At 40.1% G+C, this 115,277-nt stretch overlaps 6 protein-coding genes across 11 annotated transcripts in view; all 6 read left to right on the forward strand.

Moving 5' to 3' along the window:
- The first annotated feature begins 14,968 nt into the window (after window positions 1–14,968).
- On the forward strand, window positions 14,969–32,530 carry figla (folliculogenesis specific bHLH transcription factor). Its single transcript, XM_042420078.1, has 6 exons — window positions 14,969–15,255; window positions 18,172–18,318; window positions 18,420–18,509; window positions 29,448–29,600; window positions 30,745–30,810; window positions 32,357–32,530. Exons 1-5 carry the CDS (start codon window positions 15,070–15,072, stop codon window positions 30,760–30,762), a joined length of 594 nt encoding a protein of 197 aa, XP_042276012.1. The 5' UTR covers window positions 14,969–15,069; the 3' UTR covers window positions 30,763–30,810; window positions 32,357–32,530.
- Window positions 32,531–32,737: 207 nt separating this feature from the next.
- Window positions 32,738–53,125, forward strand: add2 (adducin 2 (beta)). Of its 5 annotated transcripts, none has more exons than XM_042421259.1 (16): window positions 32,738–34,148; window positions 37,943–37,996; window positions 39,378–39,575; window positions 41,332–41,473; window positions 43,352–43,503; window positions 43,614–43,694; window positions 44,667–44,816; window positions 45,118–45,261; window positions 45,579–45,677; window positions 46,460–46,636; window positions 47,705–47,956; window positions 48,947–49,063; window positions 49,173–49,259; window positions 49,350–49,476; window positions 50,435–50,518; window positions 51,962–53,125. In XM_042421259.1, the coding sequence occupies exons 3-16, from the start codon at window positions 39,429–39,431 to the stop codon at window positions 52,216–52,218; spliced, it is 2,016 nt and encodes a 671-aa protein (XP_042277193.1). In that variant the 5' UTR covers window positions 32,738–34,148; window positions 37,943–37,996; window positions 39,378–39,428; the 3' UTR covers window positions 52,219–53,125. The 5 variants fall into 5 exon arrangements, with proteins under 5 accessions (XP_042277193.1, XP_042277192.1, XP_042277189.1 ...); XM_042421258.1 differs by lacking the exon at window positions 50,435–50,518 and adding an exon at window positions 51,765–51,798 and having other exon boundaries at window positions 51,965–52,052; XM_042421255.1 differs by lacking the exon at window positions 50,435–50,518 and having other exon boundaries at window positions 32,743–34,148; window positions 51,965–53,125.
- A 625-nt stretch (window positions 53,126–53,750) lies between these two features.
- snrnp27 (small nuclear ribonucleoprotein 27 (U4/U6.U5)) lies at window positions 53,751–59,849 on the forward strand. The gene is made up of 6 exons (XM_042421260.1): window positions 53,751–53,936; window positions 57,085–57,217; window positions 57,750–57,865; window positions 58,001–58,080; window positions 59,055–59,119; window positions 59,516–59,849. The coding sequence occupies exons 1-6, from the start codon at window positions 53,900–53,902 to the stop codon at window positions 59,568–59,570; spliced, it is 486 nt and encodes a 161-aa protein (XP_042277194.1). The 5' UTR covers window positions 53,751–53,899; the 3' UTR covers window positions 59,571–59,849.
- A 788-nt stretch (window positions 59,850–60,637) lies between these two features.
- On the forward strand, window positions 60,638–79,860 carry mxd1 (MAX dimerization protein 1). Of its 2 annotated transcripts, none has more exons than XM_042421958.1 (7): window positions 60,638–60,918; window positions 61,316–61,502; window positions 62,173–62,272; window positions 70,564–70,593; window positions 76,105–76,219; window positions 76,451–76,610; window positions 77,432–79,860. In XM_042421958.1, the coding sequence occupies exons 2-7, from the start codon at window positions 61,436–61,438 to the stop codon at window positions 77,626–77,628; spliced, it is 669 nt and encodes a 222-aa protein (XP_042277892.1). In that variant the 5' UTR covers window positions 60,638–60,918; window positions 61,316–61,435; the 3' UTR covers window positions 77,629–79,860. The 2 variants fall into 2 exon arrangements, with proteins under 2 accessions (XP_042277892.1, XP_042277893.1); XM_042421959.1 differs by having other exon boundaries at window positions 60,638–60,822.
- Window positions 79,861–90,589: 10,729 nt separating this feature from the next.
- Window positions 90,590–97,395, forward strand: zgc:65851 (uncharacterized protein LOC321113 homolog). The gene is made up of 4 exons (XM_042421497.1): window positions 90,590–91,844; window positions 93,940–94,257; window positions 94,348–94,472; window positions 95,315–97,395. The coding sequence occupies exons 1-4, from the start codon at window positions 91,095–91,097 to the stop codon at window positions 95,709–95,711; spliced, it is 1,590 nt and encodes a 529-aa protein (XP_042277431.1). The 5' UTR covers window positions 90,590–91,094; the 3' UTR covers window positions 95,712–97,395.
- Window positions 97,396–110,701: 13,306 nt separating this feature from the next.
- Window positions 110,702–115,277, forward strand: part of cds2 (CDP-diacylglycerol synthase (phosphatidate cytidylyltransferase) 2) — a 15,872-nt gene continuing 11,296 nt past the window's right edge. The window contains exon 1 of the mRNA XM_042422089.1: window positions 110,702–110,916. Within this exon, the coding sequence (XP_042278023.1) occupies window positions 110,845–110,916 (72 nt within the window). The 5' untranslated portion in view covers window positions 110,702–110,844. The remainder of the gene's footprint in view (window positions 110,917–115,277) is intronic.

The following is a 115,277-nucleotide window of genomic DNA, read 5'->3' on the forward strand; positions in this document are numbered from 1 at the left end:
CGGGTTAAAACTACCAAACAGTAGCCTAAGTAGTTAAAATTAGAAGAGCTGAAACCATTAATGGATTAATCGATTAGTTGATCAACTGAAAATAAACAAGCAACTATTTTAAATATTTATCTTTAAGTCACTTTTCGAGCTAAAACTCCAAACACTGATTGTTTTCATCTTCCCAACTGCGACAATTTGCTGCTTTTCTCTGTTTCACGTGTATATCATTGTAGATTGAATATCTATGGGTTTGAGAACCTTGTGAAAATGTAATGGGTGTTTTTCACTATTTTCTGGCATTTTCTTGACTAAATGATTGATGAATTTGATGACCAATCAGAAATGGAGAACATAATTGGTAGATTAATGAATCATAGAAATAATCATAATTTGCAGCCCTAAAAATTTACTTCACATTGACAAGCTACAGCATAAAATGCTGCTTACATGTAAATTAATCAATAACAATAATTTTTTTCATATTTTTTTTTAATTCCATGACGGAATATGATAACATAACACTGTAAAGGTACTGTTCTGCATAATCACTATTTTTACTTTTGCACTTAGTTTTTAGTTTTTCACTTTTATAATTACATTTTTGAATGCAGGTCTTTCACTTTTAATTGCATATTTTTACACAATGGTGTTCCTGTATTTCCCTCATGGATACTGTGGAAGAAATTCAATCTATGGATATATGTTTATAAAAGAATGTTCTCATAAATGCCCTGCCTTAATGATTTAATCTACAGGGCCTCTGACATTCATGGTCTCTCACAAAAGATGGTTTATGTTCTGGGCGCCAGCATATGAGATAAGGTGGTAGCCTTGGATGGGTAACAAAGCTATCTTTGTTATTTACAATTAGAGTTCACTCTGACCCTGTTTGCCCAAGTGTTCCCTCCTCCCAGGTTGCACAATCTGTGTAGATTTGTTGGAGAAATCTTGTACTTGATCAGTATCTGTCCAATAACACTTTGATGAAGAATAAAGATGAAGAAACTCCACAGGCTCCAGTTGATTCTTACTTTAGTATATGAAGTTTATTGAAAACAACTCTGACGTCAGAGAAGCCTTCGGCACAACATATACATGGATACAGTCCCGCCACCTTATCTCATATGCTGGCACCCAGAACATAAAACATCTTTTGTGAGAGACCATGAATGTCACAGAGAGAGAGGCCTTGGAGATTAAATCCTTATGGCAGGGCATTTATTAGAACATTCTTTATGAACATACAGTGCTGCTTGAAAGTTTGTGAACCCTTTAGAATTTTCTGTATTTCTGCATAAATATGACCTAAAATGTGATCAGATATTTACACTAAATATCCTAAAACTAGACAAAGTGAACCCAATTAAACAAATGAGACAAAAAAAAAAAAAATTATCTTTTTCATTTATTTATTGAGGAAAATTATCCAATCTTACACATTTGTGGGAAGCAAAAGTATGTGAACCCTTGCTTTCAGTAACTGGTGTGACCCCCTTTTGCAGCAATAACTTCAACCAAACATTTCCGGTAACTGTTTATCAGCTCTGCACATCAGCTTGGAGGAATTTTAACCCATTCCTCATTACAGAACAGTCTCAACTCAGGGATGTTGTGGGCTTCTTTGCATGAACTACATGCTTCAGGTCCTTCCACAGCATTTCTTTAGGTTTAAGGTCAGGACATTGACTCAGCCATTCCAAAACATTATCTTTCTTCTGCTTTAACCATTCTTTGGTAGAACAACTTGTTGTTTAGTGTCGTTGTCTTTATGAATGACCCACTTTCTGTTGAGCTTCAGTTCACAGACAGATACCATGACATTGTCCTGTAGAACTTGCTGGTACAACTCAGAACTTACAGCTCCATCAATGATTGCAAGCTGTCCTGGTTCAGAGGCAGCAAAGCAGCCCAAACCATGATACTCCCACCACCTTGTTTCATAGATAGGATAAGATTCTTATGCTGGAATGCAGTGTTTGCTCATCGCTAAACAGAACGCTTCTCATTCAAGCCAAAAAGTTTGATTTTGGTCTCATCCATCCACAGAACATTGTTCCAGTCACCTTCTGGCTTATCTATGTGGTCTTGAGCAAACCGTAGATGGTAGCAATGTTCTGTTTGGAGAGAAGTGGCTTTTTTCCTTGCAACTCTGCCATGCACACCATTGATGTTCAATGTTCTCCTGATGGTGGACTCATTAACATCGACTGTAGCCACTGCAAGAGAGAGCTTTAGTTTCCTAGACATTACCCTGGGGTCCGTTGTGGCCTCCTGGACTATTACACGCCTGCTCTTGGTGTGATTTTTGTTGTTCGACCACTCCTGGGGAGGGCAACAATGGTGTTGGATGTCTTCAATTTGTACACGATCTGCCTGACAGTTGACTGGTGGAGTCCAAACTCTTCAGAAATGGTCTTGTAACCTTTTCCAGCCTGGTGAGCATCAACAACTCTTCTTCTAAGGTCCTCAGAAATCTCCTTTGTTTGAGCCATGACACACTTCCACAAACCTGTGTTGTGAAGCTCAGAGTTTGACAGTTAAGACCCAGATTTCTCTTCTTTAAATAAGGCAGGGCCTTCCAGACTCACACTTGATTGTCATCCCATTGATTGAAACACCCAACTCTAATGATAATCTTAGGGGTTCACATACTTTTGCCACGCACAAATATGTAACATTGGATCATTTTCCTCAATAAATAAATGAACAAGTGTAAAGTTTTTGTCTCATTTGTTTAACTGATGTCTCTTTATCTAGTTTTAGGACTTGAGTGGAAATCTGATCATATTTTATGTCATATTTATGCAGAAACAGAGCAAATTCTAGAGGGTTCACAAACTTTCAAGCAGCACTGTATATCCATATATTGAAGATCATTTCTTCCACAGATACTGTATGTTTTAATTGGTGCAATTTAATGCAAGTGAATGAGAATTTAGAAGGAATTCAGATGAGGAGTGCATATATACATTTCTCTGTATATGTTCTTTCTGTGGTGTGTACCTTAAAGTTAGTCTCAGTGCCACACATTTCCATTGGTACAGGAGATTATATTCCACAAACATGCTCATGGCACCAGGGGCAGTTTGTGGCCAAAGCTCCTATCATTCCTTTCTAAAGAAACTGGTCAAGCAGAAACTCCTCGTTAACACTCTACCTGTACTTAGAGCTGTCCACTTGTGATGGAATCACTCAAGACAACATTTTAATGCAATGTGTGGACAGGTCACAGGTCTGTGTCGGTCACCCTCATGTACACACACTTGAAAGCATGACACCCCTCATGGTGAAATAAGTAGCGATCCACGGATCAGATGAATAATTATTTATAGCCCAAGCTTTAAAGTTATGTTTGGTCACAGGGGGTGGCTGTAGTCTAAAAGAAAAAATGGCTGGTATGTGACCTGAGGGTTCCTTATTGAAATGCATAAATCAAATGGAAAGATGGTGTAGGATCCTCACATGTAAGTCTGTCTTTTGAGCAAAGGAAAATAGTGTGTGAGCTATTTTAAAAATTTTATTGCATTTTCCAAAACCATTTGGCATTAGCAATCTCAGTTTTACAATCTGTTATGTATCTATATGTATATTGTGTATATTATAGCTTGTATCTTTAAACACATTTACCAAGAACAACAGCAATAAATTTCAGTGGGCTGTGACAAGAAGAGATGCCTCTTGTGTCTTCAAGTAGCAGTCATTATGTAAAGATTTTCCAAGGATGCATTTGTTGTGGAGAATTGCCTGCAAGCCTTTTGGAAAGTGTTGGAGGAAATCTCACGTATAACAATCTATCATCATGTAAGTATGTGTATAATTTAAATGCTACACCTCAGAAAGTGTTGTTAAGATCAAGTTGAATTTGGATTGGATTTAGTAATCACTTTGAAGCTTTAAGGTGTTTTGAAAACCTTACTTTCACATAGAAATGTTTATATCTGCATATTTGGACCAGACATCAGTGTGATAATGCAGGTTTGCATGCTCGCATCATCAAGCCAAAAACAAATTGGACTGTCTGCTCCCTTCACAAACAACATCCAAAGCCAATGTATTTTAAATGAAAACCAAGATGGAATATGCTGTAAATGTGTGCCAAATCAGAAAACACAAAGTCAGCCAAAGCTGCTCCTGCTTTGACTTTTCAGAGATGGCAGCAAAGTTTTTGCTCATGATGATAAATGGCTTCCAGGTTGCCTCTGTCTTCCATTCATGTATAGGAAAAGTTTATTTCTATTACAAACGATTTATTTTGTCATTTAACTCGGAGGACTTGTTGCCTACATTAGAGCTGCAATGATTAGTCGGCAGAAAACTAACTGGCAACTATTTTGATAATCGAATATGCTAATTTTAACTTGTTAAATGTGATGGTTTTACGGTTTTCTTTGTCTTCTGTGATGGTAAACGGAATTTTGGCAGGTTTGGACTGACAAAACAAGACATTTGAAGATGTCATCTTGGTCTGTGGGTATTTATAACTGGCATTTTTCACTATTATTACAATTCTTTATCATTACATTTTATAGGCCAAACAACTAATTGATTACACACAAATAAAATATGCAGGCAACCTGACCATTTTTTGAACAGGTGAGACTTTCCTACTGGATTGATAGGCAGTATCATCTGAATGCCATGGCCCGCTCAGTGGTCCAGCCATCATCCATACATATCTAGCCCCACTAGTCTTACAAATAGTTATATCAGGAAAGTTTTATCACAACACTTTCTCTGAAGTGCGGATTCAAGGACATACCTTTAAAGTGTCCTTGGAAAGAAACCGTGGAAGTATTGAAGGAGTCACTCTGATCCTAGGGGTGGCAATATCATAAATCAGCTATTGAAAAGGGAAGCATATCTGATATATACTCTGAACTCCTTGGAGCCACATGGGTTGAATGAGGCATTCGACTTGAGTCCATTTGTGTAACTTGTGCTCGTTTGTCTAACCTACATTTTTTTCTCAGTGCCTACAGGTGACCTTGTATTTAGGTAAAGTTGAGCCACTAAAACCCCTCCTGGCACAACTCCCTTCCTTCCCCTCCCCCAAATAAGACAGGTATATCTAGTCTGTAATAGTATTTACCTCCTCCTATTTTTGAGATGCATGATGAAATGTTTATTTATTTATTTATTTTTATTAACAATGGGATAGCCTTATTGTGCATTTTCTACTCTGACATTAATTGCATCTCATTATCTTGTGGATATGAGTCTTATGGAAATGTATATTTATATCTCATTTTGTAAGGTGTAATCATAGTCTCTGTTGCCTGTTTACTGTTTTGTGCATTTGTATTAGAAAATGAGATGCTGTGTGTGAACATGTTGGATCCTCTGTTGATCAGCACCTGACTATTTAAAGACACACCTGATAGCAATCAAGTGCAGAGCAAATCTGATGAAGCGACATGCGAAACACGCAGTTTGCTCCTTTGGTTTTTTAATGTAATCCGTGTCAATCCTTGTATCCTGGTGTGCGCTGAAATACTTTTTGATTTTCTTTATTTAGAGGTTAGGCCATTAAGAGCAAGCTCTCTTTTATAAGGATGCCCTGATTACAATAAACATAAAAAAAATATAAGAAACAATAAAACATAATCTGCAAATATAAAAAGCAAATATGAACAGATAAGCAATAAGCAATATAAAATATAAGAAACAATAAAAGCAATATATAAAAGCAATAAAACACATAATATGAAAACATATTAAGGCAATAAAAAGCAATATATGCACACAAAAGCTCAACTAGAACAAATGCATTCACACTGCTCTATGTCAGCTGAAAGAGATTTAAAATGATTAAAAGGGATTAGCTCATCTAATTTTACTATCTTCTATGAGTTGTTCCACTTGTGTATAGTGTAATATTTAAAAGACAGTTTCCTAATCTCAATGCTGGCGTGTTGATTTTCAAGGACCAATTAGTCTTGGGACCTTGTGCAGAGTGAAATTGAACTATAGTTAATAAGACATGTAAGGTACCCAGCAGGTTTGCCAAAGAGAGCTTTGTATATAAATAGAATGCAGTGCTGTTCTCTTCTCACTGCCAATGACTGCCACCGAGTCCTCTGATATTGAATGCAATGAGGTGTTCTAAAACTGTCCCCAGTAATGAACCTTAGGTTTAAGAGTAGAGGCATTACATCACCATAGTCCATAACAGATAAAAAGGCTGACTGAACAATTTGCTTTCTATAGTTCTGGATAATACATGCCTAATTTACATGCCTATTTACATGTCCATAAAAAATGCCAGTTTTGCTTTTAAAGACTTAGTAATTTCATCAATATGTTTTTTGAAGTACAACGTGTCATCTATCCAGAAACCAAGGTATTTATAAGAGGATACTCTTTTAATTGGTGTCCCATTAAGAGTAGTAATATTGACTTCCATAGTACTGTTAGTCAGTTTTGTAGAAAACAGCATAAATTTGGTTTTATCTGAGTTTAACAGTAGTTTAAGATCAAGTAATGTTTGCTGTATCACACAGAAACCAATATGTAAGTTTTGGACCTCCTGGGCAACAGAGGGCGCTATTGTATAGATAATAGCGTTGTCTGTGTACAGATGAATTATGCTGTTTGCCACTTTGTCACCTAATTCATTTATGAAAACTGTGAATAAAAGTGGGCCTAAAATGGAACCTTGTGGCACACCTTTGTTAACACTCCTAAAGCTTGACGTATAGCCACAACAGCTTGAGTTCTACCACTGAGATAATTTGCAAACCAATTACAAGACTTTTCATCAAAAGATTCTAGGCATTTCAAAAGAATTTGATAGTCGACAGTATCGACAGCCTTAGATAAATTAATAAAAGGGCGACACAATCCTGTTTGTTATCTAATGCACCCGCAACATTCATTCAAGAATTTCAATGCTGCCATCACAGTACTATACCCAGGTCTAAATCCTGATTTATATTGTTGAGATGAAAACGTTCTCACCTGATCATTTACCATAGTGACTTTATTAATTCTCGATTATTAATTTAACATAGTGAATCCAACCAAAAGCTGCACCTAGTGGACTTTATTAATGTAATAAGTTGGGGTAGGATTCTGTTTGTACATTTTGGAAATGGTTGATGCAGACACATTCATAAAAATGATTAATTTTATTGCTTCATAGTCATGTGCATTATGTTTATGTCAAGTCAATTTTATTTATATAGCCCAATATCACAAATCACAAATCAAGGGGGTTTACAATCAGTACAACATAAAGCAAACTCTATCCTTAGACCCTAAATTCAGATAAGGGACAACTCCCCAAAAAGCTTTATATATAAAAATAGAAGAAACATCAGGAACAGCAACAGAGGTGGGATCCCTCTTCCAGCAGATGTTGTGCAAAATGACAACATGGAAAATTAGGATGACAAAATTAAGGATAGATTGATAACATATATGAAGAATATGATGTGAGATACGAGGATGTCGAGCAACTTCCAGGTGTCACCAAACTGATAGGACCTGAGCCACATGATCTCCGTCAGCATGAATACCTGGAAAGAGGACAGATTACACATACACACAAGAGGCAGAACTCACTCTATACTACTACTAATACTCAAAAAAGGGAGAGGAGACAATTAAACTATACACAAGGGAGAGAGAGAGAGGTGAGGTGATGTTGAATCTCCTGGAGGATGAAGATCTAGATCCATTACATCTGGAACTAGGTACAGACAGCTGAGGGAGGAGGTCTCAGGACAGACAGTGGTCCAGCACAGAGAAGAGAGGACATGGACGAGAAGAGAGAGACAGACAGAGAGAGAGAGACAGAGAGAGAGACAAAGAGAGGCTCATGACACTTGTGCTTGTGGGACAACAAACAAACAGAGGGTTAGAGAGATGCAGTGGTTTTCAGAAAGTTTACAGTAATCTCATTGACAGGACAGACATGGACTTTAATTACAAAGGCTTAATAAATTCACTGAGACTGAGACCGACCTGACAAGAAGATAACAGGTAAGCAAATAGTTGTCTCCTGCAGTAAAGTCCACAACGTCCCCTTTTTGCAAGTTATGATATATCCATCCACACAACCTGCCACCTCCAAATATGGAAATTTGTCACCTTATATAGACATCATCTGAGCTGCATCACTTCTCCGGACGAGTAAAAGAATGTGGACTTGGTGATTTCATTGATGTACTGATCAGAAAAGAGGGTAGGATCAAACATATGTGTTGATCCTACCCTCACAGGCTCCATTCACAGGCTGGTCACTAGTTTGCACCTGAGTGGTTTTAATCTGTGTGTAGGAGCCAATTCCATAGTTTGTATTCATTTATATTCCTTAATTTTGTATACTGGTCATTTTGTATTGTGTGTGCAATGTGTGTTTATTAATGTGATTTTCCTTTAAAGGACAGGTTCTGCAGCCTAGTGGTGTGGCTGACTAGAAAGCATACAGTCTTTAGACCTTGCACAGCTTGCACCTCCCTGCTTGCTTATTTTGCATCTTTTGTAATAGTTTTTCCATATGCAACTGTTGTAAAGGCAAGGAGCGAATAAACAAATATCTTTATTTTGAAGCACATCTGGACATTCAATTTTTTTTTTTTTTTGCACTGGTGTCTATTAATCTCAGTCAGCTCAATAGTGACACACAATACACAAATGGATTTCAACGATTGGATACCGTGGTCACTACACTGTGAATGGAAACAAAGGACATCAGAGGATGAAGCATGACAGCATAAAATCAAACAAAAACTTTAGAATATAATACAGTAAGGAAGAAAACAACATTTTCACAGTAATAATAATATTATGTTAAATGGAAATTATAAAATACACAATTTACAAATTTTAGAATTAAAGTGTATTATCAACTAGGGAAGCATTTCCTCCAGAAAATAAGTGGGATTGTGTTAATGTTGATTCTACCAGTGTTTGAAAATGATATCAAATTACAATAAGCTCAATGTACAGTACAGTATTGGCTCTTTTGGCTGCATTAGCTTCAGAGCATTCAACATGCATTAAGTTTTAGTGCATTATGCAACTAATTATAATAATATAATAAACTGTACAGTAATGAGAAAACAGAAAATAAGAAAAATAAGAAAATGTAAAATATGTGCATTATACTACAATATGTAACACTACATAAAGAAAAATAGAAAAATAAGAAAAATAAGGAATATGTGAAAATACATACATCATACTACAATATAGAACAGTAGTGTAAATAATCAGGCTGAGAAAAGTTATCTGTAAATGTGCTAAAAGCAAGAAAAAGCAAAACTAAATAAGAAAAATTAGTTGAATGCAGTACTAATGCACTATAAATATAAATATATACCAGAGTATTGCACAGTTGAATTATTGCACAATATTATTGCACTGTTGAAAAATAAATAAAATCTGGTTAACTCAAGTCAAAAAGGGAATTTGTCTGTGTTGGTTGGTATACACAGTATGTTTATACAACTAAAACTACTTGGTTAAGGTTAGAGAAAGATCATGACCAACACTGATGTATGGCAGAGGATGGGACACAAACTCTAGCCTCTGTTGTCAAAGTTAAATGCTGATCAAACAACCACTGCAATGTTAACAGATTTTTTAACAGTACTAACTGAAAGAAAAGTATTGGCCATGAAAAATAAAGCACAGTCATTAAAATGAATTCAGCTGTGAGTGTGAAAAAAACTGTCAGTGTAAAAAGACATCAAAAAAAATGGACCACATCAGAATTTAAAACATGAAATGAGATAAGATTGCAAATGCAAGGTCAAAAAATGAATGTTCATATTTTATTAAAAGGTTGAAAGCTTTAAAGATTTTCAATGGCTGTTTATTTTTCAGTGCAACTTCTTTCAGTGCCAATACTTTTCATCTAATGTCAATGGGCCTCATACATGAATGTTCTCTTATTGTTACCTTATATTTGTTCTCACACAAAGCAATAAGAGGAAAATAAGAAAATCCTACGTAGGATTCAAGAAACTCTCTGAACTGCCTGAACTTGTTGTAAATCGTTTGTTTCAGCCTGATGAATGTCACCTGTTCATGAGGAGGTGTGTCTGTGAGATGTGATCATTAGCATAATCCACGCCCCTAAAATTGCCATAGAAAGGCTCCGCGTTCCATTCACAAAAAAGTTCCCAAAGAGTAAAAACACTGCACAGCTTCAAGTCCTGCTTTCAGAAATCAGAAGACAAAAACAAATGTAGGAGTGACAGTAAGAGACCAGAAACAATTAGAAAATATGAATCCAGCCAACATGTCATCAGAGCAGCTCTGCACTGTGACAGAAATAGAGGGAATGATTTGATGTGAAGTAAGATGCTAAAAAACATTTTTCTAAAGCAAAGCACTCCGTGATGGGAGGCAGTGACAGTTACAGAGATATTAGAGGAGAATATTATAGTCTACAGGTGATGTTTTACATTGTCAGCTGCAACCTAAGATGATACTGGACATAGAGCTGCAGAGTGGCACAGAGGTAGCTGTCGCAGTTTCCTAGCAACTACTGAAATGTAGAAGTTGCTGTGTTAAAATATGGCCATAAAATCTAAAAAACCTTTTAAATAAATTGGCAGCCATGATGATGATGATTTTTTTTTTTTGAATTTCTGTATATTTAAACTCCAAATTAATCTATATTAGGACATCGTAATTGTAAGTCAAACAAGATTTTCTCCCCAGTGAAGAAAGGCAGAGATGATGTATTCATGACACATATGACAGGTCTGGACCACTCATAAATTTCGTTCATACTTAAGAGGAAAAATTTTTTTCAGTTCCGGTTTTGTTTTCAATGCCAAAAGTCACTGCCCTGACTCCGTAAAGAATGCGTTCACAGTTTTTCAAGTCTGTCTTAAAACAATAGTCAGATACCCCATTGAACATTGAAATAGGCAGTGTTGGTAAGTAACAAAGTATACTTAATGTTTTGCTCAGTATTATGAAGAATCACATCAATCAAAATTAAAATCATCCAAGGTCGATAATGTTGAGTTATTTCTTTAAAAATGTCAGCTACCCACACTGGATGAATCCAGTGCTAGGGCCTTTGATTCAGATATTACTCTAGAGGAGATAAAAGCTGCTTTCCAAACAATAAAGCCCCTGGGCCCAATGGTTTTGTTATTGAATTCTACAAAACAGTCAGTCTCGTCTGGCCCCATTACTCTTACGTATGTTCAGCTATGCCAAGGAAAAGTCAGAGCATCCCCTTTTGCTTAATACAGCAAACATTGCTTTGATACTGAAAAAGGAAAGGATTCCTTCAGAAATGTCCTCCTATAAACCAATTTTGCCTCTTCAAATGGAAATTAAATGGCCGCCATATTTACTTTAATCTCTGTCATCTTTTTAATGTTGTGTTCCACAAACATAAAGAGGAGACGGCCATAATTGTTCTTGATGCTGAAAAGGCTTTTGATCATATTAAATGGAGATCTGAGCTTTCTTCTTTAAAACACTTTGACTGAATTGGATCTCTATTATGTATGCTCACCCCAGGCTACAATTCTTACAAATAGTGAGCTTTCACAACCATTTAATCTTGGATTGGATTATATGAAAATGTACTGCCACTTCAAATTCTTAATACAGACTATAAGCGATCTCTATTTGTGGATGACGTCACATTGCTTATAGCCCACCCCACTTCATCCATTCTACCCCTACTTCAGCTTATTGAGCAGTGAGGAAACCTCTCTGGTTATAAGATGAAATGGCAGAAGAGTGCACTTATGCCTATCTCCATTAATGCACTCATGGGATTTTTATATACTAGTCCTTTCAAGATTGTGCATAATGAATTTATTACACTCAGAGTGAGTCATCTTTTATTACGTAATTGGTAATGTAAGGTTCAGCAACTGAAGAATAATTCTGGAGCACACCGCCCACTTGGCTCCCATGATTATAAATGCAACATTTGGGTCAGATAGACCTCATCAGTTATTAACTACTTTTCCACTTTTTGCTTTGGTAGCAGAAACAGTCTGACATTACTTTTAAGTTTCTTTTTTATGTGACATATTCAGAATGCTTTCTTCATCATCCAAGTAAACAGCAAAAATACTCACTCTATACTTAAGTGATATATATAAATTCCTATATGTATTTTAAGCCTTAGCCTACATTTAATATGTGGAAATTATTTCTAGTGTTTCTACATCTTCTTATTCTGTTGTATGATTACAGGCTCATTTACATTTTTCTTTGTTGAATATGACTTTTTGCTGTCCCTAAAACAGAAGTTTTCAGCAGGTACTTTGTAACACCATTTCATCTCACACGTGCTTATAGCTGGAAAACCCAGAGTTGACTGAGCTAGTTGATGACCAGCTTCGTAGTGCTGGTTATCTGGATGGCCAATGTTAGGCTCAGTGAAGCCAGATAACAAAAAGATTTCCTGGGTATGTTGAACTTGCTTTGTAGTACAGACCTCAGCTTTGGTCCTGCCCAAAACTGAAACCTTTCTGGTTGCTCATATTTGATTATTTGCCAAAAGCCTTCAAAAAAGGCATCATTCTTGACTCATTGATGGGTATATTTTGCCTAATCTCTGTACCCTGCTCTACAAATACTTCAAAGAAATTAAACATTTCTCTCTGTATTCTTTTGGCCGAACAACTCATTTTGCAGAATTGGAAATTAGAAAAAGTTCCATACATGACTCAAAGATCTGGCAAATGTGCTTCACCTGGAAAGACCACGATATACACTCATCAACAAGGAAAATATTTTTCATAAGATTTGGTAACCCCTTCTTGACAGATGGTAGGCAACCTGCAAGACCTCTACCCCATGCACCTGAGACAGTGTTAGCTGCTACTTTATGGCCTTGGTGTATTCTTACAAAAATGCTGTCAGTGGAAACCAACTGATGATACTAGTGTGTCTGTCTGTGTGTTTATTTTTGTGTTGTTGTTGTTTTAACAAATTTGAATGTTTCACTGCCTGGACCTGTGGGTTCATTTTGATTTAGTCTGCCAGGGATGAAATGTTCATTTACACACAGTACATGTGTACAGTATACACAGACTTAAATGTACTTCCCTCCTCTTTTTATGTTGAAACATTCTAAAACAATGGAAGCTGTTATTGTTTCTTCTGTTTTGTTTGTTTGTTTTTGCATGCATAATAGGAATAAAAAGATTGAAAAAAAAATAACAAAAACAAACAAAAAACAATCAGACTACAGTGACCTGAATATTTGTTTCATTGACAGTGTTATTTTTAGGCTTTGGTAATAATATTAGCTCCGTACTGTTAAATGTAATTTATAATATTTTTTCATGTGGATGTTAACATGATATATGCCTTTATGAAACAAGAATAAAGATAAAGCACATTGAGATTACTTGGATCAAAATTACACGTGTCATTACTTTAGCTTGCTATAGTCCATACATCACTGTTGCCAGGATGCAAAATAGTTATTCAGGATAGAGACAACAGGAAACTTTGAGTTCAGTTGTCACAGTAACATAAACAATAAGAAGCAAGGTAATTTCTTCCCTACCTGAGGAAGAAAACACAGTAAACAAGCAGCTCAGCCAACGGGCTACCTTGTAAGTTGCCATGATTTCCTGAAGAAACCTTGTTATTAAATACCATTCAAACTGATATCCAGTGAACCTTCTGATTCACTCAGAAGGGTCAGAAAAGGTCTAAACCCCTCAATATCACGCTCTATATCTCTACTGTCTGTATTGTTTCATCTGTTTCTGCTCTGTTGAAATTCTCAGTTTGATGCTCTGCTTTACAGACACAAAACCATCATTATCTCGGATAATAACGGGTAATTTCATCAGGTTTTCGAAATATTGACCAGAAGAAGAGTGTAATTTCACTTCTTCCGCATTGTTTTTTACCCCATCCTTTCTTTCTCCTTCCTTCTTTCTATGTTCCCTTTATCTTTCCATATTTGCTTCTATTCCTCTCTTCATCAGTTTAAAATATTATTATTCCCAAAATTGTATCTGCTGAGCCAATTTTGATCATAGGTGTCCTAAACAGGTGGTATGAAGTATCAATATTGTGTTGATAAGGAGTGGTGGAAAGTAACTAAGTACATTTACTCTGTAAAGTGCTGGACTTAAATACAGATTTGAGGTACTTGTACTTGTACTATTTACATTTTATGCTACTTTCTACTTCTACTCAACTACATTTCAGAGGGAAATACTATAACTTTTACTGCACCACATTTATTTGCCACTTATAGTTACTACATACCTTTCAGATTTTGTTTGTTGTTTAAATTGTCTTCTCTTTTCTTTTAAAACAAATATTATTCACTTGGAGCTGCATTAGTGTGTGAAATGTGCTATATAAATGAAGTGTATTATTATTATTATTATTATTGTTATTATTATAAAAGCATATGATACACTTATATAATATGATGCAGTACTATCTACCAAAAGTATCTAAAATTGGCTCCACATTGATGAACTACAGCAATAAAATGCTCTTACATGTATTTGTTAGTGAAAAAAACAAACAATATAATATACTATAATAATATAACACTCTAAAAGAATCCAGTCAGCATAATGCACTTTACTTTTAATACTTTAAATATATTTAGCTAATAATACTTCCATACTTTTACTTAAGTAATATTTTACTTTTACTTGTAACGGAGTACTTTTAGAATACAGTATTTCTACTTTTACTTACATAAGAGTCTGAATACTTCATCCACCACTGTTGATAAGCCAGTTAAGTCCCTCATAGGAGGTTTCTTAATGCATATTGAAGGACTGGTGGCCCAAGAAACACAGCCCTGAGTTAATTTATTCTTTAACACGTTCCCTGGAATAAACTATTTACTCCGGTGAAATGTGTGGATACCAACATTGCAGTGCCCTCTGTAGTGTGAACACGTATCTAACCATGACATTTTGTTCACCTTTTGACAGAGAGCCTCACCTCGGTCCATTGCCGCAGAGGTCTAATTAAACAGGTAGCAGCACAGGTGTGATCCCCGCCCTGCCTGGGGCTCCTCTACCATCTATTTACATGACATAGTACAGAAAAAATCGATAAGAAGGCAATATATTGTCGGGATTAGCATTACTTGTTAAAATGAAGGTTCCAGAGGAGGAATTAATGAGTGATATTTTGAAGCGCTTGACGGGAGAGTCAGCACTGCCTGTTTACAACAACATCGAAAAGTTTAAACGAGGGAAGGACGGATTATATTTCGTCAATGAAGACTTCAGTGAAACTGTGAAAAAAAGAGAGCTGGTCAACGCCAAGGAACGACTGAGAGTGAGTTGTGGAAACTGTATTTAATAAACCATGAACTAATGCTTGATAGTTGGATAAAATGTGAGGAGAGCCAGCCAGGTTTTGTTCTCTTGAAAAGAAAAGGTCACGTCAAACCAATATAGCCAGTTTAGCTATATTTAGCACCAGCTATCTATTAACGCCATTAAACTTTACGAGTTGTTATTAGCGATATTTTACAGACTGTAGTGCCCATTACACCGCAACTAGCGACCGCACAGATACATTTCACCAGTGACAATTACCTTTCCTGTTCATACTGTCCAGCTACAGTCTTTTGGGTTTAATATTGAGTGGATTACTGGGCCACCCTGGTCAGCTGTTCGGTTTTTTCCCCTCACGTTTTTCATCACCGTGGTTGTTGGATTAATCAATACATACACCGAAATGACCTGTGGCCAATATGAAGGAGAGATACAGGCCAAAGTCTTGCTTTAAGACTTCTGTCTCTTCCAGTAAGAATAGCCCTGTTAAATCCCAGGATTTGTCAGTGCAGTTTGGCATAAAGGAGAAATCTCTCTATTTTCATGAGCACAGTTAAACTCGAGAAAGTAATTTAATGGAAAAAAATGGTTCATGATGTAAGATTTTTTTTCTTTCTCACTCTAACATAGAGCTTGTTTCTCTTTTCAAAGCAGAAAACACATTATACAATCAACCATACTGTTGAACATTGAATTATGGAGATTGTATGCTTATGCTGCCACCACCCTTAAACCTCTGGATGCCACAGCAGACAGCTGTTGCTGTCACCACTATGAGTTATATAATAAGGTCGTCATTGGCATCTAGAAGGCACCAGCATACCTGTGTCTTCATTTATAAGGCTTACTATCTAAGTTGCCAAGTTATTTAACATCTTTAGTTGGGGTCAGAGCTAATAACCATGACACCAGATCACAGAGCAGGTTGGCTTTCAAAGTTCCTCATACAAACTCTGAACTGGGGAAGACTAGTTTCCAGTATTATGCATTTCACTACAGGAATGAACTGCAACACAGTTTAAAGTTAGAGACACTTGTTCCTCTGAGGGACTTTTAAGTTTTAGTAGCTGATATACTTCATAATGTATATGATTGTTTTAAGTAGTGTGTCTGAGTGAGTATGATGATTGTTTCGTGACTGTGATGAGAATGAATCATCTTATCATCTTATCCTGTGTATATGTAAGCTTTTCTCAGGTCTCTCTTGCAAAAGAGATCTTGATCTCAAACAGATTTACTGAATGAATTAATAAAGCTTAATAAAATAAATAATATATTAAACACATCTTAACTGAGGGCTCTAACTGTAACAGACCTGTATTTCAACAATTCAACAATTCTCAACGGGTTGCTGTAACATTCAGTTGGACATGTCTTTTTAAAATGCAAATCTCAAATGTTGACTGAGTCTGGGACACTATGTGAAGACCTGTGCTGGAATGAGATGCTGCAACATTTTCTGTACAGAGCCCTATTGAGTTGCTGTAGGCTATAGAAAACCGCACACGTAGATGATGATCAAATTAGGGCAAAAAAGGACATAGCAATACTCTCTTTATTACTTTTGCATGATGTGCCAGGTTTTGCAAAACAGGCACAGCTCATACATTACTGATGGAAGATGAAGTCATGACAAATGTCACAGCTTCAAACACTTTAAAATCTTTAGATATGTGTTCTTATTCAACGTCATCTATTTCATGGTGGCCTAATTTGGCACTTAAAGTGTAACTTCTGAGCCTAACTCCACCCACTGCATAACTTTGCAAAATGCTAAAAAGTGAGCAAGGGTCTGAGAAGGGAGGTGGAGGGGAGCTGAGCTGAGGAGGGGAGTGGCGTGGGTGGGGTTGTCATGGATGTATGAGACAGGACGGCAGGAGTCGCTCAGTGACATCCTCTGTGTCGCTCTCCATTTTTGGAGAGCGACACAGAGGCACCTATGCCACTGAGGGCTCTATTGAGGTGGAGGACTTTTCCCCTTCAGAATCCCTTGAAGTGGACATTAGTGTGGTGGAGGACCATGGTGGTCCCAAGCTGTGTCACATGCACAAACACACACACACACAATAATTAGCTGTGGCCATCTGAAGCCATAATACACCTGGCTAACTGACTAGCCATGGTGGCTTCAGCCAATACAGTGCTGAGAGGAAGACAAACAGTGCAGCGACATTTAAGCCAGAAGTTGTTTTCAGATAAACTTGTCTGAGTTGAATTCGGTTTATTTTAACATAAAGACAGTTTTAGCTTCAGGAGCTAAGAGTAGCAGAGGCCAGAGCTCCGGTTACACCGGCTGCTGCGGACAGGTTCAGTAACATGGTTGGTGGAACAATTTAATGTTTTAAAACAAGGTTGATAACTGCAGGAACAGACAGCTGGAGAGCTACAGGACGAACCATGAAGAGGATTGCTATTGTTTTTGTGGCGTCCAGCAGCTTTTCCTCCTGCAACACAGACAGTGAAATTTCCCCCAGCAGGTCAGTCAGTTTTAAAAATGACTTCTGGCTCATTTAAATGTTGTCATGCTGTTCATTTTCCTTTCAGCTTTGTGCTGCCTGAAGCTGTGAGTGATGTGTCTCAATCAGCAGCAGCGGGTGGGGGCTGGGGGAGGTGGGGGTTAATATTCTACCATTTATATAAATTTAATGAGGTAGGGACCTCCCAAATGGTTGACTTTATGTTAGCATCGGCCCTGCCTTTTCAAGGCTGATTTTAAACAGCAGATAACAGGTTGAGCAATTTTCAACCAGTGAAATGCAGATTTTTATAAATTTGGTGATAGTGTCAATATTAACACCAGCATTGACGTTTTCCATAAAAGTACAGTCATATAATTTAGTTTACAGCTCAAAGGACATGTTTAAGTGTGCGCTGTACCTCTTTAATGTAAACCTTCAGCCTCTTTTCTGTGCAGATCAGGAACTTGAACACCATGTTCTCTCGCTTGAAGCGCATGGTGCCACTTATGCGACCAGACCGGAAACCCAGTAAAGTGGACACCCTTAAAGCTGCAACAGAATACATTCGATTGCTTGTTGCAGTTTTGCAAGACACTGACAATGTAAGTACTGCATTCATCAAGACTCAAAGCACAAGTGTGCTTTGAGTCTTGAGAACTGCCACTTGCTTTGACATGTTGATTAATGTTATTTTCTATTGCAGGATGATGGCAGTGGGACTGATTTCCTAAAGAATGCAATCACTTTTGGTCAGAGTGACGGCTTTGGCAGTGATCTATGGAGAGTGGATGATGTGAGTCTTTTCTGCTTTTTCCACTGTACATATTTATTTCAACCTCACTCAGACTGTCACCATGGTCTTCACCTTGAATGATGCCATCCTTCTACCTGTCTTTGAGACCTTGGGCCCTATTTTAACGATCTAAAGCGCACAGTCTGAAGCGCATGGCGCAATTGCATTGAGGGTGTGACCAAATCCACTTTTGCTATTTTAACGGCGGGAAAATGGTCGATGCGCCAGGTGCATGGTTCAAAGGGGTTGTCCATAGTCTCCTAATTAATCATGGGTGTGTTTTCGGCGTAACATGCAATAAACCAATCACAGTGTCATCTCCCATTCCCTTTAAGAGCCAGGTGCGCTTGCTATTATGACGGCGCATTTGCCAAGTAGTAAGAAGGAACGCTTCTCTGCAGAGTAAACGGATCTGCTCGTGCGCAATGGGAAAGCGCACAATCCATAACGAGCACACTGGCCTCTGCTGCTCCTGGACCCTCCTGTGGTCAGCCACAGACCACCAGTTTAAGAACCTATTCATTAATTTGTTGCACATTTATCTTCATTTGGTTTTTGAAAAGGTTTATTTTTTTAATTACAGCTTTGGTTTCTTTAAAATCGTTTTGTTCAGCCATGGAGTAACAGGTCAAATCAGCGTGATTTTAATTGCTGAAAGTATGGATACCTGATCACTGTACTCTCAAAAATGTTAAAGAATATTTGTTAAATATAAATATTCAAAAATTAAATCATTAATTTTTATCATGTAAAGAATCATTAACACAGTTATTAGGACTTGATCAGCTCTCCAAGGTTCTGATCTTGGTGCTGGCAGCAGCTAGAAGCTGTGTAGATTTATTTCTTTCGTTAGTTTAATCATTGTTTTCACCTCATTTATTTCCTTGTGTTCCTCATGTCATCATGTATTGATGCAGCAGGAAAGTCGATCTGTGTCTGATCCGTTGTTGTCCACCTGTTTAAATACCTACATGTATTGCCATGATTTGGTCAAATAAGTAAACAAATGAATCCATCATCACTGCGATTAGTTAATTCTGATAAATATTATGACTAAGCATTATGATATGTATTTTTTTAAATATATTAATATACACAAGAATAATCTTTCACATTGTAATCCTTTTGCTACCTTTTGCATGTTTGTGCCTGCTGCGCGTCCTGTGTAGGTAACAAGCAGAGTGTATGTTGTGCACCCGCTTATGTAGGCGCATATTACTATAACGATAATGTACCCTCAAAATAACAGAAAAACATTACACCATTGACTTTAGACCAGGTTTTTGTTGGTCAATAGCGCAATCGCTCTCTGCTTCCTCAAGATAGCAATGCGCCAACAATGTGCCTGACCACACCTCATTTTAAGACTAACACGTGCATTGGCGCTCTGATGGACGCAAGTGTATTTGCTATTTAAACAACGTGGGCGCTGGACGGGAAAATGACAACTGCGTCAGTCTTAAAATAGCAAAGAGACTCGCACTGCGCTTAGTGTCATGTGAGGCTTGGCTTGCCATCTATAAGAGCATGTGGGGGGACATGCCTCTTCCTCTTTGCCTTACTCGCTTCATCCAAGACCATAAGTACCATAACTATTTTTAGGACTGTTTTTGTCCCCCTTTTATCTCCCTTTCTAGGTGACCTAATTGATTGCATCTGGTTAAGCAGGTAGAGAGTTATTCTACAGCTTTGGTAAATGAAATACTATTTGTTCTAACCATTTTTATCCCAGGTAAGTTGGAAGGAAATCTGAAATTGATTTGCTGTGTTTTTTCCCAGGAGCTCACTGTTCGCAGTGAGTGGGTATTTTGTTTTCAACCTTCCCTCGTGCTATTGCACACATTGAATGGAGTCTTTACATTTTATGTATATATATGATTAAAGTGCTAAACCTCACTTCTGAGAAAAATGTAGAGTTATTTTTGTATATTTGATTTGTCTTAACGGTTAATTGGATTTTTCTTGCATAAATAAATTGAATTAATTATAAAATTAAGTTTATTATTATACTGGAAACACCATTGTAGTACTATTTTTGTTGTCCTTATCCCCTGTTTGCAGTGGGCATGCTTTAAATTAATTAATTATTGGTCATATAATTTACTGATTGGGAGACTCTGGCCAGCTGGGCGCAGTCTAGTGTGTTTCTTCAGTTCAGCTATTCGTAGCTGGTTGGAAAATGGCCTCCCAAATGTTCCCAAAGACTCCTGTGATGGCCATCATGAATGCCGCCCCTGCCTGGGGGTGGCATTTGATGGATGATATTGAAAACTCACGCAGTGCTGTTACTGAACTCTCTCTAGAGGAGGGCATTCATAGAGCCAGACGGGTGGAGCAGTCTGCATGTCGTGAGCATAGACTGTATAAAAACTCATTGGTTTCTGAAGAGCGGTTTTGAAGCTCAAAGTGAGCCGCTCCGGCCGTCGCCATCTTGGCAGTGCGTGATGCTGTGTAACTCCCAGCCAATCAAAAATGGGCAAAGAGGCGGGCTGAATGGCTGAAACAAGCCACCTAGCGGCTGGCAGACCTGTCACTCAAAGCAGCCATGTCCTTCATTATGCATAACTTTACGGCTTAATAAAATTTAAACCGATGAGTTATGAAAAAATTCACCTTCCGTACAGTTGTCATGAAAGGGAAAAGCTATAGAGACCTAAACCGTTTTTTGTACCAGGCTATAAACATGTTTATTTCTGCTGTAAAGTTGGGCATTTTAACATGGGGGTCTATGACTCGCTTTTGGAGCCAGCCTCAAGTGGCCATTTGAGGAACTGCAGTTTTTGGCACTTCCGCATTGGCTTCATTTTACAGCCCTGGGGGTTGCCACTTGGTCGTGAGGCAGCAGCTCATCCTCCACATGCCCAGTTGAGGGAAGGCAGACACATCTTCAAAGAACAGTTGTGTGCACACTCCTGATCGCCTTCAGGGAGGGAGCTTGGGGAAGAGTGCTCCTAAGAAGCTGCTTAGTCCAATTGCCACTGCAGGAGACCAAACACAGCTAAATGACACCCAGCTGAAGATACTAGCAGCTATTCAGAGTCTTTTGGACAGACTGGGTAGAATGAAGGCCCAGTGTCCTGTCTCTGGCACAGTCCCAGAGCTACATCAGCCAAGTCTGTCCTGCCATGATGAGCTGCCTTCATATCAGAGAGAGAAGCTGGATCAACTTGATGTCCTTTCATTATATGCACATGATTCCCTTTTTGGAAGTGATAGGCTGTCGGTGGATGCTGTGGAGGAAGAAAGACTCAAGTCCTCACTGTGTTAGGTAGAGTCAGATCATGGTAGCATTGGAGAAAATGAGATCTTAACTAATGATATCTTGTCAAAACTTTTGAGTGCAGCTACGATTTTGGGCCTGAGCTGCCTGAGCATGTCGGCTGAGGCTCCGGCTACAGTAAAGGGTCTTCCATGTCCTCCATATCTTGCCCTGCCTCCTCTTTTTTTTTCCATTTCCAGAGAGCATTTCTGATGATAGCAGCAGATATAATTTTAACAAAGGCAATTTTCAATCTGTCGCCCAACTCTACAGCACCCAGACCTCCATATTTTTTACTTTTATACATTAAATCTCTTTTAGTTACCTCTTTGGTTGTTCCCCAGATTAAGATGGCACACTGTTTTTTTATTACTTTGTTGGGTTGAGGAATGATATTTGCAAGGAGTTTGGATAGGATGTAGGTTTTAACAATGTTTACTCTTGATTTGTAATTAGTGTTTTTGTTTCCCCATTTCTTTACCTCTTCTTTAATTTCACACAGTTTTTTTCTCCCAGTTTCTTTTACTACATCCACTGTTACAGATGTTTAGACTGAGTATTATTTCACCGATAGGCTGAGTAAAAGTCAGCAGGCGGTAGTCTTTAAAAACATGTTCACAAGGTCTGTTTCTGTTTCTATTTTCTTGTATGTGGTGGCGCATAAATCTTTAATGACCTCTTTTTTTCACATTTTCACAAAAACAGTATCAATCTCTTTGTTTTTAATGGATTTCATGAACTTGCTTTCAAGGTTTTTTTTTGTCCAGAATTAATAGCGTGAACAAGATTTCTTTTATCTTTTTCTGACTGTTTATCTATGTATGTATGTATGTATGTATGTATGTATGTATCAGTGGAGGCTGGTCCATAGAGGCAGAGGAGGTTGATCCTCCTCTATTTTTTGAGAGGCAAAAGGGAGATCAAAATATAAAAAAGAATATTTGGTTGCAATAAACCATTACCAAATCTCAGTATTTATAAAGTATTTTTTCTCTCTTCTTTGGAAAAAATCCATTGCTGAAATTCTGTTTAAAATGCTTCAACAGTGACACCTGCAGGACAGGAGGAGAAAAAGCAGTGTGTGAAGTGGTTTGGGGAGTGGGGGACAGAGGAAGACGGGTGCCTGCTGTCCTCTGCAGAGCGGGATCTCTTACATTGGACTCAATGTATTTCATTTTTGTTCATGCTAATCTGTGATTGGCCATAACACGTAAAATGACGCTCCAACGGAGGACGTCCTCCCTTACCAATCAACGACCATTATGCAATATTGATATTGAGTTGGTCCAATGATAGTTTCCAGAATTCATCTTCAATTCTCTCCACTGTAAAGCAGAGTAGCAGCAGTAGATAGCTGCTTGCGTTAAAATTAAAATTGCCCCCCAGCCCTCCGATTTCATCAGGTGGGACAATGATATAGTTTGATGCGGTTTGTTGTAAGATTCCATGTTGGTTTTAGTCCTGTCCTCCCCAATTTTTTGAGTCACCAGCCGCCACTGGTACTGGTATGTATGTATGTGTATATATATATATGTATATGTATATATGTGTGTGTGTATATATATATATATATATATATATATATATATATATATATATATATATATATATATATATATATATATATATATATATATATATACACACATATATATATATATGATGTCTATTTGTGTTTTAAGATTTAATATTGTTTGTTCATCTATAGTTGATCTTTGTTTCTTCTGCTTCAAACTAATATACTGATTTATTTTTAGTATTTCCCATAGTTTAATATAAGATATAAAGAATATATAGAATATTTAATTGAGTTACTTTATTGTAACTGTGTTTTAAGTCAGTTATCAAATCCTTATCTTGTAAGCTCTGTACATTAAGTTTCCAGAAACCTCTGTTCACTGAGGTTCCAGTTGACAGAGAGGTTTTTACCAATAGGAGGTCAGAAAAATCGTTAAAAATTGCTCTATAGTGAGTTACTTTGAAGTTAGAGGACACATATATGTGATCAATACAATGTGATCAATACGATCAATATGAATGAGTAAAGATGTTGTAGTGTTTTGGCAACATGAATCGAACAGAAGCACTTCACCAACATATTAATGGGTAGGGGGTTCACCTTCACCATTGTATTTCAGACAGACCCAAACACTGCCAAAGGGAACCTGACGGCTGGCAGCCCAAGAAGGGTGCTGGGGGGAGCGAGACGAAGGCAGTGACTGAGTGCTAGTTGCCCTGTTTGCCTCTTGCACTCCCAGTCCCAGTCCCAGCCATCAGGCTGTTCCAGCAGCTGCAGACTATTTGCAAATGCGTAGAAAGGCACTGAACAACCCTACCCATTACACCACAATTTAATTCTGGATGTTGCACACTGACAAACCAAAATGGGTCTGATACTGAGCTAGCTGATATGCCATCAGTCGAAAGGGAAGTGGCAGCCCTGACATTACTGGGCCCAGAGCGGGTGACTGCCAACCTCTGTTGCCCAGTCGAGGAATGTCACAAGACAGACAGCTTGGTGTGTTGAACAATGCTGCCACATGAGCGGTCTGCTCAGGCAATACACTAGCTATTTCCTGGCAGCTATTAGAGATACTGCCAGCCCTGAGGATCATGACACCATGAACTTAATTGACTCAGCCCTTATAGCTCATGCTCAGCTTACAAGGGGCATTGGTGCTACCATGTCATCAGCCATGCTGGCAAGCAGGCGGATTTGGTTGGCACAGACCTCTCTACTGGAGAATAGAAAAGACATCGCTAACATGTCTGTAGTCCCTGGCAGAGTGTTTCATCCAGACTGTCAGAGCATATGGGACAAGGCTGAGAAGTCTTGCCGCACAATGGAATGCATTCAGCGCACATTCAGCAACCAGGTGGTGCCAGGTATAGGCCCAGGGGCTCTCAGCCTCCACACCAGACTTCATGGTCTTGGGGTTTGACCTTTGACGAAATTTTCAGCCTCTGGTATTGGTGTAAAACACCCACCACAGCATCAACAAAGTTACCAGCCACGCTCTTAGCCTAAAGAGAAACCCAAAGAAAGCAGTTCAGGACCTCATGGGAACATCACCTGTTCCCCTGAGCTGAGGGGCTGGCCACCAAAGCTGTTTCCCAGCTACGCCTGGACCCTTGGGTACTGGCTACTGTGGCAAATGGGTACAGAAGCCATTTTCCCCCTCCCTTTTCCAGGGTTCATATGACAGTGGTGAAGGACTCAGTCCAGGCACAGATTTTGGCTGAAGAGATTTTAACCCTCCTGCAAAAAGAGGCATTATAAACTCCAGTGAACAGCTTGCTAGGTTTTATTCCAAATGCTTTCTTGTTCCAAAAAAGATGGTGGCCTGCGTCCCATCTTAGGATTAACACGTTCATAAAGGCGCTACCTTTCAAGATGTTGAACACCACACAAATTTTGGATTTGGATTTTACTTGCCTAGATTTAAAGGACATATACTTTAATGTGCCCATCTGCTCAGACCACAGACTGTCTCTGTGGTTTGCTTTTCAAGTTCAAGGTCCTCCCATTTGGCTTTTCTCTCTCACCGAGAGTGTTCAACAGGGTGGTGGAAGCTGCTCTATCCCCCCTTCAAATATCCAGCTTGAAGATCCTGCCTTATTTAGATGACTGGCTGATCTGCACCCCAAATCACAGTCAGGTTGTCTGGGACACAAGGATGGTCATCAATCACATACAAGCCTTAGGAGTCAAGGTAAATATGAAAAAGAGAAATCTCGAACCGACACAGTACACTATGTAGGTCTATGCCTGAATTCCCTCACAATGTCAGCTTCCCTCACCCCTCAAAGGGTTAGAATAGTTTCATCTAGGCGGGCAGCTGGAAATGGCTTATGGTTATGATTTCAGCAGTAGTGGCTGTGGTCCCCACAGGTCTTCTCAGGGCTCGGCCACTGCAGAGGTGGTCAATCTCCATCCAAAACGAGACAGGTGTGTGAAACTCCAAGTGACGCAGCCATTCATTTGGGCACTGCGCCCTTGGAAAAACAAGTCCCTTTTTACTCTTGGAGTTCCACTTGGGGAACATTCCATCACACAGGACAGTGGTGTCTATTATGCTTCCCTACGCGTATTCATCCTGAACTGTTTGGTACAGGATGTTCAGTTCAGTTTGTGACTTTCCACGGTTCAGTGTGCTCCGTGACCCAAACAGTTACTGCCAAAATTGTTTAATATTACACTTGAGACTGATTTATGGTAGGTGGCTCTACACTTTTGATAAGTGTTGCTTGACAGAAATGATGTATTTTCGACAGAAAAAAACTGTCGCTTGACACTTTTTGACACATTTGATTTCTTATGTTGTTGGACAACACATCATAAAAACCAGTTCTTAGAGATAAAAAAGTAGTTAAAAAGTATGAAAGTAAAAGTAGTGGTTTGCTCACTCTGTCTGTGAGTGTATCTGGCCACAGCTAATCTTGCATACTACTGGATCCATCATCCTAATATTTTTTGTGCACATTTATGACTGTATGCTCAAGGACCTCTTGTGGTTGTGTTGATTCACAATTTTTGGAAAACCCATTTTATAACTTCATTGAATGCTCTGTTTTATACTGTGATTGACTGCGGACTGTCACTCCTCTTAACCGGCCAGTGGGGGCTGCAAGTGATCAACAACTGCTTCAGTTTGGAATCTTGTTTCCACTAGGAACAACTAATCATGCCTTGTTGCCATGTTAGATCAGTTGGTGCCAAATTTCAGTGAGAGTAAAAAGCATTTCTGGCAATCAGCTAGGCTACAAACAGGGCTTACCTAGTCCTTTGCAGGCCACATTTTGGCCTTTGTCGTGGCTCGAAAACAGGTACAGGTATCTCAGCTAGGGGCAAGGTTCATAACATATCCTTGTATGCCCACGATGTCCTGTTGCTTCTGACTAATCCAGAGGGCTCAATACTAGCAGTTCTAGATTTGATTAATTGCCTCAGTCAATTTTTGGGCTACAAAATACATTTCTCTAAGTCAGAAGCTCATCCTTTGTGATACTACTTCGTGATACTTGCACCCCCTTATCTTGCTCATTTAGGTGGGCGTTGCAGGGCTTTACATATTTGGGAAATCATGATAAATCCATTGCTTCATCAATTATATAGAGCCAATTTTACACCCTTGTTGAAGTGTATCATCAGGATCTTGAAAGATGGATTTCCTCACCGCTATCTATGTTAGGAAGGATCTCATTACTTAAAAAGAATATTCTGTCTAAACTTCTCTTTAAATTTCAGATGCTTCCAATCTTGTTTCCAAGAAAAGTAATTAGGAAATAAATAGTTGGTTTAGTACTTCTATCTGGAAAGGAGAAAAACAGGAAAAAGGTGGTCTATCAGTTCCTGATGTTAGGCTTCACAGCTACGCTACATTGCTGACTGGATTAAAAATGACAGCGAATCCATATGGCTTGACTTAGAATCTTCTCAGGTTAATCAGTCCTTAAGGGGTTTCTTGTTCACTTCAGAACATAAGAAGATTAAAACTTTTACCAGTGACATATGATTTTAAACACAACTATTAAAGCCTGGCGGGATATAGGAAGACTGGAGGGATTAGAGGGACAACTGTCCTCCCTTTCACCAGTTTGGAGCAACATAGACTTCTTTCCTGGTTCGACAGATAGGGGCTTTGAGTTGTGGGACAGTAATGGGATTGTTACTATTGGGCATCTATGTAATAAGAAAATACTTTCATTTGATTAACTATGTACAAAATATAACATACCAGGAGAACATAGTTTATGTTGGAAAAAAGAATTGCATTCTGGGGCTTGGGTATAGAGTACTTCTAAATGTAAAAAAGGCAAGCCTGCATTCATATCCAAAGACTGGAATAACAACCTGAATATAGATATTAATGAAGCAACCTGGTTACAAGTATGAAAATTTGACAAATAACATTTCAGTTTGTAATAGGGCAAAGGCAACTCAATTTAGACTACTACACTGTCTGCAGATTACTCCCCAATTTATACATAAAATGGACCACAATAAATCTGAACTGTGTGTGAAGTGTAATTCTGAGGCTGGGAGTAACTATATTGGTACTAGACTGGCAACCATTGTGTTGAAGGGTCTGGTGGACCATAGTTAGGAAACCACACAATGTATTAATGCATAACTGATTTGCTGTGGGATTGTATGGATTACAATATGCAAGTTCTTAGGTGTTAATGACGCAGTACTGTACTGGAATGCAAGACTTGGGTGCTGTCTCTGATAGGGGTGATATATAATATAATATAATTAATTATAATAATACTAATATAATTTTTTTGTTTTTTCTGGATGTGTGACAGGTACATACCGAACCGAGGTACATACTGAACTGTGAATTTTGTGCACCATTACACCCCCATGCAGGGTGTGTGGAATCCCCCTTGGAGTAGTCCTTCCACACCAGTTACATCCAGAAATGGAGGGTATTCTCTGACTGGTGTCACAATCAGCAGCTAGACCCAGCCACATGCTCTATTCACATAGTTTAACAGCTTCCTTCAGTCACTCTTGGACTCAGGAAGAGCATCTAGCACTATTAAGGTATATGCAGTTGCCATTTCCTGCTTTCCTGAGGCAGTAGGAGGAATGTCAATTGGGAGACACTCCTTGGTGTCTTAGTTCATTAAGGGCGCATACTGCCTGCAGCCAGACAGGATGCCCAGAGCTCCATCATGGGCTCTCCCCTTGGTGTTACGATCGCTGACTCAAGCCCCTTATGAGCCTATTGAGCATGTGGACCATAGGTTCCTCTCATAAAATGAGGCTATAACTATGGATCTATGAGACGGAATGATGACCATCACTCAGAACGGGCTGAGGCATTCCAGGCAAGAAGAAAAGGCATGTTCGCCAGGATACTCTTATAGATGGCCCAGCCTCCTAAGGTCAGTCAAATGACTTTGTTGACATAAGGTCTTGAGAATAGGTAGAAGGTTGGCATCATTCAAGGTGAAGACCACAGTGACGGTCATGACTGTCAGGACCATGAGCTCTTCATTTTACTCTCCTGATTATACTGGTCCTGGTCCATTATAGTCTAACCTGTCACCTGTCCTCTGTTCTGGAACTTAGCGAATAAATAATTCCTCATTGAACCCCAATATTAATGACACAGAGAAGATCCTTTAATAGAATTATTAAATTAAATTTTCAGAAGCATGAATGTTTTAATTTAGAACTCTATCATAAGGATTATAGACAAATTACTTAATCTATAGCCTTAAAATTAAATTCATTTATTTCTTTAAAATGTATGTGTCCATTCAGACTTTGAACTTGAATGTGATTTGTCTTCTGAGTAATTTTTTCATCATTTCATTTGAACAGATAATTCATTTTCCTCATTTTCTTGTGTTTGTGTAGAGTGAAAACTATACAACTTTGAATTTATTGGTGCTGTCCCACAGAATATGAAGACAGAAGCAGTGTTTTAGTCATATTTTGACTAAACTATGAGTGTTTGGAACAGTCTGAGCATGAGTCTGAGGATGAATAAGGAGGGTTTTTTTTCCTGTTGTGAAAAGTTGTTAGCATTGTACAGTGATCCCTCTGCAATGGAAGCTTTACTTTATTTTATTGGAGCTGTCATGGATTCACTGTTGGAGCTCAAAGCATGTGAGTATTTGATGATAGAAGGATATATTACTCGAATGCATTTTCATGACAGTTGCTGAACATGTCAGAGGAGCGCATGGAAGATGGATTCACCATGCCCCCAGATTCAGGAACAGAGGACGGAGATATGACCAGGCTGGTGTTGCAACATTGCATGATGCCTGCATACCAGTTCATCATCCAAGTAGCACCTGATCAGCCTTCAGTAAGTCAGTCATTTAACTTACCTAATGCCTAACATGCCTAGTTTTGTGCTTGTTTGGCAGCTACACCCTAGATGCATTTGGTGCAGTGGTCAGATGCTCTGATCTCACACCTATGAAGGATGTGTTTATTTTCACTGCTGTGGATGGTCTGCAGTGTCTTCTGGCAGTAAAAATTGATAAAATCAGTTCTAATCTAATTAACATGTCATGAAATTAATATATCCTACAGGGGCGTCTGTATTTAAAGAGTTCTGACCTTTTCACCTCCATAAAACATTACATACAACATTTAGAAGGTTTGCGCATAACTAATTAACTGTTGAAGCAAATTAAGTAAATATCAAAGGAATTCCTGAAGCTATGGAAGTAAAATGAAAATATTCTTTTATCACCATTTTAATCTTTCTCTGTGGTATGTTAGCTTTAAATATTTGTCCCCAGGCTTCTTATGATCAATTGAGTTGTGAATTAGAATCAATTATTTATTGTATATGTTTTGTTAATCTAGCATTCACCTAATTACATAATTCAGTTAATAGATGAAATGCATGCAAAATCCTCTATCACTTGTAGGCAAATAGTGTATCCTTTCGAACACTACATGGGCAGCATTCATGTACAATTCTAGAGAGACAGACCCTTCAAACAATAGGCAATCAGACACATGTTTAATTCCTGAAATGATCTGGCAGAAACATGCAACAATTACCACTGGCAATCAACACGAAGCATTTGATTGTCTTCAGTGAATCGAATGTGTAACCCTAACATATGAGACATTCAATCTGACTCCACAAGTACCTTGTCATCTGATTGGATAATTTTAGGTGAAGAGGTTTAGATCAAGACAATTACACACTTATGCCATTTTCAGAGAATTGGCATGACATGCTGTTCATGTTTTAACTTGATTGTGGCTGTCACAAAAGCTGTTAGACTAGGTAAACAACTGCGTGTGTGTGTGTGTGTGTGTGTGTATACACACTATAAACAATGAGAATTTGTACCATTTATCCTGCACCAATGTTGAACGTGTAGTACAAATGATGTGCCATGATGAGTGTCATGGTGACGTCTTCAGCCTGAAAAAGTCTTTAACACTGTTGGAAGACAGGCGTTATCACCTTCTTCTTCCTCCAACAGATGTCTCAACCCTGCTGAGTGGTGTTTAAAGCAGATTGCTTGGACCAATATTTGGAAACCTGCCAGGTTGGATTTTTTTTAATACATGTATATCAAATCAGAAATACATCTTCAGATAAAAAACCAGATGACTAAAATCATACCAGAAATTATGAAGATTTTTAACAGGCTAACTGTAAATATCAGGGTGTATAATAATGATAACATAAATGTAATAATTTTTGTCGTTGATATTTATTATTATTATTATTATTATTATTATTATTATTATTAGTTGTTGTTGTTGTTGTATTAGTAGAAGTAGTAGTACTAGACCCAAATATGAATAATGGTAGATTGAGGTAGTCCAAGAGAATACAAATGCTGCTCCCATGTGGTCTTAGAGATCATTGACATTTTTAAGAAATTTCTAAATGACAATTTGTACAAAACAAGCACAGGCCTTTTTCACAGAAGACATTTTAACATGTCACAGTAGGAAAATCACATGTAAATAATAAAATGAATGATGGCTGTATTCCATTTAGCTGCTTCAGTTTCAGGGTCCCGGTCACACTGTCACACTGCTTACTTTCATAGAAATGAGTGGTTAACGATGTTAGCAACACCTGTGCGAATCAAAATGTGTGCTGTGAAAAAGGCATGATGCTTTGTACTTTGTTCTTTCAGTGAGCTTTTGAACTGTGCTTTTCAATCAGGGTAAATGGCTGTATGTTAATTGAACCATTCATATTTGAACTGTATTTGATTGAAATTGGATTTAGGGTTAACTAAGTCCTGGTATCTTCCTGCCACCACCATTACACTGACACTATACTTACAGGCTCAGCACTGTTTTCTGTTACTCTGGCTGATTGGAGCTCTGCTCAGGATGAAATTAGGTGCGACTGCATAGTTTGCTGTCGTCACCAAACTCTTGCTTATAAAAGTATTTACCTCCCTTTGACTTTTTCATGATTTTTTGTTTCACAACATTTGAGCTCAGTTGTTGGCCTATTTGACACAGATCAACAATTAAAATTGAGATGAAAAGAAAAATGCCTTTTTAAACCGTTTTAGATCACATCCCTGGTCATATTGTGCACCTATTTAATTAATTAAAAAATACGTAAAAAAAATCAGTTTCTTTGTATTTTCATATCAAAATCCAATCATGTTCTCTTTCTTGTAAAACAAAATATGACATGTGTTTACATAGGCTTGAACCAACCAGTTTCAACCAATAATATCATCACATCCACCCATCAATCAATCTTGAACTTTTAGCAACACAATGCTAAGGTTTATTATGACATGCCCACTTGACGTTCAAATCTAATTCCTCCTGTCAATCCTGTTTTGCTTGGAAATACGTCACAATACGGAGGTTAGATAGGAATGCTGTTTCATCTGGACTTAAGACCACCTATTTCAAATGCATTGTTTCACTGCCCTCTCCTGGTCAAATGTTTTAGGTCTGTCGCATCAAACACCACTGTTAGGTGTGATCAGTAATGTGAGAATACAGGATACTAAACACACCTACATCAGTGCAGCATGGAGGGCAGGGGTCATTTCTATCAACAAGTGTACTGATGGAAGACATTGTAATCTTAGATTATTTTATTTTTAGGTGTCGTTGCTTTGAAGAAAGGATTCTTCTTGAAGAAAATGCAATTTTATTTGTCTTATTTAATTTTACTTTTGAAATGTAGCCGACATTTTGTTTGAGTACATATAAATGTGTTTTTATTTTTAATTTACAAACTGTATCCTTGGCAGCCCATAAATAAAATTGACAAGAGAGCTTCCAGTCTTGTATTTTCTGTGTCCGATATGTGCCCTCTTCATGTAACTTCAATACTTTCATGACACCAAGATTTATGTTTAGTAAATTATAAATTAACATTATCAGCTTTCACAAAATGGCCATGAAAACAGAAATTTGTTCCAAAAGGCCAAATTTTAATTTTTAGCTCTGATAATTTATTTGTCCTTAGAATTGAATGCTGTGTTTGCCAAGTTGTCTCTTTTTTAAAAAGCTTTAAAGGCCCAGCACTTCTACAGTACACCCACAGGTGATGTCACTTATGTCAGCTAATCAGACCTCCTCTCTGGTCTGCGCTGGTCTTTTAAAGGCTATTTGCTTGACCCTAACTGTAATGTACGGCTTTGTTGCACCTGTTAGGGTGGCTAACATTACACCTCTATCATTCCAATCAGTTGAAGGAATCCAGTCACCTCATGGACATCTCAGTGTAATTTTACCCCCCTTCAACCTGAGCAGAGGTCAGATTGGCCAGAATAACTGAAAACACCTGTGGTTGTGTGCAGGGCAGTTAATTTCAGGTTTAATTTTCATACACACTATTACTGACCTTATTTCAAACATGCAAGTGGAAATATCAAAATGCAATAGAAATATTGAAATGACACTTGTGATTGGTGTGTTTATGTTAGCCATTATGTCATTTAGGACAAATTGCCGGATAGTGTTTTTTTGTTTATACTAAAGTAGCGATTCAGTACTCCTTAACAAGCTCAAATTTGTTACCTGAGTTTATGTTCATAAGTTTGCATAACGGCATCTTTCAGAATGTTGTACTGTATAATAGGTTTATTATTACTGACACATTTACATATAAGCAGCATTTTAATGTTGTAGCTGTTAGAGGGGGACATTATTTTAACTTTTTTGTTGTAGTGTTGAATTGTGCCTACAGCCACACATCATATCTTCTAAGTTATTACTGTACGTTTTATGTGTGTTAAGTCTTTGTCTGAAAAGTAACAAAGAACTATTAATAGTTAAATACATGCAGTCAAGTAAAAAAAATGCAATATTTCACTGATAGTAGAGTAGAAGTATAAAGTGGCATAAAATGTAAACAGTAAAGTACAGTATTGTGTAAATGTACTCTTCGCTGTTAATTAGTGGATGCCTGTAACATGTTTTAAACATACTCCAGGTTACAGGCTCTTCTCCTTTATAACAGAAGGTGGCGCCTGGTCGACTGTGATATATTTGTCCGACTTGAACTGGGCCTTGATAACTAAACAACGTTTAAGGAGACAGCATTAGAAATCCACCACCAGGGCTGTACGTAGGCTTTACAAACACAATAAGCAAGTGCATTGCTTAAATTCATTTCCACTGTAGTTGTTTGAGAGGGAGCCCTTGGGTGTCAGACTGGACAGGCGTGGCAGTGGGCTGGTCGAAGGCGCACTCGGCGATGAAAAGCATCAGGGTCTATTGACTTGGCATCAGCTGAGGCCCTGAAATACTCTGACAAAGGAACCCTGCTGTCGCAACCCAACACTGACAGATTTGTTGTAGTTAACCACATCTGCTTGTTCTGAGGACGGCTTTGGGCGGTGGGTGTGCCGCACCCACACAGAGGAGACGGTCCTAAGGATGCACTGAGGTGAGTACACTGCCTGCTAATATTTGTGTTTAGTTGTGTCGAACAAGGCAATCATGGTTATGTGACTGGGCGTAGTACAGGGTCCTCCCTGACGCGTGCATGAGTGGTGTGTGCGCATTTCAATGCTGATGTATCAGTCTGCTGTCCTCACTGGCTGATGTTTACCATGTAGTCGGTCAAACGGTGCACAGCCTTATCTTTCTACGAACAGATTGAATGGGCGACGTGCTTGTGAAAAATAATAATATTGCACCCTTCTTTCGCGCACAGCCCCCTCTCCATATTACCCCTGTTTTCATGTGTTCACTGTGTCCTGCAGATAAAGACCCGTGTTGAGTGCAAGGTCCCATATGTGCAGCGTCTGTCGTGTATTCAGAATGAGACTGCATGTCTGATGGCAGTCTCCTACCAGTGCTTCAGCCACGCAGTGTCTGATCTCGCTCATTAGCGTGCCAGTGGTGATTTTTTGTTGTTTTACAGCAGCTCAATCTATCTGTGTTCCGGACAGTGTCATCATTTATTATTCATGGGGGGGCATCAAAAGCTATTTTGACGTTTTTTATCGGGCGTTTGCCCGGTTCTTAGAGGGAAGTCGTGCAGTGTTGTCGCTGCATTTTGCAGGTGGCTATGCTGGTGCTGATGCTGCAGCGCCTAGTGTTGCTAGGCAGCCATGCAGTGCGCGGGCCTTTAGCGGGTGGAGAAGCGGAGGATGCTATTAAAGCATAAAACTAATCCTACAGATATTGTGCATTCATGATGAAATATACGGCTGTGGATACACAGTGTTGCATGCTGCACTCACGTGACTATCTGATCAGTAGGCTCGCCCTCCCCTTCCTCCCCTATGTGTGCAGGTTTTTATCTCCCTCAGCACAATGGCAGACGCCGAACCTGGAGGGATACATCTCAGCCACAGAAGTGTAGAAGTTCATGTCGAAGTCAGCGTTTGTGGATATTAGTTTCAACATATTATCCCTGTTACCCCTCAAATAACTGCTCATTTCTTTTACTGTGTCAAGTGTTGAATTAGTAAAAAGTCTTGCATAAATTAAGCCTTTATTATCCCTACTAAATCAATCCAGTTATAGAAACTGTAATTATACATTGTGATAGGGCTTGTCCAGATTAAAGGTAAATAGGATTTTGCAGTTTCATTTAATCAAAGGCAGCTCAATAACCAGTTTTGATATTTTAAGTTGACATTAGGAATAACAATCTATTAATATAGTCAATAAAAGTGAAACACCTTTAAAAGTCCTTTGGCTATTAGAACTCCATCACTTCCCTTTTTTTTAAAACTGCCTTTTCATTTGTTCTTTTCTAAAGTGTGCATATTTTGATATTGTTTCTTTATACTGTGCGCTGTCTAGTGCTATTTGCCAAGGTGGCAGCCACATTTCCCATTTGAGACTGTAGAGACATGTCAGTTTTTATAGCCTCTATAAAATGTATTATACCACTATACCAGTCACCCATTAATGCATTTTCATGGTGTGTATGATGCATTTCTGCAAGACACTCCATCTGATAGATTTTAAGAGTTAATGAGTCCATTTATTTGGGGGTTGAATACAACAAAGTTACCCTGTTGTAAGTTACATGGACGTGCTGTAAAATATATTTAGAGAAGGTTTAGCTAGGTTTTGTTTCATGATTTGTTAGGCATGAATATTAGACTAAAAGTTATGTATGAAAATAAAAATGCAGTTGGGTTTCAATTACAGTGTAGGCATCAATCCAGAACTAACTATGACTGGATAGCAAATTAGTGAGTGCTTTCTCATTCATACTCATACAAACTCATGAGTTACATCAAAACATTTAAAGTTTTATGATATTATGAAGGAGTTGTTTACCATAAATTTAACAGGCACATATGATGAGTTTCAATGAGTTTAGACAGTTGCGAATGAAAACAAGGTTTGTAAATGATGTTACAACAGGTTTTTACCTTGATATCACAATTATTCAACATTATATTAATTTGGAATATTAGTAGTAAAGAGTCTAATTTGTTAGAAACTAGTCACGTAACTGGTAGGGATCCACTGGCCAGCCATTTTGGCATAAACCTAATGAAAGCGGAGCCAAAGAAAATCAATTCAGAGCTCCTTAGGTAATTATACTCCTATCTGCTACTCTGCTGCTGGATGTCCGTGCACAGAGACAGAGACCTCTTAAAACCACCGCAAGTGGGTAGATTTACAGCAGTCAATACATGCTTGTACTGTATGTGTGAAGATAATGTGCACCATGATCTATTTCTTAGAAAATTGGAGGTTTAGTTCACTTCTTAAGGTAGGTATTAGGCCAAACAGAGCAACAGAGCACAGCAGCATCAAGTTAGTTGATCTTTGTGTTCTGGTGAAGGATTCCACAGTAACACAGAGATGCTATGGACAAGAGCATTGGCTGAATGTCTAAAAAAAAGTTAAAGCTATGGATAGACTTATATACTCTTTGGAAGTATTAACCTGTTTAAGTGGTTTGGTTTTTGATTAAATTTTGTAGTTTGGTTCCAAAGTTAGAACCCAGCTGTAAGAGAAGAAGGGGATGGCAGGAAGTCAGCTTCCCTTCTTCCCCAAGCTCATTTGAAACAGAAGTGAGGTGATGAAGCAGCACAGCCAGCCACCAAAGTGTGACTAAGGATAAGAAGGCAGCCGTAGTGGGCCAGCAGCCAGATCTCCATGTCTCCCCTCAGTCATTAGGACCCTCCCTGGAGACAGAGGCTTTCTGTCTGCTGCCTGTCAGCAGCTGGGCCCCCTCAACTCTCTCTAGAGTCGTACACACTGTGAACCATCCTCTATTGTGAGAGAGAAAAGAACAGACTGATTGCTGCTTCCACATGATGAAGTCTGACTTGGCTGCTGCTGATCATTTAAAATAAGTGATTTGTTAAAAAGCATCCAACTACATCCGTTTAAATGTTTATTGCAAAGGTGTTAATGAAAAATAAGTATGAATATCTGTGTTCGTGATTGCTTAAAACCAAGAACTGACCATCATATTAAAACAAAAACACAGATTACTTGGAGAGTACATAGTGAAAATGTAATAATAGCTTGAACAGAGCAGCTTTTCCTTAATTATCAAAAGATAGTTATGATCAGAGAGCAGTTTGGCTGGTAAACAACATAATCCATATGTCAGTGTATGTTTAGGGAGCTCAGTTAATGCTTTAGATAGCTGGTGCAGTGTTTCAGTGACTTTTGAGCCGAGGAAGCCTGATACTGTCAGATTAAAGTGCACATTTTATCCAGAAACTCCATTAAAGGTTTAGTCATCTGTCAGAGTTTTATGTGTGCACTGCAATGAGATTTAGTAATACACATGGATCTGATGTAACTTCCTCTGTGCTGTTGGAGTGGGCATCTTATAAACATGGTCCTGGATGTTTAAAACAAGAAAGAGCATGTCGTCTAGGTTACACAGCTTTGTTACAATGTTGCAAATAATCAAGTAAGTAAGTAATTGAGTCAGTTAGTAAGATGTAGCACAGGAGAGAGGGTGTGGTGTGTTTGGGACCTTATCTGCTCCCTGCAGCACTGTGTGTGTGTGTGTGTGTGTTTGTGTGTGTGTGTGTGTGTGTGCGTGCGTGCATGTGCTCAACTCACGTGTGCGCGAGTTGAGTGTGTTTCAATTGGGGAGTGGCCAGCTCTTTTCTGAAGATCCTTACAGTAACTCTTTACTCTTTCTCCAATTACTGAGCCGTATCACTAGCTAACTTCCTGTTAGTGGTTCGGATGTTGCTGTCTGCATGTGAGCTCTTATTGCTAATGCTGCATTTTCTATAGCTCTGCACTTCCATCGTCCAGTGCCCTGAGGAATACAGCATCCTTAATGTGAGGGTAGGTTTTACTATCTTAATGCTTGTATATGTATGTATGTTTTTTATACATGCCAGAACAAAACATAGTTTACTTGGGATTGAATTGTACATTAATCAGTTCAATCAATCATATTGTCTGAATTAGCAATTATTTAACGTTTGATTATCTTTAGATCTCTTTAACTACTAAAATTTAACTACCTCTGGACTGATGTGCACCACTGGCTCCTTAGGCAGGGCTCTTGTGGATACTTGAAAGTGTAATCAGGAAGATTATAAACTAGTCGGCACACTGCACGTCTTCCAGTTGCACATTTACTTACATTTCCTAGGATAAGCCTTGATGCTGATGTCTTTTTCCTCTGAACAGGATTACGGCTCCAGAAAGACCTGCTGTATGGCCATAATTCAAATAGCTTTTCTTAAAAGTGTCTTACATAATATATTTTATACTTTCTTTTATCCTATTATTTTCTCCTCTTTAACCTTTAAATCTTATCTGCCGGAATGGGACTGCAGCAGAGAGGACTGTCCCATCCCCTTGTACGTTCACCTTTTTCGCACACTTGACATTCTCATACCAGGTATTAACAGGAAGTGACGAATCAAAATGTATTTTCAAAATACAAGCTGCGTCCTTAACCATGTGGGAGCAACACTCTGGCAAGAGAAAGCTCAACACATTTTTTGTTGTCAGCTTCTTCTTTGCTGTCTTTACATCATCATCATCATCATCTGATTTTTGATGTGTCTTCGGGCCATCCCCAGCCTTTTCTCAAGCTGAATGTTTGAAATGGACTTTATCTCAGTGGTATCTTGTCAAACAATGCCTGAAGTGTCATACTTACTGCCATATTTTAGCACCAAATGGCACTCATTATAACAATTAACAAATTACTATGTTTTTGAATCCAAAAATCTGATGCTGAATGCTTATTTCAGGTCACCTGTATCTGCCATTGTTACTCAAAGAATGCCATTTGGTAAAGCAAAGCTTCTGTTGTCACTCAGTGCTGTTAAGTGAATTAGGGAGTGGTGAATATTGATTAAAAAAATATTAAGAAATCAATAATAAAGTTGTGAATATTGCAAGCCACGCCTTGCTCATGCCATGTCATTCAAAGTCAGGGTTGAAAAGTCAGGATGTGCTGATCTGCAGCCTGGAATTAAAACCATCTGAAGTTTTGTCTTTATTAAAAAGGTTTCAGACATATCAACATTTTAAGAGTCAGCATCATGTCTTTTTTTAATATGAACCATTGAGTTACCTCTACACCCTAGAATGTATAAATTAGATTGGCGCACTTATCAGAATATTTGCTCTTATTTGTATTTGAAAAGTGCTATTCAAGAAACGTTTATGATGTTATTTACCGATGTATCATTCATTTTCTTCACAGTTCTCCTCACCCACCCCTGGTTGTAAGACACCCACTGCAAAACAGTAGAAAATGAGCAAGTCCCCCACCCCTAAGGGCACCCCGGTGCAGCGCAGCCCCAGTGATGGGGTCCCTGAGAGCCTCCAGTCTCCTCAGCATTCAACCCCTGGCTCTGGACCCCAGCATAAAAAACGCATCTCCAGCCTCCTTCAGAGTCCGGTGAGATGGTTGTTTGTCTGTGTGTGCATGATTTATTGTTCAAGTCTTTTTCTGTGTCCTCTTTTCTTCTCTGTCTCCTCTCCTCCAGATACGATTATCTCCTCTCTTTAGAATAAATCTGTTCCAAAATGCTGCTTGACAGCTTGGGCTGCTGTCAGTGTAGGACCCATTCTAAGCATTTGACTGTGTGTTTCTGCATATGGGAGGGCAACAGGGAAGCTACGTGACGCTGATGAAGGGCATGAAGTGGAGAGGGTGGCCATAACGAGACTTTTTGTCCCCCTACTTTCAGGTGTTATGGTTATAGAGTGGTAACATCTAAGCCAGGTATTACGATCACAACGATAATGTCTAAGCCTACTCTAACATGTTGGATGTTTAAATCCAATCCTAATCAGAACACAGAGGACTGTGAGTAGCCTATGGCTGCCAATTCAGAGTAGTTTAAATAATTTTACCACCAAATACAATATTGGGTACTATTTTTCCAGTGCAAGCAGCACACAGACATTTTGGTATTTTCCTGACCTTGAAATTTGCTTTGCCCGTCTGTGTGGTATTGTGGTGCCCAGCACTGCATACACGGGGAACTGCCGGAAAGAGACGTACAAATAGGCAGCGCAAAGCGAATGTTAGTGTTTTTATGGAAAATGGGTCCCAGAACCACGTCTATGTCTGGAGCAAAGTCACTCCGCTGCCACTTGGTGATTTTATCAACAAGATCAAACTAAATACTTGCTGTAAATGTGCTTCAATAACGAATTAATGCTTGAAATATAAATAAGTTATTTTAATTAAACACTCTCCAACCAAAATCTGCACAGAAAGAAACATTTAATGTGGTTAGAGCATCTGTGTTGATCTGTAAATTAATGTAGGTGATTCTTACAGTATCTGTTGTCCACAGCTGTTTTAAACTGTATGAAAAGCTTCTCCTTCAGTTCATTAAATCCCTGCAGTATCTGAAGACAGCAGGACTGATATGTTGATAAATTTGCAGCCTCTGAGAAGTGCCGTGCCAGAGTGCAGTGTCATTACGCACAGCCACTGACTCTGTTTACATTCATTAAATCACCTGAAAATGACACCAGGCTTCTGCAGAATAACCACACACACCTTTACACACATCAGACTGGTCGGTTATAACTTGATATTCTACCTTTTTATGAAGGGTACTCGGGTTAGCAGCTCATCATAGCCTTTTTTCCAACTTTCTTTTCAGCAAAAGTAGCATCTCATTTTTTATTCTTGAGACACATTGCAGTGCAAATATTGTTGTGTAACATTAATTACTAAACTATGTGACCATTTACGAGGTGAGGTAGGCTACATTAGTGTTATGGCTGGAATAGTGTCAGTCCGATCATGACGAGTACGTCATCCAAAGCTGGATGTCCTTAAAACTCAAAACTCATTCTGGCACCGCTGAGTGAAAGGACTATTGGAAAGAGGCTGACTCATTAAATATGTTCACTCACTGTTGCCTCTGTAGTGTAGGAGTGTTTGCTAATCAGTATATGTGTTTAAAACCTCTTTGAATTTTTATGTTATTGTCACATGCTTGAAATTATTCTTATGGCTCAGTTTTTGTGTTCGTAGAAAAATTAGACAAACCAAAAATTACCAAAGACAGAAATATTTAAATCCCGCACTTAACTGAGTATTATTGTAGAGCTTAATTTATTTGTAATGTGTGTTTTGTATATACATGTGTATGTGCTAATGTGTTACCATTTGTATTTGTGTCTGGGTACAGTCATTCAGGGAGGAGTTGGATGTGCTGATCCAGGAACAGATGAAAAAGGGCGGCAGCTCATCCAACCTATGGGCACTGAGACAGCTGGCTGACTTCATGGCCTCACATGGCTCTCCAGCCGCCCTACCAGTCTCCCCTTCCAGTACGTGCACAAAACCTTTACATAAACCTCTAAATATACTGCATACACATTCAAATCGACAGTCTTTATGTTTCATTGCCATGATTGTTGCATTTTTAGCCTCATTGTTCTTTTGTTAGTTTGCGAGGGCAGTGGATATTTACCCTGCTTACTCCACTGCAGCACAGGTTTAGTTCTACCACTGTTAGCACAGGTGCTTTATTGTTAGCTTGTATATCCTGCAGAGTTCAAATGTAACCTTGTTAGCATCACATACGACAACTTTGTTTGCTCTGCATGGGAAGAAGAGGTCACTAGATCTGTTACCAGCCAGTTTCAAAAAATAAATTTGCCAGAGTCTGAGAAACAAAACCAAATGATTAAGTGGTCAGTTTGGCAACAGTGGTTTGCCTGGGAGACTTTATGTCATTGTTAGCCAAGAGGTTCTATGGTTAGCCTGGGTTTTCCAATAAATAAGTTTTGGCTCATGCTAAAACTGCTAGCTAGTCATTGAATTTGCTCAGCTGTTAGTTGTTGTTACCACTGGATGATCCATTGATTAAGCAATCAACTGTTAATCTGGGTGTTTATTTCATTATTAGACTGTTTGTTGTATCCATCGAACATTTAAAATATTATAGAGAAGACACAAATGATCAACTTCCACTCTGCTTCCATCCCCACAGCCACTTTATTTGTCTGGAGACCGGATGACGTTTGATGCTTGTGTAACACAGGTGTAATTAATAACATTAATTAGTGGCTGCATTCCATTTACGTAGCTGGAGCTGATATTGTCCATACTTGCTCACCAGCATCGCTTACTGACACACCTAAGGACAGAAACACACTGAATGCTGCAGGCTGGGAGTAGCCACCAGCTCCCATTCATTTTCTATGAAATGGCAAATCCCTCATGAGGAGCATGATGGGATCACCGACATCACTGGAGACAGGCAGGCAGTAAATTGCAGCCTCTTTTTTTATTTTCTTTACATTCTGTGTAAAAATCCAACCACTTTACTTGTGAACATATATGGCAACAACAGTGGAAGCAGCAGTAAAATGGAGTTGGATTGACAGCCTGATTAGTCTGCCAACAGATGGCCCAGTGTGAGAGGTGTTGATGGCTCACCACATGTAGAGTGTTTCTACCCTAATGGAACACAGTCATCATTATAGACTTAAGTTACAACTGTGCTTTTGCTGCTTAAAGGTCTATCTATCTATCTTCTATCTAAAAGGTCTATTGTGATAACATTGTAAATACATCAACTGCAGTATGTACAGTAGCTCCGCACAAATGCACAATTTATAAATGAAGAAAAGAATTAGTAAGTCACTAATTGTGCATGACAAGCAGTTGATTGACAGTAATTAACTTGTCCACAGAGAGAAAACTATGAATGTAATGTATGCCTGAAATTTTTTAAGTTCATTTCATTAGGGTTAGAGTTAGAAGCACTGCACACCCACACAGGTGTTTTTAGTTATTCTGGCTGAATAGACATCTGCTCAGATTGAAGTTTGGCAGAATTACATAGGGGACTACATGAGGACACCAAAGTCCATGTGTTAATAATAATGGTAAACTTATAAGTTGTCCTGCCTAGTCAGGGAGAGGTACTGGTTTTCAAAGCATGGATCAAATATTATCAGGGTAAAATATCCATGTTTATCATAAAGCAGTAAATGTGACTATTCAATTAGACATGCACTGAAAACACTTACTCAAGCCTCATGCAAATAGAAAGTGATTACCATGACATTAACAAAGATATCATTCATCAATCTCATTTTCCTTATTTTGAAATATGTAGTTTTAAAGTGATCAACCATTCTCATTTTCTCTGCCCTCTCTGTCTCTGTCTGGTGTTCTCTTTTTCTTCCACCACACAGATATGATGATGGTGACACCTATCAACGACCTGCATGGCTGGGAGCCAGGCAGCATGGTGAAGGGGGAGAGGTTGATGCGCTGCAAGCTGGCCAGCGTCCATCGCCTGTTTGACCTCTATGGCTGGGCTCAGATCAGTCGCACCTGTCTTACTGTTAGTTTTTTATTTAATTTAAGGGACAGCTTTTCACACAATGGTGTAATATTTTAGTTTACTTCCGTCGTCATTCTGTCTTTACTGATGTCCCTCTGCCTCGTTGACAGCTGCGTGTTAGCAAAGAACAGGAACACTTCCTGGTGCTACCAGACGGCCTGGCCTACAGCGAGGTGACTGGATCCAGCCTGGTGAGCAGGTCTAATCACGGTCACAATAGGGGACAGACACATGACGTTTGCCCTGATTGCATTCAACCCTTCAGTGTTATTGATATGATGCCATTTTTAATGTTGATCTGTAGGTTGGTCTACAGCTTTGTCCCAGAGTGAAATATCTCAACAACTATTGGATGGTACAGACATTCATGTCTCCCTCAGGATGAATTGTAATAACTTTGGTGATGATTTTACCTTTTCATATAGTGCCATCGTCAGGTCAAAACAAAAATTTATCCAATACTTTGGTTTATTACTAAGTACTGACTAAGTGTTTACAAAACAAAGGAGCCTCAGCTGTACTTAATGTTTAGTGCAAATAGCAAATGTTAGCAAGCTAACCTGCTAAAATAAGATAGTGATAATGGTAAACATTATACCTGCTAAACATCAGCATGTTAGCACAAAACACCACTGTGTCTACATGTAAGTACAGCCTTACAGAGCCTCTCAGTCTTGTTATTGTATAATTGATCAATAATGTCTAATTGATTTACTGCATTATTATGTTTTCTTGCATTGTATGCATTCATGCATCAGTAGAATTCTGGTGATTTTGTTAAATTAAATTACTCTGAAATTCTATCTTTATATACTTACAAAACAGAGGGTGTTGACAGTTTCAGTCAAAGGTAATCGATTAGCCCTCAAAAGCACACATCAGTTGAACTCTAGGTTTGGAGAAATTCCGCTTCATCATCATAACACTTGTCAGTAGCAGGTTTTGATATAATACAGAATTACATCAAGTCTAAGCAAAATAGCAGGACATTTATGACAAAAGTTACTTATGTTCTAATTTGCTTCATTCACTGTGGTGAAAGCGTGTCACAGATGATGAGTTTGCTTCCCAAACATTGTATCTCATGAGGATCCAGTCAAGACTAGGTGGTAGTTCTAGACCTTTCTGTGAAACACATGCTGATGGTGTCCTGTGGTTTCCAGGTAAAGGTGAATATCCTGGGTGAAGTGGTGGAGAAGGGCAGTACCAACCTTGGTGTGGACACAGAGAAGTTCAGCCTGCACTCGGCCATCTACTCAGCCCGGCCAGATGTTCGCTGCCTGCTGCACCTCCATACACCGGCCACAGCTGCGGTGAGTCAGCCTGGGACAATGACTTCTATTGGTCACATCCAGATACGCAATGAGAGGCACTGCTGAATGGAGGATGCAGTAAATGCACATTCATACACTAAACACTGGACACATTTTAGATCACTGGATAATATTTCATAGCTGTAGCATTTCCAGTATCAGCTTTTTCTGTTAGTGTCTGATAACATTATAGATTGTCCAGCATGGATATGCTTGTAAAGCACATTGTGACTTCCTCATTGTGAATATGAGCCTGGTTCATGACCTTCCCTGCCACAACTGACAGCTAACTGTCTGCCAGGTATCAGCTATGAAGTGCGGCCTCTTGCCACTGTCCCATGAGGCCCTGCTGGTCGGTGATGTGGCCTATTATGACTACAATGGAGTCATGGAGGAGGAGGAGGACAGAGTGGAGCTGCAGAAGAGTCTGGGGCCCACCTGTAAGGTGAGCAGACCACAAGAGACAAGACAGTTAATGTGAAACTTGCGTATCATTGCTTGATTCAGCAGTTACTGCTCCTGTGCCTCCCACATGATTTGTTTGAGCTGGAAGAATGAATAGAGAAAAGACATAAGGTGATGTGGCCTTATGCTGGATTAATTACTGAAGCTGGTGCTGCTGCTTGGAGGCTAAACTCAGGAGTTGGTCTTAGTTTGCCTTCTAATTCAACAAGGACGTTCTCCCATAACCTGCAGCTGTAGCAAAAAATAAAATAAGGTGGGTTTTTAATCTAATGTTAATGTTGATTTCATGATGTGCAGGTACTGGTGCTGAGAAATCATGGCATTGTGGCTCTGGGGGAGTCTGTGGAGGAGGCCTTCTACACCATCTACCACATCCAGGCTGCCTGCCAGATCCAGGTAGTACAAACAAACACACACACACACACACACACACACACACACACACACACACACACACACACACACACATTCTGACTAACAGCTGACTCAGTAGAGCAGTGGTTCTCAAACTTTTTCACATAACCATAAACCATGACCCATAAACTGACACAAATTAGACCACGGATGTCTATTTGATAACATTTTTTCTTTTAAATGTTTTATTACAGAAAGTGTATGAAACCCATGACCAATATAGTCATACAGTCTGTCATTGTGTTGCTTCTGGATGAAATTATAGTGAAAATAAATTATTCCCTTTTTTTACTGGGGACCCCCACAAGGACCCCTGGGGGTCTCTGGGTCCCACTTTGAGAACCACTGTACTAGAGACTAAGTGCTGCTGTTGCATATGTGTAGATGTGTGTGAGTGGGAGAGTGAACTTGTGCATGTAATGTAGATGCACCAATTTTACACCTGAGCAGTTGCCCTTCTCTTAATAGCCTTTCACTGTAATTCAGCGAGAGCTCTGCACTGCAGTGTAAAACACTATAGTAGTGTTGTGTGCCAAAAGAGACACTGCAGTAATCCTACAGGACCAGCAGTGGCCTGTAGGGAAGCAGATATGACTGTAAGGTCATCAGTTCTTCAGAACTAGGGAGGGCAGCGTGTTATATTTTTCTCACCCACAGTAAAGCAAGGCATTGTGCTTGTATGAATGAAACGTGTATGCAGGTGAAATAAAACTTTGCCGGAAAACAGAAGTTGTAGCCCGTTTTAAATCTGTGTTTTGTGCCAGGTGTCAGCATTGTGTTGTGCTGGAGGTGAACAGAACCTGATTCTGCTAGATCGGACCACCCATAAACCCAACCCAGCCGGCACCGTTGGCTGGGCTGGCTCCACCTTTGGGCCCCTGCACAAGAGCCGCATCGGGGAGCATGAGTTTGAAGCCCTCATGAGAACTCTGGATAACTTGGTAGGCAACAGTTATATTAAAGTAAAACGTGTACAATGATGAAAAAATGTTGATCAAGATGTTTATTAAGATTTCCTCAAGATTTGGTGGATTTATAAGGATGGAATGTCTTACTGGTGCTGCTTTACCATTTATGTAATATTAACGGAATAGTTTGACATTTTGGGAAATATGCTTTTTTGCTTCCTTGCCAAGAGTGGGATGAGAATCAATACCACTCTCATGCCTGCATGCTAAGTATGAAGCTACAGCCAGCAGCTGGTTGGCGCAGCTTAAAGACTGGAAACAGGGGAAACATCTAGCCTCTCTCTGTCCAAAGCTCATTAGTTAACACGTTATATATTGTGTATTTAATCTGTACAAAAAATTACCTGTAATAATAATAATAATTTGTGGTTTTATGGTGGGTTATGTGTTGGACTATTTCTTGGCCAGGAGTAGTGACTTCCAGGAGTCTCTGCTGAGTGTCTGACAGCCTCACCGTTAAGATGTGACTTTATACTAAGCTAAGCTAGCCATCTCCTGACTATAGCTTCATATTTAAAAGACAGATATGAGAGTGGCATTGATTTCTCATCCAACTCTCAGTAAGAAGTCAAATAAGAGTATTTCCCAAAATGTTTTCCAAAAAGTCCTTTAAAAACGGATCCACGTCAAAAAGAGACACAATATCCATATTTTGCTGTGTACACCAGTTTGAATTTAACATCAGCAGATGGTAATTGATCTCTGTGACAAATACTACTGCTTCACAGTAAAAGCATAAAAGCTTCCATGTGGTTTTCCAATGAAAAGCTTTCAGGGTGAAGCAGCAGTGACTTGAAATGTTTGCATCAGCAGTAAATCAACAGCAAATACATTTCTGATACTGCTGTTCTGTGGAATAAAACTACAAACCACAGAAACACTTGCATTACCCAAGAGCTACTAATGTACTGAAAGATGGAACATTGCTTTCTCTCTCGCAGCCTGGACAATCACAGACATCAGTTAAGTGCGCAGTAAGGTGAGTTAATGTTATCTATTGCACGTATACCATCTAAAACTGCTCCCCCTGTTGTTTTCCAGGGTTACCGTACTGGCTACGCGTACCGTTTCCCTGTGCTGCTGGAGCGATCGCGGACGCGGAGGGAGGTGGAGGTGCCTGCGACTGTCACAGCCTTCCACCAGTTTGACGACGACGGAGTCCACCCAGCTCTGAGGCAGCACCCTTTTGCCCAGCGCCAGCAGCAGGAGAGGACTCGATGGCTCAACACCCCAAACACCTACCAAAAAGTCAGCCAGGATGAGGCCAGCCCTGGACACGCACAGCGCACCACTGTGAGGCTCTGGGGATGGAGATGTGATAAGGCTGGGGAGTCTACTTAATTGGCTGATCAGACTTATTTGAAACAATTGTCCAAACTGCATCACCTGCACTAATTGCACTTGACAACATTCACAAAGGCAAGCAGATTGTCAAAGAGCTAAATTGTGGCCGTTGTAACCTAAAAGTTGTGTAATGTCTCCAGCTCAAAGAGGGAGGGGTGGGTAGACTGAGTCAGTAGGGATGTGAAGGGATAATATTTTTTTTAAAGAAGCTTGAGGGTGGAGGGATCAGGACCAAGAGTGAGATAATAATGAGCTGCTTTTCCTGAGGAGGAAAAGAAGAAAAGGCTTGAATCTTTCTGAGGTTTAGAACTTAATTTTAAAATGATGACTGATGTTAGGAGGAGACAGACACAGTAACAAAGATATTCATCCACCATCTCCCAAATCATTTGAAAAGAGATTTGTTATATTTGGTATGCATTCAACCAAGGGTATTTCTGACTACAAAGTCAGCAGTTTTGTCTCTGTAATTCATGTGCAACGTGTATATTATCTCCATATTCAGAGCTGCAGTGATGAGTCGTTTAGAGACAAAAACAATATGAGACTGGTTGTCTTACATCAGTGGGAGGAGCTTTGCTCTCCCTTTCTGTTTCTCTCCACCTCAGTCCCTCCCACCCTCCTCTCTCTCCTCTTCTCTGCATTGCAGGGGAAAGCCCACTTCTTAGTGGTGACTACTGCAGTGCAGAGTCTGCCCTCTGGTGGCAAAACTTACTCCATATACCCTTCATATACACCAAATATACACAAAATAATATACAAAATATACTTTTTGGGGATGTAGTTGCTGTTTTCTTCTCAGCCCAAGATTGACTAAATAATACAGACTATCTACTACATTTTGGACATTCATTGATAAAATTCTGCTCACTGTGTCTTTTAAAGTGGATTAACAGATATTGTTTCGAACTGTTTACATGTTGGTTTTCTCTTACTTAGTGGTTGAAGACAGAGGAGGTGACTCAAGCTGGCAGCACATCCATCAAGATAGAGAACCCAAACCAGTTTGTGCCTCTTTTCACCAACCCTCAAGAGGTTATTGAGACACGAAACAAGGTGCCTTTTCTGGCCTCTGGCCTTTTCTCACTGCCACAATTTTTAGCTTTGTCTTCTACATACTTTTTGTGTGTATCAAAAATGTTATACACACTTTTTCTCTCCTCAGATCCGACAGCAGAATCGTCAGGACATGAAGACAGCAGGACCGCAGTCTCAAGTCCTCGCCAGTGTCATAACAGTTGACAGTCCTCCGGTAACCTGCAGTCTCTCTGCTTGCCAGCATCCGTCTGTTTTCCTCTCCATAGTTGAAAGCTGTGATTTTGTGTTTCTTCTTGTCCATTAGTCTCCAGTCAGTGCACCTGAAGTCCCACCAGAGCCAGAGACTCCCAACCCCTTTAACCAGCTGACAGACCAGGAGCTGGAGGAGTACCGCAAGGAAGTACAGAGGAAACAGGATGGAGGCACTGATGGTATGATTAATTCAGCTCCACTCAGCTGACTCAAGTACATACAGTTACAGTTCTATAATAGTCCTAATATACAGTAGACACCTTTCTATTCCTAAGCTTTGAACGAGATTTATCCTTTCGAGCAGTATTAGAATAAGTTACTAAGTGTGATTTACTTATGCTCTATATAGCCAAAAGTATATCAATACTCATTTGTGATTGTTGAACATGTCATTCCAAAACTATGGAACAGCTAAAACTTCTGATTTTGGAACCTGGCAGCAGGGTTTTGCTTCCCTTCAGCTACATCAAGAGCATCAATGAGGTCACTGATGTTGGGAGATGAGGCCTAGCTCATCTCCTGTGGATGAAGTTGAGGTCAGAGCTCTGTGCAGGCCAGTCAAGTTCTTCACCACCAAACTGGGGAAACCATTGTTAGGTCATTGTCACCATTGTCATGTTGTAACAGGAAAGGGTCTTCCCCAAACTGTTGAATAGGGGTGTCCATATACCTTTGGCTATATAGGTTTTTGGTTACCCCTCACTTTCACTATTAATGCATTGCACAATTTCTTCTAACCTCCTTAATGGGGCTGTGTGTACCATCTATAATTACCAATATACCACTTATTAAATTATAGTTTCTACCTGCTTTTCAGTTGTTGCACCATCTGAGAAGCTGTGAAGTGATGTAACACCATTCATCTTTGTTGCACATAATGTAAAATGCACCTGGTAGAGAAGCCAGTCTTCTCATCAGTGGTCTTGTTTGTTTATGGTAATGGATCATGTTTAAAAATGTGTACAACAATCATCATTGGAATTAAAATGAAACACACACCACCCCTTAAAGCAAGCTCGATTTCACTTGTGACTGTGATGTAAACTTTATCCACTTCTCTTTGCCTCTCACTCACTGCTCAGCTGAGCACTCACTGTCCCCCACTGTGTGACTATGTGTTTGTGTTTGTGTAAGTAGAGGAGGAGGTGGCAAATGACAAGGAGTCTTCCCCTGCTACCTCCCCTACAAAGGGCTCTCCGCCCAGCCAACCCCCTCCCACAGGTGAGGCTTGGCAGTGCACTGACCGTCTGCTCCGCTCGCCTTGCACACTGGCTATCTGACCGGCAGCCTGCTCCAAGTTTTACATAGTCCCATGTGTGACTCAGTGCTGCTTCTGCCCTCTCATGCTTCAAATGCTCACTGACAGCCATGTTACTCCTGATCATGTGTAGTAGATACCGTCTCTGTGCAGTTAAAACTAGGACCAGCACAGGTGTAACTAATCAAATTAATGATGGCTGAATTCCATTTAGCTGCTTCAGTTTCAGGGTCCTGGTATTATGCATGCTGGCTCACTGTCATTACTTATTGGGACTCTTTAATAGAACAAAGCCATCATTAATGGTATTAGTAACACCTGTGCTTTTCCTACTATGACAAGTAATATATGCCTTAGATTAGAAGTATGCTTCATTATCATTTTTCATTTTATATAACTAAAAATAGAAAACTATACATAAGGATGTATTATTGTAAAATAAACTGACTGGAGTTTTAAATTCATTTAAAAAATCAGATTATAGATAGATAAATGAGAGAAAAACATATTTTCTCACTTACCTCTAGTAGTATCTGGACTAGGGTTTTGAGATATACAGTCCACCTGAGATTTCCACTTCTGCTCAAAACAGTTGAAGTGAAAGGAAGTTTGATGTTCAGAGCATTGAAACATTACATTTGCAATATGGAACAACAACATTTCTGTCCTGTCCCAGTTTCCCTGTATACAGTCTTGAGTGGAACAATTTTCTACCGCAGAAATAATCTGTGAAAACTGCAGACTGTGTTCCATGTATTTTGTGGATTGGACACTTTCACCTCGGTGGTCCCAGTGACTTTTTTTACATGTTAGATAAACTATTGAATAACATGGGGTGTCAGGTTTTGTTGGCGTGTTTAATTGATTTTTTTCTAGGAAGGCATTTTGGCTTGTCAAAGCAGGAAAACACAGGTTCAACATATAACATTAAAAATGACTCTGGTGCATTTAGCTGTTCCTGTAAGGCAACATGCGCAACACCAGGCCTCATGTAAATGGATGCAGCCATGATTAATTACATTAGCCACACCTGTGTTTCAAGTCAAAATGTCTTTTAAAAGTCTGTTGTCACCGTCGTTATTGTTTGATTTACATTTGCTACATTTCAGCCCTCTGAAGGGAAATCCATCTGTCTCTGTACCCACTGTATCTCCTGTACATGTCTCCCTCTGTCTGTCCTTTTCTGTGTTACTCCACATTGATTCATAGGGAACACTTCTGGTGCTTTGGTCTTGTCTCACTAGTAAGTACAGAGAAACAGTATGACAAACCACTTCTCATTAAGCAAGCATGTTCATCTGCAGTGACATGTCTAGCATGTAGCTTTGCAGCTCCGCCACACTCAAGACTTTCTGTTCATTTACTAAACTTCTGCCTTTCTTGTTTTTATGCTGTGACAACCGGAGCAGAGGAGGCAAAGACTGACTCTCCAGCCATACAGAACGGAGGTGAAGAGGAAAAACAGACCACAGAAGAACTGGAGAAAGGGATGAAGGCTCTTTCAACCAATGACACCTCCACTCCTGCTGCTCCACCGGCTAAACCACAGGGCGGCACCCCTGAAGGTTCACCCTCCAAGTCCCCATCCAAGAAGAAAAAGAAGTTCAAGCCACCGTCGTTCCTGAAAAAGAGCAAGAAGCAGAAAGAGAAAGCAGAGACCTGAGGAGTTCATACACACCAGACCTCGGTGAAATATTACTGTGAAATATTTCTTAGTGTACAATGGAGTAGCAGATGGGTGGAATTAACTACATAAGGTCTATTAAAACACAGTCAGTTAAGATGTCATTCACAGACTCTGTGTACTAAATTGACTTTCAAATACTTTACTGTAAAACTGTTACTCATTGATTTGATCTATGTGGTGATTCATCTTAAGCTGGTTAAAAAACACTGATAATTACTTTCACATACTATTTGACCCAGGTCAGATACAACCCAACCCATTTTGACACACTACTTCTAATCACCCTGTCACACACACACACACACACACGCACAGTCCTTGCATTTTTAATGTCTTATTTTCACCTTCCGTGCTATCAAACCATTACTTAGCTTCACTGTATAGCCGTTCTAAGATGCTCCTTTTTCAAACTAGGATTACTAGTGTAATCCTATGTACATGCCACTCAGAATTTGTTTCATACCTTTTTTTTAAATCCACAACTTTTCAAGACACGATGGAAATTTAAATCCCCATGAATTATGCACCCCTAATCCATGTATAGGCACTTAGACATTATGTATATTGACATTCTAGCACGTTACATTTGTTCATCATCATAGGCATCCTCTAGTCATGATTTAGTTATAATTATCAGATAGATGTTGCAGGTATACTATGTGAGCACAGGTGCAGTACATGTAGAAATATACTGATAGCTGCTGATTGTGCTCTTTTGAATGCTGGTTTTGTGTAAAACTATCATTATTACAGCAGGGACAAAAGAGGAAAAAGAAAGTGATACTGGCTCACAACAAAACACAGGCCGCTACAAATGCCATTATTACCCAAAAAAAAGGATGTGAAGCATAAAGAATCTGTTGCTTGTCAATGCAGTTTGAAACCCAGTAATAGAAGATACTGAAGGTACTAAACATTCCACTTTTCTCATTTCCTGTTCAATGTATGTGTGCAAAATACCTCTTAACAGTTGTATTTATTTTCCGTTTTAACCAGTAGCTGTTAACAAAATGCTGATGTGTGATGTTTGCTCATGGTTTTAATTTATTTTATATTAGAATGTATAAGTGAGTGTTGCAAGGTTACCATGTATCAGTCATTAAAGATCAAGTTTGATTTAAAACCAACTGAACATCTAGTTTATGCACGTGTTGTCTATCTTTTCCTGCCGGATTATTATCTTTCTTCGTCCTCCTACAGCTTCCATGTTCCATTTTAATCACATGTTAATGTGGACTTGTAGGGTGAAAAGGCTCCATAATGCCTTGAAGTCTTACTTACTAGAAATAACTAATAATTCAACAGCTAATATATGTATAAATACTACAATACATTACTCTATGTATTTACAAATATGTTTTTGGAAGTTGTAACTCCATTCAATCAATTCTAACACTTTCGATTAGTGGGAAGCAGTAGTGCTGCTAAAACAAGAGGACTGTCCTCCAGCTCGATAAAGGGCGCTGTTCTGCAGAAAGCGTACCGGATGTTCACACGTCAGCCATCAACAACAGAAAGCCTGCCTTGGTGGAGCGACCAGTAACCGAACACAAAGCAGCTGCAACAGCATTATTTATGAAGATTTCTCACCGTATTTTGCTATAATTAGTACGAGTTTGATCTACTAATTAAACGTAACATTTGACTGGTTATAAAGATGGGCAGGAGCAGGAGCCGAACTCCACCGAGACGAGGTAAGAAGCTAGAGGTGGCTAACTTTGCTAACGTTATGTAGGCTATGTGGGCAGGTTAGCTGGCAATTTTAGCTGAGAAAACGTTTTCTGTTCTTCACTAAGCGGATAAAACAAACATTTAAAAAAAAAACGTCCCTCCAAACTATTCTAACATATATTGTTTTAGCTAACTAGCTGACGGTGCACCTTAAGATGCAACACGCTCAATATCACCTTATAATTAACCGCCAGTTACGCTCGATACAACGTCGGCTTAACAAGGTGTAACACAGCAACAGTGTGAAATAGAAACGCTTTTATTGCCATTAACTAGCATGTTGTTTTGATTACCGTGCTTGAGACATCCTGCACCATGTCTTGAACACGCGTACTAACAGGAATAGAAGAACTAACGTTATTCTGAACTTTTTCAATTCATGCTCTTTGGTTGTTTTTATTACTACGGATGAAATCCACCCTCCGACCACAACGTCGGTTGCAATGGCAGGATGGCGCTGTCCATATTTCCGCTCGTTGACTCCACGGACAGAAGAAGAAGCAGAAGCAACGCTGTTCATGGGGATTTTTTTTTATATAGCCTATTTCTCGAGAACCGCTCATCCAAACAATTTCACACTCGACACTGCACTTCCTTGGTTCCTCAGCAATACATCTGCCAAGGATGAAGTCAATCAGATGAATGGTTGTCAAGATATGCAAAGGACAAACATACATCCAGACAGAGATTCCCTCCTTTAGTAGAGCGATATTATTATGTTTGCATAATTGACTTACGTCATTATACCAATGTCTTTTGAGTTGTCACACTTCTTAATTGTTTTTAGTTGCCCAAATTAATGCAAACTGCATTAAGAGTGTGGTTAACATTAAATTTACTTTGCAGCGTTTCTCCACATAAAATAAGCTAATTTGCTGTTGGTGTTAATTAACTCTAAAACATTTGCTTATTGTCTTGCCTTATTAAACTGTTGTCAATAGAGGTAGACCAGAATATCTCCATGCTATCAGCATCTGTCAGTATCAATGTTAAAAGACAAGCAGGTATTATCTTAACTGCCAACACTGTGTGGTTGGTTGGTTATTGAGGGGCGGGGTGCAGTTTTAGTAAAAATGAAATGAGAAATTGAGAACTTCTCATTGTGCTGGAAGTCTACAGGAGCCTAATGTTAAGTTAGTCTTTTACACCTTGCATATTTACCTACCATACCAGCAATTACTCAGCACAGATGGGAGGAAGCAACAGGATGTAAATGGTCTCACTGAAGCCCTTGAGGGGGTTACATGCCATTTTGGTGAGTGTTCATTAATAAACGGTGCAATGCTCCTTTTCGTGCTTTGTTGCTGTTAGTTTACGTTGGACTAAAAGCCCAACTCTTAACTCACAGCTTCGTTGAAAGTAACTTTTTAACTTAGTTATTACATAGTTCATTACCTTCACTTGAACAGTATTATTTCAACAGTGTTGAATCCTTTCGCAGTGGCAATTTTACAAATTGGAGATGTATGTATCCAAAATACTTCCACACTGACAGTTTAAGGCGTTTCCGTTTTCTTTTCTTTTTTTGGTGGATACAACGCTTCAATCTTGAGTCCCTCAGCCATTGTCAGAACATGTCTCCTTTAGCTAATGTCACCCCCCTCAAACACAAATGAGCAGAGTCACTCTCTTGTTGCAACACAGCATTTTAAACTGGTGCACTAGGATCCACCTGCGGTCTGCTGGTTGCACCTATGGACATTTTTTTAATACCATTGTCTAGTTTTGTTTATTTTTCCTCACAGTACAGTTCCTGTCTGGCTGAAGGCGCCTCTCTCTAAGCTGCCGCTGTTACAGCTACCATGGTCACTTCCTCCTCAATACTCTGCTCTGTCTGATTCCACAGCACTATATTCGGCCTCATAAGTTGTAACAGTTGTGCCACATCTTTGCTCCGACATTACGCCATTATATTATAAAGCCAGTTGTTTGTTTGTGTTAGATTCATCTCTTCAGGATGAATCACGTAGAAACTTAGCAGCATAACTTAGCTGCGGCTGTAATGTCGCTCCTGTCCGGTGGTCACTTCAATATCAGCTTCAATCTTTTTTTCTTTTTTTGTAATTAAAGTTTTTTTATTAACTTTTTCAATATATACAAAACACAATGAAACACAAAATCACTTATTACAGTAGATCAATGAAAAATAAGTTACAAAACAAACAAAAGAAAACTAAAAATAAATCTCAGCAAACAGAATTAGCTAGAAGTACAATAAGAAAATATATTTTCTTACTGTACTTATAGCTAATTCTCTGGAGAGAAATGAAAAATAAAAATGAGGAAGTGCCATGTATCAATAAATGGGGGAGCATATTGTAGGAATATTTACTTCCTGTTAGGGTCCTTCCTTTATATACATCAGAAAATTAGACCAAGCCTCATAAAACTTTCCTTGGTAATTATTAGTCCTTGCGATTAGAGATTCAAAACAGGCAATGTCTCAGCTTGGCAATTTTAGACAAGTGAATGTTTAAACTTTATCCACCAGGGTTGCAACTAACAATTGTTTTCGTTATCTATTACCTGCCAATTATTTTCTTGATTCATAGATTAAGAGTTTCCTCTATGAAATGTTGGAAAACTGAAAAATATTAATCACATTTTGAGTCCAACAGTCCAAACCCCAAAGATATTCAGTTACAGTGATCCAAACAAGAGTACATCAGCAAATGTTCACTTTTGAGAATTTGTAACCAGACAAAACAAAATACTGATTAATTGATTATCAAAATAGTTCCTGATTTATTTTCTGTTGATTGACTAATCACTGCAACTCTAGTTCCCACCCTTTTCCAGACTTGGTTACTTATTTTGTTATCACATTGCACACACTTTCATCAAGTTGACTCCATTCCTTTAGATCTTTGTAAAAGTTCTGCACTGCAGGTTTAACACTAAAACAAGATTTACATAGTTTCATTGACATTTTTACAGGTTGTATATACACTAGGTATAGCATATTTCTCAAAATATGTTGCTGAGAAGTGCAACAAGGTACAAATAAATTATATGAAATAGTTTATAGAAGAATACTGTTTTTGTGGATGCCACATTCCTCAGTTTGGGCTTCCGCTTAATTTCATGATCCCATTTCCTGCTTTCCTGCAGAGAGAAGACGTTCCCGCTCGACTTCTCGGGACCGTGAGCGAAGGCGAAGGGAGAGGGATCGCTCTCGTTCCAGAGATCGGGACAGAGAGAGGCGGAGAAGCCGCTCACGATCTCCTCACAGGAGGCGTTCAAGGTGAGGAAATCAAACAGTGTTTTGATGAATTGATTTATGACTGCAGTGGTCAGTCTTACAGTGATTACCCCATAGGACCCCAGGTCTTTTTACTTGGAGTACCAGCTAGATACAAGGTGTATTGTGTAAGGGCCAGTAAGATTGTGTCCAGAAGATAAATCCGCAAATACAGGTCATTAAAAATCAGAAGCACACCAGTAAGTGTTCTCCACCTCCAATATGATGCAGTTTTAGCTTTACAGTTCAATTTAAATGGATTTAATAAAGGATCGGTAGTGCTTTGATTGTTTCTTAGATGCTTTCGATTGTTATTTTGGTCTTGGTGCCGTTTTAGTTTCCCCTGCAGAAATGGGGGCGGACTGTTTAGAAACTTGTTTTAGAAACATTTAGAAATGTTAAGACTGTACATTTATCTGCAGTCTTAACAGGACCAACCATAAAATATATGTATCAAGACAACATGTTGCAGAGGTGTCTGCCCTCAGTAGTTGTGATAACCCGTCCTGCAGCCATCTTTGTGTTCCCTCTGCAGGTCTCCTCCTAGACGTCATCGCTCCTCTTCCCTCTCTCCTGGGAGACAAAAAGACCGACGTGAAGATGATCGCAAAGACGCTAAGGATAAGCCAGCGAAGCCCATTCAGATCTCAGGTATAAGATGAATAATATGCAGAAATTCTTTATTCACATAAGTTAAGTAGGAAATTCAGTTCATCTGTACGAATGCAACATTTCCAAATGCAACGCTTATATTTTAGCCTGATTCAATGCATCATTTTTTAACAGCGGAAGACATGCAAGGCAAAACAGAAGAGGAAATTGAGATGATGAAACTGATGGGATTTACTACCTTTGACACAACCAAGGTGAGAGTACAGTGGGTGTCTTATGTTGTGCATCCACAAGGAGGTGCAATTTATTTCAAATAAAGTTCATTGCATTCTACAGCCAAACAGAGAATACAGCAGGAATATTGTATATTTACATTCATTTTAGTGGGCCTGCTTCATTTATTGCCATTGTGATATGAATTTCTACAACAAATTTGTGAATGTCAAAATCAGAGCAGGCAGGAGTCATAAAGCAGGTCGCTCCTGCATAATGCAGTGGCTGCTGTTCCCTTGCATATTGCTCACTAGTCTCACTCTCATCTAATAGACACTGTTATGAAGGTCAACTGTTTCTTGTAACATAACAGATTGCTTAATTGACAAAAAAGCTCTGAAATTTGTACAAATCTACATTTTATGACAACTATTACTGGACAACGTCACACTTAACTTTTTTCATATATTTGCAACTGTTTCACAGTAAAAGCCTTTCAGCTACATCATCCCAGTCAGATTCTTAGCAGCTGGAAGCGTTTCACAGCTGCAGGCATGTGAGTGTGCAGGCAGTGTTGAGTTGCCCAGTGAGAGCTAACTCATTTGTTGTTATAAAAGTTGGACAAAAGGTTTTGACAATCCTTTGCCAGTGGATTATAATATCACAACACTATGAAATGCAGATAGGATATACAGAATTTTGTCATAATCTTTGTGTGTTAAATAAAATTTTAAAACTTCCATCATGGTTTTGTTTACCAACAAGTACATCACACATTGTATAGTATTTTCTGGATCCAGTTCAGTTGTATGTTTATTGTAGTTTATAATTGTGAAATGTTTGAAAAAGCAGGCAGCTTCTAAATTATCCTCATAAATAAGTTGTGGGAGTATGAGGAGCAATGGATGTCAAACAGAGACTTCTACATTTCATTAATTAGTAATGTGTCACTCTCACATGAATATGTCGCTAACGCATGAAATATGTGGGAGACAGTAACATTGTTTTCAAACAGGGGAAGAAAACCGATGGATCTGTGAATGCACATGCCGTCAATGTGACCATGAAGAGAAAGTACAGGTATGTCAAGCCCTCATCTTAAAACAAAAAAAAAAAGGTTTGTAACTGCATAGAGCTGTTTATGAGACGTGCAGCATCACTACAGTGCTTCACATAGCCACTGACAGTTTTTGGAAGTGTTGCATACGGCCATGTTTATTACAACATCTATGATGTGTTTGAAGTTGTCATTTGAACCCCAGTTGTCAGTCAGGTTGCTGAGTTAAAATGTTAACTTTTCAGTCCCTTCATATTGAGCACTCTCAGCATCAACCACTGTTATTGTAGCCAATCACCTCTGCAGGTGTTTCGATGCAGAGATCCCTGCTTTCCCATTGGTGCTCGATGATGTAATCTGCAAGTGTTGCGAGGGTAACAGTGATGTAATGTTTTCCTTTTATATATTTATTTTTTTAGGCAGTACATGAACAGAAAAGGTGGATTCAATAGACCACTGGACTTCATTGCTTGAAAGTACCAACAACTCATCGTGATACCCAAGAAACATACATTTGTTCTCCCTTCACAATAGTGGAAGATGTACTATTTGCTGTTATTTCTAACTTCTTTTGTGTGATGCAACAATTCTGTACATACCCTTTTATAAGTAAAGGCATGAGTGTAAATAATAGTGCTTGCAATAAGCCACAGCTGAGTATTGAAAGGAGACCCCATGTGCACAAAATATGTGGAGCTTTGTTATCAAGGTGGTGTACTGTATTTTATTTGAAATAAAAGCATTTTAAAAGTGTGTGGTTGCAATCCTGATTATTAAAAAGAAAATCTTTGACACAGTCATTATGTGCAGGAACATTTTTATGATGCATAAATGTTAATGTCTTTACAGCCTGACTGTTGACCAGTGTTGGTCCATGCAACAGGCTGTTAAGATGTTGCTGATTAGCTAATATTTTTCTGGATTTAATTGTCACCACTTTCAATGCCATTCGGTATTCTCTATTTGTAGTCCTACACAGGATATTTTGCAATACATAAATACATACGATGTCGTCAGTAGATGACTGATTTGTCCGGCTTTACAAATGGGTACTTTGTACGTCTCATTTTAAAGCAGGCTGGCTTTCACAGCTATGTTACCGAAAGCAGACTTTGTGATAGGAGGAGCAACAGACGAATAGTAAGACAGCATGTGAATCTGACCAATCCCTGATCTCAAAATAAGACAAACAACACTACGGGAACCAATGGTTCCCATACACCGCGAAGCAGCATGGCAGAGGGGCGTGTCTCCCGTCAGAAGCGGGCGTTGTCTCTTAAGCTCGTGGCCACTGCGGCCAATGGCTACCAAGTTTAACTGAAAGGAACCAATCACGACGCAGGAGTTTGTAGCGCAGAAACAGCGTCCATTGCGGCTCCGCTCAGCACGCTAGTGTGAATGTGGAGTGGAACCAAAATGGCTGAACAAGGGCCTGAGTTGCAGTTAGCGCCGACCCCCTCGCGATGATTGACGGCTTGAAGGCCCAATAGAAGTTGACGTTGTCATGTCCAGTACCCAATCATATGCCAGCACACAGAAGCTTTGTGGTACAGTACGGTAGTTAGCTGTCGTCCAGATCAACAAGCCAGTATTTTGGAAGCAGTTTGATAAAACACTCACAGTTGATGTCAGTCGCTATCTGCGTTTCCAGTCAGACGTATCACGCGTGAGATCAGCGATAAACCAGCACAAAACTAACCAGCCACACAGCCCCGAAACCGAAAAGGTTGGATGACATCGTCGGTTGAACTTTTAAGACAGCTAGCTCGTTTTTTTCTATTCATTTCACTCCAGACGAGCCTGTGACAACTGAACAGCCAACGTTCGTATTTTTTACTACATACAACTTTTATCGTTTTATTTGTCACGGACGCTAACATCGGCCAACTTGTTTTTTGTTTTTTTGCCAAACAATACTCAACTATTTTTTTCTATATGTCAGGCAGTCCTTCGTTTTCTTTTTGTCAACAAGCCGCTTTTTCTCGAAGAATTACCTGGAAAACTAACATTAGCGAACAGTTTGCTTTTTAAAGAGGGCAAAGCAACCTTAGCTGTTAGCCTCAACTAGCCAGCTAACGCCAATCCCTCACCTGAACCATTTTAACTGTCATTAAAGAAGAAGCCAGTTATTGTTGTTGTCCTTTTAACTTTTAAATAGCCCGTTTGACACATTGCAGGAGTAACTGTTCAGCGTTACCTCTCGCCTCTAAACTAACCAGTGACAGAGCAGCGAGCCACCTGAGTGTCAGAAGGAGAGCCAGTGGTCGGACACGTACAGCCACGGAGTCCCACATCGGATTGTTTTATTATCAGTGTTATTATCAGGGTTATTGTTGAAAATGGCGGCGATCGGAATGGTGCAGATGTTGATCGAAGCAGCCGAGTACCTTGATCGCAGGGAACGAGGTAAAGTATAATTGTATTGTTTGCAACGGTCTGTTTTTATTTGTGAAAAATCACAAAATCCCCCTCCCCCACTCATCAAGCTAATTTATAAACCTGTCATTTCAAAGCAATGTCGAATCCTGTTGTGTGTTTGTTTTACATCAAGTAACCGGGCTATGCATATAATTAAGCAACGTTGTGCGTTTTGCACAACAATACAGCAGGATGCATCGCCAACTAGAAATAGGTGCAAATCAATATTCAAACTTTTTTTGGGGGGGGGGGGTATACTGCATTTGTGCAAACGCACATTTGCATTTGCATTTTTGATGATAAAAGAATGAATGCATATCCAGCAGATGCAGTTAGATGTGCAGGGAGACATTGTTTTCATGGAGGCCCCTCCTTTCCTGCTGTTGTGGTTTGCTAGTGGGGTTTATTCCAGTTCAAGATGACATCATTGTCCAGGCTGAGGGGAGAAAATACTGTGTAAAAATTCTGCATGAAATCCATTCATTGCATGCTGGCACTTCAGCCGAAGACATTCCCACTGAATTCCTGAGGGATCTAGATCAAATATGGCACGTTTTGCAGTCTTCCTATTCCTGGTTTGGCTTCTTTTCATTGTGGCTATATTTTGCATTGCCAGATATCTGGACACGTGACCACTATGTTGTTTATTTGCTTGCAGAAGCTGAACACGGCTATGCCTCCATGCCACCCTTCATCAGCAGCCGAGAGAGGGAGAGCTTGAAAAGGAAGAGCAAAAGCAAGAAAAACACAAGTAGCAGGTAAAGGCTACTCAGCTCTTTATGGCCAGAATTTTCTTTCTTTTTTTTTTTTTTTTTTTTTACTTCTGCCCATCATATCACCGTTTCAAAGGTGTTTCCATAGAGTCTGGGATTAACTAATTGTTCCCTAGTTTGGGGTTTGTTTTCAAGTCACAGTTATAATTTGCTGTTTGTCGTGGTGCTGTTCCATAAATGTAAACTCTGTATCTAAATACTGATTTAAATCTTCATAATTCTTAAAAATATCAAGATATTTCTTCCCAGCTGAGGGGAGCTGTTTGAAAGTCTGTAACACCAGTATTTTGTGGTTTTCTGACAGAGCTTACACTGGTGTGAAAATCCTCCCATGGTTACAAGCCTAAATATTTGTTTGAGAGGAAATATATCTCTCTAAAAAAAAAAAAGTCTGCCTTTAGAGGTACTTCACCCAACATCAGGGTCTGTAAAGCATCAAAAGCTTGACAGGTAATGTTTCAACAACATGGACATGCTGCAGCTTTGCATAGCACATTAAGATATTTGGAGGGTATAGAGTAACTTGCTGTGCAATTTAGACTGAAATTGTTAAGATAAAATCATTTGGCAATAATGTGTGACATATACCACTAATGTGCACAACGTGGATGTAGTGGTTTTTCCTTTTTCATAGAATTTTTTTTTATGAGGTCACAGTCACCATGTGAAAATGTTGGCACTTCGTTCCCAATGCCCTGTATGCCTGATGGTTAATTTGTGCCAAACACTACAGACATGGTCCTGAGTTGAGGAGCCATAGCTGTGTGTGTGTGTGTGTGTGTGTGTGTGTGTGTGTGTGTGTGTGTGTGTGTGTGTGTGTGTGTGTGTGTGTGTGTGTGTGTGTGTGAGTTTGTTGTCTAAGGTCATGTTTTGACTTCCTGTTGTGTTCTTCAAAGTGTGTGACTGACAGCAGCAAACATCCGTCTGGCTTAAGTCGAATGGCCACTCAGTAAGGCAAACTGGGTCAGCCAAGGTGACTGCAGAAGACATTTCATTGAAGAGTGAATATGTCCTGACAGCACCAGTCACCTCAGTGGAACACAACTGCACACACATAGTGTACATTCATAGTCCGTAATCCGAATTCCATGTATAAATCAAATGAGGAAGGTGTTGGATCCACACCTCACAGTTCAATGTGCACTCTGTGATTAGATTAGATATGCAGTTTTTAAAACAGGATATGTGTGCACTATAATACTTGTTTGTAGTGATTCACGTGTAGTGAATTAGGGCCCATACAAGATGTAAACTGAAAAAACAGCACCTAAATGTCGCTATTTATCAGACAATTGTGCTCCTCAGTACATTTATTGTTTTGCTGGAGAGGTTGATATAGTTGCATGATCGAACGCAGCACTGATGGAACCATATTCTATATGACCAAATAGATTTTGGCGAAGGTATGCAAAACATTATAGTTATCTCCCAGTTTTTTTAGGTGCATTAACACATGGAAAACAATTCATTAATAATTAATAAAGACAAATAAATTATTGCAAAAAAAGGGTTCAGGCTTGGCTGAGGTGGAAAAGTTGGCATATCAATATAGAGAATAGATATTTCTGATAAACAGTGAGACTGGGGCAGCTGCCTCATCAGTAGACACAACTCAGTATTACCTGTCTCCATTTCATTGGAAGGATTATAAAATAAAGAATAAAAAAGGCAACTGACAAAAACACTGAGGCAGTTAATTAATATGCATACCATAAATGCAGCTAATTGCATGATGTACCAGAGTGGCAGCCAGGTCATGTCCCATTCAGATTGACCTTAGACTTGGGTTGAACCCAGATAAGTGGCCCCAACCATGAGGGCACCATTTACCCTCCACCAGAATGAATGTCTTCTGTTCTCTGCAAATCTGACTTGTAGAAATGAGCATGCATCTGTGTGAAAGGGTAGTTGTTGCAGTGTCTGGCATTAGATCTGTGGATATTAAAGGGTAGATGTATCGAGCACCTGAGGTGAAGTGTATAAATAGGTTTATATGTAGGCCTCTTACCTCCTGTAACCTCAGGTATATCCAGCGTTAATCACCGTGGCTCTAAAGTTACTAGACTGCTATACACAGACGTTTGAGTACACCTTGTAGATACACCCTCCTGATACAATCTTCATCTCAGTGTCTTGAACCTTCAAAATACCTGCATTTCCTCTTTCGTATATTTGTTTATTTTCCCCATCCATTAGCTTCTGCCAGCTTCTGCCATAACAGTCGCTAATATTCCCAGAGACCACACACTGTAATATCAAGATAAACATTAAAACAATAAAAGCAACATCCAAATGGAGAAATGTAAAAATAGACAAAAGAAAGCTGCTGATCTTGATACAACACAACCAAATCAAAACAACACACAACTATCGATAAATGGTTAAAATGACCACATATAATATAAATAAAATAAAAGCAAAGAGTGCACCAACCAAGCACAGTCAAAATGACAATTAATAATTACAACAGTGCAGATACATTTAAGTACACAACCATCAATAAAGTCCATGAAAAGATGACATCAATATAAAAATGTGTTTTTATAAATTGTAAAATTATATTTGTTTCTTAAAATTGTTTAAATTCTCTAATACTGTTTGGTAACTTGTTCAGTTCCACAGAAGCCTGTATATAATTACGTTTTAAGAAGTTAATCTACGTTCTAAGGATAACCAATTGTTGTTTACCCACATTCCAAGTGGGATATTTATGTGTTTGAGCAGAGTGCTCCAACTGAGCTGAAAAAGATGGAGGAATACCTAAAATGATAGCGTTTCTTAATGAAAACAAGCAGACTGGAATGTAATCTGGCTTTAACTGAGAACCGTGACAGTCTGTTATGCATATCAATAACACCACTACCGTATGAAGCGCGAAGTAGCAGCTTTATTTCGAGCTAATTGTGATTGGTACTGATTTAATAAGAGAAATCAGAATTTATAATTACCTGCCTTCACCTCATTTACATCATCATTATACATTTACAGAATAAAGTGCTCTGGAAAAGGAACTTGATGTCACTCAAATATTCAGTTTAGTCTTGTTGGGCTTGTCAATGTTTTCACTGACAGCAACAAATTCGTAGTGTCTGAGATGGAAAGATTGGCCACTATGACCATTACCTTTATGCACTAACGGCTTCTGTTTGCTTCAAACTAAATATTAATGGGATCATCAACAGCATTGGACACCCCTTACCTTTACAGTTTCTTTAGATCAGAATTGGGGGGGGGGGGCTTCATCCAGCTATTTTTAAAGCTTTCTGAAACAGGCAATCAGACAAGGTTCAAGCAATGACTGGTCATATGTGCAGAAGTGAGAATGTAAGAAGGATTTTAAACTTCTTGGTCAACCTCTCTTTCTTTTATTTGTCATACTTTCATGTAATGTCACTTTTCGCATGTACAAACAAGTGCAAAATTGAAGGTCTTTGAAGAAATACTGTCCTAAAGTGTGTGCACCGTGTCTAATATGGCAGGCTTTTAACCCCCCCCCCCCCCCCCCAACTCCCCCACTTTAAATGTGGTTGTTCAAAACGGGTATAAACACTTGTCTTCAGACACACTGAGAGGACAGAACACACAAACTGGTCGGTTTCCCAGCCTCAAGTTGCTAAATGGCCATTTAAAGGGGGCTGTTATTGCAGCGTTGCAGTGTTAGATCTGTGGGTTTTAAAGGGTGGACAATACAGTAGAGCCCATGAGGTCAGGTATGTGAATAGGCGTGTGGGCATATAAATAGGTTTATGTATAGACTGTTACATATGATAAGCGAGTGTATATCCAGCTGTATTATCTCCAGAAGTTACAAGACTGCTACACACATTTGAGTTTTCTATACCATCCTATACACACACTCCTGATACTGAATCACAGACCATTATACCCAATCAATAACTTTAGATACTAACTGTCAAAATCTAATTTAGTAAGAGAAATCTGAATAATTACCCGCACTCACCTCATTAGTGTTTTTATTCAAGGGACATGACATTATTCAGATATTTTGTTCAGTCTTGGACGTTTGGCTTGACAACAGTGTCAATTCTTAGTGTCTGAACAACTTGGCTACTGCTGCCTAGGGCGGCAACTAACGATTATTTTCATTATTGATTGTCAGTTATCAGATTATTTTTCTCGATTAATTGATTAATCGTCTTGTCTATAAATGTCAGAAAATAGTGAAAAATCTCAGACACAGCCCAAGGTGTGTCTTCAAGTGTTTAGTTTTGTCCAAAACCCAAAGATATGCAGTTTACCATCATGTACTACAAAGAAAACCAATAAATCTTCACATTTGAGAAGCTGGAACCAGCTACTTTGGCAGTTTTGCTTAAAAAATGACAAAAAGATTAATTGATTAACAAAATAGTTGGTGATTAATTTTCTGTCATTGACTAACCAACTAATTGATGCAGCTCTACTACTGATATCCCATTCATACACTAAAGGACGCAGGACTGCAAGAATGCACCCTCTCACAGCTTGTTTTAACATTTTTAGATGGACCCTGCACAGTGAAGTGAACTAGTTTGGTACGGTCAAAGTGGACTACTAGCTGCTGCAGGTCGGTCTTTGTTTCTAGCCATGAAATCACTTGAAGGCTCATGCTGTCAGTCTGAAAAGCTTTTGGCTCGCCACCATTTATATACTTGTCATTGTGAGTTGCTTTTACTGTTGTTTAACTCCAAGGTTATGTTAAGCTGCAGCAGCTCCCTCATCAGCTGTGAGCACTTTATCAGCTATTATTCATTACTATTTAAGGGCAGCACAGCCACACTTGTTATTAATAAGGTTTCTGCACAGCCTAGATGATGTATGGTATGATCATTAATAGGCAGATCAGCACTACAGACTGAATTTTCCACTCTGGGGAAGGGTTGAATTTTTATAGTGAAGATCATCCAGATCATTCATTGATCAGGCATGATCAGTTTTTTTGTTGCCATTAAGACTCTGTGAAATGTAGGGCAGAGCATGTATTTGAAGTCATTCTAACCAGGATGTACAAGCCCCTCCAGTTCCTGTTGTTTCTTCATGATATGGATGTGTGAGTAGTGGGGGAGGGGAGTGTATATGTGTGCATGTGTGTCAGTAGTAGTGACTCCCCCCTCCCCCCTCATCTCTCGCTCCCTTTCCCTCTTTGCGTTTTCTCTCTCCTCTCACCTCCTCCACCCCCCTGTGTCTTTCCTGCTCTGTTCCCACTGTTGGCAAGCAGTGGAGAGCTCCAGCTCCTCCATTACATAGATGGAGAGAGTCCTCCCCTACCCTACACATACACATACACACTGTGCAACTACAGTGCACTATGGAAATCATACAGTGAGCTGGCAAATGGAGTCCTCCCATGCTCACCGCCCTGTGTGGTTGTTCAGTCTAATGTGGCTGTCTAGAGAGAGGCTACAACCAGGTTTAAAGGCCAATTCATATTTTCTGCATCCGCCTGACTGCAAGGGTCCATGTTGGTCCGCATTGGTCCGCATGACGTAAATGTCATCGTCCGCCCATATCTGCGAGGCCCCTGGACGTCCATGTTCAGCCCAAAATTAGTGACAATTCTCAATTTTTCATCAGAAAAATGATTGTGTAATTATACTGTTTTGTATCTTCTTGGAACCTTTGAAAAGGGAGATTAAATCTGAAAATTCAACATGGGTCTTATTTTTGTAACTTTTGTCATCATCATTCCTATCAGTAAGAATAACTAAGTAAGTGTCTAAGTTCTAAGTAAGAATATACCCACAAACCTGCTTACTTGGAAGAGAAATCCAAAGTCATAACATAATAATAACTTGTCAGTTGTACACAGCCATCACAGTTTACAGACCAACTCCCTGGTTCATCTTTGACCTACTGTACTTGTGTGTGCACACTGTTGTCCTGTGCGATAAGGAACCATTATTGACATTTCAAGTGTATTCACTTTTGGTTTTATCTCCAAATAAAGTGCCACATGCTGCGTTTTCTTACTTTGAGATAACAGCCTTATTTTGCTGTTTACTAATTGTTTAAGTTACTGCTGATGCAAATCAAACATTTCCTGTTGCTGCTGCTTCACTTTTAACGAGTACTTTAAAAGCACTAAAGCACTCCTATAACATTGTCGGACTCATGATGGACAGTTTAAAAACAAAAGGATCAAAACTGATGCAGTTTTGATCGTGCTTTTTATTCCACGCATTCATCTTTCTTGTTAAAACCTGGTGCCTACATTCCCTACAATGCAAGTCAACCACAGACAGCTCGGTGGGAGATTCAAATTTGTTATGCTGGTAGCGGCTAATGTAGCCTCTAGCCATTTGCCTCAGACAGAGATAAGGAGAGTGGGCTACAGAGGTCTGGTGACCTCACTTCTTTCAAACTCCATACCCTCGACTTGGTGGAGTTTCGTTAGCAGTGCTTTTGTTGAAATGTGTCTAAACAACAAGATCCGGACATACTTGGCACCATTTGGTCAGTGGATCAGTTTTAAGTATTGTATGGAAGAAGCGTCCGGTAGTGGAGTGGCTAAGATGCATACCATATAATGTTCAATTCTGGCCGGGGACCTGTGTTGCATGACGGCCAAAACTACCAAAATAGGACCCAAGTTGTAATTAACCAGAATTTTCATTAAACCTTTTCCTTCACGCCATCCAGTCGTCTCACCTACAGTACATACCAGCCTTTGTTTACAGAACAGAATGGTGGGAAATCACCAGCAGCCAGGTAAAACACTCTCCAGACACTTTGGTGGATAATCAGCACGCCTCTTGTATTAAATAAAAAGTAATGAAAGCGGCGGCAGGATCTTGACATTCAGCAGTCACCTTGCTCAGCAGATGAGAAAGATATTTCTCTCTCTGCAGGGGATTAGATAGAGCTTCAGAATGTAGAAATAACGTAATATTCTAGTGGTATGGTGAGTTATTGTCATATATTGTTAACCAGTGTAATGAGCCAATATGATGTAGCCTGTCTGGTTGTCGTGGTTATTGGTAGACCTGGAATCCAATGTAAACCATGCTCACAATGGAAATTCTCGTCATCACTCAGTACAACTTAATATCAGCTGTATCTTGTCGCGTCATGGGTGCATTGGTAGAGAGGCATAGGGTGTTTGGACCAGGACAGGAGGTGAGAGGGGTCTGAGCCTGAAATCCAGTCTGAATAAGTGGGATCATTCCCCTACCAGCACTGTTATGTCACCAGTGGCTGTCTGCCCTGCACAGGAATGCACACTGGCTGGAGGGGGCCAAGTGAGATAGAGAGCACCTAAAGACGATACCCCTGGTGCCTCACACACACACACACACACACACACACGTACATTGCTGTGGCACTACGCCACGCAACGGAAAATAGGTTCCACTACAAGACCCTTCACTTCATCTCATGTGGTAGGAGTACAAATCCTTGCAACTGACTGGGTAGTCTGGTTGTCAAATGTGGCAACAACATGAAGGTGAATCACTGAGTATGTGTGTGTGTGTGTGTATGTTAGCGTGTGAGCCCCTGAATATCATGGCATGATGACAGCGTCGGGCCAAGCAGAGCTGAAGGTGCAGAGGCTATTTTGGAACCCGGGGTGGGGGGATCAGGAGGCCAGGTGGAGGTAGAGAAGAGTTCAGGAATGCAGAGGGGATCTTCTTTTCTGCCTCCTGTCACTCTGACACCACACCACACACTCAGCCTTTTTTTTTTTTTTTACACAGACCAGACTCGCACATTCCCTCCAAAACTACACTTGACCCAGTTCCTACATCCTCTCTGTCTGTGTGTTTCCGGGTGATGCTGCTTTAACACTGCAATGCAGGATTCATGCTGCCCAGTAGCACACCTCCATCACTCAATTTACCTTCACCCCATCCCCACCCCCACCCTGCTCAGTGCTACATGCACAGTGGATAATAAGGCAATATGAGGGGGCATAGTCCTGTCTTCTCCTGCTCCTGCCTACTGTTTCTGGTTACTGTTACTATGTTTACCCTTGGCCTCTGCATCACGTATCTGTGTGCGAGTGTGGTCCTTAAAAAGCACAGTATTCCTCCATAGAAGAAGCCCCGGGCATCAAAATACCCAGCCTTTTCTTCATTTTCCTAGAATCTCATTTTGTCAGCTGTTCTGACTGCTCATAAACACCCACACACAGCCTTCTCTCTCGTTCTCACTCCCCTGCAGTAAGGCCCTGGACTGCAGTGATGACACACAGTGAAGGGAAACCTTCCCCTGTTCAATCAGTGGCTCTGTTATTACTGTATGTGTAGTCGCTCATATGTTTTCTTTTATCTCCACAGGTCTACGCACAATGAAATGGAAAAGAACAGGTATGTAAAAAAATCTCGGTGTGTGTGTGTTTGGGCATATTTGTGCGTTGGTGCTGTTCCTCAATCCCTAAGAATACCAGCTCACACCACCCAGTCCCTCCCCCACCATCACCATGGAAGTGTGCGTAAATTATGGGTTGTCCATGCAAAATCTTTTCTATCCATTTTGCACAACAAGCGGAAGCAGTTGTGGATAAAAGCACAATTGATGCTGGATGATGCACACTGAAGTCCATAAAGACGGTGACATTAATTGGATGTAAATAATACATTTGATGTGTTGAAAGGCAGCTTTATTTTTACATGCATGCAGTCTTAGAGATGGCAGCTTATGGTTAAGGTCTTAATCAGACTGATAGGCTGGTTTATGGACCTTTCAACTTCTTGTCAGACTCCCCTGAACCCATTAATAAACAGAAGGTCTTCCTATTTGTGTCCTAATGCTAGGCAAACCTAGAAAAGACTAGTGAACTTACGTCACCAGGTTACTCAGTTTTCCACAGTAATCCTTTTTCTTGATCCCCTCCAGACATGTATTAAGACATGTAAAAATACTCTGCTTGGAACAATAATGTGTGTTTGATATGGTTTTTCCACAAAAAAGTATAATTGCCATGTTAAAATCCTTAAAATGGCATCTACTCCTTCTCCCTCATTAAAATTCAAGAATATGCAAATATGTTTCATTTCAGAAGTTGAAGTATGTCTCCTACTTCACTGTAAAGTCCATTCTCAGTATATGTGCAGTAGAGGCTTCAGGTTTCTACATCACACTTGTGTTGTTGAATATCGGACCAGGATAGTTGTGATGTCACAAATCATGATCGCAGGCCCGCCGCTTTAAATCAGATTTTCAATGAGCTCAGAGAATTTCTCCACTTTCAGCAGATGAATGTGAAAACAAACTCTGCACATACAGTACCAGTCAAAAGTTTGGACACACCTTCCTATTCCCTTGAATGAGAAAATGTGTCCGAACCTTTGACTGGTACTGTACATCATTGTACATCATTCTGCACAATGAAGCTCAAACATCCAACTGTAGGGAAAAGAAGAAAAACATATTTTTGAGCGGAGGGGGACTTTAAACATCATATTGAAATTTCATGAGAAACCTGGTTTCCATAATCAGGGTTTTCTAACAGGCTTTTCTTCAGTTCATATATGATTAAATAAACACATTGTTTTTATGCATGTGCACTTGTCAGATTATGTACTTTGGCCTTGTGCAGCTTTTGATAGGCCCTAGCCCTTTTTAGGCCAAAGGTGAGGGTTTTTCTGGGGGCCCCACTCACAGTTGAGTGTTATTATTTTGTCCATGTATAAACAATGAACTAAAAATGTAGTGACTGAGGAATCAGTAATGGAAATAAGCTTTAGTTGCAATAAGCCAGTTATAAGTCCAATGTGCCTTTGCAGAGTAGGAGAACCAACAGCGACTGGATAAGATGTTAACATGCGTCAGCATCCCAGATAATATCAGAGCTACCCAGGAACCTTATCAAGGTGTTTGCAGTTGAGTTAAGAGCCTATGCAGGAATATGATCTTTAATTGAGCCATATCATGAACAAAATACTCTTTTTGAAGTGTAACCTCACCGGACTAGCACAGAGCCTGCCTGAATGTTAATGATATAATTCAGCTTTTGGTTTGGTGTTAAAATAGGTTTGTGCTAACAGAAACTCCCTCTGACATTGATAAAACAAAAGAGGTATCATGTTTGTATCAGGTGACTCAATATGCCCTTTGGCACCTGGGAGCAGCTGATCTGGTTTCGAAAACTTAAACCGGGCTGTCTCAACAACATTTATAGCGCTGAATGTATGTTCTATTTTTGTCTGTGTGGATTCTTCAGTCCATTATTACTTTTTTCTATTGACTTGAGATGATTGTGTGAATCAGACATGTAATAAAAAAGACCGTAAGGGTTATCTGGAAGCTAGCCGAGGAGTTAGTATTATCAAAAAACTAAATAGTTTCAGTGATGTAAGCCAGCATAGATGAATAGTGATACTCAATGTGCATTTGAAGAGATAAATACCATTTTAATGTAGTTTTAAACTATCTGTGCTTTGGAAAGCATGCACAACACAAAACACTGAAGAAACTGACTTTGCACGACTATTTTATGATTAATACTTGTACTATAATCCTTTTTGGCTGAGATAGTTTTTGATACCAGGCTGTTTATTGGTTGTAATGAACACAAACAAAAATCCTGCTTCCACTATTTTGGGTCAGAATATGAGTCTGTCTTTCTTCCTTCTTGAGTCCCCGTCCCTCTCAATGCCTCCACCATGCCTGTGCTAGTTGATCCAATCCAGCAGCTCAATGGACAGCCTGAATAATATATGTATGCCTGGGATTTAGCCCTCTGCATGTCTGTGTGCAGGAGCGCGTGCACTTCATGCCAAATGAAGTAACACACAAGCAGTAAGTCAAAATTATGACCGTAGCGCCGTTGTGTTACACTTGAGAACATTCGTAGCCTTTAGCCAGTGTCTCACAGCAGTAGCTTGATGATAGAAAGCCATCACAGGCAGATAGTCTATTACTCATGCCGACCCACTGCTAGCAAGCCAGAGCAGAGGAACGCAGCAAGATCCCCCCCCCTCCCCCCCCTCCAGCTATATTGGCTCAGTGAAATCTCACACACACATTCAAAGGACTATTTTATAAAACTCCCCTCCCCTCTGACTGACACACGGGACCACGAGCATGCGTGCGTGTGTGCATGTTTACGTCCACATAACATGACTCCAGCCACAACCACACCTTCCACACAAGTTCCTTCCAGGCATGGGCAGTTACTGTGGGGGGTCAAAGGGCGAGAGCACGGTGATTTATTTACTGCTGCTGGTCAGAGAACCCTGCTGACATAGTTGTAGTTTTTAGTGGGTGAGGGGCTGCCATAGGAGAAACCGTTTTGGGCTGCAAGGAACGAAACAGTTGCAAACGTTTTATGCAACAAATTCGACTAGCGCATTAAACCTCATTTCAGAAAAAAACGTGTCAACTCAGACTAGTCGCGTGCCTTCAAAATCCACGCACAGCAGAAAAGGACACAAGAGAATTTAGGGCACATAAATGTATGTTCTGGCCTTGGGCTGATAGCACACAAGCCTGCAGCTCTACATATATACTCACCTATTGACACACTGCACTGAAGCCACACTGAACCAGAATAACTTGTTGCTGAAATAGCGCTGTGTGTTGCTGCCACGCCCGTAGTGTTTTCTCTCGCTCAGATACCATGTGACTTGCGCTGTTTCACAAGCCTGCTGCTCATCAGCGTTGTTTAACAAACATTAGCTAGCCCTGCTGATCCCTTATTATGTCAGAACAACACAGACGAGGACATTTCCATGTTATGTAATGGCAGTGTGCATGCCCTTTGGACTGAGTCAGCTGAGACAGGCACTCGGTTTCAGCAATCCTGATTTGTATGTGCGTGTGGGCTTCACTTGAGTGTGTGTGTGTGTGTGTTTTTTCAAAAGGGCAAGGGGTGAGAATATATTTGTGTGTAACCGCAGTCAAATCCCTCTTCATGTGTCCAATTTGAATAAACTCTGTTCCGGCAGTGACGCTCACATCAGGCTCACCGGCAGCAGACAGTAAACCAACAGCTCATCCAGCCCTCATCTGTCCGAAAAAAAAGAAAAAAAAAAAAATGTTCACATTCAACTCTCAGGAAGCATCTGACGTACACACTCCCACTCACTCAGGCTCACACAGGCGTACAGACACGTACACACTCCACTGAGGCTGGAGCCGGAGGTGTGCGTTGTGTAACAGCTGGGTCAAGTGGTCATAAACACCCACCAGACCTCAGCAACTACCAAGGCTGCCAGCTTAGAGCAGCTGAGAGCAATGCAGGAGGAAACGAAAGATGTAAATATTAACTGTGAGGGAGTAAAGATGCTATAGGACAGATGACATTAATAATGAGTTCAGATCTGAGCATATGTCTCAGATGATCTTGTGTAATTCACAGGGTATCTGCAGATCTTGAAAAAAAGCATTGAATTTCAGTCACTGAGATTCAGTCAGCACCATCAGACCTGCAGACCTGCAACACTGTCACTACTGTTAGCAAAAGAAGCTCATGCACTCATAATGGGCAAGTGTCAATTTTAGCAAAAATATATATTATTTTTACGTACATGTATTAATTCTGTTACTAGAAATAATTGTGTTTTTAATACAGCTGGATTTTGGCCTCCATCACTTACATTGAAAGTACATTTGAAGGGGATATTTTAATAGTCAGTATGAACAGTGAGGAAAACCTCTTTCACTGTTCATAAGGGCAGCTGACTGTTGTTTTAAGACAGACTTGAAAAATTGTGAACCATCCTTTAATAAATAACTGTAGGTCTTTTTTCCCTTCTGGTTTTCTGTCATTCTTTGAGCTGTATGACCATGAAACCGATATTTAATTGTATTCTATGTGATATTTAAAAATATCTTTTAAAAATCATTTGATGAACTGTGCAGAATGGAAGGATTTGTACACTGTTGCTCATCGAAATATCCTATGTAGCAACTTCAAGTAACAATGTTACAATGTAGACTTCCTGGGTGGAAATACACATGAGAGGGGTCTCATCATTTCACATAGAATCTTACATGGCTGAACCTTTATCTTACTACCTCTTAACTCTAGCATTTGGATACAGAAGCAGAGGAGGACGTATACACTATATCACAGAGAAAATACAAATGCCTCATTGACCTCATTGGGCAGCTGTGGCTCAGGAGGCAGAGCGGGTCATCCACTAATCGGAAGATCGGTGGTTCGATCCCCGGCCCCTCCAGTCCTCATGTCGAAGTGTCCCTGAACAAGATACTGAACCCCAAATTGTTCCTGAAGGCTGTACCATCGGTGTGTGAGTTCATGTGAATGAGCAGTAGAACTCCTGATGAGCAGGTTGGCACTGTGCATGGCAGCCTCTGCCATCAGTGTATGATTGTGTGTGTGAATGGGTGAATGTTGGCATGTAGTGTAAAAGCACTTTGAGTGGCCAGAAGACTAGAAAGACGCAGTATAAATGCAGTCTATTTACCATTTACTTTAAAAGGGTCTTAAATCACTCTCACTGTTTCATTTTTGGGTGATATTTATGTTTTCTGTATCTATTTGAGGTTTCACTCAAGGTCGACTTACTATTTATTCCCCTGAGCTTTCTACAGTATCTCATGGTCCTCATTATTAGTTGGAGTTGTCATGGGGATGGCTGAGATTTCATCAAGTAACCAAAGTTCTACACTGCGGTCACACCATGACAACTGAGCCATCTCCATGGCAACACCATCCACCATGAGTTGCGGTTGAACGGTGAAAAAGCTATTAAGTGGACTTTGAGTTAAGATTTATTTTTTTCCGAGGTCAAGTAAGTACTTTGATGCTAAACAAGTGACAATCTTGTTTTTGTGTGTGTGTGTCTTTGAGGATGAAGCTGATCATGTCTGACAGTTTCTTGCTCTCTGTTTCTTCTTGTTCTCTTCAGACGGGCGCATCTACGGCTGTGTTTAGAGCGCTTGAAATCCCTCGTTCCTTTGGGACCAGATGCTAACAGGCACACCACCCTCAGCCTGCTGATGAAGGCCAAAGATCACATCAAGGTGTGTGTGTGTGTGTTTGGTATTCACCTTATCAGTGCGAAAAGAGCAATTTGTTGACCGTTGACTGTGGTGGGTGAGTGCGTTTAGTATTGTGTGACTTAAATGTCTTTGTTGTCTCTTTTAACAAGTTTGTGTTGCTTTCTCTCTTTCAGTGATCACACATCTTCAACATCCAGTGACACTGCTGCATTCATGTGTTTTTTTTTCTTACTTTCTTTTCCAACCCTGCAGAGGTTGGAGGAGAGCGATAGGAGAGCTCAGCACACCTTAGAGCAGCTACAGCGGGAACAGAGACACCTGAGGAGGCGTCTGGAGCAGCTGGGTGTGGAGAGGACCCGCATGGACAGCACCGGCTCCACCGTGTCCTCGGACAAGTCCGACTCTGACCAAGGTGAGCCCACACACATCCTCACTTTTTTCATAATTTAGTAAATGAAATAGGCAGAGGCAACAATTAACATCTCTCTGTGGTCATTTGTGTCTTCTCAGTGGACTGGGAGTTTTTGAAATATTTTTATTCAGAGATTGGAGGTGATATCATCATCTGGTGAGAGACTCAAAGAACCCCAGACCCATTTATCATGCGGTTAACAGCTGTCTTCTTTTAAAGACAACCTTCCTTTATTGTTTTTCAGGAAATTCAAAATGGGAAGGATTTATGATACTGCTCAGTCCAGGAGGCAGATTTATAGCCAAAAGTTATCTGGATAGGTGCTATAAAATCATCTTTTGAATTTGCCTTGTCAAAGATAAGAGTTTTTATTGAACTATCGAAACTCTTATTTATGTGTCACTTGCGCGCCTAGATGGACTGCAGCCATTATTGATGTTATTATTAAACATGTGCACCTCCTGTGATGATGTGTCTAAATGCAGTGAAAAAGGTGTTTCCCATATGCTGAAGAATTTTGATGCCGCATCTATCTCTAAAAAGGGGTCAGTGGGGAGGTTTTTGATTTATTGTGCTTCCCTCTACATCACTGCTTAGGCATGCATGTACTTACAATGTTGTGAACCTGACTAAGCACCCAAAGGTGTGGAGAAGCTTTACAAAAGACAGTAGTGACAAAACAAAATGTATTTACTGCACAAAAACAACTTCATGAAAGGAAGGATTAGTTTTGTTGATTAGAAAGCTCCAGGATCAGCTCCGACGCAGGGCTCTCATCTCTCATTTTAATTGCTCCATTGTTTTTTCTCTGGTGCCAACAGAGGACCTGGACGTGGACGTGGAGGGGACGGACTACCTGCTGGGTGACCTGGAGTGGAGCACCAGCAGTGTGAGCGACTCAGGGGACGAGCGGGGCAGCCTGCGCAGCAGCTGTAGCGACGAGGGCTACTCCAGCGCCAGCCTGCTGCGCCTGCAGGACACTCAGGAGATGGCCAAGAAGCTGGGCTGCAGCCTATAAACAGCACTGGTCACTGACCCAGCTCCTGCCTCCTCCCCTCATCCAATCCCATCCCAAGATTGTGTCACCATGCCCTGGTCCTGCTCAGACCTCTCCCCCACCACCCCTCTTTCCTCACCCTCCTCCCTACCAGGACTGACCAAGTCTGAGGCCCCTCCTCCTGCCGGGCCTCTGCGGACTTCCTGTTCCCACGTTGACTTCCATTCAGACTGCAGCACCTCTGAGACACCCATCCGCATCCAGCCCATCATCAGCGGTCAGTCTTTAGGGGGTCGCCCGCTCTGCTCCGCACCAATCAATCGAGTGGGATTTGAAAGACACTCCACCCCTACCTGCCCCTCCGTCCCGTCCGTCAGAAACACAACTTTCAGCCACAGAATGTTACCACACAATATCCCACTGCCTCTTTTTCTATGCCTCAAGAGCCATGGGAAGCACTTATGAGATTTCACCCTTACTTCACAACACACACTCGCATTCATGCTCACACATACACACACACCCCTCCATTGCTCCTAGCTGTCCAGTGAGACAGAATCATCCCAAAGTGTGACACAGATGTGGGGCTTGTCTTTCCTCCGCCCCGCTCACCAGTCAACCATCTGTGCATGGTATTTTGCACTTAAAATTGCTTTTGTAAACAAAACTGTGTCATCTTTTTCAAACACTGTCTCTTAAAAACTTAAAGCCCCCCCCCCCCACTACAGCTGTTGCAGCAATGTCACCAGATGATGTCATCTAGTGAGTGTTTGAAAAACATGTCAGTGGCCTGCCTGTGCTGTGCAGTTCAGCAGAGTTTGTGGACACTAAATAGACTGTGTGTGGTGTTAAACTGTCGGGGGGCCGACAGCAATACGTCCCTAAGTACCTAGGCTTTGGTGGGCAGGCTCTCAAACTACCCTGTAATTTTATGTCTACACTTGACATTTAGAGGAAAAAGTAACAAAAACAAAACAAAAGAAAAAAAAACTCATGCAGCATGAGATTGTGAAGGGGCCGGGGGATAGGGGAGGGTTATGGGTGGGGTTCGATGTTTTCTGCCTCTCTCTGATGACGGTGGCGTTTTTACAGCATCCTTTTAGTATCATATGTGTGTGTGTGTGTGTGTCACGTCAGGGGTCACTAGCAGGTTTGGAAACTTCTAACACCAGCCACCAGGCCGAATGCTGGTATATTTTGGCAGGTGCTGGTTCATTTTTGTACACTACTTCACTGCCCCGTTCACCAGGTTATTATCTGGAAGGGAAGAGCCTATCTACTGAGAGCAGTCGAGAGACTGGAGCACATTCCACTATGTAGAGAGGACAGGCAGGTGAGACTGAGAGCATGATTATTTTTTGTGAGTGGATGTTCCTGCCAATTATTTATGAAGGGAGAGCTCAGCTGGAGACGAGTCAAGTCACCCTGAAACAGAACGACTGGCTTTGACTTTTCAGTGAGAACACACCGAATCTTTCTGTGTGTTCACACCTGAGAGGCACCAAAGTGTTAAAACCACAGATTTTCTCTCCTTTGCCTTGCCTTCATAGCTATTTATTGTTTCTGCAAAGATGTACTCCTTTTAATGTAAATAGTCTACAGAAAGATCTCTATGTCTATCAAAAATGTATTTATTAGATATACTAAATATATAGATGAATATAAAAATATATTTAATTAGTCATAGCCTTTGTTCTTCTTGTGAGGTTTATTGAGAGTTTACTATGTGTAGTTTGTTTGCACAGCCTAGTCAATCCATAGAATATTTAGAAATGTCTCTTGTGCCTCGAGGCTTTGTGTCTGTTCAGAATTCGGCACGGTGCTCCTAGAAAATGAATTGTTTACTTTGTGGTTGATGATAATTTTTAGCTGTTTTCAAAGCCATCTTGCGCCTTTTTAAGAGGGGCGAATAATAGGACAAAAAAAAAAAAAACAGAATAAATTATAAAAACCGTGAATTAAAAAGTATAAAAGTGAGAGAAGCTGGTGGCCAGGTTGAGGGTTGGTGGTTTCTCTGGCTCTGTTTCGCATCTCCACGCCCAGGACCCTCAAACAAAATGGCTTCCACCGTCCAGCGAGATTATAGCTGATTGTTTGGTGGGGAAACCACGTCAGGGAGAGAGGATTGCAGCTTATTTTGAATGTAGATGTCCTCCATCCTGCAGCATAGCAGCACAGTGCCAAAGGAACCTCCCGCTCCTGTGTCCGCCACTTGCGAATCTCTTCAGCATGAAGATGGTACACCAAAAAATTTAAAAAAAAAAAAAAAAAAAAACGAAATCAGAAAAATAGATGTAAGTCTTTGAGTGTGGAATGCTGCTTTTTTTTGTCAAATTGAAACCTTTTCAAACGGAGAGGAACTGTGTAGCCATGCTATAAGGGGGACTTAAAGGGGAAATGTATTGAAATGTAGGTGTGAGTGGGCAGGTGTGTTCACTGAAATGCCATCTGTCGACACGTACGTGTGTGTGTGTGTGTGAGAGAGAGAGAGAGAGAGAGAGAGAGCGTGCGTGTGTGTGTGTTTCGTCACTGTCTTCAGAGAGAAATTTTTTTGGGGGTGGTAGAGGGTGGGTGGTTTAAAAAAACAAACAAACTGTAAGGCGATGTCTCTGTTCTGGTTTTCTGTTCATTTGTTTACTAGTAAAATGCAAAAAAAAGTCCACTTGACAAAGACTTCATGTATTAACCGAAGCATTAATGTCTGTCTGCGGGAGTCTCTTGTCTCCTCCTTTTTCCTCCATCCATGGCCTGTTGTCTGTCTTCCGCCAATCTGCATGCGTGCGTGTGTTTTAAGCGTGACTCCCTCCTCCACATGCTGCGTTGGCATCCGTGGTGCAGGTGAGGCGGGAGTGTAAAGTGGGGGGGGAGGGGAGGGGGGAGCAATGTGTGTGTCAATAATCACATGCAACTATTGCTCCCCTCCACCCCCCCCTCCCTCTCTCTCTCTCTCTCTCTCTCTCTCTCTACAAAGACCCTGGTGCTTTCATCATCTGCCTTAAGAAGCAGGTGTGGAATCTCTCAAAGAACAAGACTACAGTCAGACCAGTTGTTTAAGCTACAGGTTTCAGCATCAGGGGATCTCATGTTCATGTGTATATTTGGTTTTTTGCACATTTTGTCCCTACATACGAAGTGGCTAACATTGCCTTAAAAACAGACACAAATGTAAGACCTAACAGACGTAAATGATATGTACGAGTGTGCGTGTGTGTGTGTGTGTGTGTGATGTATCGACATGTATCACAAAGGTCATTCCTTTTCATTGTGACGGTCTCAGGCGTGGTGCTTTCATGCATTACACAATACACGCACACACAAACACAGCAACACAGACACACCGCGTCATAGCTCCATGAACATCGTCGTCGCCTGCTGCCTTTCTCCTCAGAAAGGTCACGTGTCTGTTTGTTGAGTAATAACTTTAAAAGGTGAACGTTTTGTGCACTTACTTTTTAAGAATTGGAGAATTTGGACACTGTCTTCTAAAGAAATCACTTCAAATGTGGGAAACCCTTTGGAAATTGTGGGGCAGCAATTTATATTTGCCAGTGATATTAAAGGAATAAAACATTTGAAACCCTTGTTTACCTACCTAGCACCTTGTCATTGTCTTTATTTATGGTTCAAGACACAAAGAACAAGTGAAGGCTTTTACCAAGAAAACCCAGCCCACTTGTTCCTCATACAGTGAATATTCTTCATGTGGAGGTTGAATAGGCAGCAATGAGGAGGTTTTAGCACAACTGATGAAAGAAAGCCTCTGTGGGGCCTGATCCTCGCCAAGTCATTTAGTGTGGTTCAGAGTAATCTGCTGGCCAAATCCCAGGTTTGTATGATCACAGCCATCTGACTGCTGCTCTATAACCAACACACACAAAGCCAGAGAAGGAGAGGGAAGAGGGGGATGGGCATCTTGAAAAGCATCCTGCGTCCCTTCTGGAGCTGTTTGACTGCTGAGGGGGGAGGGAGCCATAGAAAAAGATTTCTCCCACCATGGATGGAGAGCTCTGTAATTCCTTGCCATGCTTCAATATCATATCTGTGTACTGTAGGTTTTGGACTGGTAGTCTTGCCTGAGGACTGAGCTCCAATGGGTGAAATGTAGAAATGCTCACATGTACCCAGTTTCTTTTCTGGGTCTTTTCTTCTCCATCATTTGCAACCGACTGACATTTAGGTTCTAGTGTTCCATTGTAAAGTAAACAGATATATCAGGCTGATAGTGGTCTTGCATTGACAAACCACAAATCAGTCAGGCAGGGTTCCCCACTCTGATATGATAAATAGGATTGTTTATTTGATCTCTCGTGTATTGCAGAATTGGTCAACACTAATTGCTGCCTGCTGCAGGGCATTCCAACCTTAGTGTGATAATCTAAGGGATCATGAGACAATTAACAGAATGGGAAAGCAGAAAAAAATGCTATTTTTTTCCTCTAATCTTTTCTTTTTAATTATTATCATAATTATTATAATATTACAACCTCAGGTTTGGGTTACAATAAAATATTTGTAAGTTTGAGCTCATAAAATTAGGTTCTTAGTTAGTTTCAACATCTGTAGTGATGTTCAATCAAAAGCAGTGAACTATGTAAACAGGACTGTAGCATAATTTTCTGAAATTTCAGTTAGGAGAGCAAATTATTACAAACTGCCAATCATTTGTAAATGTAAGTAACACTGTTACTTTGTTTTATTGCTTCATGTGTACATGGAGAAGTAGCTAACTCTTAAATGTTGAGAATTTTAAGTGTTGGATGACATGTGTCACTGATATTCTATATTACCTCTTTTACTCCTCACACTAAACGAGTCATATATTAGCAGGCTAAAGTTAGCTCTGTCAGTTGGTTCTGTTAGCTACATTACACCTGGCAGTCACTGTAAGAACTAGTTTGTGTGATGCAACCTGTTTTAATTTAGTATTCATAAACCTGCGCTTTGTAAATACATTAAGTTTGAACTCATAAATAGCTGGTGCAACTGGCTCCAGGCCTCTATTAAAATGAATGAAATATTTTTACTTTTTTGATTCTCATTACACACATGTCAGTGACTCCATGGATTCCCCACTGGTTGGCTGGCAGTCTCATGTTGAGACGATACTGGAGGAAGTCGTTGCTCCTAGCCAAGAAACATAAACATAACCCCCATAAAACCACAAATAGTAACTTCAATTTTTGCACAGAATAAACAGACTAGAAATCATTTGTTTATCAGTGAGCTTAATTGGTGCTGGTAGGAGAAGTTACCCTTGAACAAAGCCAGGCTGGCTGTTTCTGGCTGTTTCCGGTTCAGCTAACAGACTGCCGGCTGTTGCCTTGTATTGAATCAAAACAGTGGTATCAATGTTCTCATCTAAGACAAAAAATCAAATACGCATATTTCCAAAATGGGTAACTATTTATTTAGGTATGCATTCATAAGTGCTAAGAGTAAAATAACCAAACCTCCTGTAATTTCTTGGACTTTTTTTGAGAAAATTCCAATTCAAAAACATTCAATTTACTCTTACAATGCTTTATATCAATATAATAAGAAACCTGAGCATTTCTAAAAATCCATAATTCCACAATTCATAGTGGCTATGGATTAAGCAGTGCTGAATGCAGAGCTGTGTCTCCTAGCAGGAAACAGTACGATGTTGAGGTTATGAAAATGAGTCCGCTTTGCAGTGGGGGAGGTACAGCAGGGTCAAGGCTGTCAAGGAAAGGCTTGAGAGAGGCTCAGTGCAATGGAGTGGACAGGACACACTCTGAATGTCTGACCACTCAGGACCAACAGATAATACAGTTAACAATTGTGTGTTGCTAAAATACTCATGTCATCTATGTATGTATGTATGAATGTATCTGTCTAGCCATCTATCCTGTGGTATAAGATAATCCCTCAGTCACATCCTACTGTAAAGCACTTTGTATAAAAGCGTCCACCAAAAGACACACCTCATGTTTAATCAGCACATGAAACAGGAGACAGACACCGCAATGCAGCTTAGCCTGAGCCAACATGATCCAGCTGAGTGTATTGACATAACCTACCTGCTGGTGTGTGTAAAGAAATGTTATTGATGGACTTATGCAAGTAGTGTGTTTGTCTGCAGGTGTGTGTCAGGGTCACAGACCTACTGACCCACCTCGCCACGTCCTCAGTTGTCAGATTAGTCAAATCTAGCAGCTTATCCAGGCCCTGCACACCCGGCTTACTGTGACCTTCGCCTCCCCCGACAGCTCTGAACAACCATGCACAAACATACACCTGTAAACACACACACATGCAAACTTGCATTTTGACACGCAGGCACCTAATGCAGGGAACACGCCCGCATGACACAAGCACCCAAGCATTGCAATTAAACAATAAATGACATGTGCCATGGAAACACACAACAACACCAAGCCCTTGGGAACAATTGAGTGAGTACACAGTCATTCAATCACTTGAAGGGATCAACTCACCAAAGGAGAGCACATAATAACTCCCTCCACCCCCTGACTCCCCCCACAGTCATAACGATGATAGTTGTTGTATGATGATGATTAAGTACAGTTAGAAATAGGGTGGTAATTATTTTAATGTAATAGTTAATTACAGTAAAATAAAAATGTCCCAACAGATTTGAGCTCAGGATTCATCCTGAGGATGGTTGCTTTATTCCAAACGATTTGAGTGGATAAACTTGAAATCTCTGTGTTACACCTTATCTGTCTGAGGTGTAGAAAAATAGTCTCATTTACCAATCCTGTCACAGGATTATTAATCATCATAAATAACTAATGAAGTTACTGCTGCTGAGCTACATGTGTAAAAATGCACACAACCCCATTCTTAATTTGGAGACACTCGTGTCGTTCCTGCTGCTGTGTCATGGCTACTGGTACTTAACGAACTCAAAGGACAGAATCCTTCAAAGAGTTGTGGGCAACAAACAGAACATCAGTAGTGACTTTTCTACAAAACTCCAGATTATAGACTTCTACAGACAAAGCAAAATAATGTCAACTCAACATAGATGAAAGGTGTTTTGTCTTTTTAACCTTCATGTATTCAAGGAAGTTTCACTGAGACGATGTCTTTCTTTTGCAGGAAGACCTCATATTCACACAATTAAGGTCAAGAGCTTTGCTCAAGGGCACCTCAGCAGTGGTAACAAAGGAAGAGCAAACGCTGCTTTTTTCACTTTCCCCATATTTTTTTCACTTCACCCTGTTAGTCCAGGTATTGAACCAATAACCTTCCAGTCACAAGCTCTCTTCTCCAACCATTAGGTTGCCACTGCAACTGATTTTGGAGAGGACTGTGTGTGTTAGTCAACTAAAGAAAAGGTGAGGCTGTCTGCTAGCGGAAATTTTCAATCTCCCAAGTTTTTACCGCAAATGTTTCAACCTGCAAGGTGTTTGTCATGCAAGGTTTTGCATAAAAAAGGTAATTCATGCTTACAGATGAATAATTCGAGAGCACAAACTATTAAATTGTGTCCTCATGACACTTCCAGAGCTCCATGAATAGTGGTGGTGCTATAAATGTGTACTTGATTGGTTCTGTCTGTAGGAAGAAGAGCACGAGTTCATAAAGGTGATGCAGCCAAATGATGCCACGGCTTTCTGGCGTCTGGTGGCAAATATCATATTTATTGGGGAGCTGTATAAAATTGGACGTTATCATGCATGACTGAATCCTGTCAGCTTCTAAGGAAAGGCAACCAGGAGTCTCTGGAGTGCTTTATCCATTTCCTCTACATTATCAGCCAACAGCTGGAGCTGGTGACGGCCAAGTGCTGCATTGATGGATATTTTCAGAAGTTGCATGAGATTGTGAAGACTGGAAGGACCTCATCCACAATCAGTCAGATCCTGCAGGACCTTCTGGAGGAGTAACCAGGTTCCTAGCAGAGTCTCTGTGGAGGATCCTACTCCGCTGAAAGGAAAGAAGACCGAAGACTCCAGCTGTGCGCCAGAGTCAAAAGTAACAGTGGACCTGAAGGCAGTGCTCCAGTGCTGTCAGTTCATGAGAAATGCTGTGGACACAACACTTGAGGGCAGCAGCGTTTCTCGAGAACACGTGAGCCTGTTGCTTCACAACCTGTACATGGTGGGGCCGCTGCCCACCCTGCAGTATCTGAAAGGTCCTCGAGGTGTCAGAGTACATCACGGAAGATGTACAGTAGCTTAAATTTGGCTGCACCTGGCAGAAATCATCACCCCAATGATGGGTGAGGGGGGAATCCCCATGGGAGAGCTGTTCAACCACATCAAGGACTTTGTGGCTCGTGGAATGTCTGGTGTCCTCCTGGCAAACACAGTCAACTTGCTGAGCCACAGAATTGCCCCAAAGGACGCTGAAATGAAACAGAAGAAAGCAGGGCTCAACTGGCAGGATTTCCTCAAAGAAGATGAGGATGTTAGGATATTCCTTCCTCTTTGAAGAGTTCAGTTTACCTTATGAGCCCACACCCTATCCCCCTTCCCCCCCTCATCACTTTTTTATAGTTTCATATGTCCTCCTCTTTTTAACCGAGCCTCACTAGATTTCATCACCTGAATAGGAGCCCCATTGCTGATCATAATGCCAGTGCCAGATGATACTGAGTGCCAACAGCCTTAAATGATCACTCTCCATCACAGCTGACAGCTCAGATCAAGGGATAGAGGTATGAGTGTGCGTATTGGTGGGCTTTGTGTGTGTGTGTGTGTGTGTGTGTGTGTGTGTGTGTGTGTGTGCGTGTGTGTGTGTGTGTATGCAAACAGATGGAGGAGATCGTCTGCATGTGGGAAAGGGAGATCTCGGGGGACCGGAGTGAAGAGTGCACATCAGACAAGATCAGTGCATCCAAGACAGAACAAAAGCGAGGGAGCTGAGCGGCCTGTACGTGACACAGAAACCCTCGCTTAGTGCTTGTGAGTAACACCTGGCATATCAAAAGCACCAAAGGGAAACCATTTTCAAAGGAGCAGTGCTGCTGGAGAGTGTTTTGTGTCGAGGGCCTCCATGGAGATCTGGGAGTTTCTGAGTTATTACATGCCATTATATGTGCATAGAAAGTAATACCACCCAATGATTAGAGATTTAAATGTATGGTATGTGTAGTTAAGCATCTGTAATCACTCACACAACAGCTGTTTTGTTTACAGTGTTTCCATTGCAGTACTTAATGCAATAAATATGTAACCAATCAAAGTACACTAACAGAGGAAGACCACACAGACTGAATATTCACTGACACTACATGCACACAGCTGAGGTGATAGCTGCCCTGTAGAACAGTGTTAACAGTGTTATGGGTCTATAAGATGAAACCACAGTGAGGATAGTGTGGCTGTGCTGGCAGCAGCAGTGGCTGGGACAGCAGGAGGAGAAACATTAGAGTAGCAGGCTGGTGAAGGGGGAGTCACTATATGTTGGAGTCCCAACAGGGAAGATGGGTACAGGCCAAAGTGAATAAATAATACTCTTTCTCCTCCCTCAGCAGCAACATGGTGACATGCTATCACAGCACACAGAGTGAAGAGGACTGTATGTCTTTTACTCCATACTGACAGATTTAAACATCTAAAGATAATCAAATTAATTGAATTGACTTTATATAATAACTGTAAACCACTGAGACCAGGACTGGAAAGACTGAATGCTGCTACCTACATGATGATGCAATAATGCAAGTCAAACTGAGCACCAAAGCATTGATCATAGTGTCTGGAGACTGTTTATAATATTCATTATACAGCCATAAACACACTTTATTGAAAACTACAGCTACAAAACTACCCTATTAAAAATCTAGGGCTCTGACCAATTTGCTATATGCCAATAGCCAATTATGCACTCTGAGCTGAAAGAGGTTTTCTTTTTGGGATAATGAATATTTTTCACAAATTGCTTGTTAATTTTCTAACAATTTCTATAATGTTGATCTCCCCATAAGCTCTCAGTCATTCTGATGTGTTTTCTACACTCTGTGAGCACAACATCTCATAATAATGTTGCTCAGAAACCTGCCTATAGGCCTTTTTCATGGCAAACATTTCGACAGGTCATTGCAGGAAAAGCACAGGTAACTTATCGTATTAATGATGCCTCTGTTCCAATAACTGCCTCAGTAAATCATGCCGGTGAGCCAGCATGCACATTAAAGGGCCCTGAAGCTGGATAACATGGCCATGACTAACCTGTGGTTTTTCTACTGTTAAATGCCTGCTATTAAAAAAAGGTATATTACTTGGTGAAACCATACATACATGGGCAACAATCCATGTGCATTAGTGTTCACTTTATGTTTTTATTCTTGACATGATCAATGTTTTAGTGTTCATTTTTTCCAACAGCCTTTCACTTGTTCCACCATTTGCTGTTGCCAGAAACCCTGAAAGCTTGATGTCTGTCTCTGCTTGAAGAACAGCGCCCTCTTCCTGTTTTGTGCTGTAAAACACCACTGGCACTGTCTGCATGTAAAAGGCCGAGTAAGTGCTGCTCAACGCTGCCAACTCTGGTCTTGTTTGTTTACACTCATTACACTTGTCTCAGTATTTATGTTGCAGTTGTTGATTTATGTAAAAACACTGCATATTTCCCCTGCACACTGACCTGAAAGTCAGTTTATGATATTGCACTGAGGCCATCTGCAGCAGTTTTGTATTACAGCTGATGGGATACTTCAGTTGACTGAGTGAATGGAGATTTGATGGCAAGTATCACTTCACTGAGTGGTATGATGCTTTCAGCTGAATAAATCAAATAAGGGTTGCTTCTGTCCCGTTACAGTGCTCCTTAGTAACTGTAGAGGAGGACGGTGTGGCTGAGAAACTCACATAATGATAGAAATCAGACATCTCTGGCTACCTGTCATTTCCTGCTGAGTCACTGGCATCTTCCCTCTTCAATGGGCCCTTTTGTTACCACAGAAGGTCAAAATGGCCAGGTGGCCGAGGTAAGGTGCTACAGGCTCTCTCTCTCTCTCTCTCTCTCTCTCTCTCTCTCTCTCTCCTTCTTTCTCTCTCTTTCTCTCTCTCTCACACACACACCTAAATGAGTCTCAGGAGCTTTTCTGCTCAGGAGGGGTTTTTTTGTCATGACAACTCGCTCTGGTTAACTCTCATTCAGTCTGTGTGAGGGTGCGTCCAGCCTTTGCAGTACTGGGAGAAGCCTACTGATGTTTTTCGCAGTCCTGATGAAGAGAACTGCAGTCTTGTGTGTGATCCACTGAGTTTTTCCACTTCACTGTAAAGCTGAAACCTGAGAAACAGAAAGTTCACTGAACATCAAGTTGATGTTAGCTGTCATTATGTGGTTTGTTTGTACATCCTCAGTGATGCACTACAGCTTCATATCCTGGAAACTGACAGGTTCAGTGACCTTGGGGGGTGACCAGTACATCCCAGTCTTCTATTATAGACCCCAAGAAGCTGTTTTTTTGTTTGTTTGTTTTGTCTTGTTTTTCTTTATTCAAATCAAGGGTCTAAGGATAGAGGATGTTGTATTGCTGTACAGACTATAAAGCCCTCTGAGGCAAATTTGTGGCATTGGGCTGTACAAATAAAATGGACTTGACTTGACTTGTAGCTGCCCTGTAGGCCTTGAATGCATCTCATATGTCCACATTATATCCACAATGTAATAAGTCCTGTAATAATAATGAGACTAAATTTTTTGTTTACACGTGCTGTGCATCAGCTCAGGTTTGGTGGACATGTGAAGTACCACTGATGCTTTAGTGCCCTCTAGTGGCTAATTTGTGTAAGTTAGAATCTATCTAGTCAGTCTGTCAGTACTTTGAATTTTGACACTTTTATAAAATATGTATAGCACCGTCTTGAAATAACAAGACCCTCTTGATACAGGAGGACACTTCTGAAATGAAAGCAATGAGCTGATTCATACTAAAGCAACTGAATCTACAGTATCTGTAGTAACACAGTCCCACCGGTGGCACATTTTATGAAACATAATGTTTAAAGACAAATAAGATTGTTGAGATGAATATATTGTTGCACAGCAAACATCTCCTTCTTAAAGCAACGTATCTTAAATTTAGGCCTCATCCAAATATTTATTTTCATCCAGATTTTTCTACTAAAACCATTATAATGTTGAGACGGCTTTTCTGAAAACATTTCTTCATTCACATTGTAGAAACAGCCCTAAAAAATAGTTTAACGTGATTTAAGATGACTTTGCATTCGCTGTAATGTTCACTTTGCACTGTTTGGGCTGTTCTCCTGCCAGGCAGTGTGAGTGTGAGCACAGGAGGAGTCTTCCTGTGGTGCTCGGGGGTGGAGAGGCTGCAGTCCTGTGGGTGGATGTTCTCTCCTTTGCAGGGGCGTGGTCGCTCTCCTGCTTGGATCAGGACCAAGGCCAGCGACAGCTCTGCGCAGCACACACTGTAAACACCAAACAGGCCTGACAAGACTTTTTCTCAAAAAAGACTGAATATTGCATGGAGGTAGCTCACTGTGACTCAGGACAACTGCACGCAACTTACACCATGGATGTAATGAAAATACACCAAAGAAACTAGTTCCATTACTATTTAGTTATTTTGGGAGGCAAGTTGAGAGACATCTTTATACAGTACATTTCATACTTAAAGTGATGGAGTTGTATAGAGTTTATATGGTGAAAAACCACAAATACCGGCTGCTGATAGAAAGCATAATTTAATATATTTCTGCCTCATTTAATCTAACATCTTTGTTGTGATGCAATGATAATGACTGACACGAGTTTAACCACTATACAAAATACCACTGCATCCATATTCCAGGACTGTATGAGGCTGTGATGATGTGGGAATGCAACAATCAGGCCACTTTAATGAGTCTCATCCCGTATTCCGATATTGCGGAGGTCGGAGGGGGATGAGGGCGGCTGGATGCAGACTGCAGCACCAAAACACACTCTGGCGCACAGTTCTACACATCGATCCCATTAGCTATTCTGCTGGGACAGCAAAGAAAACTGCAATGACAGTGGACAGTGGTCTAAAGTAACATGAGACAGTCCAGAGGGATGTTAAATGTACTGGAGAAATGAGATTACATACATGATTTTATTATAACATAATTTTATTTGCATATCATAAAGTCAGCTCATCAAAGTGATTCGAAAGAGCCCGTAAAAGTGAAGTTAAATAGATCAGTAAGCTCTCAGGTGAGACGCAATACAGCCCCTACACAAAGCGTGATCTTCATTTAGAGTGGTTGTGTGTTGATGCTTGAGTTACACGGCAGAAAAGAGGGGCTGCATGAGTGAATTCGTGTCTCCCCAGAGGGTGGAGGCTTTCTGCAAAAGCTTGCAGGTTTCCCCTCATCTTCTGTTGTCCCTGCGTCAAATGATGCGCAGGCGCCTTCACTATAAAAGCACCTGTCCTGGCCAGACATCACTCGCATCTCACTTACTTTCTCTCACACACTCACCCTCACACACTCCTGAACTCCACACACTCTCTCTCCGTTACAGAGCAGTCGGGCCGGACACCAGCACGGTAAAGGAACATGAGTTATTCCGGCGACATTTACAGCAGCAGCTCCTATCGGAGGATCTTCGGAGATGCTCCCCGGTCCGGTCGCTTTGGACTGGGCAGCAGCAGCAGCCCGTCCCGCCTGCAGTCTACGGGATTCCGCAGCAGCCACCGCACCTATGGTTCCCCCTCCGGCGTCTCCTCCACCACCTACCGCAGGAGCGCGGCTGCGCCCGGCCGCGGCTTGTCCTCCATGCCGGACTCCATGATGGACCTGACCCAGTCCACCGCGGTCACCAACGAGCTGAAGATCATCCGCACCAACGAGAAAGAGCAGCTGCAGGGCCTCAACGACCGCTTCGTGTCCTTCATTGAGAAGGTTCACAACCTGGAGCAGCAGAACAAAGTCCTGGAGGCGGAGGTCACTCTGCTGCGCCAGCGCCACAACGAGCCCTCTCGCCTGCACGAGCTGTATGAGCAGGAGATCCGCGAGCTGCGGGCGCGCGTGGAAGAGCTGACGCACGAGAAGAGCCAGATGCACCTTGACTGCGTGCAGATGAACGACACGCTGGAGCGCGTGCGGGAGAAGCTGGATGAGGAGAGCAAGCTGCGCGAGGAGGCTGAGAACACCCTGAAGGGCTACCGGAAGGACGTGGACGACGCCACCCTGGCGCGCCTGGAGCTGGAGAAGAAAGTTGAGTCACTGCTGGATGAGATCGCCTTCCTCAGGAAAGTTCATGAGGAGGAGCTGCAGGAGCTTCAGGCGTCACTGCAGGCCACACAGGTAGGCTACACAACCGGCCTGCGGGCCACACTGACAGGTGATACTTTGTTCCCGGGTATTGACTGATTATCAATAACCACTTTTCAGTGTCACACTGCCCAAAATACTGCAACAATTCCTGCAAATCAGTTTTCAAAGTCAGATCCTATACAACATGTTTTACCATGTACTTCAACATATCTGATAGGGACTGAGGCTTGACTTTACTGTGACCTTATCAAAGTAGATTATGTTTTTTTTTGTATTATGTAATGGCATCCTGAGCCTATAATATATTATAATATACCTAATATGTAATAAAATTAATTACTCAGTTCTACTACAACACAGTAAATTTTATTGTTTATATAATCTGAAAGTTCCCTACAGTAGTCTAGGATTTGCTAACCTTTTACAAAGCTGTTAGAGATGTGAAATATCACATCATACAGTTTTCCTGTAATCACGACTTGCTGCGTCCTCCTCAAACTCACCACTGCGCACTGGATAATTGATGGCACTGCATTTCCGTTTCAGCACCTCGCGCTGTCCCCCCCTCCTCCTCCTCTCATAAAGTCTGGGGTCTCGAGCGTCGCTGCAGCGTCCCGCGCGCTCCGTCACGCCCCCGTGCAAACTTTAAGACGCAGCCTAAATCTCTACATGTCGAGGCTGTTTGTGTCTTTTCTCGCTAGTTAGTAACTCTGGAGTCGGTGGCGTTATGTATAAAGCTGTAGTCTCTATGGGAGTAGATAATTAATTTGTGAGTATTATGTGAGAGTGGTGACATTTGAGATAAAATAAACAAACTTAAAGAAATAAGGTCGCTGTAAACCTGCGCTTGTAGCCTAAGTGTCGCCATTTATATTTTCGTGACAATGTGGTGATGTTTTCATTAAAGAAGGGGAGGGGAGGGGGCGGTGGGCAGAGGGGGGGAGAGAAGGGTTGGGGCGTTGGTGAAGGGAGGGTGGAGGGGAGGGGAGGGGGTGTAATGCGGAGAAATAGCGCATAATCCAGGGGTGTGGTCGTCCTAAAGAGAAACAGTCAGGACAAACCCTATGAGGTACACTAACGCTAATTTTTAATGTAAAATTGTGTTTTAAAAAGTGTTTTAACAGCAGCAAAACTTTGAAAATATTGTCCAAATTTCACAAAAAAGTTTTTTCCTGATCCCAAACACGCTCGTGCATCACTAAGAAAACCATCAATAATATCGATTCGTGTTAAATAACAGAAACTCCTCCAGTTACTCTCAATTTTATGGTGCTATTATTAGAGCTCATCATGTAGCATATTAAGCAAATCAAAAAGAAGAAAATACTTGTCATTTGATGTGAATGAAGGCAGAAGGCAACTTCTACTGGGACTTTGAACAGGAATCAATTGTGCAGTGTTAAGTAAGCCATGCAGATGAGTGATGGTTGCTGGGTAGATTTCTCCAGGGTTTCTCCTCTTCCCTGCAGGGAATATTATTGCCATGTAAGCTATTGACAGCACAGCAGAGAGAAGCCTGATTCAGCAGTCGATTCATCAGCTCTGCAGCAGTCCACACCACTGGCTGCAACTCAGCTCATCAACATACAGCTCAGCTTATACATATATTATGTTACCACGGGGAACACACTCCAACTGCAGCACACAGAGACAGATTAGATTATTTTGTACAGGGTTTGAGTGACTTTATCTCAGAGCTTCCAAAGTACAAACAAAACATAAAGAAATATTCTTGAGATTCCAGCATCCTCACTGATCAGTGTGGTCAGTTCATCAACCACAGATAGTCCAGTGTGCCTTAAAAGACTTTTTTGTCATCCATGGTGTCATTCAGTATGTTCAACAAACCAGTGTGTTACAATAGCTTCACTCCTTTTTTAAGAACAGACAAAAATGAAGCTTTTCTAACTCCTGTTACAGACTTTAAACTTGAATTACTCTTGTTAACAGATGAGATTGTTGCACAATCAAAATGATACATTGGGAAAAAACAATTTAAATAACTAAAATAATGTAAAAGCAGAAAGAAACAAAGTAAAGCAGGTAAACAAAATCTGAACAATTATGATTTAAGGGTTACAATAATAACCCTTAAATGCTTCTCTTCCACCTCTCTCAAACCCAGGTGTCAGTGGAGATGGACATGACCAAACCGGACCTGGCTGCTGCCCTCAAGGACATCAGGGCCCAGTATGAGAACCTGTCATGCAGGAACCAGGCCCAGGCAGAGGAGTGGTACCGTTCCAAGTTTGCCACCGTGACCGAGACGGCTGCCCGCAACCAGGACGCCATCAAGCAGTCCAAGGAGGAGCTGAGTGAGTACCGCAGGCAGGTGCAGGCCCGCACTCTGGAGATTGAGGCCCTCAAGGGCCACAACGAGGCCCTGGAGAGGCAGATTGCTGAGATGGAGGATCACCATAACAATGAAATTGGAGAGATGCAGGTATGTAAACAATAGGGGGTGGTGAGACTTTGGTGTTTTGTGGGGGCTAATTAATATTTCATAATATAATGTGTGTATGTGTGATTGTAGGATACCATTCAGCAGCTGGAGGCTGCCCTGCGCAGCACCAAGGGAGAAATGTCCCGTCACCTGCGTGAATATCAGGACCTGCTGAACGTCAAGATGGCGCTGGACATTGAGATTGCTGCCTATAGGTTTGCTGCATTCCAAACAATACAGCAGTCATCAGTTAACTGACCTGCATTTAAATGTTAACTTTTACACTGTGCCATACATGTACCCATCCCTCACTTATTTCACATATTCATGTGAAGAAATATAATGGTTATTATTGTGTATTTTGCATTTTGCTATCCTCACCTTCACATTTTTGAAGGTGAGATACATCAAATGCAAAATTCCACCACAACTTGGCTAACAGAGACTTTGACAAGAAGTCTTGTCTGAATTTTCAAGTTCAGACAAGACTTTTTCAACAGTTTTTAGGTATTTTTTAAGTGTTTTCCACCCAAAGAAACATTATTATTTTTGTCTTAAATATCTCAAGATGAAATAAACTTGAAAGAGCTTCACTTCCACTCTAACATTTGTTTTAAGCATTAGAATTAAACTTTTCTGGGGTGTCTGGTGGCCTAGTTTTTAAGACGCACACCATTTAACCTATATCTGTCTCCAGCTACACTCTACATTATTCAATAAAATGCCCAAAAAGTACTCTTTAAAAGATAATTTTCCACTTGAAAAACTTCTATTAGCAGTGTTGACAGTCCAATCTATATATCTCTCTTTCCCACAAATAAATCAATCCTTTTTCCACTGTAACAAGATACATGAAGGGAAGTGAAACCTTACAATAATCTTACTCAGCAACAATGATAGTCTTCTGGGAAAATATACCAGAACAGAGAGCAGAGGTGCTGCCAATGATACTCCAGTGACATTAGATCACTCAGGGGAGATGCAGAGAGATAATAATAGTAACGAATCCAGACTACAAGGTGACGTCATCTCTTGTTCTTCGTCTCTGTCTGTGCAGGAAGCTGCTGGAAGGCGAGGAGTGTCGCCTCAGCTCCGTGGGCGGCGCCATGGTCCAGTCCGGCTACCCCGGTTTCTCCTACATGTCAGCCCGCAGCTACACCCTTGGAGCCTACAGGAAGTCCAGCTCCAAGCCGGAGGAGGAGGAAGAGGAGGTGGAAGAAGAGGAAAAGGAGGAAGAGGGGGAGGGAGAGGAGAATGAGGAGGCCGGAGAGGAGGGAGAGGAGGGAGAAGAGGCAGAAGAGGGAGAAGAGGGAGAAGAAGGAGACGACCAGGAGGAAGGCGAGGGTGAGGGAGAGGAGGAGGAAGAAGAAGAGGAGGAAGAGGAGAAGCCGAAAGAGAAGGATGAGAAGGAGAAGAAGAAGGAGAGTCCCAACGGGAAGCCCAGCAAGAGCTAAACTGCTTGTGTCACCATCAGTATCATCATTGTCATCAATACTCATCACATCAATCACATACTGTATATGGATCAGGTTCCTGTTCACATCTTCTGTCACACACACACACATGAATCTGCACACTCCAGATGCCTCACGCCTGTGTTGTTCTGTCTCTGTTTACTCTGTAACTCAGAAGTGATTAGTTCAAAGTAAACTTGATTAGATGGAGGAGGAGCTTCAGACAGGAGTAGATGTATTAGCAGAAGAGTTTTACCCATTTACACACTCTGCCATCATGTCATCATGATTTTACATCACATAAATGCAGAGTTTCATCAGTTTGACACGGGGGATGATATTTTTCCTCATATGAGCAACAGCAAATGTGCCATTAAATATCAATATCTACAACAAGAGCAATCAAAACCTTGAAAGTAACAATTTTGTCAGCACACAGACTTTAAGATAAACGCACAGCTCAGCACGAGCACGAGAAGCAGCCAGTCCAACTTTTACGGTGCTATTTGATTTTTACATATAAAAGTTGGAGAGTACTGTAAGTAAAGAATGTATCATAGGACGAAGCTGTACCAGCTCATTCCTGAATGACAGCTTGTTACACAGGGAAGTTTAAATGGATTAAATGCTTCTATTTTAACAATAAGTCCAACCCCGCATTCCCCACAGCAGATGAATGCTTTTCACTTTCCTCTTTTATTCCACTTCACTTGGTCTCTTCATCCCATCCCACCACGACAAAATGAAATGTACACATTCACCACCAACGATTCAAGCCCTTTCCCATTCTTTCTCAGTCACTGCAGTGTCGCAGCACGGCAATAATGGCAACTTGGAGCTCTGAAAAACTGTATATAGAAATGTGTTGGGAGGATGGGTTGTGTTTTCAGTTCCTGGAGAGGAGAAATGGGTTATGCGGCAGCTTCTCTGCGGGGAAGTGCATCTTTGGGAATGAAAAATATAGAGTTTAAATTGCTGCTATATATTATTTTTTTGGGAATATGAATTATCCCCCCTTTGATTGATTCATTTGTCAATGAGTTTGTCAGACATGTCACCTGTCAGAGTTTGATATTTATCTGGAAGTCTGCTTCCTTCCTTACTTTCTTTCACTTTGTTTTTTAGAGAAAACCAACCTTGCTTTTTCCTTTTTCCCCTCACACAAATGTGGTGGTGCTTTTGTTTAATTTAGCTGGAAACAGGAAACACGGTGAAGGTGAGCGTGGCTGTCAGTGTCAGGCAGCTGATGGTGACACCGACAGCCCTCCACTCAGACTGCAAGTGGCAGGTGGGGCAGATGCCACTGCTGTCCTGGTTATATGGTGTTGCATATAAGGGCTATTTTCACCATAACCCCCTCTATCGCTTTGCCCTGAAACATTAGTATCACTGTTGCTCATCATTTTACCCCCCCGTGCTTTTTTTTTCTTTTTGACAAATGAATGAACCAACGGGCATGAATGCATGGCCTGACTCTCAGAGCTTGAATATCTGCAGATGGGATAGATTTTCGCTTGTTGTGTGTTCAATTAAAAACTTGCCTTAACCATAACTGAAAAAAACAAACAAACATGTTTTCACCTGCATCTCACTTGTTTCTGGGGAGGCTAAGGAGTGCTGACACTTTCCAGACCGTTCTGCTAAACAACTGTGACTGTACGGGCTGCTATCTCATGCAGTGATATTCCTCTCTAAGCCAAATAAAGACATTTATTAACCAAACATTCAGTTCGTGTCTGTGTCTTGAGTTTCATGAAAACACATACAAAAATATTGTAAGTGGAATATAGGACTAAAATTAATATCTTAAAAGAAGACATTAATTATCAAAATATTCATTCTAAAGTTTTAAACGTGATAAATCTTAATAAGTAACAACACATTTAATAAGAACTGACATGACATATGGTAAACAGATAATTAGATGTGAATGATATACTTCATAGTTGTTCAATTGCAGTTACAAATCCAAATATGGATTTATGGTGATTTCATTAAATAAAGTATTGAGGGCTGGACTAGTGTAGTGTATATAGAGCTCATATATAAAATGAATAAAGAGGAAGGGTAAAAGCATGTAGGAGTTGAATGTATTTGTATTTGCCGTGTAATACCAATAATGCTGACATTAACAAATAATGCTGTTGAAAAGTTTGCTGATGTTATATGAGATTGCAGGCTGATCAAGGCTGAAGAACTGTTAGATAGTTCAAGCAAAAAACAAAAAGCTGACTGAGCTGAGCAAAACTGAACACAGGACAAGACTGAAGAAACTGAACAGAACAGAACAGAGGATCAAACAAAACTGAACTGAAAATCAGGACTGAAATACAAACTGAACTTAACAAACAAAGAACAGGTGGCCAGACACAAGGGCAGGCTGGGAGCTGATAGGCTGAGGGAAACACAGGGAGCAGAGCAGGGCAGGTGTGAAGGTAACAGCAGGCTGGGGAAAACCACTGAGAGCAGGGCAGGGCTAATGAGCGTGATGCGGGGCTGGTGTGGAGGGAAAAATGGGCTGGGGAGGGATGCAGGAACACAAGAGGGAAACACAGAGCAAACAGAAAACCAAAACCCAGAAAACACAACACTCTTAATCCAACCCATCCAAGAATACACATGAATATAAACCCAAATACACAACACCATAAATTAACTAATAATGCAAGACAGTCCTTTAAACCTACAATCCAAATCATAAACGAGCAAAATCATACGACCAAAAGGACTGGACAACAGAAGTGTAACCAAGAGAACAAAAACACAAAGAGTCAAAAAACCATGAATCCATGACAACTGAAAGTGATGAAATATGATATTGGTCTGTACAGAAATAGATGACTGACATGGTGATTAAGTTTGCAGAAAAACAAAAACATTAAAGCCATTTATGTATGTTCATAATTTCGTCCATTATCTGATGTTACCTGTTCATATACCAGGAATATTAAAGCAGCTGCAGCCCACTGAGAATGTGTTAAGGTCAGGAGGTCTGTTCCTTTTCATTGTTTACACCTCAAATGACACTTGAGTGAGAGTTTTTAAGTGCCTCAGTGGTTACACAATGTCTACACAGCCTGCGTGGTGAAAGGAGCTTCAGTCTTCCATCTGTATAGGATGCGTTAGGCAGCACTCAGAGCCCAACACACAATCACAGTAGCTGTGCACATGAAATGAAAGAAAATAGATTTGAAGCACTAAAGTTGTGGTTCCACGTGTCCAGCATGAGTGAAGCATGAGCTGTTATGTGGTCTGTGTAGACAGATGTTTTCATTAAAATCCAACCATATCTGTTGCATCAGACACGTGTCTGACTGACGACTGAATAACACAGCTGAAACACCTGCAGTGTAGACAACCGTTTAGGGGCAAAACACATTAGCTGCATCCTGAAGTGCATCACTGTGAGTTGACACATAATTGGCGTGTGTCACTGTGCCATGATATGCTGCTGTCATATTTCCCAACATCAACATCTGCAAACTCTTTTTTTTTTTTACATTAGGTCACTAAATGTACAAATCTTGGCTAAAATACCCCGGCTATTTCTGTACTGTATATTGTGCATCTGGCATGTCAACTGACATGTGTCAAATAGGGGGATGGAGCCTGGGACCAGCACTGGGGGCGGGGTCTGAGACTACCACTGGATTGGATGCGGAGCCACAATGGGTGTGGCTAATGCTCAGCTATTGGTGGAGCTTTCAGTAGCAGAGGTTGAGGCTTGAAACACTGCTGGCTCTATGATGCCACAACAGGCAGGTCCACTGCACTGAGGGCCACCAGATGGAGATGACCACTGGGGTGGGGCCTTTTGTCACGACTTGTTCAGTGGGTCAGGGCCACACTGCAGCAGGTGGGGTTACCGTACCACAATTTTAACTCTTCACACACGGATCAAAATGTTCCTACAAGTTTCCTTTCTAACCTATAGGAGCAGGAGAAGTTTTGGAGCACTGAGCCATACTGAACATGTCCCATTCACTGCCATTGAATCATAAGGCTAAATCTTTCTATGCTTTCCTGCCTTTTGGCAGTGGTTTCTCCTTTATCTAAATGCATGGTACCATTACACATATATATCATGAAATTCAGCTACTACTGTTCAGCTGCTACTGCTGCAACTTGCAGTTTAAAATTAAGAGCTACAAGTTACACTGTATGAGCAGTTGTCTTAATAAGCAGTCTGTTCACATTTCTCCCATCACAGCTTTCTGCTTTCAGACTTTTCAGTTCTGACAGGTGTATAAACAGGTGTATTACATTTCTCCTCAGGGGCTTTAGTTGTTTTCCTGTCTTAAGGTGTTTTCAGACCTATAGTTTGTTTACACTGGTTGCTGTTACAAGAACCATTTAGCTCAAACTTGCAAAGTATGCTTTGTAGTTGGGTCATATCGAGTTCAGATGACGTTCCAATGACAAATAAACCTCTCCAGAATTCATTTGTGACCAGCCTGAGATCATTGGAGAAAATTTTCTCCAAAGGGTCTTGGTACGGTTGTTTTGGTCCACACCTGAATCATACCAAGGGGGGGAAATGAAAGAATGATTCAACCAGACTAAATATGTTTAAAAACACCCTGAGACCCCTCTGTCCTTGAACCAAAGTGTCGAGAGTTTAAGGGTGTTTTCAAAGCTATAGTTTGTTTTCTCTGGTCCAAATCAGTGGATGAGTTGGTAAACTTGTGGCGTTTTACCTTGGGTTCAATTTCTTTTCACACAGAAAAAATTCAAGCAAACCAAAATGCATCACTAAAAGCCACATAGGAAGGTTCACTCTGCTCATTGAGTAGATGTGTCTGAGGCGTGAGCAAGGACATTAAGGAAGAAGATCCAGTCTGCCCAAATATCAAGGAAGCATGTACTTTGTTGCTAGTCCAGGTTCATTCTCCAGCTAGCTGCTACCAACCATGGAGGTATTATAAGAAGCACTCTTAATTTCGTTCATCTACATCCCAGTATGCAAAGTGCACCTGGTTACAGGAGCTGTTTAGCTAAAATTTGCAGAGTATGTCTTAGTTGGGTCAGATTGAGGTCAGATCACGTTCTCACTTACTCTAAAGGGTCTCTGTGCGTTGTTTTGGTCTGATATAGTCGGACTAAGCAGGTCTGAAAATGCCCCAAATCTCACTCCAACCAATGTCCTTGCTGGTTTCATAATTAAATGGACTTACTGCTTTACAACATGCAAGTCTCTCTGATATGCACTGATGCACAAACATTTAGCTAAAGGAAGCGCCCCATAGTTTGGCATTAGTTCTGTTTGTCTTGAGACAGGCTTTAACGTGTAATCTGTAGAAATGACTTATTGCCTAAATATGGAATTAATATGACACCAAACACACAGTTTAGTCTGAATGCCATAAAAGTATGTTATCTGTCTCTGACTTTAGATTGTTTAGCAAAATGTTTTTTGAACTTTTAAATGTACATCTTTGCTAGTTAGGTCTAAATACATGGTGACAAAAATATGTTTGCTACATGTAAAGTAGCTACTGCAGGTGCAAAGTTACATCTTTGGGACAGCTGATGTACCACTTACCAAATGTAGGTCTGAAGCATTTATTTTGAATGGTGTGTCTGCTTATTCACTTTCAACCACACAGATGTAACACAAAGTGACTGCTTCTACTCACAGGCCTCCCTGCCTCTGTAGCCTTCAGGCAGAAGTCAATGCCTTTTTGTTTATGTGCAGAGCTGCATAATGGCTGCTGGGTGTTAGTATCATCTCATCTCAGCTCCCGCCTGCCTGCACCCAGAGGTGAAGGATGGAGCTGGCTAAGATGGATGGCTGTTGCCAACGCTGGCCCACCAGCACAGCTGTCACCAGCAAGAACTTCATCACAGCCTGAGACTGTTTGTTTCCCTGCTCACAGATTGTGTGTGTGAGTGTGTGTGTGTGTGTGTGTGTGCCTGTCGTGTGTGTGGGAGGGAGAATCAGCACAGTGGCAAAAACGTTATCAGCACTAACAGAAAATCAATAAAACTGTCAGAAAAGCAGGAGGAAAGTAGCAAGGACAAATGTATTTGACTAAAGTATTAGGTGAAAAGGAGCATGTGAGTTTCAAGAAACAGAATGCAACATGATACAGCAAAAGTAAAGGACAAGAGCTGCAAATTCTTCTCTGAGCGAGCTTGGAACAATCAATAAGAAGAAGAGACCATTAGAGACTCATGACTATAATACTGGATAAAGTTAAGGCTGTAGATTCTTACTGTCTGTGTACTGGATTTAACTGCACATTTGCATCTTGCAGTATGTTTCTTGTTTGACACCCACCCACCAGTCCTTCTGTATCCGCAGAGACTGTTAGGTTATCTACCACACGTCACAAATTGCCCGACTGAGTACCTGTTTACAACTCGAGAGCTTTACTAAGTCATAATTAAAGTTATTAGCCATGCAAGCAGCGGCTCTATGGATGCGATGTCTGTCGGTTGGTCCGCCAATTTGCTCCAGACTGAAATATCTCCGAAATTATTGAATGGATTGAGACAAAATTTTGTACAGACATTCATGGCTCCAGAGGATGAATCCCATTGACTTTTGCGATCCCATGAATTTTCCTCTAGCATTTGTCAACAACTATTGGATGAATTGCCCTGAAATTTGTTAAAAATACTTATGTCTCCCTTAGGATGAATTGTAATAACTCTGGTGATCCCTTAAAGGGGACATATTATGCTTTTTGTTATTCTCTGTTAATTATATACTGTTATGATGTTAGATATCTATGTTAAACGCAGTAAAAGTTCCAAAACTTGAGGTTAATGTATGTAGAAACCTCTGAATGCTTCATTTGCAACAACCATTCGTTCTGTAGCCTTTGTTGCTAATGTTGTTGCTAAGGTTTTTTCATGTATTTTTTGCCGTCCACTTTCCTATTTCAGGTTGGATTTTGGCAAAACAAAATACAGCACTAGCAGAGATGTGTGTGTGTGTGTGTGTGTGTGTGTGTACAGGGTGGTGTGAGAAAGGAAGGAGGAGGAAATAGATGGTGGACATGAATCGTGTGGGGTCAAGTCACACGAGAGTTCCAGGCAACGGGACCGTTCCGTTCATTCCTATGAAAGTTGCTCAGTGGCACATGCCAAATACAGAAATGAACACAACTGCGATCAACCCTTGGACTAGATAATACTGACTTTTCCCGCTTTTTTCAACTTCGCAACTTTTCGCGAACCTACTCTCCCCAGTTTCCTCAGGCGCCACCCCTCAATGGCATAGACTTGGTGCTTCAGGCTAAATCCCTGCCTAAGGGCCATGTGTCATTCCTCTATAACCTCCTATCTCCAATAGATGATTCGTCCGTGCGTATACAAAAACAAAAACAAACATGTGTCACCGGATGTATTGTTTACTGAAACTGTGAATAAATAAAAAATATTGATAAAAAAAAAAGAAACGAAAGTACATGCAATCGAAAACAATAAAAGGTAGATTTAAGGTGGAAAAGCAACAGCGTCTTGAAGTCATGGAGAGAAGTGATTGATCTGAGTGAGTTAGGCAAATTTTTCCAATCTGATGGTGCTTTAAAACTTAAAAACAATTCTCCCAATTTCTTTAGAGATTCTAGGAACAAAAAAGGATGTTGAGTGTGTCTAAGTGAATATAATGAACTGAATGGAACCAAAAGCTGTTTTAAGTATAAAGGATAGTTAAAGTAAATACATTTGAAAACAAAGAGGAACAAATGTCTCCTAGAGTGAACTGGTAGCCAGTTCATTGTGTCCAACAGTGATGCGTGCGGTAAGGACACCTCAGAACAAATCTACAAATATTATTGTAAAATACATTTAAAGGCTGAAGATGGGATTCAGAGGTGTTCTGATATATGATATTGCCATAATCAGTAATGAGATATAAAAGCTGTTGGACAATGCTTTTTCTTACTTGGAGAGTAAAACAATTAATTGACCGATATAGTATTCTGAGACTGGCATTTATTTTATTTCTAATAAAATCAATATGAGGCCTAAAAGAAAATTCAGAATCAACCCAAAGTCCCGAGTATTTAAATTTATCAACTTCAATGAATGGAGACCCATCAGTAAAATCAATAGCCAACTCAGCAGGTGAATGATTATAACTGGTGCCAAATAACATGCTGCTTGTTTAATATGAGATTGCTATTTAAAAAACATTTTTGAACAAAAGAAAATTCTGATTGCAAAGAGCTTTGAATTTTAGTTATATCAGAGTCAGATGTATATATAACTGTGTCATCTGCATATCACTGAACAGAACAATTAGAACAAATATTAGGAAGGTCATTAATAAAAATAGAGAAAAGTAAAGGTCCTAAGATACATCCTTGTGGTACACCCTTTTCAATAGTTAAATAGTTTGATGACAGTTATGGAGGTAAGAATTGAACCAAAATATTGTCTGTTGAGAGACACCAATGGCATAAAGTTTATCAAGAAGAAGATAATGGTCAATCAAATCAAAAGCCTTGGTTAAATCAATAAAAATTGCTCCTGTCAACTGACCTGTGTCTAGAGATGATAATACATCATTGGAAAATATTACAAGGGCCGTAGTGGTAGAAAAGTTAGAATGAAAACCAGAATGAAATGGGGATAAAATATTGTGATCATTAATGTAAGGAGATAATTGATTTAAAATTAACTTCTACAGTACAAATAATAGAAATTGGTCTATAAGTATCAAGATCTAGTGGAACTCCTCCTTTATGAAGTGGAGTGACTTCAGCACATTTCCAAATAGATGGAAGATTACAAGTAGATAGGGACAGATTAAATAGGTCAGCAAGTGGAAAAATAAGTATTTCATAAGCTAATTTTATAAACTTTGCCTCTGAGCCATCGGGACCAGGAGCACAGCCAACATTTAGAGCAGAAATAGCTTGCATAATTTCAGCGAGTAAGATACATCTGAAAGAAAATGAGCCACTGGTAGTTAGGTTGCTAATTTGATGATTTAAATAAGGTGTAACAAAAGAATATGAACCACAAACAGATGAAAAATTATGATTGAAAACTTTCTAGATAATAGCAGGGTCATGGATAACTTTATCATTAACACGGAACTGTGCAACAGAGCTTTTACTGGGACAAAGGATACTTTTCATCCTGTTCCAGAACTGTTAAGGCTTGTGAAAATCATGAGAAAGACTAATAGTTGGACTTAGCATTCCTAGTTTTTGTTTTACAGAAATTTCTTAAGTGTTTGTATGCTTCCTAGTCAGCTGGATCTTTAGTTGTTCGATATTTTCCCCAGGCTTTATCTCTAAGTTTTCCAAGGAGCATGTTTATCAATAACTTTAATAAATTCACTCAAGAAATTCCATGCATCCTCAACATACGGTATCAACTGCAACCTATCCCAGTTAATTGCAATAACATCATGAATAAAATGATCAATATTTATGTTTTTACACTCCCTTATACTTATATATCTTGGACGAAGATGAGGGATTTTAATCTTCTAAACACAGAAAATAACAGAATGGTCAGTGAAACAATCAGAAAGTACACCTGACTTAAGAATCCTATCAGGGTGAGAAGCAAATATCAAATCTAGCAGGGATGATGGTGTTTCAGTAATCCTTGTAGGTTCAGTAATAACTTGAGTTAAATTTATACTGTCAAATAAGTTTTTATTATTTGAAAAGGAACGATCAAAACAATTTATGTTAAAGTCCCCTAAAATAATCAATTCCGACGGAAAATTAAGAGAACTAATTGTAGACAATATACACTTAGTGGATTCAGAAGGTGCAGATGGAGGTCTGTAGAGATTTCCATTGACCAAATGTTTATTGTGATAAAACATATTCTAACAAAAAGACACTCTATATACACAGGGTCAACTTGAGGAATAACAAGTTGTGACCTCAACCTAGAAGTGACGTAATTTGCCACACCTCCCCCTCTACTGCCTCTATCTGTTCTAAACAAAACATAGCCCTCAATTTGGATTTCATCGTTAGAAATGGTACTATTTAATGTTTATTTTTATTTAAAGTTTCAGAAAGGGTGTTAACATTAGGTTTATAGTAAGAAACCCAGGCTCTCAGCAAGTCAATTTTTGGGAGAAGACTCCTAGCAAGACAAAAAATAGATAAACAAATTTAAAAAAAGAAAAATGATTCACCCCACCCTCCCAAAAAAGCTGTCATAACAGTGGGGGAAAATAAATAATGACAATAAGGTGACTATTAGATCATTTAGAAAAACTAAAAGAGTTTAAACAAAAAGCAGCAACCATGACCAACATACCTGCAAAACTCCCATCAGCCTCAGCTGTACTTTGTGTTTAGTGCTAATTAGCAAATGTTAGCCTTCTAACATGCTAAACAAAGATGGTGAACATGATCAACTTTATACCTGCTTAACATCAGTGTTAGCATTACAGTTGTGAGCATGTTAGCATACTGCTGTTAGAATTTAGCACCAAAGCAGTGCTGTGCTTGACTACAGCTGTACAGAGCCACTAGCACGGCTGTAGACTCTTAGTCTTGTTTTTTGTTAAGTTATTTTAAAACTGAATTAAATATGTCTTTTTTTAAGATAATGATGTCCACAGCTTTGTTATCAACATCTACAGTGTTAACTATGCTGTTAATACTCATAAATGTCACCAAAAGCATTGTTCATTTGCATTAAGCATTTGTCTATTGTTGTAAATCATTACAGTTTCTTTTATTGTGAAAGTTTTTGTAAATCTGGTGCTACTCCAGCGTTCCTCTCTCTGCATGCAGCTGGACTCAGTATGATTAATGCACTATCTTTCTTCTATGACACAAGGAGAGTTATGACTTGGCATCGTGGTGGGGAGACAGACAGGGAGCATGTCAGAGGGCAGATTTATTGAAAATTCAAGAGTCCGATCAATCCCACAGCTCAGCAGGCCTGTGGCCCGCTGCTGGTCGTCCTTGATTTGGCCGTGCTGTGTGCGTGCTGAGCTCTGCTGTCAGCAGATTCTGTTGTTGTGGAGGTGCATACATAATTGAACTGCTCTCCTCCTCCTCCGCTGCCCTCCCGAGACCCTTTGAGATAAGGCAATAAATACTCAACCTCAGCATTTAACAACCACTCTTCCCTGTTCCTGTTTCTGGGAGTCCACAAACATATAATTACATTTCTTCTTTTAAGTGAGTTAAACACAGAGATATTGGCAAACACACTCCTCAGTGACCTTGTTATTGCAAGTGCTGACATCCTGAGTGGACATTTGGCATGCTCTGTGTTTCTGGGACATTCTGAAATAAAGTGACCATTTCACAGCATCCAGTTTGCACCAAAAAGCAATTTATTTTTATAACGCATGCTGTAAAAGTTAGCATTTGGCATAGGAGAACAGTTGACAAAGATTATTTGTTCTTTCTGTCAGTCTGACATTAGTCTCCAGCTCAACCTCAGTACAAGGATAACTCTTTTCATTCATTGTTTCTTTATGTCTTGTCTTGTCCCCCCCCCCCCCCCCCCCCCCCCCCCCTTCATCTCTCCTGTCTCTGTGTCTGTCTGCCTATGTCTCTCTCTCTCTCCCTGTAACTCCATTGCTATATATAGACTTCTGCATTGCAGATGTCCCAGAGCCCTGCAGTTCTGGAGGAGCTACTGAAGTCCCAGCCAAAATTTCGGCTTCCTGACACACAGAGCCCAGGCGAGCAGAAACAGCAGACTAACTGTGCATCACAGGATGGGACAGTACATTGTGACAGGACTCTACACAGTAGCACAGTATGCGTGCAGTCTGCCGTGTAGCACGACTTAGCAACGTCCGAGGCATCACACTGCAGCAAGGATGAAGTGCCCCCCACAGAACAGAGTCAAAACCACTGCAGTCATAATCTTTGAGTGGGTGGGTATGTGTGTGTGTGTGTGTGTGTGTGTGTGTGTGTGTGTGTGTGTGTGTGTGTGTGTTGGAGGGGGGGGGATTCTTGTTGTCATGCAAAATTTTCTCAACCATTTTCTTGTTGTTTTAAGGCAATGCTGGATCATGGCTCGATTTTTAAATAAACTTGAGATGATTTAAGACCTTAATGATGGTTGATAATCACACCTTCACATCAGTAGTGTGTATTCCAAAATACGTCATTGCCATGACACCAGTCAAGAAAAATGATTGCAATTAATTATTTAGGTGTCAGTCAGGGACAAATAATTGTATGTAATAATGGCAGAATACCAAATAACACAAATAAAGTATAAATAAAACACATTTAATACAATACAATAATAGAATACAGATGAAATAGAATAGAAATGAATAGAAGGTGAAATGAATGGAGCCTCTCAAACATTAACATCAGGGTTAGCAAGGTTAGGAATAGTAATTGATTACATGCAACAACATTAATTGAGTCAAAAACAGACAAATTTCTAATTGTAAACCAGGTAATTAATTATCACAAAAACAGCAACCACAATGACTTTGAAAAAGTTAGTTTTGAGACCATATGTACTCAAAGTTAAATGTAATATTTTATAGAAATGGTTCATTTTGATTGTCAATGTGCAACTAAAACTAGCAAATATAGAAAATATTGAAATTACAGTCTGTCTTATTGGTTTTCAAGAAAAGGCAAAGAAGTTAGTATTAGTATAGTTTGAGTATTTGCAGCTTTAGTTACTGTGTTTAGTTTCTTATCTGCAGTTTTGAACATCACATATACACAGTCTGATTCAATTTCTTCTCTCTGATACTGTTAAGATGTGGTGAGTCATAGTTATGTTCACAGGTAATTTTAGAAATGTATTTTGGTAAAAGTATAGGCAGAAATCAAAGAAAGTCATTCAAATCACTACAGAAGAGGTACAGTGGTGCAATCTAATAAAAGATTCTTGAATCAGTTTATGTAATGTATTAAAATGTAAACTACATCACCTTGATGATGCTTAATAGTCCTGTTCTGTTTCATTGGTGATCGTTCTAGTTATCCAGCCACGTTAATACCATTCATCACTGGCTATACAGAAAGTGAACACTCTACAATAGGATGTCAGATCCTATTGAACTGTTGTATTTTGGCTGCAACACGCATCCCCTTTTTACTTCTGCTGCAACAGCGGTAAGCCATTAAGTATTTATATCTCCTGGATGCTGTCAGGCCACAGAGCTCTCTCTCTCTCTCTCTCTCTCTCTCTCTCTCTCTCTCTCTCTCTCTCTCACACACACACACACACACACACACACACACACTTATAGTGAGCTTTTGCTGCCACTTGGTGTTAAAGGTGCAAATTACAGATAGTTTCACAAGCAGGAGCACGTCAGATAATCAGCATCGACATCAACATCTATTGTTCAGGGGAACTTAATTGACTGACATTAGCCTGCATTAAACTCATAATGCCATATGCTTGTATAATAAGTCATCTAAGAAATAAATATGTTATTTTCTTTTTTAATTGAAAATGTCTCAGAAATTCTCTATAAAGGAAGAGGGTTGGAGCATTTTTGTCATTTAAAGACTGTGTAACTTGTATTGTAATTGGTGGGGCTTATGAAAAAGTCATTAAACTGACAGTGTGAGTGTTTAATATTATATGTGACAGGATGCAAAAGGTCTCATTTGTCCAAGAATTCATAGACTAGTTCAGAGGCTCACTGGGTGGCCTGAACATCACCACGGGGGGCACACTTACACATTATAAGTATTAAGTTATCGATTACAGAATATAAAAGAAATACACATAGTTATTACCAATGCTGTATTTGTTTTGATTACCTATAGTTGCTCAGCACTCCAAACACATCACACAGTGTTTGTCTTGAATACAGCCCTCACTTCTCATGAAATCAGACTCTGCTAGTATCATCAAGTTAGCCAGAAAACAACCAGAAGTTAGGCAATTGTGCCTTAATAATAAAAGCACAAATTTAACTACTTTTGGCAAACTTGTACAACTATGAGTATATTATAAATGTTATATATGGCTCATGTTTATTCAAAAGTACATCACACCCAAACTCCCAAGACAAGGAAAACGACATTGCAGCGATAAAGATGAAAATACTGTATACAGTCATTGACTATCCAAGGGTTAGATAGAGTTTACAAAAGAATTACAGTATCAGATGTTACAATTCATACAGGAGTATAACAATTACATCATACAAAACTAAAAGCACTATCCATTAAAGCATTACATCATACCAAAAATAAAACACTCTGTTTAGTAGGGGAGAACAGGGTCGCTTGTCACATTCATTAGACTTCGCTCCCTACAGGGCACTGTTAAAAAATGTTGGTACTGAAATTTTCATAATTGGGGTCAGAGGTCACCTACAAGATCATTTTTAGAAGTAAGACACTTGACATTGGAGTGAGAGGATGTTTAGTGTTTTTCATGTCAAAATGTAAATATCCAGCTTTTTGGTGTTTCTCTTCTAGGCTTTTACACAATGGGTTTGTAATAAAAAAAAATGATAACCATTAAAATCTATGAGGGGAGAGCTATTGGGGATGCTTGTTTCTCACATGAACATTCAACATGAAATTAAACTTTTTAATCAACTTTTAAAATGACCTCAATTTTTTATTTCCCCCCATTAAAATAACAGAGACAACCAGCCCCATAGAGTGTGACTATCAACCCCATGATGTGGATGGTTGTCACAAGTGCACAAGACGTATTTGCCAGTGCACATCTTTTGAGTAGAATAAGACACTCTAGGCTTCCATTAGACATTGAAAGGGAATCTATTAAGGATACGGTTTTTGAGGGATTCGACTGAAAGTAAAAAGTGTGACTACCAACCCCATTCTTCATTATCTATGTGGTTAATGATCAAATGATTGGCTCTGTATCAGCTATTGACTGTGATTTAAAACTAGTGAATGTAAGGCATTGTCTGATACTGGTAGATAGATGAGTGTAATCTGCTCGTAGCTTTAAAGATATTTCCATTCAGACTGTTCTGTAATATAACTATTCTTTCTTTTCACTGAATTTTGGATTATGCTGCTAGGATTATGCACAGTGACTTTATTTTGAAAACCGGACATTGGCATGACAACGAGTTTGTTCTTCGAGTGGAAAGTGTAGCTGTGCGAAATCTAGCTCGGAGCTTAGCAGGAGGTCCGTCAGTCCCAAAGGCGAGTTTGTTTCTCGGAGCCACAGCACCTTCGCTGTTGTCGTTAGGCTGCGATCTGCTAAGATGACAGAGCTGAGGCACCGTGGAGCCAGAGACACCGACCCCACGTTACAACAACAGCCGTCAGAGGACAGGGTAAGCCCGGATCGTTTGGAAGCGAGGCTAAGGCTAGTTAGCCAGCTAGCTGTTTGATAGTCCTAATGCATTACCCTGTGTCTCGTGTAGCTATAGAGGAAAACTCATGTCAGAATATAAACCTGGCATTGTAGGGGAGTTTTTTCTTTGAGCATGGTTGCTTATTTAACAGAATAACAGTCACAACTTATAAATTGTTGCCAGACATTGCTGTAACGTTACAAATCATCCGCCAAACTACTCGTAATTTAGCCTTGATTGGCTGCAGCTTGTTACGGTCTTCCTGGGTGTGCTCTCCTCGTGAAAACAATATGCATAAGTTCATATTTGATCGAAGTTGGCTCTGCTTTCTGTATCAGTTATATGCCGAAGTATAAAATGGCTCTGCTTGTGTAGGAAAAAAAACCTTACATTACATTTCAACTAGCGTTTTTATTTGAGATCAGCTAAACAACAGTAAATTGAAAACTGTCTGCTTGGTGTTTGGCGAGACGTTTTGCAGCAGGTCCTTCATAAGGGTCGAATTAGCATCAAGTGTTGCCTCCTCTATAGTAATTGGTGAAGACTGTCTTTGCTGCTGACTTTTAGTTTTTAACAACAACGTTAGCTTATGACAATAGTGTACTTCAGCTTGTTTACTGAACGACTGCTAACGGCCTGGTCTCACAGGCACCGTCCCTGCTGACAGTAACAACATTAGCTTAGCTTGGCTGGTCTGACTGCAACAACAACAACAACAACAAACGCTTCAAGCACTCTCAAGCAAGACATTATAGTTAATCTCGTGTTGTATTTACATAGGAGGGAAATATATGAGTTATCTGTGTTGTCAACATGAATGTTAAAGTTGCGTTCCAGTGAATAGTCGGAGCCAAGAAAGGGGCGTGGTGTTGAATGTCGGGATCTATGTATGACGAGAGGACATGATTACAGGAAATTGTAATCATGTCAACAGCAGATGGAAAAGTGGTCAATGCATTAGCTTTATCTCCACAACAAACACAGTCCCCTGACATGCCTTGAATCTACCAGTGAAACTCACTCAGTGTTAAGTGCGAAGTGTTTTTAAAAAAATGTGTCCCAATGAGAACAACCAAATGAAATTATTTTGATTAAAACAACAGATACCGACAGTATCAGTAAGTCATTCTTTCTTTATTTGTCTTCAATAAGATCTGGTTACAGAATATCATTACTGATCCTTTGTATTTGACTCTTATTTTATCAATGATTTGTGAAGTGAAGCTCATGCAGGGAAATGTCTAGAATGAATATTACAAATCAGTGATAATATAAATCTGTTTTAGTGCCAGGATAAAGCATAATCTAACCAGGTAACGCCTGTGTAAAAACAACATTCCAGTTAAAAGACTACCAGGTTCGCCTGACCATACACCCGCCACCTTGTACAGATACCAGAGCAGAACCAGGATTTATTTGGTGTGGAGTAAGATTGGCCAAAAGCAGTTGCATAGCAGGATATAATGCTGTGAAAAAAAAGCTGTGAAAATCATCATTATAAGATCTACTCTGGTCCTGCTATGACCTTTTTATCTGGGTCAGCTTCATAAAGACAGCTCTAAAGAAAATGACATTGGATAATGAAATGAGGATGACGTGAGTTCATGTAAGGTACTTTTTATTTCAGGGGATGTCTCGTTCCAAATGACCTTCTGAGCCTGTGTAGTCTCTTGCTATTCAAAACATTTCACAACAGTTGGTCCAAAATATTTGCAGCTGATGAACTCACAGCATGACACAGCTGAAAACCTGGATCACAAACTTCCTCATTTCTTTTTTGCTTTATCTCTGAAGCACCCCTACTCCTCTGGGTGTCGGTGTCTAATGGTCTTGTCTTGGTCTAATGCTCTGAAATCCCGGTAGAGATGCTGACTGATCAAGCTTTTTCTAATGAGAATGTGTTAAACAAAACAGAGACACTCCGTGTTGCCTCTGGTCTACAAGGAAGAAAGAAAGGGGAGGAGAGGGGGAGTGTTTATGTGACACGAGCGCCTATTTTTAACTCAAGCATCCTGAATGACGGATATTGTCTCCATAGAAACCACCAGGCGGAGAATGGGTCTGCGTGTGTGCGTCAGGGCTGTGTGTGTGTGTTGTGGTGCACGCCTCTGCAACTATTTGACAGCGTATACTATTTTGTAAGAGGGTTCCGTATAATTTGAAAGACATTCAGTGAAATTTTGCAAACCGTGGACAATGAATAGTCATGTTTTTTTATCCAGAGAAACTTAACTGAGTGGCCCATCAGGGAAACAGTGTTTTGCTTAAGGACACCCCCTAACTGTTGCAGCTGTAAAAATGTGAAATATTAAATCTTTCAAAAGAACATATTTTTCATGTTATAATAACTTTTTAAAAAATAAATGCGTTGATTTTGTGTAATACCGGAAGGTTTAGTGATGTAACAAGTAGAGTTTCTCATTAAAACACAATAATTTGGTAAAAAAAAGAAATAAAAACATGTCATATCTGGTTTTAATGTTTAAAGGATAATCATGACAAGAACTGGGCACCTGTGATCAATCATGAGAACAACTCACTTCAGTAGAAACAATATATATTATTGTCGAATTAATCCACAGTTGTATTTAATTGGCCTTACACAAACATAAAGTGTTAGGATCTTTGGGTGCAGAATGTTGTTTTCACTGTGGATTTGACTGAGTCTCCTGTTCAATGTACACAGTGCAGATTATGTAGGCTAACTCTTCTAAAGAGGAGGACAATGTCACTGCACCATCATACTCTAAAACTGAGTAGGAAGTGTGTATTTTCATGCACATTTTAACATAGAATATGTAAAATATGTTGTGTGTGAAACATTAAAAAGTACCTTCATACCCTGAAATTCCTGGAACTAAACAATTATAAACGTGGATGCAATTAGTGTCATGGTTCTTATTTTATGAATTTGTCATACCATAGATATACATGCATATTCAACATAATTGTGAGGTGTGTTATATAATGCCTGTTTAACCTATCTAAGAAAAATGATATCAAGTCTCAAAAGGTGATAATTGCAGAAATGTTCCCAACATGGCGCGTGCAGTAAGTTTGCTGTCATTATTGTGAGGGTGGATGTGTGGCAAATAGTGAAAAATAACAGAAGATAGAAGTGATACGATAAAGTAACAGGATGAAAAGCAACACAGGCATATTATTAAAATCCAGCTGCAGTAGTGTAGTAGTGCAATAATTGTATAGCCCTAGTGTGAGACTGAGTGGGCGTCACAGAACAGCAAGCCGACCATCTGCTGCATCGCTGTGAGGTGAGAACTTCGAGCCTAATTTGGTCATCAGCAGCACAGAGGTCAGAGGGTGGTGAAAAGTGAAACTTCTCTGTTTTTTCCTGATGAGCTACAACTGATGACGTCCATCCTTTGATTATTGTCACCATGTAGAGGCAGAGATCAGTGTGTTTTAAACAGGCTCCATCAGTGAGCAGATGGTTCTGAGAGATCAACAATATGGATGGAGATGATTTTTGTGCAGTGTTTAGCCGCCCACACACAACCTAGAACTGGCAGCCCTGCTAGTGTTTGCTTTTTATATCCACTTCTGATATGATGTATCTCTTTGTTCAATGACTTATCAATATTTGTTTGAGTACATATCAGTTCACTCTATATATGTATTGTGAATCAAGTGGTGTACATATTATTTAAGTACAGAACCGTTTCTGCCAGCAGGGGTTTTTGTCTACAGATGTTTTCACTCATTTTGCACAGCAATTATTCAGTCATAGCAACAGTAACCACTGTAGGCACAGTGTGTCTGTCAAGCTTTGGGTTTCTCTACATGTCAAAATATGGAATATTATATCATTGAAAAAGGTGTGCTTGAAAACAGGGTTTTGTACCTGTAACCTTAGTTTTGTAAACTTGTACATTTATGTTTGTAAGTGTAAATGCTGTGCTGCAAGCTTGCACACAGTCTGTGCACATGTACGCAGACTTTTGACATGTTTAACATGTGTGTTTGACATGTTTACTGCATGTTCCGTTTTTTTACCCTGAGCTTTGTAAGCTATTATTTTAAGGTGTGTTTGGTATAATTTTGAGTGCAGTCTACTACAATCTACACCTAGATGAGTATATTAATACAAGTGGAAGGGAATTAAAATGTAAATGATATATTATATAAAATTAATATCATTTAATTGTATTTCAACTTTTGATTGGTTCATTTAATTGGCAGATCTTGTTTAATATGTTTTGATATATGCCTAGCTAACCATTACAACTTGATTGTAGACCGAGGTTGGAACTTATTAATGCTCACATAGTAACACAATAATAAATTGATGTGTTCTATCTGACATTGCATTTAAAATGTTT

Source organism: Thunnus maccoyii, chromosome 9 (assembly GCF_910596095.1).
Source record: "Thunnus maccoyii chromosome 9, fThuMac1.1, whole genome shotgun sequence".
In the NCBI taxonomy this organism is placed as follows: Eukaryota; Metazoa; Chordata; class Actinopteri; order Scombriformes; family Scombridae; genus Thunnus; species Thunnus maccoyii.

Bases quoted from the DNA above. Each gene is read 5' to 3' on its own strand.
- snrnp27 (XM_042421260.1), top strand. From the start codon at position 53,900: ATGGGCAGGAGCAGGAGCCGAACTCCACCGAGACGAG. The intron at 53,937-57,084 runs GTAAGAAGCTAG...GCTTTCCTGCAG, and splicing joins CCGAACTCCACCGAGACGAG to AGAGAAGACGTTCCCGCTCG. The intron at 57,218-57,749 runs GTGAGGAAATCA...TTCCCTCTGCAG, and splicing joins CCTCACAGGAGGCGTTCAAG to GTCTCCTCCTAGACGTCATC.
- add2 (XM_042421259.1), top strand. From the start codon at position 39,429: ATGAGCAAGTCCCCCACCCCTAAGGGCACCCCGGTGCAGCGCAGCCCC. The intron at 45,678-46,459 runs GTAGTACAAACA...GTTTTGTGCCAG, and splicing joins AGGCTGCCTGCCAGATCCAG to GTGTCAGCATTGTGTTGTGC. The intron at 49,477-50,434 runs GTATGATTAATT...TTGTGTAAGTAG, and splicing joins ACAGGATGGAGGCACTGATG to AGGAGGAGGTGGCAAATGAC.
- mxd1 (XM_042421958.1), top strand. From the start codon at position 61,436: ATGGCGGCGATCGGAATGGTGCAGATGTTGATCGAAGCAGCCGAGTAC. The intron at 62,273-70,563 runs GTAAAGGCTACT...TTATCTCCACAG, and splicing joins AAGAAAAACACAAGTAGCAG to GTCTACGCACAATGAAATGG. The intron at 76,611-77,431 runs GTGAGCCCACAC...TGGTGCCAACAG, and splicing joins CAAGTCCGACTCTGACCAAG to AGGACCTGGACGTGGACGTG.
- figla (XM_042420078.1), top strand. From the start codon at position 15,070: ATGAAGGTTCCAGAGGAGGAATTAATGAGTGATATTTTGAAGCGCTTG. The intron at 15,256-18,171 runs GTGAGTTGTGGA...TTTTCTGTGCAG, and splicing joins ACGCCAAGGAACGACTGAGA to ATCAGGAACTTGAACACCAT. The intron at 18,319-18,419 runs GTAAGTACTGCA...TTTCTATTGCAG, and splicing joins TTTTGCAAGACACTGACAAT to GATGATGGCAGTGGGACTGA.
- zgc:65851 (XM_042421497.1), top strand. From the start codon at position 91,095: ATGAGTTATTCCGGCGACATTTACAGCAGCAGCTCCTATCGGAGGATC. The intron at 91,845-93,939 runs GTAGGCTACACA...TCTCAAACCCAG, and splicing joins CGTCACTGCAGGCCACACAG to GTGTCAGTGGAGATGGACAT. The intron at 94,473-95,314 runs GTTTGCTGCATT...CTGTCTGTGCAG, and splicing joins ATTGAGATTGCTGCCTATAG to GAAGCTGCTGGAAGGCGAGG.